The sequence below is a fragment of the Sturnira hondurensis genome, unplaced genomic scaffold (assembly GCF_014824575.4).
Source record: "Sturnira hondurensis isolate 20B ecotype Veracruz unplaced genomic scaffold, ASM1482457v3 Scaffold0023357, whole genome shotgun sequence".
Taxonomy (NCBI): domain Eukaryota; kingdom Metazoa; phylum Chordata; class Mammalia; order Chiroptera; family Phyllostomidae; genus Sturnira; species Sturnira hondurensis.
This window is the reverse complement of record NW_028095988.1, coordinates 10,366,908-10,506,913: the sequence shown is the minus strand read 5'-3', so window position 1 is coordinate 10,506,913 and position 140,006 is coordinate 10,366,908. Positions and strand designations below refer to the sequence as shown.

General features: G+C 48.8%; 4 protein-coding genes across 11 annotated transcripts; 1 reads left to right on the top strand and 3 right to left on the bottom strand.

Moving 5' to 3' along the window:
- Positions 1–19,288: 19,288 nt before the first annotated feature.
- On the top strand, positions 19,289–59,500 carry THTPA (thiamine triphosphatase). Of its 6 annotated transcripts, none has more exons than XM_037037640.1 (3): positions 19,289–20,751; positions 56,820–57,371; positions 58,653–59,500. In XM_037037640.1, exons 1-3 carry the CDS (start codon positions 20,649–20,651, stop codon positions 58,793–58,795), a joined length of 798 nt encoding a protein of 265 aa, XP_036893535.1. In that variant the 5' UTR covers positions 19,289–20,648; the 3' UTR covers positions 58,796–59,500. The 6 variants fall into 6 exon arrangements, with proteins under 6 accessions (XP_036893535.1, XP_036893539.1, XP_036893538.1 ...); XM_037037644.1 differs by lacking the exon at positions 19,289–20,751 and adding an exon at positions 29,698–29,765; XM_037037643.1 differs by lacking the exon at positions 19,289–20,751 and adding an exon at positions 56,055–56,188.
- On the bottom strand, positions 26,025–53,848 carry ZFHX2 (zinc finger homeobox 2). Its single transcript, XM_037037633.1, has 10 exons — positions 53,553–53,848; positions 37,304–39,390; positions 36,587–37,104; positions 35,823–36,063; positions 34,200–34,274; positions 33,720–33,778; positions 31,866–32,066; positions 31,310–31,436; positions 27,654–31,142; positions 26,025–27,403 (listed from the first exon to the last, which is right to left on the bottom strand). The coding sequence occupies exons 2-10, from the start codon at positions 39,339–39,341 to the stop codon at positions 26,424–26,426; spliced, it is 7,728 nt and encodes a 2,575-aa protein (XP_036893528.1). The 5' UTR covers positions 39,342–39,390; positions 53,553–53,848; the 3' UTR covers positions 26,025–26,423.
- A 55-nt stretch (positions 59,501–59,555) lies between the features above and the next one.
- AP1G2 (adaptor related protein complex 1 subunit gamma 2) lies at positions 59,556–67,276 on the bottom strand. Of its 2 annotated transcripts, XM_037037634.1 has the most exons (22): positions 67,107–67,276; positions 66,481–66,704; positions 65,939–66,063; positions 65,655–65,796; positions 65,456–65,552; positions 65,214–65,290; positions 65,000–65,095; positions 64,495–64,575; positions 64,117–64,215; positions 63,926–63,981; positions 63,664–63,777; positions 63,380–63,520; positions 63,243–63,297; positions 63,040–63,162; positions 62,269–62,358; positions 62,047–62,174; positions 61,686–61,790; positions 61,246–61,351; positions 61,031–61,166; positions 60,185–60,348; positions 59,884–59,982; positions 59,556–59,799 (listed from the first exon to the last, which is right to left on the bottom strand). In XM_037037634.1, the coding sequence occupies exons 2-22, from the start codon at positions 66,682–66,684 to the stop codon at positions 59,698–59,700; spliced, it is 2,340 nt and encodes a 779-aa protein (XP_036893529.1). In that variant the 5' UTR covers positions 66,685–66,704; positions 67,107–67,276; the 3' UTR covers positions 59,556–59,697. The 2 variants fall into 2 exon arrangements, with proteins under 2 accessions (XP_036893529.1, XP_036893530.1); XM_037037635.1 differs by lacking the exons at positions 65,214–65,290; positions 65,655–65,796; positions 65,939–66,063; positions 66,481–66,704; positions 67,107–67,276 and having other exon boundaries at positions 65,456–65,550.
- Positions 67,277–68,866: 1,590 nt separating this feature from the next.
- On the bottom strand, positions 68,867–75,933 carry JPH4 (junctophilin 4). 2 transcript variants are annotated; one of them, XM_037037636.1, is made up of 5 exons: positions 75,447–75,933; positions 73,953–74,724; positions 70,821–70,939; positions 69,999–70,522; positions 68,867–69,074 (listed from the first exon to the last, which is right to left on the bottom strand). In XM_037037636.1, exons 1-5 carry the CDS (start codon positions 75,823–75,825, stop codon positions 68,991–68,993), a joined length of 1,878 nt encoding a protein of 625 aa, XP_036893531.1. In that variant the 5' UTR covers positions 75,826–75,933; the 3' UTR covers positions 68,867–68,990. The 2 variants fall into 2 exon arrangements, with proteins under 2 accessions (XP_036893531.1, XP_036893534.1); XM_037037639.1 differs by having other exon boundaries at positions 69,999–70,192.
- Positions 75,934–140,006: the final 64,073 nt, after the last annotated feature.

Sequence of the window (140,006 nt, the reverse complement as noted above, 5' to 3'; positions counted from 1 at the left end):
GGTGTGTCCTTGTTCTCCAAACCTTTGTTGTAGTCAAACTTGGTTGTGGGAGAAGGCACAGTGTTTCCACCTATGCCTCCATCTTGGCGGAAGTCTCTGTAACACTTTGTTTAGTAGCTATTATTTTCCCCTTTTTGCCATCTGTTTAGAAGGCATGTCTGGCCACCTTGAGTGAAAGCCACTCAAGAGTGACATCATGAGGAGGTCTTTGATGGCAAGGAGGCGTTAGCTACACCTGCGTGAGAACCAGTCTGCCTCTGTGAAGGGGCCTGGGCAACTTCCACCGCTCCTGACTTTCAGATCACATACATAGGAATAGGAAAACAACAAAGAAAAATAAATAAACAGTACTAACATTAAAGTATTAGAAGAAATAAACATCGTTTTTTACATTGACAGGTTCAGTTGCCTTGATAGCCACTTGAGAAAAAAGAAAGGAGACAAATTTGGGAAGCCTTCTATTCCTTAAGGCCTTCCTTGATTTTTCTCCTGGGTGAGTAATAGAAGAGTAAATGTGTAAGAGGCTTCTTTCAGCCCTGGGATCTGGAATCCTTGAATAATTTGGACTGTTTGCCTCCGTGGCCATGGAAAGGGAAGGTTGGGCAATTTAGCTTCCAGATCTTGATGCCATGAACTGATGAAGGAAATAAAAAGTGACGGTGAGGCCCTGGCTTATGTAGCTCAGTGGATTGAGCAGTGGCCTGAGAACCGAAGTGTTGCTGGCCCTGATTCTCAATCAGGGCACTTGCCTGGGCTGTGGGCCAGGTCCCCAGGAGGGGGCGCTGGAGAGGCAACCACACACTGATGTTTCTCTTTCTCCCTCCCTCCCCCCTCTCTAAAAATAAATAAATAAAAACTTTTATAAAAAGGACAATGAGGGGTCATTCAAGAAATTCCAGAGCATTAGAGATGAAAGGGAGGTTGGAAGTTGTTTAACAGTGGCATATTGCTTAATGGGTTTTGGAATCTGAAAAAAACTGACCTTGAAAGTCAACCACTTCTAGCTGGAAGATTTTTGGCCAATCATCTATCCTCTCTGAGCCTTGGTTACTTCATTTGCAAAATGCATATAATAACTACTTCATAGGATTTTTATGAAGAATGATATCTAAAGCATTTCTAACCCTGGCCAGATGGCTCAGTTGGTTAGAGTATTGTCTGTATACACCAAGGTTATAGGTTCAATCCCTGGTTAGGGCACATTTAAGAATCAACCAGTGAATGCATAAATAAGTGGAATAATAAAATTGATGTCTCTCTCTCTAGCCCTCTCTCTCAAAAAAAATCAATCAATAAATAAAAAATTTAAAGCATTTCTCACAGTATATATCATATAGAAGGCACTTAGTACATGTGGTTAACACATGGGCCAGCATCCTAATTTGCATGAGGAGACCTGCTTAGGGGAGTGAAGTGGGCAGCCCAAGTTCACCAGCTTGTGAGTAGCAGAGCCAGGGCATGGATTTAGATTTCTTGACTTTTAGCCAAGTTTTCTTTCTTCTGCCGCACAATGTAGTTGTTTTTCATTATTTAAAAAAGATAAGAAAAATTATGGTGCCACCACCCTTCCACTCCCTTCCCCCACCCCCATACACATCCTTTTTTGTTTTTTTGTTGTATATAGAGACAATTGGGACAGGAGCCCTACAGAGGTATGGGAGAGGAGGAAGCATTCAGTTGGAGAGACTTAATCGACCAGCTTATCAAAAGATCTTGCCAAGCTGGCAGTAAACCAGTGATCCTGGTCTAGCTCTGGCTATGAACAGTGAGGAATGTGTTTGGAGCTCCTTCGATACCTCCCCCTTATTTCCTGCTGTGCTCAAAGGCTCTGGTTGGCCAAGACTTCCAAATGAATAAGGCTGATTTGAGCCAGTATCCTGTTAGCCAAATCTGTTTCCTCCTAACCAGGAGCTACGGAGAAGAAAATGGCTAGCTGGCCTTTGAAATTTTTCTGCAATCTGCAGAGGGGAGAAAGGAGGAGGAGGTGAAACTGGAAGGTCCAAGGCTGAGAATCTGGCCTGAACAAAGAGATGCAAATATCCGGGAATTCTTGGCTCCCTTATTGTTAAATCCTTTGCAGATTTCCATGGATGGATGAAGTTCACAACATATATCCACTTCCTTTTGAGCTTTGTTGGGGACTTTTGTATCCTGTGCTAAATAGCATGGCTGCTGCCCTGGCCCGCTGGTTCAGTTGGTTGGAGTTTATCCCATGCACCAAAAGGTTGTAGGTTTGATTACCTGTTAGGGCCCCTGCTGGAGGCAACCGATCATTGTTTCTCTCTCACATTAATGTTTCTCTCTCTTCCTCTCTCTTGAAAATCAATACACATATCCTGTGGTGAGGATGTTTTTTTAATTTTAAAATAAGTAGCATGGCTGCTAGATCCTGTCACTGTGGTACCCTGTGCTCTGGACCTTTACCTGCCTTTCTTGACCACATTTGATCTTTTTCTACTCCCATTCCCAAAAGACTTTATTTCTGTCAGGAGACAGTGAGTGAATGAAATCAGCTAATTACTGCTAATTAGTTTGATTTCTCATGGTATCTTTCCCAGATAATATCTTTACCTAGGTAAGAGAAGCACTCCTGGGCATGGTAATCTGGGCAGCGTGGTATCTGCAACAGGTCGCATTTGTTAGGCAGGCACTAACTCTGAGCACTGCTTTTGGTATGGGCACTGTGCTAGGTGCTGGGATAAGACACAAGCTTCTTATGGAGGAACTCACAGTTTGGAAGGGAGTCAGGCACGTTCAAATAGTTGCTATAAATAGAGTGTGCTCTGGGCACACCATTTGTGTAAGGTCTTATGTAATATCAACTGAGCTAATCCACTGGACGTGTCAGGGATATTTCAGGGCCTCAGTCCAGGCCCTTATAGATCCAGACCCAGGATCTATATTAGATCCAGGTTTCTATATTAGAAACCTGATACTATGGTGGAGTCAGGACACTTGAGAGTTTTTATTGGAACCAGCACAGACTTGTATCTAAGAGGAGTTTTCTTGATAGAGCAGAAGCCTTGATGGCATTGTTCAGTCACACCTAGAGGTAGGGACAGTCATCACACGCCTTTATATAGTTCTCTGACCTAGAGCTGGATTAGTTAATAACTTTGTTGAGCACCAACCAGGTGCAAGGAAAGTATGGGAGTCAGGCATTGAGACTCCTTTCCTGATCCCAAAAGCCCAAGGTCAAGGTTCATGGCCAGGTTGTAGGGCCATAAAGTAGGAAGGATAAGCCACTTAGAAATTTCTATTAAAACAATAGCAGGAATTGAGCTACCAATAATTACATTTCTTTTTTTAAAAATAGGTACTCTACACCTCCTTGCTTAGAGCTAGCTACTTAGTAAAGCCCTTGATAAATACTTGACTAAGAGCTATCAATGAAATGAAAGCCATTTCTGAGGGCCTTAGTAAAGTGGTATTGAATTGCTCAAAGAAATAAAAGAAAACTCCCTCAGCTCTTAAGTGTGTGTAAATATATAGTGTGTTAGGATCCTTGGAGGGAGATGGTGAGCTAAACGCAGAATGCCATCATTAGTTTGGCCCATGCCATTGGGAAGCCCTTGTCCCATTTTACAACATGTTTATATATAAATATAGGGTGGGTATCATTTCCTCTTTTTGGATGAGATGAGGCAACTGAAAGACAGTCCAACTCTTCCCAAATTCACTCAACTGGTAAGTGGTGGAATTGGGAGTGGAACCCAGACCATGGTCCAGGATAATTTTCTCTACCCCTGGCTGAAGCCATAGGCTGCTCATGTCTCATAATGGGACAGGATGAAGTAACTAAGGCCTAGAAAGGCTAAATAAATGACATGCAGATTATGTTTTGAGCTGATCTTATTGTTTTTTCCTTTTTCTTTTTTAAAAATATATTTTATTATGCCATTACAGTTGTCCCATTCCCCCCTTCACTCCCCCCTACCCTGCACACCCCTCCCCCACCATCCCCCCCTTTCGTTTATGTCCATGTGTCACAAGTTCTTTAGATTCTGTATTTCCCATAGTATTCCTGCCCTCCCCCCTGTCTATTTTCTACCTACCATCTGTGCTAATTATTCTCTGTACCTTCTCCTCCTCCCACCCCCCTGTTGCTAACCCGCCATGTCATCTCCATTTCTATGGTTTTGCTCCTGATCTAGCTGTCCTCTTAGTTTGCTCTTGTTTTAGGTGTGGTTGTTAATAACTGTGAGTATGCTGCCCTTTCATTGTTCATATTTTTCATCTTCTTTTTCTTAGATAAGTCCCTTTAGCATTTGATATAATAAGGGCTTGGTGATGATGAACTCCTTGAATTTGATCTTATCTGAGAAGCACTTTATCTGCCCTTCCATTCTAAATGAAAGCTTTGCTGGATAGAGCAATCTTGGATGTAGGTCTTTGGATTTCATGACTTGGAATACTTCTTTCCAGCCCCTTCTTGCCTGGAAGGTCTCTTTTGAGAAATCCGCTGACAGTCTGATGGGCACTCCTTTGTAGGTGACTGTCCCCTTATCTCTTGCTGCTTCTAGGATTCTCTCCTTCATTTTCATCTTGGCTAATGTAATTATGATGTGCCTTGGTGTGTTCCTTCTTGGATCCAACTTCTTTGGGACTCTCTGAGCTTCCTGGATTTCCTGGAAGTCTATTTCCTTTGCCAGACTGGGGAAGTTCTCCTTTATTATTTGTTCAAATACGTTTTCCACTCATGGCTGTTTCTTTCCCCCTTCTGGTACCCCTATAATCTGGATGTTGGAACATTTAAAGATGTCCTGGAGGTTCCTAAGCCTCTCCTCATTTTTTTGAATTCTTATTTCTTCATTCCTTTCTGGTCGGATGTTTCGTTCTTCCTTCTGGTCCACTCCCTTGATTTGAGTCCCAGTTTTCTTTCCATCACTATTGGTTTCCTGTGCATTTCCCTTCATTTCAATCAGTTTAGCCTTCATATGTTCCTCTAATTTGTGACTAAAATCAACTAGTTCTGTGAGCATCCTGATCACCAGTGTTTTGAACTATGCATCTGAAAGGCTGGCTATTTATGGGTCACTTAGAATTACAGGCTCTGGTGTTTTGAGCTGTTCTTGAGTCATAATGTTTGGTCTGTTCGCACCTGTTATGTTTGAAGGGCGGGGCCTTAGGTGTTCACCAGGGCTGGGCCACCCAGTCGCTGGGTTGTGACGCTGTGTGTGGAGGGGGGGTCAGAGAGGGGAAAGAAATGGAGTTTTGCTCCGCTCTCTCTCAGATTTTTGTCTCCTCTGCGGCTTCCCACAAGCAAATTGGGCCCCTCTGGTGCTGGTTCCTGGGTGTGTGGGCCCGTGGACTCTCCAGGACCCTGTGGGTTTCTCCAATGAACTCTCTGGGAGCCTCTCCCGGCCCCTCAACCCCAAGAAAGTCTCCAGTTGGTGCTTTCAGGCTCTAAGTCCCGCTGGGGCCCTAGCCTGAGCGGTCCATCTCACTGTTCACTCCTTTGCTTGGTTTATCTGCACATGAATGTGTGACCACATTCAGCCAGCCGCCCTGCGCCCTCACTGGGTCCGCCCATCGCCACCCCACGCCTGGGATTCACCAACCGCCTCCACCTCCCCTCCTGGGTCGGTCAGACTGAAAGGTCTTTCCAGCCCGACCCCGCTCCGCCGCTCATTCTGCCCCTCTTACGGGTCTGGCTGAGTGGTTCGTTGTTGTTGGACTCCCGTACAGTTCAATTTTCACTGTTTTGGCTGCGTTTTTGTTTCTAAAACTTAGCTGTCTTTAAATTTAGTTGTGGGAGGGGGCACAGTGTTTCACCTATGCCTCCATCATGGCTGGAAGTAAGCTGATCTTATTGTTGTTTCTGAGAAAGATCTTTACTTAAATGTCACCTTCTCTATGACCACCCCATTTAAAATCGTCCCTTGCTATCCTACACACACCCTTATCTCCCCTGCTTAATTTTTCTCCATAGCATTATCACCATTTAACATACATATACTTAGAGATGGCTTACCTACTGAACACTGCCTTCTGGTACATTTTAGGCTGGCATTTCAGAAGCAGAGGAATGAAGTACAGCGATTAGAGCAGGCCCTGGACATTTTGGGTCTTTGGCCTTGTCTTCTGGCTGAGAAAGGATTCTGTTAAGTAAAAGAATCTGAGAAGTCTGCTTAACTGGGTTTAGCTTCTGTGTTAGGGACAACACAGACAAAGCAAATAGTGTTTGGAAGAAGAGATCTGAGAAATAGAACTCTTGGGTTCCTTTGCTCTTGCACTTGGTCCTGGGTTCTGTCATGCTGGGGGATGCCAACAGGGTTCTGCGTGTTTGGGTTCCCTGGAGGAAATTTGGTAGGTTTGTCCAGTTATGACTAAGGCTACTGTATTAAAATTTCAGGTTATTCACTTATACAAAGATTCTGGACGTTTATGTACTATAGACAACAAAATCTGGAAGACTTAAGACTTAGCAGTCCTGGGTTCTAGTCCTGGTCTTGCAGCTGATTTTCTAGGTAACTATTGGTAAGGCACTTAATTTCTTTAAAGTTGGTTTTCCCTGTTTTTCTCTAGGTTCTAAGATTCCTGTGAAATCATAGGTTTAAAAGTCTTTGAAGTCTATAAAGGAAGGAAGGAAATGAATATTTATTAGCATTTATTGAGTAACTCCTAAGTGCCAGCCACAGTTAAGACATTTTCATTAGGAAAATTAGCTCATTTAATCTTCTTGGACCATTTGGTCCACTTGGACCATTTCACAACCATTTTAAAGTTAAGGATACTGAGGCTCAGGGGGATTTGTCTTCAGAATCAATAACTTTTCCAGGGTCTTGGGTCTAATGCATGAGCTCCTTCTTCAGGGTCTTGACCCTCAAGAGACTTCCAGGTGACCCTACCCTGGGTGTCCCTGGGAGCACTACTGCTTGTTCTGACACAAGTCTTTACTGACCTTCAAGATGAATAAATAAGTTGTTTTTGTTTTTCAGTAGCATTAAAGTGGTGATCATGAAACAGAGCAGTCCTAAGCAATGTTCTGTGTCAACAACCTGGATGAGATAGATTAGGGTGTTCCCAGGATCTCCGATTTTGCTCAAACCCAGTGGACCCGGCATTTGACCTGCTGATCTCTCTCCTTTTTGATCCTCTTCTTTGGTGTCTTTTGGCTTGAACACCTTTCCTACCCCTTTAGTCTTCATTTTTACTTGGCATTTTCTCCCTGGGTGACACCTTTCATTCCCAAGGTGTCAACTCCACCAGTTTCCCAATTCCTAAATCTCTACCTCCAGCTCAGATTTCTTCCTTGAACTTCCAACTCCTATATGCATCCGCTTGATGGGTGGTACTTCACCTGGGTGATCTAACAAACTTTAGTGTGACATGTCTAAAACCAGTGCCATCATTTTCTCATCACATGTACTCCTTTTATTTACTTTCCCAGTAGGTGGTTTCAATATCCTCCTGATTTTCCAAGTGCCAAAACTGAGCATTATTCTGAATTGTTTTCTCCGTTCACCCCTATATACCATCAGTTAAGGAAAGCTGATATTACTTCCTTTTCCTGTTCCTGCTGTTTTTGTTCAGTTTCTAATTGTCTCTAACCTCAACGAGCCTCAGCCTCCTGTTATCTCTGCCTCTGGTTTCGTCTCCATTCAAATCTAGCCTCCAATTAACCACCAAAATAATCTCTCTGAAGCATGAATCTTACCATCATTCCTTTTTTAAAAAATGTATTTAATTGATTGTGTTCTTACAGATGTCCCAATTTATCCCCCTTTGCCCTCCTCCACCTGGTACACCCATTCCCTCCAGTAATCCCCTCCCTTAGTTCATGTCCATGGGTCCTACATATAAGTTCTTTGGCCTCTCCATTTTCTCTACTGTTCTTAACATGACCCTATCTATTTTGTACCTACCAATTCTTTCTTTCTTTTCCTTTCCTTTCCTTTCCTTTCCTTTCCTTTCCTTTCCTTTCCTTTCTTTTCCTTTCCTTTCCTTTCTTTTCCTTTCCTTTCTAGAGAGAGAGAGGAAAGGAGGGAGAAAGAGAGGGAGAGAAATATCAATGTGTGGTTGCCTCTCATGTGGCCCCCACTGGGGACCTGGCCCACACCCCAGGCATGCGCCCTGACTGGGAATTGAACTGATGACCCTTTGGTTCACAGCCTGTGCTCAGTCCACTGAGTTACACCAGTCAGGGCCCAATTTGTACTTCTTAATTCCTGTACATTTCCCCCCTTCCCCCTCATAGCTGATATCCCTCCAAATGATCTCCATATCTATGATTCCGTTCCTGTTCTGCTTATTTGCTTGTTTAGTTTTTTCTAGATTCAGTTGTTGATAGTTGTAGATTTGTTGCCATTTCAATATTCATAGTTTTGACCTTTTTCTTCTATAGTTCCCTTAACATTTCATATAATAAGGGCTTGGTGATGATGAACTCTTTTAGTTTTATTTTTTCAGGGAGCACTTTATCTTCCCTTCCATTCTAAACGATAGCTTTGCTGGATAGAATAATATAGGTTGTAGGTCCTTGCTTTTCATCACCTTGAATATTCTTGCTTGTCCCTTCTAGTCTGCAAAGTATCCTTTGAGAAATCAGCTGACAGTCTTATGGGAACTCCTTTGTAAGTAGCTCTCTGCTTTTCTCTTGCTGCTTTTAAGATTCTCTCCTTATTTTTAACCTTTTGGCATTTTACTTGTGACGTGCCTTGGTGTGGTCCTCTTTGGGTCCAACTTGTTTGAGACTCTCTGGGCTTCCTGGACTTGTGTGTCTATTTCCTTCACCAAATTAATGAAGTTTTCTTTCATTATTTTTTCAAATAAGTTTTCAATTTCTTGTTCTTCTTCTTCTCCTTCTGGCGCCCCTATAATTCAGATGTTGGTATGTTTGGAGATGACCCAGAGGCTCCTTAGCCTATCCTCATTTTTAAAAATTCTTTTTAATTCTTGATCTTCTAATCGAATGCTTTTTTCTTCCTTATGTTCCAAATCACTGATTTTATTCTAGACTTCATCCCCTCCACTTTTAGCTCCCTATAGTTTTTTCTCTCTTTTTTAATGCTGGGGCAGTAGCCAGTGATTTCTTTGAGCATCCTGGTGACTAGGGTTTTGAACTCTGCATCTGATAGGTTGCTTATCTCCATTTCATTCTTTTCCTGGAGTTTTGCTCTTTTCTTTCATTTGGGTCATATTTTTTTGTCTCCTCAATTTGGCAGCCTCCCTGTGTTTGTTTCTATGTATCAGGTAGAGCTGTTCAGATTTTCTGCATTAGTAGTATGGCCTATTATAGAAAAGGCACCTGTAAATTGTGTGGAGTGGAGCCTTAGGTAATTGTCAGGGAAGGCAACCTATTTCATCCTTTTGTGGCTCTGTGTGAGAGAAGAGCTCAGAAAAGGGACAATACTGCTGCCTGGCCTCTGGAGATTTCCCGGGAGGAAGCTGTCTCCTAGCACTCACCCTGCTGCCAGTCACCTCACTCTTTCCCCTTGTCCCTACATGCCACTTGTACCCTTCCAGCTGTTTTCCTGGTGCTGAATCCCAGAGAGAGTGGGTCTACCTGAGTCCTAAGTCTGTTGAGGGTCATTTAAGAGGAGTCTCGTGAGAATCCCGCAGTTTATTATGCTGCTCCAACCACCACTGGTTTTTATAGCCAGAAGTTACGGGGACTTATCTTCCTGGTTCTGGGACCCTGGGCTGGGTGGTCTGGTATGAGGCTGGGATTGCTTGTTCCTGAGGTGTTCACCACACGTGATTTTTATCCACCACATGTGAATGCCCCTTCTGCTGTGTCTCTGCACCACTCCCCGTCTCTGCTGTCTGTGTCTCCACCCCTCTTACCGGTGTGGATGAATATGGATTCTTTATTTTTTATTTTTTCCTGATTTCCTTTTTTATTTTTATTTTAAAAAATATATATATATTTATTTTATTTTTTAAATAATTTTTAAAAGATTTTATTCATTTATTTACCTTTAGAGGGGAAGGGGAGAAGGAGAGAAACATCAATGTATGGTTGCCTTTCCTGTGTCCCCTGCTGGGAGTTGGCCTGCAGGGAACCAGCCTGCAACCCAGGCATGTGCCCTGACTGGGAATNTTCCAGCCCCTTCTTGCCTGTAAGGTCTCTTTTGAGAAATCCGCTGACAGTCTGATGGGCACTCCTTTGTAGGTGACTGTCCCCTTATCTCTTGCTGCTTCTAGGATTCTCTCCTTCATTTTAATCTTGGCTAATGTAATGATGATGTGCCTTGGTGTGTTCCTTCTTGGGTCGAACTTCTTTGGGACTCTGAGCTTCCTAGAAGTCTGTTTTCTTTGCCAGATTGGGGAAGTTCTCCTTTATTATTTGTTCAAATAAGTTTTCCACTCATGGCTGTTTCTTTTCATCTCCATCTTGGCAGAAGTGAATATGGATTCTTTAAATCCTGGGTTGTGGAAATTCTATACAGGTCAATTTTCTGATGAATCTGGTTGATATGTTTTGTAGTGTAGTTGTAATTTTAGCTGTAGTTGTGTGTGGAGGCAAAGTATGTTTACCTATGCCTCCATCTTCTTGAAAACCTGTTCACATTTCTCAATGTGTTATACACAGAAGGCTCTTCCTGATTTGTTGCCTGTATATCTTTGACTTTTACTTTATGCTGCACAGCAACAATCTGTTTATGGTTCCTTGTGCTCATTGTCTTTCTTTTACGGACATAGCACACAGTTCCTGGCATAGAATTGGTGCCCATTGGTTGAATGGTAGTGAGATATACAAATGTGAGAGCCACTAGACCAGAAGTATTACAGGTTCAGAGCTTCCAGAATAGGATACTAGGAAACCAACTCAAATAGTGTCTAAAAACTCCCCTGAGAGTTTGTGTGAACTTTAATGACTTTATAAAGTTTTTTTCTGCTCTTGGTTTTGTGGTAAGGGACTCGAGTACCTTGTAATTCAGGACATTTAGTCCTAGTTTTGAGTCTGTCACTAGGGGTAACTCTCATCCCATCTCTAAGCCCGGAATTACCGAGTGAGCAAGGCAGTTAATAGAATGGGCTCTAGGGCCTAGGCTGCTGGGTTGTAATCCCAGCTGCTCCTCTCAATAGTTAACCCCTTCTTGCCTCAGTTTCTCTATGTATAAAATGGGTTTAACGATAGTCCCTATCTTGCACAGTTGTTAAGTGAGATGAGTCAATATAGTTCCTGATATAGAGGAATTAATGTTGGTTACTATTATTATTGTTGTTGCAGGAAATATAGTAGGCCTTGGGAGACCTCCAGATACAGATGATTATGAGGTTAACCTAGTGGAGGTAGAGAGAACCCAGGACTCCTTTTCAATCTCTAATCCTGGGATCTCACGTAGAAAATTAAAAGTGACTCACTCTTTCCTATCTATGGAATGCTCAGGAATAATGCTTGCCTCTAGCAAGTTCCTGAAGAGTAGAAGAACCAAAGAAGAAAGGGATCAGATGTGAAAGGATACCTAGTGGGTGTCGCCCACCCTGTGTGTACCCTCTTCCTAGGTGCCTTTCTCCCTAGGCTCCCAAAGCCTTCACACAGCTCTTAGGACCCTAGGACAGCCGTGAATTCCCTTCTTGCTCATGGTTCGTTTTCATTTTCCTTGGCCTCTATCTTAGAGGATCCAGGGGTTTCCGTGCTGGGGTACAATTGATGGTCATTGTGTCATCCCTTTGAGAACATCTGCTTAGAAGTCGCCTTTTCTGGACAGGCAGAGTTGCCTCATAGGGTCGTGCCTCCATGGTTGTAACGGTGAGTCCCTTTCACTTCTGTCAGAGCAAGAGTCTGTATTGGGCCTGGCACTTGGAGGCAATCTGGGTCAGCTCAGTCCCAGGCCACCCACCTGATATCTGCTGAATTTCTCCATGTAAAACAGGCAGATTCCATTGTTCTAGACATGATCATTTTTATATGCTTATATTTTAAGATTACATATTTATTTATTTTAAAGATTTTATTTATCTTTGGAAAGAGGAGAAAGGAAGGAGAAGGAGAGGGACAGAAACATCTATGTGCCAGAGAAACACCAATCAGTTGCCTCTCGAATGCCCCTACGGACCTGGCCCACAACCCAGCATGTGCTGACAGGGAATCGAACCTGCGACCTTTGGTTCTGAGGTTGGTGCTCAATTGCACTGAGCCATACCAGCCAGGACTCAAGATGTCATATTTAAATTTAATTTCTAAAGAGTCTGTCAAAAATATAAGATAGAGCATTAAGACACTTCGGGATATGGTCTTATCTATGAGATATGTTTCATCTTAGCTCTTCCCTGCTGTCCTCCACTTCCTTTCTTTCCTTGTTTCTCCAAGTGCCATTTTAATTTTTTGCACCTCTGGTGGCAAAGAAAATGTCAAGCCCACTGAGCAGGTCCGCTTCTGTTCCTAATCCTGGGCAGAGCCACATAGTGGATAGGTAGATTCAGAGAAGAGACAGCATTAAGGCTCACCACTTAATAAGTCACCTAGCCACGTGTCTGCAGCCAAGTTCCTCAAGGTGTGACCTGACCAATACTTGTTATTACAGCCACCTTGGGGGAATGAGAGGGTTGTCAAAGGCATAATCCTGGGTCCACCCCCTGTCCTAGTGAATCAGTGTCTGGAAGGTGGCCTGTGAATAAGCATTGTAAACAAGCTTACTAGGTGATTCTCATGCTTACTTAAGTTGGAGGAAAACAGCTTTAGAGGTTGGTTTTTTAGTCTCTAATAGCCTCCAGTAGCAGACTAAAGTTGGCTAAGCATTCTCACTGAATGGAAGTTAGGAAGCTGCTTGGGAAATTCAGTATCCCACTTAAACATCTGGTTTTCCTGACCAGCACGTCCCCAAGGCTGTGATGGAGACAGAGAAGGTAGAGAGTATTGAAGTGAAGTAATGATTCATCTCCCCCTGTCTCCAGCCCCAAATGATGGGATTAGACAGGTCTGACTAAAACATGTATCACTGTAACCTTGGCTTCATTGATTTGGCAAATATTTACTGAGGACCTACGATGTCTCAGGCACTATTATTTATGTTTGGGATACACTCACAAACAAAGCAAAGAGCTCTACACTTACAGAGCTTGCATGCCAAAGGTGAGACATAGAAAATAAATGATAAAAATAATAGACCTAACCAGTGTGGCTCAGTGGACTGAGTGTTGTCCCACAAAGAAAAGGTTGTTGGCTTGATTCCCAGTCAGTGCAGATGCCTTGGTTACAGGCTAGGTCCCCAGTGTGAGAGGCAACTGATCCATGTTTTATACATTGGTGTTTCTCTTCCTCTCTTTCTAAAAATAAATAAAATATTAAAAATATAAACATAATAAATGAGTCAATTATGTAGTATGTTAGTAAGTAATACATGCAATGGAAAAAAGAAAGAGTAGAGCAGGGTGAAGGGGCTGGGTGGAGGCAGCATCAGCATTAAACAGGGTGGCTGGGTAGGCCTCCTGAGGAAGGGGCAGGAGAAGGGCCGGGCACTGGCCATGCTGCTCTCTGGCAAAATGCACACCTGCACAGAGGACAGAGGGCACAAAGGCCCTGGCCTGGGGAGCAGACTTCAAGGCCTCAAATTGTTTTCCTAGAAAACTTATTACCATGCCCTGGCTGGTGTGGCTCAGTGAATTGAGTGCCAGCCTTCAAACCGAAAGGTCGAAGGTTCGATTCCCAATCTCAGGGCATGTGCCTGGGTTGCAGGCTAGGTCCCCAGTTGGAGGCAACGGATTGATGTATCTCTTGCACATTGATGTTTCTCTCCCTCTCTTTCTTCCTTCTTTCCCCTCTCTCTAAAAATAAATTTTAAAATTTACTACCATGACCCTAGTTCTTGTAGTGCTCAGGACCTTAAATCTGACAGCAGCCTTAGATGTGTTAAGCAAAAGAAATAGAGAAGGTTGGCGCTGGAAGGGACCTTAGACTCATTCCCTTCTTTTTAACAGAAATGCAGGGAAGTCAAGTGCCATGCAGAAGGTGTGGCAGAAATGGGACAAAACTGTAGTTTCCTTCCTGCTCTCTAGTGTTAGATTTTTCTGGGCAGTTTTGTTTGAGAGTAACCCTCCTGAAGGCACAGCCTTCTGGTTCATGTTGGGGGCGGGGTGTGAAAGCGGTGGGCAATGAAGAGGGTTCATCTTCCCCCAGGGTTCCTGGCTGCCTTTGGCTTTCCTTCTGCCTCATCCTGCCCCCCAGCCAGTCTCTCCCCTTCTTTGCTGCTAATGATGGAGGCTTAGAGAGTGGCTGTCAGGCAGAGTGATGGTTCTAGAAGACAATATACAGTTTATCAATATTGGATATTGTAGCTCGCCTCTGCCGACACCATTGTAGGGAGCTGGCCAGGCTTGGCAATGTTATTTGATAACAGAATAATCATCATTTATATTGCAGCTCTGGAGTGTCTCTGCTACTGACAATAGCTCGGAGGCTAGGTGTCAGATAGAGGAAAGGGGCTCTCCAAGGGGATGTGAACTGGGCTGGAATCCATGACCCCGAAGAGCTGGACTGGCCTCTCTTGCTGACCACTGAGGGGGTAACTTGACAAAGATGCTGCCCAAGGACAAAAGTAGCCCTAAAACGCTTTTATTTATGTGTCCCATGAGATCACCCCAGTTCTCCCTCTCGCTGTCTCTGGTTAGGCAGTTGACTCCACTTTACCCCCATTTATCAGGTTGTTCCTCAGCTAGAGAAGTGGTCAGCGGGCAGACAGTGGGTCATACTCCGAAGTGTCTCTGCCAACCCAGTGCAAAAGGGCTGTGTGTCAGGAATGTGGGAGGGAAGGAAGAGATGGGGTTCTGGTGCTTTTATGGACTTGTAGAGCTCCCAGGGCCCTCATCATTCCTGGAAATTTGGATGTAGAACTCTTTGGCAAATCATAATTACATATATTTCAAAGCTCTCTCTTTAAAATTGTGTGGCCAGTTATCTTGTGAGGAGAGTCATCCTTCTTGTGAGGTTGTGGGAGTTTGTGTGCTGGAGGGGCGGGTGTGGAATACTGCAGGCTCACACTGCAGGACCCAGAAAGCAAAAACAACGCAATAATGTTCTTCAGCTTTTGCAATGAGCCAGACTCCACCTATCTCTGTAGTTCTCTTGCTCCCCAAAGGGCCTGCGAGAAAAGGCGGGCTCAGGCAGTGAGCCCAGGAAGGGTTCTGAGGCTGGCTCCCCTGTCTCCTCACTTTAGTGAGTTGCTTGTGCCTCCAAGCCTATCCTCTAGAGGATTCTGATGGAGATGTTAAGCGACCTCAGGGACTCCAGATACCAAAGAGAAGATAGAAAGAGGAAAGTGCTGGGAATACAAAGGGAGGTGGCCCAGGAGTCATTTTGGGTTTCCTGAACAGAACGGGTTGAGGCAGTGATGGGAGTACAAGTTTAGGTTGATAGCAATGATATGAAGTGGGGGCAGGGTCGTCCTAGAGAGGGCGAAGCCCTGAATCTGGATATCAGGAACACTGGGGGTGATGTTGTAAAACTCCTGCCCCCATCTCCACGTCCACAGGAATACAGAATACCTTCCAGAGGCAGGTAGATGCCTCAGGGTTCCAAAGGAGGGGAAGGCAAAGGGCAGGGGTGGGAAAGACCAGGCCCAGCCTCAGTCTGCAGAGGAAAGAGAGTCTTCACGAAGCTCCTCCAGAGCAAATGCAAATCCCACCCTGGCTTTGCCCTGGAGTCAGGAGATTTCCGTCCCAACGTCAGTGCTGTCATCCAGTGGCTTTGTGATCCTGGATGAGTCACTTCACCTACCTGAGTGTTAGTTGCTTCTACTGCAAAATTTAAGAAACTGGGGTTAATAGTTGCTGTGGCCTCTTCCCAGCTCTGAAAGTACAGGTCTGTGTTTCTGAAGGGTGAAGAGGTTTCTCTACCGGGAGATGGCGTGGCAATTTCCTGAATGACATTTGGAAGACCAGAGCCTCGGTGCTGTCCCTGTGTATATGGAATGTTAGATCCCGCTGGTCTGGAGCCCGCTCATCTGCCTGCCAGCCTCTAGGCTGTAACCGCCCCAGTCACTAGATAGAACTTGCCCCACAGTGGAACGCTGCTTCCGTGGGAATAGAATTAAGTAAACTAGACATTTTAAACATGAGGGTTCCATGGCCCAGTGACTTTGAGAATCATTGGGTTAAACATATTCAAGGGTTTCTTTTTCTTTTTTTTTCTTTTTTAACAAGACTTCTCAGAACCTTTAACATACCAATACATATTTTGAATCTTTTAAGAGGGGGAATATACAGTATTTTCCCAAACTAATTCAATTGTGGGATCCAGTGTTCTGAGGAGCACTCATCAGATTAGTGTTTCCTAGAGCACCCCCATAGAGTGAAACGAGTTTACTCCGTGGCATCTCTCTTAAAAAACTACATCTCACTTTTCCCCAAGTTCTTGGCCTTCCAGATGGGTAGGAGTGTCCACTTTTCCTACTCTGGAATCCCAAAGACAGTCTTTTGTCTTGGTATGGGCAGCCTTGCAGGGTCGCCAGTGATTTTTCTGCTAATTGTTATCAAATTCTTATTAGATTGATACCCGTCATGGTTTCCCATATGAATCCTCTCCGTTTCTCTGCAGCAGATGCTCACGCCCCCTTTACCTTGACCAGAAGGTCGCAAAGGGCAAGTCAACACCTGGGTTGAGGGTCCTTGTGGTTGGATTGTGACTGGTAGTAGCGGTTGACTCTCTGGTTTGGGGTTGGTTTTCTAGAAGAGATGGGGAAGAAAGCTGCCGGAGTCCCCCACTTCCAGAATATATACTTTTCCAGGCTGGGCCGGAAGGGAAGGTGAGTTTGGGGAGGAGGGATTGGCCGCGTCCGATTCAGGCAGGAAAGGCTGGGTTGCTGTCACTTGGACTCAGATGGTTTTTACACCCCATTTTCCATGCTCTGGTCCCGACACTTTGCCCTCTCTCTCCTTCATTCTCTTGGGTTCTTCCCATCTCCCTCTTCTCCTAAGCAGACAGGCTCTCCTTCCTCCTCCCCCATCTCAGTCTCCTCTTTACACCCCCTCTATGTGCCGCTGCCCGCCCCCCCCAGCCTGGCAGCCTGCCCTTTAGGAATGTTAATTAGCATTCTCAATTTAATTAATTCAGTAGCTAATTAATGATTGGGGACTAGGGGTGAGGAGCTGGGGTGCAGGGGAGTTGGGGGCTGGAGGTGGCAGGGAGAAATAGCGGAGGCTGCAGAAGGCATCGCAGATGGCTGTGCGGTGGCTGGCACCGTGCCCACCGCCATGGATGCAAACGCACGCACACGTACACACACACAAAAAGGAAAGGGTGATCGAGGAATAAAATCAAAAGCAGGGAGAGAAGGGCACAAGGGCCCTGGGAACTGGGGGTGGGGAAGGCTCTAGATCTATTTGAATCTGCTCCGGAAGTGGAAGAGGAGGGAAAAAAAGCCACCACAGACGCAGAGAGAGGAGCGCTCTCCCGATACCCCACCCCACCCCCACCCCACCCCAGCCACCCCTCCTCCCTGGCATGGGATTCATGGGCACCAGCTGAGGACAGGGTCCCTCCCTCTGCCTGCCATACACGTTGGCACCGAGGACCCAGAATCAGAAGGACAGGACATTCCCAAAGAAAAGAGTTTTTCTTTTAAGTTGCTCTTTAAAATATATGTACATATATTTTAAAAACATTGCACCCATTTTGGTATGAGGGCGAAGGCGAATGAAAGAAGGTGACCGGTGACTGAGCCAGGAAGCGAGAGCACAGATGGCTTGGTGGTGGTATGGTGTGGTGAGTTGTGGGAAGGAGGAGAGGGGGTCTGGTAGAGGTTGGGGGTGGGCGGAATGAGGACCTTGTTTTCCTCTTTTCGTTTTGCTGTGGATGAAGGAGAGAGAGAGAAAGAGAGAGAATGGGGGGTGGGGAGAGAAGCGAGACAGATGGCAGAGTGGAGAGGCGGCAGCCAGTGCCGGCACTGCCCAGCCTGGGCGGACCCAACCCCCCGCCTGCCAGCTTTCCAAATGCCACCCTTCCCCCATCTTCCCTCTCCCCATCCCCCCAACTTGGCACTGATCTCAGAGAGAGAGGGAGGGAGGCTGGGCAAAGAGCATCTGTTCCCTCCATTCTCCCAGCTCCATCGGCTGCCAACCTAGGGCCATCTCTGCCTCCATCACCCCTCCGCCCGCCTGCCCGCCCGCCTACCCACCCAATCCCAAATGGGTGCTGGATCAGGTGCCGAATCTGGTTGACTCCTCGGGTATACCAGTCACTACGCATTGCTGTGTGTGTCTGCCACTGCTGCCTGGCACTCATGGGGCCGTGTGTGTGCGTGTGTGTGTGCGCACATGTACATGTACGCATAAGTGCGTGCTGTATGTGAGCCTCCTGAGCTTGGGCGGGGGTTGGCACTGCGGTTGCCAACCTAGTGTCCAACCAGAAGGACAGAGGGATGGAGTTGAAGAAGGAGGGGAGAGGTTTGGGGCCTGGGAGGGCAGAAGAGGGTACATGAGTTGCTTCATGCTGCCTGCTTACAGGCATTGGCATTACAGCTGCCACCCTTGTGCCCGCGGTGATGGAAGGAGGCAAGTGGGGAGGGGGCAGCAGCAGGAGTCCTGGTGCTCTGGGAGGAAGGCTTGGTACCTGGAAGCCATTGGCATCACATCTGTCAGGCTCATGCCTTGAGCTGGGGCAGTGGCAATGGGCTGGGAGGTAGAGGGAGGGGCAGGGGTGTGTCGCTGGTGTTGCTGGTCCTCTAGAGCTCAGCTCTAAGAAACGGGCCGGACAGTGAGGTGGCCCCCTTCCAGTCTGGGAGAGTAAAGGGGTGGAGAGGGTGGCCTGGGAAGTGCCAAGGAAACCTCTATGAGCCAGGAGGAGGGACTGTGTCACTGCTCCCCAAGGAGAGCTCATTGGGGCTGGCAGTCCAGCCCTTTGTCAGAGCACTGGGGGAGAGGCACGGGACCCGGGTGTGAGGCCAGTGGGCACTGGCACTGTCGAAGGAACCTGGCATAGGCTCTGGCAGTGTGAGGAGTGGGGGAGGGTGGCAGTGCCTCTTGCCAATCTGGTTGAGAGGGTTGTGCCAGGAGTGAGAACGGAGGAGACAAGATGTTGTGTGTGTGTGTGTGTGTGTGTGTGTACGCGTGCACTATTTGGGAGAACAGACTTTTTTTCTGCCAGGGACTCCTTCCCGTTCCCTCTTAGGCATGGGAAGTGGAGCAACAGACAGAGGGAGGCATGAGAACACAAAGGAGAAAGCGCGCCATTGCCAAGACCCCAAGGAAGAAGGATGGAGAGGCTGGCAGTCCTGCCTGGCCACCGGCCAGTTTCCTGCTGAAGATGGCCAAATCCTCATGCCTGGTCTGTACATGTTACTGTGGGGGAGTGGTGGGGAGGCAAGGGCTTGCTTGCTGAACTGGGGTCTAGAATGGGAAGGGTACCTTTCTGCAGATCCCCTTTGGATTCTCCACTCTAACAAGTGAGGTGTCCGATTTTCTCCCTGGGGCCTTCTCTCCTCCCCCTTCCTCTACTCCACTCCTCTTTCATCTCTCTGCTGCCACCTGGGTCCTATCGCTTGGCACCCAACCAACTAGATGCTGCCACACTTGGCAGAGCTGCACTGGCACGTGAACAGTGTCTCAGATCCTGGCACTGCGGCAAACCCAGAGCCGCCAAACGTGCTCATGACCGCCACTTGGCGGCAGTGAGAGAGGGGGCAGCACTGCCAGGCGTTGGGTGGAGCTCTGTGCTGGACACTGGCACCGGATGGTGCCCCATCAGCTGGGCTGAATCACTGCTCTGCAGCCCATCCCCACTCCGCCTTCCTCCCAACTGGACAGCCACCTCTCGCCAACCCTTACAGCCCCCAAGAAAGGGATTTAGATGGTGCCACACTCAGTTTAAGTAGCTATTTCAACAGAAGCTGGAGCACAGAGGGAAAAAGGCATAGATAAGAGCCACACTCAAGTCTCTAGGCCAGTGCACTATACTCTTTGGTCATCAAGGACAGAAAAAATCCAAGGAGGGCGAAATGAGATCCTGGAGAGAGGCAAGCCAGCTGTGTTGTCCCAAAGATGGTGCCAGAAGAGATTAGAAGGGAAAAAGTAGGAAGGAGAGACCCTCAGGCCCTACTATTGGGTGATGAGGTGGTTTGTTCTTGTATGTATTTCTTTCTGCCTTGTGCCTTGTAATTGGCTGGCCTGTGGTTGAGATGAACCAGTTCTTTCCCCCTTTTTAAAAGGCCCCTATTCGGTAACTATCCTAGAAAGATGAAAAGGTGCTTTAGGTCTAGAGATAGGCAAATGTTAGAAAGACAAAAGCACCTTGGACTTGTCCTTCCAGAAATTCTATTCAAGATTTTTTGTTTAGGAATTTCTCGATGGAACTCCAGTTAGAGTTGGATAAATGTCCATGTCTTGAAATACACCCCAGAAGGCAGAATGAATCAGCAGTGAGCCCTGGCAGAGGCAGGCTCCCAGGAGCAGAACTCCAGCATCTGTGTTGACACAGATTGGGCCTGTGCCTCTAGAGGCTTTGCCATCAGCAGTCCCACAAAACTGGACCTCGAGCCTCCACCCAGAAGAACTTCTAGCAGATGGGGCTTTCCTTGCTTCCTGGGTATCCAAAGACTGTGGGGCAGTGACTAGGAAGCTCTTCGGGTAGAACTGGCTCTGGGTAATGGAGGAGGCAGCTCTCCTACAGGACAGGACCTACCCAGAGGGAAGTAAAGCCATTGCCCATGCTGGGCTGAGCCACTTGGAGCTGGGGGAGTTCTGATTTCAGCATCTCAGGACTTGGAATGAAGCTTCAGAAGAAGCAAGGTGGAAAAAAAAAAAGGAAAAGAAGGAGCAAGATGGTTTCCACAGCAGAGGAGAAAGCAGTGTGCTCAGCCAGCCAAGGGGGTGAGTGGACAATGGTTATAACTTTTCTCCTGTGCAAGAACAGCCAACATAAGCAGCAGGCAGTCAGATTTCCAAAATATTGGAGGTGGCGGGGGATGTCGGGGTAATGGAGACAACCTGAGGTGATGCTGGGCCCTGGGCTAGAGAGTCAGGGGCACATGGAAGATGTAAATGGGGCTGAGTAAACACTAAATTTGTGTTCGCATGCTCCAGAGAGCACAGGATCACTTCAGGAGTTTCTGATTCAGTGAGTCTGAGGTACAGCTCAGGAATGTGCATTTGATGAAGCGCTCAGGTGACCGTGACACGGGTGGACAAACCTTTGAGAAACTTCTAAGAGATGGCAAGTCACCTTGTAGACAGTTGATCTAGTCTGGAGTGATCATGCCTTTATGTCATCACATATGTGATATGTGTTGTGGGATGTGTGGATGTGTGTTTTAGGTGGGCAGCAGGAAGGGGTGGTTGTGAAGTGAAATCTATACTTGCCATTGGCAATAAGATGATGGTTGACTACCTTGTGTTTTGGAAGCCTCAGCACTGAGAACCACTGTCTGTGGTCCTGTCAGATTGGTGTGGATTCTGTGGCTCTGTACAGGATGTATCCTAGTTACGCGTCTCTCTTGAGGCAGGTCAGGGTCCCAGTCCTGGGAGTAGATGAGCAGAGTGCAGTGCCTAGCCTACTGCTGACACTCAGCAAGTTGCAGAAGATGCTGCCATTTGAGCCCTTGGTGGACTGTCCAGGAGTGAACACAGTGCAGGTCCTCCCAGTTGAGAAGACAGGACACAGGTTTGGGTCTCGGGGAGGCGCTGTAGATGTGGGCCATGCCAAGTTCCTGCTGATTACTTGTTTCAGTGTTCTAGCCATTGTGGGATTGGGAGGAATATGAGTCGATCTCAAGTTACCTTACCCCTCACTTTCTTTCTGGTTCACAGATAACCAACCTGCTTCCCCATTAGCTTCTAGCCAGATAACCTCTCTATTGTTGAGGAGCCACAAGAAACACCAGGCTCAGACTACTGTCTGTCCTTGTGTGGATGGCTGTCTGGGTCATCTACATGGAGAACAATGGGGTGGGTACTCACCCAATCTTGTGTTCTCCCCATAAAGTTAGTCTCTCCCTGAAAGATGTTCCCTGGGGATCACTTCCCATGTTTCCAAAAACTTGATGAGTCATAGTCTAGGTCTTCTACCCATGTCCTCTCCCTGGCTTTTCTTTCATCTGACCCCCTTTTTTTTTTAAAGATTTTATTTATTTATTTATTTATTTATCTTTAGAGGGGAAGGAGAGAGGGAGAGAAACATCAATGTATGGTTGCCTTTTGTGCTTCCCCTGCTGGGAAATGGCCTGCAGGGAACCGGCCTGCAATCCAGGCACTTGCCCTGACTGGGAATCGAACCGCGATCCTCTGGTTCCCAGGCTTGTGCTCAATCCACTGAGCTACACCAGCCAGGGCTTCATCTGACCCTTTCAGTGAATAATTCTGTAGACCCATAAGGCTGGGTCTATACCCTCCTTGTTGTAGCCAGAGCTTCCTTGGTATTGGGGGCATTCTTCCCTACTTAGTCCTCTAGAAATGTCTCCCTCTTGGCTTGTAAGTTTCTCACTCTTGTTCCCCAATGGCAGTTTGAGCTCCCCACCACAACCCAGAAATGCTCCCTAGTACCTGGCCCTTCCTGTAACGCAGGGTCCCAGCCCAGTTTACCCCTGTGTTGCATATGTTTCCCTCAAGCTTCCTCCTGATTTCTCTTCCACGTTCCCTCCCCTCCCTAGTGTCACACTCCAAAGGAATATAAAGTCCTTTCCCCATGGACTAATGTTCAGCATTCGGTTACCTTTCATGACACTGCTTACACTTTCTTGTATTTAAGCTTTTCCATGTATTGGAGGGTGTTTCTACTTGGAGGAGTATCGGTGCTGGGCCTGAGACATGTCCCTGTACCTGTATGCCCATGGGGCCTATGCTTGCTGGCATTCATTGTATCCCTGCAGGTCTCTCTATGCAGTTTTGCTTCTGGCTGATGGTGCACTTGCTTGTTTTGTTGGTGCAGTTGTATATACATAGAGCTCTGTACTTCAGGTGTACATGTCTACTCGGGGTGAATGATTGATTGCCTCAGCAAATGTCTTTTAAAACAAATCAGGGTGGTGAAGACTTGGGGAATCCGTGATCTCTAAGCCCTGAAAGTGGTTATGGAAAAGTACAAGGAATTAAGGAGGTGGGTGCTATTGTGCCTGAAATAACTTCTTTTTTTTGTTCTTGTGCATGCTTCTGTAAGTACACTCAGAAGGGGAGCTAGAGGGTGAGGGGAACGGGTTTCTTTCTGTGGTCCTATTGCATACTCTGCCCCGTTTGGCCACTAAGGCTTCAGATGTTCTCATATTCTTCTACAGACTTTGATTTTTGTTCCTACTTGAGAATTGGGTACCTCAAGCCATCCCCACCCAGACCATGGTTTACAGCAAAGACAGCCAAGACCATCTGCACCTCCTGCCTTCTGATACTGACCCTGGCAGTAAGTCGGGCAGACCAGAATTTGGTGGTGTAGGACTCATGTATGTCACCCTAGGCCTTTGCCCCAAGCCATGGAAGACCAACCTTAGCAACTATTGGTTCAGGCTCACTTTAGGTCTGTGGAGTGTTCTACAAAATAGGTGTTGCTGTGTCAGGCGCTTGAGTTGGGTTTACCGCTCCACAGGGGAAGCAACGTGGTTTAACCCAGGTGACTTGGAGTTCACCTCTGGCAGTCTTCGAAGGGCTGTGCTGACTCAGCCTTCTGTCCGTCAGAACAGCTCACTGTGCATCTCTGGAGGGGGAGTGCTGCTGCTGAGGACTTCTGGTCTCACAAAGGGGTCGGCGGGGGCGGGGGGATGCTTCCAGCTGCTGGGAATCTGGAATGGTGCACCCTCCAGAAGCATGCTGATTGACCTGAGTCAGCAGTCAGCCAGGCTCTCCTAAGCCACAGGGTTCCTGGTAAGGACAGTTGCTCCTGTCAACTATTGTGAAAGTATCTGGTGTCTCCAGGCCAGGGTATCCGGTGTAAGAGAATGGCTCTAACTAAAGCCAAGCTATGCTGGCTGTAAACCCCTAAAATGCACAACACCATACCTCTAATCATCCCGTACCAGGTGTTTGCCAAGGTTTTCTTTAAAAGGTTTCCTTTTCTCCTCCTACTTTTTCCTAATTTGGGGGGTTTTTGTTTTCAACTTTGATACACGAGTCACATTCCCAGAAAGCACAGAGTGAAAAAGCTTCTTTCCTCATACACATGCTGCTAAGAAAATAGTTTTATACACAGAATTCAACAGGAGGAAAAGGGCAGGGATGAAGGTAGGGATAGAGATGGTAAGAGATGGGGCAATGGCAGCAAGAGCCAGACCACAGGATGGCAGTTTCTCTCCCCCTGCCACTTGTAACTGGAATTTTTGTCACCATCAGAATAACTGATTCCACCCCACCCCGGTTTGCTAGAGTTGGAGCTTTTAATTTTAGAAATGAAGAGGACCCGGAGTGAGATTTGCAGAACACATGGGACTAAGGAAAGCCATTTTCCCTTCCCCTCTCCCCGTCTGTTTTTTCTGCACATAAGCTACTGCTTTGGTGTTAACATGTTCCCAGAGTGGAGCGACAGAGACTGGGAAATCTAAATCCAGGGCTGCCTGAATAGGTGTGTGTGTGTGTGAAATGGAGAGAGGGAGTGGAAGACACCTGAAGGCAGCCTGAAAGCAGACTCCCTCAGGAGCTCTTAGGGGCAAGGGTAGGAGGAGAAACGATCTAGAGGACTGAGAAAGCTCTCTGGGCTTTTCTTGGCCAAAATAAAACACCTGCTTCTCCACCGTATGCCACTTTAGCTGGGCTTTGGGGTTGCTGCATGTACCACCTGATGCTTACGGAGATCATTAGGGTGGAGGTGGGGAGTCCTGTCCCAGCTCATTCCTCCTCCGTTGGTTCAGAGATTTACTTTGTGCTTCAGTCACCTCCTTGCCCACCCACCCCCCTGCAGTTGTCAGTTCTGGCCCCTGTGGGCCTCACAACGGGCCCTGACTCCTTGGGGCCCAGTACCTGCTGCTTACTGGGAGGGCTGAGCTGGGTTGAAGGGAAGAGGGGCCTGGGCAGAGAACAAGCAGGAAGTACATAGATAGGGAACAAGGGTCCCCAAAGGCAAGGAGGTTTAAGAAGTGACCAAAAATGTGAAGGGGCTGCTGGGGAGGGGAACAGGAGTAGAGGCCTGTGAAGGGGGTGAATGAGAAGAAATGGTGGTTAGCTACATGAGAAAGAAGCACACCCAAGATCCAGAAACCAAACTGTCCTGTCAGCCCCTTTCCTCCTGGCACTGCCAAGATATTTTTGGCAGCACTGGCTTTCCTAACTCACAGCTGGGAATGAGGGGATGGATGTTACCTCCCCTGATACTCAAATCAGGGGCAAGGATGTGTCTTCCCAGTCTCCAGGCTCTCCTCCTCATTACCAACTCCCATCTGAGGTTGGGCATGACCTGGGTGAGGCTGCACTGCACCCGTGCAAGGACTTAAAGCCATTTGATCTTCCAAAGATGAGGTGCTTTAAAGAAACCCTTAAAATGGGAAGTGACAAACAGGAAAAAACCACTTGTTTGATGGGAGAGTTTTCAGGGTTTCCCTGTCCCCCCAGCATTTTCCAAGTTTGTTTCTCTTTAGTTCATTCCTCTGGTCTCTCCATCTCTTGCTCCCGTGCACATGTGTGTGCTCTCTTTTTTGGTTGTGTGTGTGTTTCAGTTTTGTTTTTTAAAGAACTTTGGATTTGCCGTTGGTGGGCAGCGCTGGTCCCAGAGGCTGGGTCCCCACATGGCAGGGCTGGGACAAGGGGCAGGCCCACGGCTGCTGAGAGGATCTCTGTGTTTAAAGCCTTTGAGAATAAGTTACTGCAGTTCCCAGGGTACAGGGTGGGGTTGGCAGAGGGGTTCCCGGTGGCAGCTTCCCCAGAGTCCAGGCCACAGGGGCTCCCCTGTCAGGCAAGGAAGTTACAAGGGAGGGGTGTGAGGAGAGTGACCTGGGAGCACTCCTCCCCACCACCAGCCTAAAGTTTGGTTAGTTTTGTGGGCTCCCTGCCCATCCCAGGCTCCAACCTTGGGAGCCAATGGGTATTTGGAAAGTTTTTGAGCAGTACGGTGCTCAGACAAGGGGGCAGGAAAGAGAAGGGAGAGTGGTGGTTTACTTTCTTTTCCCCTTCTTTGTCGGGTTTTCTTTTTCCTTTTTATCTTCTTTTTTTTTCCCTTTTCTTTTGGTGTTTTCAGTGGAACCACATGGGACACATGTATTTGTGTGTGTGTTTATAGGAGTTGTGGGGTAACTGGGAATTCAGCAGGGAAAAGGTTGTAGGCAGATCAAGGACAGATTCTGGGTATAGTGGGCAAGGCAGACATGAGTAAATGATCAGGATGACAAATCAGGGTATGTGTCTATGCAGACATAGGGCAAGGAGTTGTGGAGGAGAGGTGTGTGGTGGGGGGAAGGCGGGATTCTGCTGGAGGTGGGGTGTGGGACTCCCACTGAGGGTGGGATTGAGAGATTCCCATGAGGTGGGTGGAGCCGAAGGTTGGGGTGAGGGATCTGAGCTCCCACCAGACACCCCTTGGGGTAAGAGAAGGAGCCCTGAGGACTTGCCCTCTCCCAGGATCTTGGTTTATCTGTTTATAAAGCTAGAAGTGTAGAGGTAGTAGTAGTTTTTGGGTTGGAGTCCGTGTGAGGTAATCTTGCTTCCTCTTTGGCAAAAGCCACGGCAGCCGTGGCAGCAGTGGCTGCGTTGGTGATGGTGATGGGTGGGCCCCCTGGGGGTGGGGCTGCCTTACGCCTGTGGGCCGAGGAGCGCAGGTGGGAGGCCAGGGCTTCACGCCCACTCAGCAGCACCTCACATGCCAGGCAGTGGTAGGTGCAGATGGGCACCCGCAGAGGCGGGGGCATGGAACCCCCAGAGCCCCGCCCAAAGAAGCAGAAGGATCTCTGATGAGCCGTGGCCGGGGCCTCCCCGTCAAATGCCATCTTGCACTGGCGGCACAGGTAGCGGTGGGTCACATCCACGGTGGAGATGCCAGTGCTGCCGGTGAGCAGCTCGTCGGCCTCCCCGGCCTCCCCCTCCCCTGGAATGGGCAGTTCGGGAGGCTTTGGAGGGGCTGTGGTTGTGGGATCAGGAGGCTGGGGCGGAGGCTGGAGGAGGGCACTGGGGAGCAGTCCGATGAGGGTCTGAGGTATCACGGGGTTCATGGGAAATAGCCCCTTCTTCATGCCATAAAGCTGTTGGAAGTAGGCCCCCTGCAGCTGGGGGCCAAAGACAGCCGGTGGTGTGGCCCCTCCTGCAGGGGGCAGTGGAAAGGGCAGGAACTGGCCCCCCAGCAGGGCTGGGACAGTGGCCTTCAATGCTTTGAGGTTCTTGAGGGCATCAGTGGAAGAGTTGGTGGGGGCTGCAATTGGCTTTCGCTCACCAGAGACCTTGTCCCCAGAGGGCTCAGTAGGCCGGCCTGGGGTGGGGTCAGTGGTGCCTGCTGCAGAGGTGTTGGTTTGGTTGGGCACAGGTCTCTGAGGTAAGGGGCAGCCTGGGCCAGCAGTCTGGACCACTGCGGTAGCAGGCAGGACCGAAGTGGTGAGGCCAAGGAGGCCTGAGGAGGCTGCAGGGCCTAGGAAGATAAAGGAATGATGATTAGTCACATCCTGGCCCCTCACCCTTCCTGCTCTAGGCCATCTCCAGCCTCACTCACCCATTCCCACTGTCTAGCCTCTGTGTTCCCTTTCCTCCCTTCTTTCCCCAAGAGCCTGAAACAAAGGCAGGCCACAGGGGATTGGAGATGGGAAGAGTCAAAAAAGAAAAGGAAGGACACTAAAGGGAAATGTTCTCTGAATTCCAGCTCCTCCCAACCTTCCACTCACCTGAATTAAAAGGAGCTAAGCTGCCCAGTGGAGGCTGGGCCAGAGCTGGGCTGGACAAGAGAACCGGGGCCAGGCGAGGCAGGGCTGGGGCAGCCCCAAGGGGCACAGAGGCAGTTGTATTGGCAGGTGAGGTCTTGGAAACCTGGGATGCCTCAGGTGCTGGGGCCAAGTCGTAGCACTTGTTTTCACTCTTCAGCTGGACTCGGACTGCCTCCTTGAGTTTGGCCAGGTGCTGGCGGGAAAAGAGATGGCCTCGGCAGGAGACATAGAAGTCATATTTGACATCACAGTAGGGGCAGTCGGTGCGCTGGGCTCCCAAGGGGCCCTCACTGCTGCCCCCAGCCCCGCCAACTGCTGCCCCCTGCAGTTTGGCCTTCTTTTCCTTGGCACGAGCATTCTGGAACCAGACCTGGATGACTCTTTTGGGCAACCCGATCTCCTCCCCCAGCACCTCACACTCCTGCATGGTGGGGGTGCGGTAGGCTTCATAGCAGGCTTTCATGATCTTCAGCTGCAGGCTGCTCATCTGGGTCCTGTAGCGCCGCTGCCCCATTCCATCTGGAAGCCCGGCCCCACCTCCGGGTGCCCCACTGGTCCCTCCGGCCCCAGGGGACTCTGGTTCGGCCAGGCTGGAAGCAGAGGAATCACTTAGATCCCCTGCACATGGACTGCAAGCCTCACTCTCCATAGAAGCTTTCACAGGTTCCTCTGGGCCCTCATCCTCACTGGGGGGGAGAGGAGGAGGTGGGAGAGGTAGAGGTGGCTCTAGTGTTGGGGTGGTAGCCTCTTTCCCAGGAGGAAAGAAAGGCAGGGGCCCCACAGTAGGGGTGACTGTAGGGAAGGGAAAAGCAGGTGCTTCTCTCTTTGGGGCCTCCCTCCCTGTCCCATCATCCACCTTGCCCAACAAGAGGCTGAACTTGGAGAAGGGCGCAGGAGTGGGTGGGACAGGGGGCTTGACTGCAGGATTGGGCACTCCCCCAGGGGTGCTGCGAAATTGGCCTTTCCTTTCTCGGGCCCTAGTATTCTGGAACCAGACCTGCACCACTCGCTTTTTGAGCCCCACCTCCTCAGAGATGCAGTCGAGCATCTTTCGAGTTGGGTTGGAATCCTGCATATACCAGCGGTACAGGATCTCCAGCTGCTCCGGCAGGATAGTGGTGCGCAGGCGCTTGTCCCTGGGGGCCTCACCCTCCCCTCCACCCCCTGCTTCACTGCCAGTGGGGGACAGACTCCCATCCTCATGCTTGCGTTTGAGGGGTGGCCCTGGCACTAGTGGAGTGCCTGCCACCAGGGGGTTTCGTTCCCCAAACACCAGCAAAGGCAGATCAAGGAGGTGGGGAGGAGCGCTGGGCTGCACAGATGGCAGGAAATGCAGTCGGCGGTGACTGGTCAGGAGGTCCTGGTTGGGGAAAGACATGGTGCACTGGTCGCAGGTGTGGACTGGGGAAGGTGAGGGAGGGGCCCTCCCTTCAGGCTCTCTGCCTTCTGGCTTTGTTGCTTCTGCTTGGCTCAGCTCTTCCCTGCCTGGAAGTTCTGGTGATGGGCCCTCAGGCTCTGCTGGGAGTTCCAGGCCCTGTTCCTCCTCTGCATCTTCCTCTTCTACCTCTTCCTCCTCTTCCCCTCTCTCTGCCTCTTCCTCTTCCTCTTCCGGGGACTGGTCATCATAGCATTTCTTAAGGTGTCGCACCAACTCAAAAACACAGGAGAAGGTGGTGTGGCAGCGCCTGCAGCCAGAGACTCCCCCAGTACCTCCTGCAGTTGGTGAAGGCCCTCCCTCGCTGGCATTTTTTCGTGCTTTCTGGCGGGCATTTTGGAACCATACTACCACCACACGGCTAGCCAGGCCCAAGAGACTTGCAAGCCGCTCTACCTCCCCGTCCTTGGGGTAGGCACTGGTCTCAAAGAAGGACTGCAGGGCCTGGGTCTGGAACTCAGTGAACTTGGTTCTGGAGAATCGACGGCCTGCAGGCACTAGGAGAGGAAGAGTCCCTCTGGAGTGCTCTTCCTCCTCCGAGGGCCAGCGTCCTCCTGCCCGGCTTCGCTCCTCAGGGGGATGTGCTCCCCCTGTCTCAGGCTCTGGCACCAGGAAGGGTGGACCCAGCGGGGGAGCAGGTGAGTCCAGAGACCCATCAGGAGGTTTGGGGGGCTCTGCAGGGGGCGGGTATAGGCTATCATAGCTCTTTCGAAACTGAGCAGCATAACGGCTCAGGGCCTCAAAGGGCAGAAAGCGGCGGTGGACATGCTCCTCATGTGTCTTGAGGATGAGCATGTTAGAGAAGAGTTTCCCACAGGCCCCGCAAGCCAGCTTATCCCCACCCCCGAGAGCCTCTGGTGGGGGTGGGGTTGGAGGAGGGGGTACTGCTTGTTTCCCTTCATTGTACTGGATCACCAGCTCAAAGCCGAAGTTTTCCAGGAGGGCTTTGGCTGCAGTGCGGGCTGCCTCACTGGGCGTTGGTTGTGGGGGTGAGGCTGGCCCTGCTTCAGTTCCCTCTTCAGCCACAGGGGCGTGCTCCCATTCCTGCTCAGCCAGCTCAACCTTTGGGGGTGGCGGCGGGGGAGGAGGGGTGGCAGCTGGCAGGGACAGCAGGGGTGCAGGCCCAGCTAGTGCCAGCTTGGGCCCCACCTTGAGGTCATGGAGGTAGAAGGGCAGGAGCAGCTGCTGCTGCTGGAGCTTAAGCAGTGATTCGGGCACCAAAGGGAAGGGGGGCAGGACCGGTGGAGTGAAGAGTGGGGCTGGGAATCGGTGCAGGTCCAAGGGAGGGGGAGGAGGGGACAGGAAGGGCAATCCAGATATGAAGCCACTGGGGTTGGGGCCTTTCTTCTCAGTACCGGCCTCCCCCTCAGTCTCTTCTTTGGGCTCTTCTTGGCCACGCTCTGACCCCTCAGCCCTGGCATCAGTCTTGGCTCCCCGAGAGCGAGTCTGGTGCAGAACTGAGCGCATGTGGATCTCCAGGGTGGAGCTCTGGTTGTAGGAGACTCGGCAGACTGTGCACTTAAAGGGCTTGTCTGTGGCAGCAGGGGTGGCAGGTGCCGTACTGGCCTCTCCCCGGGCAGGGCCAGCGGGGTCAATGGCAGCCTTCTTCATCTTGTGCAGGTGGGAGACAGAGTTATAATGGACCAGAAGGATGTTCTTCTGTGTGAAGGATTCCTTACACACAGTGCACTTATAGGGCCGGGCAGGGTCGAGAAACTTGTCCAGGGCAAAGTTAGTGGTCTTCCGATAGGTCAAAGGGTGTCGAGAGTCAGCCGGAGCTACGTCTGTGGGGCGGGGCTCTCCAGCAGTCCCCTCTTCCTCTTCAGCCGTAGGGGGTGGAGGAGCCATTTCTTCAGCCTGGGCATCAGGTCGAGGGGCTGGAGATGGGGCTGGAGATGGGGCTGGAGAGGGGCCTTGGTCAGGGCTTCCTGTGGGCTTGTCTGGGGCCTCAGCTGAGGGCAGGGGAGGCTCAGGAAGAGGATTGGGACTGGCTTCTGGGGTCAGGTGAGGGCCTTCTAGGGGAGAGAAGGAGTTGCAGTGAGAAGTGAACTTTGAGTCAGACCCCACCCACTCAGAATCTATGGCAACAATCCTGCCCTCAGTTGCCTTCAGACCTTCTTGGTCTGTGGAGCCCAGTTCCCCTTTCCTACCACCTTGGGAGGTTTGCCATCCCCTTCCTTACCTGCTGCCTGGTCTCTGTTGGGTGCAGGCTCTGGCCCAGGAGCCAGGGACTCTGGGACATCCCCCAGAGGGCTGAGAGAGGGCCCAGGCAGCACTTTGGTCATAAAGGTCATCTCTACAGTTGTGGCCTGTAATGGAAGAAATCCTGATGACTTCCCTCCCGTCCCTGGCTATTCCTGTGCCTGTGCCCAGCCCCTTTCCACAGCTCCAGCCTCCTCTCTGGATAAACCTCCCACCTAACTTCTGCTTTTCTCACAAAGGAGAGGGCCTGGGCTGCACCTCTCCTGTCTGGCAGCCGGGGCCTACTGTTGAATAGCTCTTATAGGACCTAATGGAAGTGAAGGAAATGCTTAGCTTCCTCACAGGCCTGTAGAGGCAGCTAGATAAGCTCCACTCTGAGGTTTCCGCCAACTCTAAAATCCACCTTCAAATCTGTGAAATGCTACTTCCTTTGCCAACACCCTCACTTAACATCCCTGCCTCTGCCTCTCCTCTTGCTCCTCCTACCTGGCCCTGACAGGGTCCCCTGGATGGGTCCTCACCCAGCCTGTACTCACCACAAGCAGTAGCTTCTCAACACACTCAGGCACCACATTGTGAAGGTGGCAAAGGTGGAAGTGCAGGGCAGGCCGGCCCACCAGCTGCTCCTGGCACAGTGGGCACCTGTATGTGGGCTGCACTGCATGCTGGGAGAGTGCATGAGCCCTCACCTGGTCCGACTCCGGGCTCAGGAAGTTGCAGTATGGACAGCAGTATACCTAAGGGCACATGGGTGGTGGAGCGGGTGTCAGGGATGCTTGGGACCTACCGTCACTCAACCTTTGGGGTTCTGGATACAGCATAATCCCCCAATACCAATAATGGAGAGCCCAAGAGGAAGGCACCATTGTGGGCCCAGCCACAGTCCTAAAAGCTGGCTCCTTCCTCCTTTCCCATGGACTATGACAAAGTCCTAAGCTACCACCTTGCCTTAATTCTTTGGCCCTCTCCCCTCCATCCTGGCCTGTCTGTCTGTCTTTCCTCAGCCCTGCTACCCTACTCAGTTCTCCAGACGACAGTATGACCCTGGATCCAGCTCTGCAGGATTTCATTTTCTTGCCTTGTCCACCCTCACACTGCTTGTATCTTCTCCCTAACATGGCTCCTCTTCCTTCTGGTACTTCCTGGGCTGAGTCTCCCTCATCCTGATCCTGGCCCACTGTGCCTCCTCAAGGTCCCTGAACTAAGTGTCTCAGGTGGGGTCCCTCCCTACCTTTCTGTTCAGAAGCCAGCTCATTCTCTCTCACAGGCTCAGCAGTTCCCACTTTTTCTTTCCTTTTATTTTTCTTCCCTTCTTAATGTAAACAACCACCATAGCTCCCCCAGTGGCTTAGAAAATTCTGACCTGGCTCTGTTAGCGCATTCCCACCCACACCTCTGGAGGGTGGGACTGGGGAGCCTGGGTGGGGCCTTGGAGGACACTTTGTTCCCGCCTTACTCACTTGACTGCCTGACCTCCAGCCTCCTTTGTCTCCCTGGCTCATTCCTTTTCCTGCCCCCTGTGCCATCAGTCCAGGCCTGCGTGCCAGGAAGGGGATGCTCATCTCAATGCACCTAGGCCTAGGAGCAGACATCTGGAGTGGGTCTGCTGCGGGAACAGGAGTTAGGAAGTGGGAAGCTGAGCATATGAGCCATTACTGCAGCAGTTTGCAGGAAGACAGACATAAAAAATACTGCACATTGCAGTCCAGTTTGGAGAACTGTGAGGCACAGGATGGCACCTCAAGACCGAAGTCTGGGAGTCCTCTCAAAATCAACACTTTCAGGCCACAGAGTTAAACTCCTGGAGCGTGGCTAGGTCAGGCAGAGGCCTGAGTCCTGGAGACTTAGAGATTTGCAGAGGTTGCTGTCTGGGTGAATCGTCGGGGTTGGTGCCTCTACCCTCAGGGAGGAGGTGCCAGGATGCTTCCACCCAGGCTTGGGGCTTTCTAGGGGACAGGAACATCCATATCTAGTTGTCTTTCTGCTCAGAACAAGTAAAGAGCTGGGCGGTAGCTAGTTTTTTGTTTTTGCCTTTTTCTCTTCATGTCTTCATTTCTTTCCTCCTCTCCTCCCTCCAGTCTTTCCTGTCTTCAGTACAGTTTCTCTCTTCACCTTTACATTCAAAGTCCCTTCCTGTCATCTTCCTCTGCACCTCACCCTTGGGGGCCAGCTCTGCCCCCTGCGGGTGCTAAACATCCATAACTGGGCCTAGGTGGGATTTCTTAAATGTTGTATTCTTAGTGCAATAAGTCATAAGCATGACAAAATTAGGTCTACCTTTGTTTGGTCTGAAATCTCTGTAAAGCTCTGCTGATTAGAATTTCAGCCTTTAGAACACGAGTAGATAAACTAGACCCCTCCCACCTCTTCCCAGTTATCCCAGTTCTGACCGTGGTCTGGCTGGCACTGTCTCCAGGGGGGCCAGTCTTGTTCTCTGCCTCTTCAGAAGCTGAAGATGAAAGGAGAGATTGAGAGAATCTACAGACATCCCTCTTCCTTTCACAGGCCCCCAGCTCTTAAGATGACCTGATTTGTAGCAGAGCTTCCAGGGTAGGGGGTTGGGCTCTGGGAGAAGGGAGGAAGGGCAGGAAAGTACAGGGCTATACCCAGTACAGTGAGGGAGGTTGGCTCAGCAGGGCTGTTCCCAGATTAGTGGGATGGCCAGGTTAGGGTCCTCAAAGAGAACAGGACACCCAGCTTCTATGGCTCTCCCTTCTCTGTGTCCTTTTTTTGATCATGCCGGCTCCTTTATCACAGGCCTTGCTGGGTGCTTGGATTATTGCAATATCCCATGAGCACCTCAGAATGTATTAGGATTGGGGATGTGGAGGGCAAGGGATGGAGGGAAATGAAGAAGATGAGCAACTCACCCAATTGTTCTGTCTTGTTCTGGGCATCTCTCTCGGGGGTGGGTGGCTCAGCTGAGGGGGTAACAGGAACCTTCCCTGTATAGAATGAGTAGAGAGTCAGCTTAACAAGGATGAAGCATCAGGAATGGGAGAAGACAGGGCAGAGAAAGCAGTACAAGCAGCCAGTCAGTGAGAAAGAAAATGGATGGATCAATCAACAGGCAGGGGAAGACAAAAAGAAATACAGAGAACAAGGGGAAAAATTAGTGTTAGAATTGGTAGGGCCTAAGAAATTATCTCTGACGAGTCCAGCCCTCGTCATTCAGAGATGAGCAAACAGCCCTGGCTGGTGTGGCTCAGTGGACTGAGTGCTGGCCTGTGAATCAAAGGGTCGCCGGTTTGATTCCCAGTCGGGGCACATGCCTGGGTTGCAGGCAGGTCCCAAGTTGGGGGCATGTGAGAGGCAACCACACATTGATGTTTCTCTCCCTCTCTCCCTCCTTTCCCCTCTCTCTAAAAATAAATAAAAAATTAAAATCTTTTTAAAAAAAGTAACAAAGTATCATTTAAAAAAAAAAAAGATGAGCAAACAAGTCCAGTGGTAGGTGAGAGAAACAGGACCAAACTCGGCTCCTTGTGTTGACTGATCCTGGAGGCCAGGAGCCCAGAAATGTGGAGCGAGGGGTGCTGAGGAAGGCAGGTGAGGATGAATGGGAGCAGCTGCACGAGCAGGAGGCGGCCAGTCTAACCGGGAGAGGAGATTACCACTCAAGTAAGAATTGACAGATGTGTAGGAATTTATTTTCGGTGGTGGCCTAATTAAAGTGTTAAAGTTCCTTAACTCCATTCAGCCTTGCGCCAGGATCGTTAGCTATTGATCTGGGCCCCTCCGGCACTTAACTCCAGCCAGCATATTGGCAATTCAATTAGCACCAGTCAATGCTTTCTGTTCCTGGTTCCTGCTGCCTGTGCCCTCACCCTCACCTACCACTGGCCTCTATGAAGCCCAGACACCTGTGCCCACCTCTGACAGTTCCTTCCAGGCCTTTCTCCTGGACCCTCTGATCAATGGCACCTGGTGGGCCTTTCCCAGTTTCTGCAGATACAACCTGAGTTGCTTAAGGGGGACCCTGAGCCCAGACTTCAGGCTGAAGAGCTCTGAGGAGACAGAAAAAACTGGGGAGCTTGTCAAGGGCTTCCCATCTGTGCTGCCTTCAGGCCAGGCCCACAGCTCCCATCAATTTCCAATATGTCCTGGACCATTCTTCTCTTTCTGCTTCTCTGTCCTTCCTGACTAGCTCCTGCCCACATCCCATACCCGGCATTGCTAGGACACTGGTCACTACTTGGAATCACTGGGTGATTCCTCCTCATCTCTCTTTCTGTTCTCTTTTGTCCACCCAGCAAATTTCCTGCCCTTCTCTGCCTCCTCCCTCCAACAACCTCTTGTTCCCCCCTTCATCTTGGCTACCCCACTGTTCCTGAAATCCAGATCTGTCACCCCTTTATAGCAACTTTCCCCCTGCTGCTGAGTGCCCTCAGACTGGTGTCTCCTTCCTTGTATAACTTTCTCATCGGCCCCCTGGCCCCTGTGCCAACTGCTTTCCATGCCCAGTCCTTCCCCTCCAGTCTCCTGGTTCTCACCTGGAGTCCGGAGCTGCCCATGGCTGAAGCTCAGGATGCTCTGAAGAGCCGAGAGCCCTTCCTCGGCTGCCGGGCCACTCTGCAGCAGCTGCAGGCGCCGCTGGGCCTGGGCGTCACGGTGGGCCGGTGCTCGCAGGTGCTGCAGCACTGCCAGGCGGGAGGGCGTCTCCCAGGCACAAAGCAGGCAGCGGAACAGCCCCAGCTCTGCCCCTGCCGCTGCCCCCTCCATCTCCAGCAGAAACTGCAAAAATGGAAAGATTTTTCCATTTTTGGGCTCAGGCCCAGCAGGAACAGATGCCTCCAAATCTCAGGGGACTCCTTTGCCTTCCCCAAAGGAGCTTTCAAGCCCCTCTATTCTTTCCTAAGGCCATCTGAGTATTACAGCTTTTCCTTCCCAATCTTCTTTTCCTCCTACCCATCCTGGGTCTCTCCTAGTTTCTGAATGGAATCTGGTTCTGTTCTCAATCTTCTGGTGATAAGATGTACTGAGCAGAGGCGGATTCCACCCTCGAGCCCCAACTACCAAAAAAGTTGAATAAAGTACTGGAATCACTTTATCTGAGTCTATCATCTGTGGTCTTTTATTCAGCATCTTTTTTTCTGAATAGTGTATTACCTTGGTGCATACGTGCCTTTTCCTCCAAATCTGCCACCTGGGTTTTTCCATCACCTTTCCATTCTGCCTATTCATCCCCATCTCCTCTTCCCTCTCCCTGGGGGCTGTCTGCCCTGCCCTTCAAACCCCAGGCCCTCCTGCCCCTCACCTTATAGACCTGGCTGTTTTCCTCATGGGCCGCACCCCGGATGTGCAGCTGCATCTTCTCCTTGCTGTTGGACTCAAAGTCACAGATGTTGCAGCGAAGGTGCAGAGGGAGCACAGACCCATACAGAGTTCCATCTCCCAGGGGCATGGGGGAGGGGGTGCCCACGGCCCCACCGCCCTCCCTCAGGTGGGCTGCCAGCTGGTACTTCTGAGCATGTTTGTCAGTCTTGAGGTGGAGCTGGAAGTTGGCCTTCAGCTGGGTGCTATAGCAGCAGAGCTTGCAGCGGTGGGTGTCCCCGGCCACTTCCTTCCATTCGGCCTCCGGCAGACTGCGGCCCATGCTGCAGTGGTACAGCAGCAGTTCCAGGTTGTCCGTGCTGAAGGCCTGGCATACAAGGCAGCGGAACACCTTCAGTGACGGGCTGTCATCTGGGGGTGGCGAGGTGGGCAGGCCATCGGACAAGGAGCCCAGAAGCTGACTTTGAGGCAGGTGGGTGTCCGGGGAGAGGCTGCCAGGGGCTGGGGGACAGAGATGGGTTAGTGGCCCGAGAAGGAGTGGAGCAGGGTTCGTTTGGTCTGTGGGAATGTGGGTGGTGGGTATATGAGGACAGTGGTGAGGGCACTGGGGTACCTAATTGGGGGGCTGGCCCTTGGGAAGAGGGCAGGGAATGGAGTTTGGCCCTGGAATGGAGAGAGAAGCAGAGCCCATAGAGCTTACCAGGTGTGGGGAACTTGCGGGCAGACGCTCCAAGGTGGTGGAAGCCATTGAGAAGCAGCTGGGCTTCCAGGGGTTTGTCTGGTCTCAGCCCAGGGCCAGATAAGGGAGCCTGGGGCTGCCCTAGGGCCTGTGGCCCAAAGTACTGGAAGAGTTCAGGGGGAGTGGCAGGGGCAGCCGCTCCTGGGGGCGGAGGGCCTGGCCCCACCAGCCCAGGTGGCAGGCCCAGCGGCAGCCCCTGGTGGAGCATGAGGACATTCTGCATGTGCTTCTCAGAGGTCATGTGGATGCGCAGGTTTCGAGAGATGTTGGTCTCGTAGCTGCACACCTTGCACTGCCAGGATGATTTGGTCTTGGGCTCCTTGTCTCCCACGGAGGGTGGGAGCGATGCCTCTGGGGGGCTTCCCTGCCCACCAGGTCCTGCCTGGAAGCCCTGCAAGTTGGCCAGGTGCTTGTCAGACTGCATGTGGATGCTGAGGTTGCCCTTAGTGGTGGTGGAATAGTTGCAGATGTCACAGCGGTAGGGCTTGTAGCCACAGTTATAACTCTCTCCCCGTGCAAGGCGGGGGTGGGCCCCCCCAGCACTGCAGTAGCTGCAGTGACTGTTGCTCTCAGGGTGTTTTTCCCGCATGTGCACATCCAGGGTCTGCTGGTACTTGTAGTGCCAGTTGCATTTGGGACACTTGAGTGTCTTGCAGGAGTTGCGTGAGTGTAACAGAGACATGTGGCTGGACAGGCTAAGGCCCTGGAAGGCTGCAGGGGCTGGGGCGTAGTCCTCGGCTAGGCGGTATGGCTGGGGTGGGTCACTGGGGTCTTCAGGAGAGCCCACTGGGGCGGGGAGAGTGCCCTCCTCCTTGGAGGTGGGTGAGCTTTGGTTGAGTGGGGGGCAGAGCCCTCCATCCTCTTCTTGGCCCTCAGGGAACCAATCTGGCCCTGCCTCACCTGCTGCCATTGGCAATTCTTTGGCTTGGGTTGGGCTGGGGTCCCAGATCGCTGGGGTTGTAGATGGGGAGGGTGGACTGAGGGCCATGACCTCTTCCGTGGGCAGTACAAGGCCCTGGGTTGCTGCCTCAGGAGGGCCTTCCTCTGTCTGGACTGCAATCGCCTCCAGGTTCACTGTGCTGCTGTTGTCCAGGGGTATTTCTGAAGGTGGGCAAGCAGGTGGTTTTGGTTCCAGAAAGCTTAGGAGGGCCATGCAGCCCTCATCCCCTTCCTGGAGCACAGCCGGGTTGCCCGGCAGGCCCTGGTGTTGAGCAGGGGTTAACTTCACCCCATGAGACTGTGTATGACCCATAAAGGCCTGGAGCCGGCTGAAACCCAGGCGGCACAGGAAGCAGAGCCAGAACAGTGCCCTGTGGTCTCCCAGCCTGCTCCCAATGGGGCCATCTTTGGGATCTCCAGGTGGGTTTGGAGCCAGCTGGTAGCTCCAGAAGGCTCCATCCCTTCCCTCACAGGCAACCAGAGATGGTGCTGAGGTATCATGGGACAGAATTTGGTCAGAAGAGCTAAAGCCTTGGATTGGGTCAAAGCCATGCTGGATGTGAAGGGCAGTGAGGTGTGCAGGGGGCGGATGGGGTAGGCTGGGCTCCTCCTTGATGCCCACCTGGCCCCGGGGGAAGCCCTTTGGTAACAGCAGTTCACTGCCACCTGGCAGGGACAACTTGGCCACTAGGCAGGCCTCACCGTCAGCTGTGAAGAACAAATGGTTACTTAGGTCCACAGGAGGGAGCCCTCCTTCTCCCTCCTCCTGCTCCTGGTCCTCTTCTACCCCCAGGTCCTTTGGTGGGAAGCCATCACAGCCAGGCTCTTCTTGGGGCTCCCCAATCTCCTTTGGTGGGACAAGGCCACAGCCTGACTCCAGGGGCTGTCCCCCTGGCTCTGAGGGCCTCATGCTCTCAGAAGTCGAAGAGGCAGCAGGGGGATCTTTGGTGACAGGATTAGGCAGGGTGCCAGGGGCGGAGGTGTCTGGAGGCAGAGACTGGGCATTGTGCCCAGGGGGTGGGGTGGTGCCAGCAGCAGAGGATGCGCTAAGGGTGGCCATGGCAGATGAAGGGGTGCTGGGGGTTCATTTCAGCGTGACAGCCAGTACCCTGTAGGGGAACATGGAGAGGGCAGTGCCGTCAGAGGCCGCAGGGGAGACACAGGCAATTAACCCTCCCGCTACTCCAGTCCCACTCTCTTCTGAGCACCGGGCTCAGGTACCCATTTGCCAACTTGAAGCTTCACTTAGTGTCTAAGTCTTCCAACTTAACATGTCTAAAATCAGAACTCTTTATTGCTTCCCTGAATTTACTCTTCCCCATCTTTCCTGTCTCAGAATTTGGTGCCACCATTTATCTGGTTGATTAGGCTAAAAACCTCAAAGTTTTCTCTTGCCCCACCACATGCAATTTGACAGCAACCTCTTAAACATGTAACCCCCTCCCCCCATTTATCTTTGTCTACACCAGCACCATCCTGGCCCCAGCCATTCTCATCTCTCCCCTGAACTAATGGCCCCTTGGCCTCCACTTCTACCACTGCCCCTCCAATCCAGTTTCTCCCCACCCAGCAACCAGAACGAGCTTTCATTTAACTCTCAGTTATGAAAATGTCAAACATAGCCCTGGCTGGTGTGGCTCAGTGGATCAAGTGCTGACCTGCAAGCCAAAGGATCACTGGTTCGATTCCCAGTCAGGACATGCCCCTGGGTTGCCAACCAGGTCCCCAGTAGGGGACCCATGAGAGGCAACCACACATTGATATTTCTCTCCTTCTCTTTCTCCCTCCTTGCCTCTAAAAATAATAAAATCTTTTTTAAAATGTCAAACATATGTAAAAGTAAACCAAAAATACAAAGAATACTTTTGTACTCATCACCCAGCCTCAATAATTACCAACGCATAGCCAATCTTGTATATATCTTCACCCAATCCCCTCTCTTTCCTGTATGGTTTTAAAGCAAATGTCATAAAGAATCATCTTTTAAAATGTAAATCAAAGCCCCGGCTGGTGTAGCTCAGTGGATTGAGCACGGGCCTGTGAACTAGAGGATCGCGGTTTGATTCCCAGTCAGGGCACATGCCTGGGTTGCAGGCCAATTCCTGGCAGGGGACACACGATACATTGTGTGTCCTCGGCAGAGGCAACCATACATTCATATTTCTCTCCCTCTCTCCTTCCCTTCCCCTCTAAAGATAAATAAATAAAATATTTTAATAAAATACAATAAAATAAAATGTAAATCAGCCCTAGCTGGTGTGGCTCAGTGGATTGGGTGCTGCCCTATGAACCAAAAGGTCACTGGTTAGATTCCTAGTCAGGGCACATGTGTTGCAGAGCAGGTCCCCTACTGATGTATCTCTTGCACATCGATGTTTCTTTCCCTTTCTCTCTCCCTTGCCCTCTCTTTAAAAATAAATAAAATGTAAATCATACTATATTCTGCTTAAAACTTATTAATGATTTCTCACTGCCCTGTGAGTAAAATCCATACTCTTTCCCCGTATTTGCAAAAGGGCCTATCTGATCTGACGCCTGTATCTCTGTTCTCCACATTGCCGCTTGGCTGGCCAGCCCTAGCCCACTGGCCTTCTTGTTGCTCAAACACACCAAGTTCATGTCTACCTTAGAGCCTTGCCCAAGCTGTTTCCTCTGCCTGGAATGCTCTTCCCCCAAACCTCTCTGCCTGGTGGTTTCTTGTCATTCAAGTCCCTGCTCAAATATAGCCAACAGGCCTTTCCTCTCTTACAGAAGCTAAACAGCCCCAGGAAGGTTACTTTCTTAGGGATTTTAATGCACTTAATAGTTCCTGCTTTAGTGATTTCTCCCTCCTAGAAGGGAAGTTCCGTGAGAGCAGGAACTGTCTGCTTTATCCACTGCCTTATCGCTAGCACTGAGAAAGATGCCTGTGTCATAGTCAATACATGTCTACTGAAGAATGGGCTCTGGAAAAGACCCTCAGATTTTCTAAGCACTGAAGAGGTAATTTCCACCAGTCAAGGTCTTCTTTCCAGAGGGGCTACAGTGAAACTCCCACTGGCCTGTAGCACCATGCTGCTCACAGACACCTGCCAGACCTATCTCTGGTCACAAGTGTGCGGAATTGGTGGGAGTTCCCCAGGCCAACTGAAAGACAACAGTGTTTATGTGATTAGCTTCCCCCAAAATACAAAAGATAATAATAGTAACAATATTACTAATAGCTATTAAGGTTGGTCCTGGCACTGTGCTAAATGCTTTACATCACCTCATTAAACCTGACAGCAACCTTATATGACAGGTGAGGCAGCCAAGAAACAGGTGCAGTAGGCTCCTGATGCTCACTCAGCTCCGGGTAGCGAAGCCAGAAAAGGACTGGCAGGGCAGAGCTGTATCCAAAGCTGTGGCCTGGGCTCCTCCATCCAGTTGGACTCTCCCTCAGACACAGCGCAGGCAAAACGGGCCTCCAAAGGTCCAGAAATGAGGGTTCCTGGGCTCCCTCTGGCTGACTAGAAAGAAGTACCAAGCCTCACCATGCTGCTGCCAACCTTTTTATCTTGACACCAGTCCCCTCAACCTCACCAATGTCCCATTGCCTTACCACTGCATACTTCTTCTGATGTCCCAAGTGGCCCACAACCTTTCCAGTTCTTAGAATCAGCAGATCTCTAATGACTTAACCTTGAGCTCTCGGGTCAGAGTGCTTTAAGGAAGGGATGAGGTGTATGGCCCTTCCTTTCGTGGGACACTTCTAACCCTCACCTCCAGATTCCTGGATTTGGAATGAGTCTTGCTCTGGCCCCACGCAGCCTTCAGGCCCTGTTCCCCATTCTCTCCCCGCCCTTGGGAGAGGGGGGGATACAGGGAGGGAGGTGGCTAGGCTAGCCAGGCACGAAGTAGTAGCCCTTTAGGGGCTCCACGTGGGGCTGGATAAGCATGCTAATGAAAATGCAAATCTGCACCTGAGCAAGGGGTGGATGAAAAGGGTCGGAGAACCAAAAAGAAAGTAAAGGAATTAGATGGAGGGGAGTCTGTCCTAAATGACCAGAAAAAAGCCCTGAAGTTGTGGGAGAAAGGTATTCCTCCTATGGAATTTGGTGGGTGAGGGGTGGGGGTGGGGGGGGGAGAGTGGGGATGATAAGTGAGTGTGGATCTAACATTCCACTGTCTCCCACCCTTGAGGCAGGGCCCAGTGCCCATTCCCTGCCCCACCTGACGGGAAGAACCAAGGCTGGACAAAAAGGGCCTCTCCTGGGCCCATCACTGAGGGCTGAGGAGGGTGGGTACTGTCTCCCCCTGGCCCATCCTGCCTCTATCACATCGATCAGCCCCCTCTCCCCGGCCCCCCACTCCCAACTGTAGATCAAACTTCAGAGGAGGGTTAGGGAGACCTAAGCCCCAAATCCTCTCTCCAAAGCTGCAATTCCCCAAGATTGGGTGAGGAGGGGTTCGAGGGAACCCAGTTGATTGTAGCTAGAAACCAAAGAAGCTTTATTAGCTTTAGGCTGGCCTGTGCAGGAGACCCAGGACACCGAGGGTAGGTCAGAAGCTGTTTAAACTTGCAAATCTCTTCCCCACCTTCCAACCTGCCCCTCCTCCTCTTCAGGAAAGAATTTCAATTGCAAATTTATTTCTGCCACAGTGCACCCTCCAACTCCCCCTCCCCCTTCCTTCCCAGTGCTTCTCCCATCACCCACTATTTATTACAAACTCTTAACTGCAGCAATTATTTTTTCACTTGTTTTCTTCCTTCCACTTTCCTCCTCCTCAATCTTTTCTTCCTTTCCTCTCTGAATGTCAGTGCCCCTTTCTTTGCCCTTTTTACCTTGAACTGAGTTTACATACCTTTCTGGGGATTATGCAGGACCAGATGACTGGCTTAAGTCACCCCCTACCTAGAGTCCTGTTCTCCCTCAGACCAGTGCCATTCATTCCTCTTTTAGTTCTGGGCTTTTCTTAGGAGCCTCTTTTCTCCCCCGGGGCACATCCTAGCAGTGGAAAGGGAGAAGGCAACCCCTCAAAGGCCCTGGCATTCCTGCCTCTGGAATCCTTCCTTCTGGAGGAGGGAAGGACGAAGAGGGTGGATCAGGTGTAAGGTGGAGGTTGGCGGGCCATCTGAAGGAAAGCTGGGTAGAGGTAAGGCCTGGGGCGCCCATGAGGAACGGGTGAGGGGAGACAGAGCAGGCAGTGGCGGCGGTGTGATTAGAACGGAGATTGATGTGAAGGGGCGCCACAGACGGCAGAGAGAGTCAATAAAACGAGAGGATCACATTAGAGGCGACAGAGAGAGCTTTAAATTACAAGGCTGCTGCCACCGAGGGGGATGGGAAGAGGCAGGCCTGGAGACCAGGGAGAGTGGGGAATTCTGAGGGTGCAGTCATCCCCCAGGATGAACCCTCCAACTCCTACCCTAAAAGGCCCTCATCTCCAGAGCTCCCTTGCTGTCCCTTCATTCCATCTCCCTCTCTAATGCCCCTGCCCTCACAGGGTGAGGAGAAAGCTGTGGAGAAATAAAAGAGTTTTTATTTCCTTTTGGTATTGCCCTCTTCTACCTGGTGGAAGAGGCTACTTTCAGAGTTCAGCTAGGGAACTGTTGCCTTATCACTGAAGTGGGGATACAAAGGCACCCGTAAGTAGATGGTCAAGAGCTCCTATTTCTTGATATGTGCTCCCTGTTCAGGGGTAGATACAGCACTTAGAACAGGAAGAAGCCAGGGAGCCCTACTGTTCCAAGATGGACAGTAGGGACCCAGAAAGCTACTGAGATGGAGATGTTATGAAATGGGCAGAAACATTTGATGTGAACTTGGGGGCAGCTGAAAAGGTGGGCTCTGAGACCACACAAGCCAGGGAGATTATGGGGAGGCTTCAGAACCAGCGAATTACAGAAGCCAAAGGCGCAAATGCAAAGGAACTACGGAAAACATGAGGTCTGGAGGAGACTCTGGCCCTCACTGAAGAGGGGGCCAGGGTGTGGGTTCAGGTTGCAGGGTAGAACTAGAGGCAAAGCTAAGGAGGAGCCTGCCCTCTGGAGCCCCCTCAAGGCCAGGCAGGACTCCACTTGGGTAGAGACCCCCTCTCACCTCTGGGAGAGGAAAAGGAACACTACTGCTCCCTAGTGGTTACAGAGGGAGCATCATTCAGGAGACAGGCCTGACAGGGACAGATAGATTGGCTTTCTCCTCTGGTCTCCCTTAAAACAAAAACCAAAACCCCCTCTCCTTCCATTTTTCCAAACCCAACAAGCCAAAGGCTTTCCCAGCAGAGCCTGCCAGAGGGCACCAACACATTAGCTTAAAGTTTGAGTACAATGATTCCCACATCAGAGCCTTCTAAACACTTTTGCCTTTCAATTTTCCAGGCATTCAGTCTAACCTCTTTCCCATAACTCAGAGCCAATTTTTTGGACCTTTTCTCTTTCCTCTCTGAAATTCTTGCCTAAGGCACTGCTCCCACACTCACTTTGCCCTTGCCTCTCTCTCCTTTCTGACTCAACCTGTTGCTTTCAAGCAGAAGCAGCCATGGAGAGGAGGGGAGGAGAAACAAGAGAGGTAGAGTGTGTGGCCCCTGCATAGGGGGGCGCATTTGGTGTAAACAGCAAACACACTCTTAACTAGATGAGCTATCTATTTCAAGGCAGTCGAAGAACCTGGGCTTTGGATTCATGCCCATTCAGTCAATCCTGACTCCCCGACTCACCAGCTCCGCAACCTGAGTAAGTTACTTATGGAGAGAATCTTAGTTTCCTTATCTTGGAAAATGGGGATAATGATACCTTCCTTGCTGGCTGTGGTGAAGACTAGACTAAGTAACCTGTGAAAGTGCATACAGAGTGTTGAATCAGATCAGGGCTTTTCCTTCCGTCCTGGCTATCTCCTCCCAGAGCGGAGTACAGTGTCTGCAGATTGGCTAACAACCGTCGTTCTGCCTCGCCCCTTTTCAACCAGCATTCATGCTGTCATCTCTGCCCAGATCACTGCAGGGCAGACCCTTCGGTGGGCAGGATATAAACCTAGTCTGCCCAGCAGCAGACTTCATTTCTCATTTGGCCCTATTGACTGCTGGGCTAGAGATGCCCCATTACCTCAGAGCAGGGACTGAAAGCTTTGCCTAGGCTCACACTTTGCCTGGGTGTAGAAGCAGCTAATACTTGGATCCAAACTAGTATGACTTATCCCTGTATTTAAAACTGTAAGTTTCTGTGTCTCTAAATCTTACCTTCTATATTTTTTAAAAAGGTACTCTTATCCCTCCATTTTAATTCTACCTCTCCCTCCATTTAACCTCTCCTTCTCCTCCCCCAAATATTTGAGAAGTACTTACATTTTGTAAGATAAATTTTGTCCAAAAGAGAGAATATGAGAATGGCAGGAAAAGGAGTAACATAAAGGGTAAAGAGCTAAGGCAAAGCAGAGAGAGAAAGAAGGGAGAGGATGAGGTAGGGAGGTTGGGGGGGTAGGATGCTGGATCCTGATCTGCATATGTAAATACTGAAGGGCCCCCCCACTTTGGCATCATATTGGACAAGTTGTGTATTCCAGTGAGAGGGATGGAGCAAGGAGGCTGTGTCTTACACCTTGCAAGATGCTTAAAGTAAGCACAAGGGAACTCTGCAACACGTGAGGCACTGCGCTGATCCCTCTGCAAGCATCACATCACCTAATCCTCCACTACGGTCCGATGAAATGATACAGCTATTCATTCCCATTTTACAAACATGGACACAGACTCAGATGGATTGCAAATGTTTTAAGGTCTCACACTTGGAAAGAAGTAGAATCAAGACTGGACTCAGGTAGCCTGCACTCTGCTCTTGGGTTAATTTGTTAGCTTCTAAACTCTGGCTGGCATGTATTTTGAATAGATTTTGAGTTTGTCACTCTGCCTTTATGCATAAGTATACTGTCATGCTACTCTTTGAGCTTGAAAGTGTAGGAGGGCTGTCTCCCTGTTTCTTAAGATGGGCCCAACAAGCCCACTGCTTTGTACAACTCCAGTGGGCACCACCCACATCATAGTCCATGCAGGGGCCATGGCCACTGTGTGTGTTTAGGGTTGGGGTTAGACAGATTATCAAAGGTTGAGTTATTTGACTGATGATGATGTGTGTGTTCATTTGCAATGCTTCTGAAAAATGACCTCAGGTGGTTGCTTAAAGCCCATTTCTTGGCTTAAAGCCACACCCTGACTGGTGTGGCTCAGTGGACTGAGCGCCAGCCTACTAACTAAAAGGTTGCTGGTTCCATTCCCCGCGAGGGCACATGCCTGGGTTACAGGCCAGGTCCCCAGTTGGGGATGTGCAAGAGGCAATTGAGTCTCTGGCACATCAATGTTTCTCTCCCTCTCCTTCTCCCTCCCTTCCCCTCTCTCTAAAAATAAATAAAATCTTTTTTAAAAAGCCCAAATATAGAATGGGAAACAGTTCCTCATGGAGCTATGTCCACTGAGATGATCATTATTGAGATTGGCACTTTGTATGTGATTAATAAATAAAAACAATAATTATTCAACCACATGCCTTATTTCCTGAATTGGGGTGTTCGTGTGTGTTTATTGCTTTTTGAGTGTGCATGTGGCTGAGAGCCTGGGGGTAGCCTGTCCTTAGTACCTCTTGTATGTTAGGAAGGTGCTAGCTCTCAGGCCCCGGGTATGGACCCTGGGCTTCTGGTCAGCGGCAGGGTGTCTTGGGGTGTCCAGTGTTGGTTTGCTGCCGCATGCCTGTTTGTGTTCAAAGCCCTGGCTGGCCCTGGTGCGGGTGTGTTTGGGGTGGTGGTAATTACTGGGATGGCCCAGCCCTAATGAGTGTGATCTCGTTACACTCTCACCGCCTCTAATGGAGCTAACCTCATTTCACAGCCATTAGAGATGGAGATGAAGCCCCGCCCCCTGGCCCCACCAGCTGCAGCACTTTCAGCCCTAGCCTGGTACTGTCCCTCCTGCTTGCAGTTTCCCCAGTCCACTTCTTCCCCCGTTCTTCTGCTCCCCCTTCCAGGCTTCCTTCTCCTGTTCCCCATTGTTCTTTCCCCTTCCTTCCTCTTTCAGCATCTTCCGCGTCTCTCCTCCATCCCTGGTCCCTCTTCCTTCTGCAGGTCTGTCGTCCTCCCCATCTCCATTTCCCCTCTCCTACTCCGTGCCCCTCCTCCACCCTTCTCTGTGGCTCTCCCTCCCCTTCCCCAAGTTGCCCCGTCTGGCCAAAGGACAAATCTCAAGAGGGAAACCAGGAAAGACAAACAAGGTGCGGTGACTTCATTATTGTCGTTAATTTGCCACTTCAGTTCCTCCCACAAGGGTCAACGCCAGCACAGCTTGAACTCAGAACTGACAAGGCGGCTCAGACCGTTGCCTGCCTTTGCTGTGTTAGGCCTCTCCCACAAACACATCTCCTCCTCCTCCTGGCCTTCATTTCCCTGCAGGGCTCCTGCTCCCGGGTTCCTCTCTTCCAGTTTGTTCGCAGTCCCCACAGCCTACCACCCTCCCCTTTTCATTTAAATTGTGGCCTTCTCTCCGCCTCTCTCCCGGCTGGAAGTCACATGGTTTTTACTTCAGACTCTCGCTCCTCCTCATCTTCTGCCTGTCTGGCTGGCTTCACCCACTCCTCTGTGCCCCATCCACCCTGAACCTTTTTCTAGGGCTTCCCTTTCTTCCCTCTTCCCAACCTCAAATGCACCCCTTTCCCTAAGGCACCAGGATTTAACTCTAGGTTTCAGAAACCATATAGCCTGAAAAAGCTGGAGATGGGAGGAAGGAGGTATGACCTCGGTAGGTGAGTGATACAGAACGCAGAAGTGGCTGGATAGAAAGGAAGACAACGGCAATGTCGGGGGACGCAGCAGAATCCAGACTCATATCTGAGACCCAAGACACGCTGGGCTCCAGAGAAGCAGCTTCCTAAGACCAGAGGAAAAGGACAGAGCCAGAGGCCCTTGGGCTTGAGACAGGTTGAGGGTGGTCACCAACAAAATAAGGAATGAAAAATTTGAGCCTGGAAATGGCATTTACGCCATTGTTTCCTCGGGGGGAAACAGTCTAACACTCCTGTCCCACCCTCTGCCCTCCTTCACTGAGAAGCCAAATGACTGGCAATTGACTCTTGACCTTCGGCCCAATCCCAGCCCCAAAGGGAGAAGCTGAGGGTAGTTGGCTGTGACTGGAGGCACTAGGGAAATGCCCGCACATGAAGTAAAAATTTCTGACCCACACCCACCCTGCGGCACTGCCTCCGCCTGTCAACATGCTAACACAGGACCAGATGCTGCATACCTGTACCCTCTTCTCTCCAAAGAGCTCTCTGCTACTTATGTCCTGCTAATGAGCACCATTCCAGTGGGTGGCCCTGCTGTGATTTCAAGGCTGGAATGGTAGCTTTAATGTAATCCCAGATTCCTGCCCAAATACTAGAGGTGAGCTCTAGTGTTCTCATTTGACTGAAAAAAAATTTTTGACGGGTGCTGTGCTGTCTCAGGAGGAATTAGAAAAATATATCTTCTTCCAGGTGTATGCAGTTAACATGCCAGTGGTACAGCTTGGTGATAGGAAAGCAGGTGAACTTGCCCTGTCACCCTTAACTGAGTACCCTAAACAACTACACAGAGTTCCTGGACTCCTTCCTACATGAGGGGGACAATGGGATTATCTGAGTGCTGGAAGGCAGCTCTGAATCTTTTACCCCCATCTCTCCAGCCTGGGGTGGGGGAGGGGTGGGCAGGTGTCCCCTGGGACTTTCCCCAGAGAGGCAGGGGCTCTGGGAAAGTGAGTGGTGGGATGACTGAGAAGCCAGAGAAGAAAGATGGAAAAATCAATGAAATGAGTTTCTAACGGTGAGGTAAAGGACCGCCGTGTCGACAGCCTGTCGCCTGCTGCAAAATATGAGTTGCCTAAGTCCATGGCGGCCGCTGACAGTGCATCCAGCTGCCACTGTCCTCCCTTCAGGCCCCTGCCCACCAGCCCCTTCTCCAGCTGTGCTGGCCTTTCTTATCATAGCCCCTAGGGCTCCCAGCTCACTCACTCCTTCCTGCTCTTCTCAACTCATTCAGGGTCTTTTTCACTGGTCATCAGAGGAACAGGACAGGATATAATCCCTGACTGGTTACATCTCTCTTCTCTGGGGCTTCTGTGTATTTATACTGCCCCTTGGTGTGAAGATTTCACTCACAGCCATGGTGAGCTCTGCATTTCTTGCCTCTGCTCTTCTCCTAGATACCTCTGAACCCATTCGACAGCGGGCAGTCAGGCTCAAACACATCCCTCACAGGGCTCCTTACATCCAGGTCTGTGCTTCTTTCTGCCTTTTGGCCCAAGCCAACAATGACTTCCTTGTAATTGCCTGAATTAGAATAGGGTGTTTAGGATGGGCCTGGTGGTGATTTATGAACTCTTTATTTGTGACCAATGTATAAACATGGGCATGACCGATTCAACTGTGGTTTCGTGATTGGGGGTGGGGTGGGGTGGGGTGGGGAGGCTACTCCGAATATAAATCTGCCGACTCTTTGGAAATAACTCTCAACCTTTTCTGGAAACCACCCTTTCTCTACCTTTCTCTGCATCTTCCTCTTGGCCTCCTAAGACTTCATTCGTGTTTTTCTCCCGTCATCTCTACAATGACTCCCCAGGTCAGCCCCTCGAGTCCACCCCGGCTGGCTGCCTCGAGTATGCCCCTAACCCAGCCTGCCTTCTCAGGTCTAGCTGTGGCTCAGTTCACTCTCCTCCAGCCCCTTCCTCCATTCTCTGATTTCCCAGCTTACCCATTACACAGACATAGGCCTGAAGGGTGGGGTGAGAGGAAGACCAGCGATTCTTTCCCTTAGCCTCTTCCTATCAAGTCAACATTTGATCAACAGACATTTACTAGGCATCTTCTGGGTGACAGACACCACCCTAGGGGCTGGAAAACAGAAACTAGCCACAAGCAGCTCCTGCTCCTACAGCCATCAGGAACAACCTGGGGTCTCTCACCTACAGTTTTGACCATCTGACTCAAGAGTCCCAGTTTTTTTTCTCTTTCCCTACAGTCAAATTCCACCATGCCCCCTGGCAATTCAGAACCCCTCCCTTTTCTCTATTCAATTTATACCTCACATAGCTCTGATCCCTGCTCTTCTCTATATCCAGCTTCAGCCTCCATTCCTAAACCCAAAGAGGTGCATTTTACATTTTTGGTGTGTCTCACAGCCTTTCTTTCACATTCGGTAACTGCCATTTTCAGTTCTCTTCTTTGCCTGCCTTTCAGTTCAACCATCCCATTCTCCACGTCCCTGTCTCCCCAGGTTCCTTCCCCTCGCTCCCTCAGACCCTAGCAAACCTCAGGCACTCACAAACAAGGCCTCATTCTGAGCTTGGAACAGCTCCAGGAAGGCAGGTCAAGCTACCAGACCCAGAAATCCTACAGATTTGACTCAGGCCCCAGCCCAGTTAATGTGCAACTCCCCAGCAAAGCAGCAAGTTGTTCCTCTATGGGTTTCAAGGTAACACCAGCTGCTCTGACATCATGGAGGGAGGAACCCTGTCAGGTTGCCAAGGCAACGCTAACAATTTATGACATCAGAGGCTTGAGATCTTTGGTTCTCAAGGGGCTAGAAAGATTCAAGTTCCTGTCAGCTAAAGTAAATAGGAATTCTACTACTTCATCTCTTTGCTTGTGTTCCCCTGGCTTGGGAATGAAATGCAAAGGCCTTTGGTGGGATATTGAGTGATCTGGCCAAAGGAATGAATGCTCCTGTGGCTCTCTCTCCCTTTTGCTTTACCAGATAGCTCTGCATGCTCCCGCTCCCTCTCCTTTGGCATCTCTCTTATGGGGCTTCGCCCAGTGGTGTTTCTGCTCTGCCTTCTTTCCAAATCACCCCTCCTGCAGTGCTGTCGCCACGCCGTGTCCTCCTCACACCAGAGGCATTTGTCTCCTTTGATACCTCGCCCTCTCCTCTTTCCCCCTCTGTACAGCTCTGATCTGCTCCAGCACTTCTTGTTTGCCTTCCGTTTACCTTCTTTGTACCACACTCATTCTCCAATTCCTCCCTTCCCCCACTTTACCATTGTATTCATTTCATAGTGCTTTTTCTGTTGACCTCCTCTTCAGGAATATTCTATTATTTATCTCCCTCTTTCCTTCTGTATCACTATTAAAATTTTTTTAAATTTAATTCTCTTGGTTTTTCATTAATCACCCCTTGGTTCCTCCCCTGCCTCTCATTCCGCAAAGATTTCTTCCTTTCCTTTGCCTGGTCCTCGTGGCATGTATTTCTCTACCCCACGCGTCTACTGCAGCCAGCCTCTCCTTCCTTTCTGTAAATCTATTCATCACTGAAATCTTCCATCTTCTGTCCATATCTACCTCCTTCTTTTACCCTTCCAAGCTCAGGATATCTGGAAGAACAGTGATGGGCTTAAAACGAGGTAAACTTTCCGGACTCTTTATCTACCTTTCCCATCCTTTAGGTTGAATAAATCTAGCCCCCTGCATAAGATAGCTTTTGTCACGCTAATGAAAACTGACTCCCAAAGAAACCATGCTGAACCCAAATATGATACTAGGACTGCAGGATGAAGGACTGTAAGGTGAAGAAGCCACTAGAATAAACTGAAGGATAAGGGACGACCACACAGGGTGGAGCTCAGAGTCCTAGAGAATGCCCCCTCCAAAATCACAGTTGACAGTTAACAGACATAATGGCTCTGACTGATGAAGGGGTTATACGCCCCTGGAAACCCATTAAATTGATTTCTTGGCCTGTTTATGTGCCTTCGGAAACCATACTCCCAACCTCTCCCAGACCCTTGCTCTCTGGTACCTTCTGCGGCTGGAATTAGAATGCTGGATGAAAGGATGAGATAAAAGGAACTTAGGGTAACCAAAGAGAAAAGGTAGAAAGACCACAAATTATGGGAACAAAGGTGGAGAACAGGCAAGGGAGATCATGAGAGCCAGGGATGGAAAAAAGGGGTGAAACAAAATGGGGAAATGAAAAAATAAACAATGGTAAAGTGAGGGCTGAGAGAAAAATCAAGTAAGCAAGAGGTCTGTGGTGGGGAGCTCTGGGGACCTCTGAGAGAGGCAGATAACAGGAGACCAGAGGTGAGGTCCTGGTGGGGGAGAGAAGCACATGGCAAAGAGGACAGTCAACAATGCTAGCAAGTTCCAAAGCTTCCCAGCGAAGGTGGAAGTGGAGGCTGTCCTGGCTGAAAGGACACCGGAGTCCTTGGGGGAGACATGTCTGCTCCGTCCCTTGACTCTCCCAGGCCCCTGACCAGAGATCACCACAGTCATGACTGATAAGCAAACTCCAAGGTAGCCTGAAAAGGCCAGAGAAATCCATGGAGACCCTGAAGGAGAGGACATGTAGTCCTAGACGGGAAGAAGAGTCAGGCAGCCAAGGCATGACACATAGTGGCAGGGACACACAGGAAGGCAGGATCACTTGGATGGGAAAAATCACATGCAGAGACTGACATACAGACCCAGAGAGAAATGGGTGGGGAGAATGAATGCGGTGAAGAATGGCAAAATCAAGAGGCAGGGACACATGGGTAGGGATCAGCTGGGCTACAGGCACTCCAGGTCAAGTGCTCAAAAATGATAGGGCTACTCAGAGAGAGGGGCAGAGAGAGCGAATGGAGACTTTAGGGGGCCAGGAGAGGCACACTTCACGTTGAATGGAGCAGTGGCCTCCCCTCACCTCGCACCTTTCCAAAACACACACATACTAAGATCCAAGATTAAGGGTATTCATGTCCATTCCTACCCACCCCCACCCACAGCGCGCTAGCCCATCCATCAGCCTGGCTGCCAGCCGCGGTTTCTCCCCATCCCGTGGCCGGCGGGGGGGCCGCCGAGACCCAGGCCACTCCGGGCTGACAGCTCCGAGCCCTGGCACTCACCCGGCCTCCCCTTCCCTCCGGGATCCCTGCTCCCCACACAGCTCCGCGCGGTCCGTCTAGGCTCTCATTACCCTCCGTCCGTCTGGCTGGCTCCCAGTCCAGCCTCTATGCCTTTCCTTTCCCCGTCTCTCCTCCACCCCTGCACCTCTTTCCCCCCCCCCATCCTCTTGGCAAGCCCTCTCCCTCCCCCACCCCTGCTCCTCCTTCTCCACAAGCTCCAGATCTGTCGGTCCGTCCGTCCGTCCGTGTCCCCTCCCCCAGTCCTTTCCCGACCCTCTGCGTGCCCTCCAGCGGCAGTCTCGGCGCGCCTCCTCTCCCCTCCGTCTCAAGCTTCCAAAGAGCAAGGAAAGGAAGAAGAGAGGGAGAGGAGAAAAAAAAAAAAAAACCAAAACCCAGCAGCATCGGAAATCGATGCACTTACACCTCAGCTGGAAGCAGGGACGGGAGTCGAACCGCGGCCGCTGAGCAGCGCGAGGCGGGGAGGGGAGGGGGCGGCTCTTGGAAGGGACTTCTCCGATGTGTTGATTCCTTTTTTTTTCCCCTCCTCCTCCCTCCCTCCAGCGCTCACTCCGGGGCGTCGGGGACGGAGATGGAAAAAATAAATAAATAAATTCACGGCGGTGAGGGAAGTGAAGGAAAATAATCAATGCTATTTGGCTGCGGCTGAAGTGTTTTCCCGGCTTCGTGAGGGGCTTTCCATTGATTCACCCAGGGCACTCGCTCGCTCCCTGCCTCCTCCTCCTCCTTCTCCTCCTCCTCGCCCACCTCCTCCTCCTTCTCCTACTCCTCCTCGCCCTCACTCCTCCGCCTCTTTCACTGGCTGGAACCGAGGCGTCCCACACAATGGAATAATCAATACCCAGGCGCCCGGGGCGGCCCCACTGAGCAGGTGCAGCGGCCCGCCCGCCGCGGTGAGTGCTGGGAGCTGTAGTCCGTTCGCCACCGCCCGCCAGCCAACCCGCGCCGAATCCAAGAGCCTCGCTGAATCGTGGGCTGCACCCCGGCCCACCGCCGTCCATCCAGACGCAGTCGCAAGGTGACTACAAAGAAGATAGGCTCCTCCACTTCCTTCTGTCTACAGAAACCATACGTGTGTTTTAAGTCATCTGTAGAGCAAGCCCTGGCTTCTATCAGCTTCCCAGAGTCGCCTGAGACCTCTGTTTTTTCCACTCCCTTCTTCCACTCCCTGCCTTATTGGTCCTCCTTCCTTCCAACTGGGTACTAGAACCTTTTCTTTCACAGCAATTATTCTGAAATCTCTGAGCATCACTCTCCCCTCCTCCATGCGGTCACACACAGAATGCCCAGAGTTGGGGGGAGGGGACATTCTGGCTTCTTTGGCTCATCTTCAGCTTACCAACTCATAAATTCTACTGTATCATAATAACAATAATTGCTGAGATTTATGGAGTGTACAGGGACAGGTCCAAGCACTATTACATATATTAACTTATTTAATCCTTACAACTAGTCCCCATTTTACAGTTGAGGAAACTATGGTACAAACAAGTTAACTGGCCCAAGGTCACATGGTGGGTCAATACGTGACATAGCCAGGACTCAAACTTCAATTGTCTGGCTCCAGAACTCCCATTTGCTGCTATAGCTTACTTTTCTTAAAAAAAAAGAAAACAACCCTGGAGTTCATAAGAAAAAAACAAAGGATAAACTAACATTTGGAATCTCTTCTATGTGACAGTTTGTCATTGAATCCTCGCACATGAACTGTGAGGCAGTCCACATTTTGCCAGAGAGAAAATAGAGATTTAGGGAGGTGGAGTAGTTTGCCCAAAGCCAAAGACCAAAATGTGAGGCTGGAAGTTAACCCCAGGTCTCTCTGGCTCAGAAGTCTGGTCTTTCCTTTCCATTAAACTGCTGCCTCTGCCCACTGGGATTGGGTTTTATAATTAAGTGAAGAGATTACATCTTCTTCCCCTGGATGCGGTGGAAAGCAAAGGCCAGTGTGTGGGGTCCCTCCACTTGCTGCCCATTGGTGCTTGTCATTGCATGGGGTGGGGGGCGGTGCATCCAAGACATCCCAAATTTAAAATACCACATCTGTAAACCAGTGTCCTCCCCGCAGTACTCACCATGGGTCATTTGTTTTCAAAAATGTCCTGGGGTCAGGACAGGTGTTGAGAAGCTGGCACTTCTCACCAATCATTTAGAAAGGAGTCTGACAATTGGTAAGAGCCACACGACTTCTCAGCAAGCTACCACATCCAAAGGGACAGACATATATTAACTTCTCCAGGTATTAGGAGGGTTCCTGAATTTGCCTCCCAAAGCAAAGGACCATCCCCTTGTCTTCCTGTGTTTTAATTGACCGTGAGTATTTCCCCTATTTCTGACAAAGCCTGCTCAGGGACCATTGGAAATTCAGTGAAAATCTCATCAGTTGGGCACTCAAGGACTTTTCCAAGTGTATTTCCAGCTTCATCTTCCACACTGGCCAGGTGCTCTCCAGCTTCTGGGTCTTTGTGCAAGCTGCTCCTGTCCCATCTGAGTTTCCAGCTGTTGAAATTCCATCACATCTTTAGTTCCCATCCAAAATATCACTTCTTCCTCGGAAAGTTTTCCACCCACCCTTACCCTCAACAATCATGCCGGGATGTATTAAACTCTAAACCTTCGGAATACTAAACTGGTCTTAGTTATGCTTTTCTTTTTCCCAGTCCACTGCCAGTGGCCTGCATTTAGCGGGCCGCTCTAATAGTCAATAAAATGTATGCTGGACAGTGTCTGAATGAGTGGCTTGTATTCTGGGCCTATTTGTTTACGGGGCTTCAGCTCCTCCCACCCTACTCTCCTCACAGCCGCAGTTCAACTTTAGAGAGAGTCTCTGGCACTAATCGCAGCTTTCCTGTCACCATAGCGACGGTGGGGGAGGGGGAGCAAAGCCTCCTTTTGGAACTACAACTCCCATCATGCGCCCAGGCCCCAGGGTGTCAGGTACAGCCTGAAGCCCGAGACTTGGCCTGACCCCTGGGAGCAGAGAAAGGGCGGAATTGAGGAGCCGAGCTCAGAAGGACGGCTTTACTCCGGTCCCACTGCGAAGTAAGTGGCGCCTTAAAACCTATCAGGCCTCTCGGGTCGGTCTGCACGTGCACCATTGCTTCGGGCCTAATATGGCCGCTCGCGGTAGGACTGGTCGGGTGCGCACAGCCGGGCCAGAGCCCGGGGCCAGGGACTGTTCCCGGCATTCCTCGCGGGAGTGGCTTAGGCTCTCGTCCCCCATCTCCAGGTCCCGCGAGAGGGAGACTCAGGGTTTTGAGGTGAGATCCACGGCTCCACTTGTCCGTGTGGTGGCTGGGAAGGGCTGGGTCAGGCGGGGTCGTCCACGGCAGTGAGCCGCCTGCCTCCCAGAGTGACACGGTGTAGAGAGGAGCGTAGAAAGGACACCGGCCGCGCGGCCTGCTTTCCAGAGAGCCCTTTGGATGGAGTACATCATCAGCGGTGCAAGGAATCTTACTGAAGATCTGTCTCTGCTGCAGTCTTAAAACATCAGACGGGGGCCTTGCATCACAGATGCAGGGAGAAAGGGCTGCAGCACCAACAGAGAACTCTGACAGTGTGTGTATGTCATAGGTTTTTCCAGGGGTAAGGGTTGGGGGCTTTTTGCTGAGCTGTCATCCCGCAAGGCTGAGCACCCTTGGGAGCTGAGCAAATGTTTGTTGATTGATTGCAGGTAGTATGGCCCAGGGCTTGATTGAGGTGGAGCGAAAGTTCGTTCCTGGGCCAGAAACAGAGAAGCGCCTGCAAGAGTTGGGTGGCACTCTGGAGCACCGGGTCATCTTCCGAGACAACTACTATGACACCCCTGAGCTGAGCCTCATGCGGGCCGACCACTGGCTCCGACAGCGAGAAAATAGTGGATGGGAGCTCAAATGTCCTGGACCAGCAGGTGTCTCAGGACTCCACACCGAGTACAGGGAACTCAAAGCTGAGTCTGCAATTGTGGCCCAGCTCTGTGGGGTACTGGGGGTTGAGGTCCTGGGAGCTGGAGATGTGACTGCTGTGCTGGGCCCACTGAGGCTGCAGGAAGTAGCCAGTTTTGTGACTAATCGCAGTACCTGGAAACTGGTGCTATCCAGAGCTGATAAAGAGGAGCCTCCGCTTGTGGTGGATCTGGATACAGCTGATTTTGGCTACGCTGTGGGTGAAATAGAGGCCCTGGTACAGGAGAAGGCTGAAGTCCCAGCTGCCCTAGAGAAGATCGACAGGCTCAGCAGCATGCTTGGTGAGGGAGACAGGCCCTTCTGTGCTTTTCCAGTTCCTCCTCTGGATGTACCCACTGGGCCAGTTAGTGGGGAGGGTCTTCGTATTATTTCTCTAGTGGGAATTATTTTACAATCTTCTCGAAGACCAGTTTGCTTAGGGCTCTATTAAATCCTGTTTCCTCTTTTGCAGTAGCTGTCTAATCAGGATTTAATTCTTCCATCCATCTCTAATCTACCCCAGTCATTCTATCTCATTTAGTTCTCATACCTCTAGCTATTCCAGGTGTCCTTCAGTTCCATTTGTCAGTTCTCTGTTTCAGTCCTTCAATCCACCCTTCCTCCAACTCCTATCCCTCCATTTTTACAACTACCTAGATCTTCATTTAATTTGTCCTGTTAGCTTTGAGTAAAAAGCAGTAATGTCGTATCTGTGGGACAGACAACGGGGCAAGCATTAGCAGGTTTTTTTCTTTTCCCAGGCTTAGTGCCCTTGTAGACAGTTTACCCACACAAGTACGGGGTTGTGTGTTCCATGGGGCCTTACAGCTTTCACCTCCTTAGCAAACATACACTGAGTTTCCTGTATGTGCCCAGCATGCTCTCAGGTACTACCAATAAGACACTGGCTTATCATGGCTCCACCACAGAGGCTATAATTTGATGTGAATCCCACACCATGGCTATAGCTGCTTCTCTTCCTTTCTTTTTGCATCCTTTGGTTTCTCTGCATGTGCTTCATTAACAAGCCAGTGAGCTTTGGCCTGCCTACATGGACTTTAATCTTGATTGGGGGACAGGATCCATAACCGAAATGAGTTGAGCCCTGGCAGGGTAGCTCAGTTGGTTAGTGTCATTCTGATACTCCAGAGTTGTGGATTCAATCCCCAGTCAGGGCACATAACAAGAATCAACCAATGAAAGCATAAATAAGTAGGACAACAAAAACCAACGTTTCTCTCGCTATAAAATCAGTAAACAAATATTTTTTTAAACTTAAAAGAAATGAGTCAATATTCAGGCACCCATTTTCATGGCGCCTAAGTGCCTCTTCACCATTTCTCCTCGGAGAAGTTCTTATGCTATAGGCTTCCCAACCCCATTACTGCCCGAAGTGGCGCTTTTAGGCCCTACTTCCACAGGCCACTCGGAGTGGGCTGGTGGGTTACACAACCTGGCTGGATGGCGATGTATCCCAGTATTGCTTTGGAAACAACTCTGGGGTCTGGCTGCATGGGCAGGGAGTAGACTCAAAGCATTTACAGCTCTGTCTGTTTCTCTCCTTATTCTCCTTTTGCCTGTAGGTGTGCTGGCACAGGAGAGGGCGCCTGCCAAGCTGATCATGTACCTACAGCGCTTCCGGCCTCAGGACTATCACCTGCTAGAAGTGCACAGCTCCAGAGAGAAGCCACAGGGGACTAAAGATGCTGACAAGAGCCTGGGCTAGGGTGTTACTTCCTCAACAACAAGGAAGAGAACTCAGCCCAATGGACTTATTCTTTTGCTCACTGTGCCTGTTCCCCTGCTTCCCTTTCCACAATGACTCCTCTCTCACAGGGCCTGTCTGTTCCTTCACCCTACCCTCAGCTATCCTTTGTCAAGACCTCCCAGGCTGCATCCTCTCCCTCATCCGTCAAATGCAATCTGTAGGCCGCCCCTCTCCCCTGGCTGCTAAGCAGCCTCCATTGATTTCCGCTCGTGTTTATAGGATTTCCACTTAGCCGTGATCAGTAGTTAAGCACAGGAAAATCCCTTGCCACCCCCCTCCCTTGGTCGATGCCATTGATTCTGCCAGCGGCTCCTAAACCACCTTACAGCTGAGTTAGAGACAAGGGGAGGCAGCAGGGATTTCCCTGCCTGGGGGTGTGGGGAATAGCTGCAGGTTGGGGAATGGATGGGACTCCCTGTTGGAAATCTAGGAGTTCCGGTTCAATCTTGCCACTCTGCCCTGCTCCAGCCCAGATGGTGGAGTGCCTCTTGTGGGGTCAAATTTATTCCCCAGTGTGGAGAGGGGTAGAAAGAAAAGCCTCCTTTGTTGAAGAAGGTTCCTAAGGCCAAGAGAAGATAGATACTTCATGTTGACTTTTCTCTGCTGTTATCATATATGTTTTCCACCTCAAATATACACAAATATGACTCTCCTCTCTTAGGCTTTATTGGGCTTTCATTACTTGTGGGAGACAGGGCAACCCCCCCCCCCCCGCCCCCCGCCCCTCCGCCGGTTTTCACAGTGGCAAGCACAGGACCAGAGTGCCATCTGCTGGTAGTCCTCAGAGGTAGGGCCCCAGTAGCTGGGAACCCCGGGGTGGTTTAGAATACTAGAGAATTTCAGGCTGAGTGGAGGCTGAGTTACTGCCATGTCTCCACAGGCAAGTTGTTCACCTCAAAAATCTCCTGGACCGACTGGCCAAAGTGGTTGTAGGTGAGGCGCAGCTTTAACCGCAAGGGCGCCTAGGAATAGAGTGGAGACCAGGGTTAGCAAGGATGACTTCTCCCTTCCCTGGGTCTTATCCACAGGGGACTCCTGGAGCTCACCTTGTTAGGATTGAGGATTCGGAGGAGCTGGGTCATTGGAAGGCCACCCTGAGCTGGAACTGTATCCCCACTGGGGGCCTGTAGCTGTAGCTCAAAGCTCTGAACATAGGAGGTTGGGCGGAGCTAGCCGGGTTCAGGCAAGCCCTGCACACCCAATAGTTTCAAACCCTCTTCCCATAACTCCCCAAGTATTCCTCTCCATATCACTCCCTCCTCATCTCATTCCCACCCACCCCCTCTACTTAGTGGCCTCTTCTCCTGGAGTATCTAGGCCACCTCTGAATCCTGGTCTTCTACAAACCTTGGGCACAGCGGCCTGGCAAACAAAGTGGGTGACATCACCCTCTGAGGCGTTGGTAGCGGTGACTGTGATTAAGAGCAAAGCAGGGGTCCCAGGAGGTCTAACAAAAGACAGATTCAGCTGTAGTCCTTCACGCTCAAACACTTTGAGATTTGGGATGGGAGCTAGGGTAGGAAGAGAGAAGCAGCTCACTGTATGGGCCAAAGATGAATTCATTTATCCAACAAAAATTAAAGTGAGCACGACTTGGGATGTTAGTGACGCAGCGGACAAGAAATTGGAGCTGACAGTGTAGCTGGGGGAGAGAATAAACAAAGCAAGATAATCACAAACCATAATTGGTGCTAGAAGGAAATGAACTAGGCCAGAATAACTGGGAGGAACTAACTAAAATAGGAGTGGTAGGGGAAGTATCTGACATTTTAGCTGAGCCTTCTGACATTTTAGCTGAGGCTTGCAGACAGAATAAGCCAGTCATTTGATGTGCTTGGGAAAGAATGTTCCATGTAAAAAGAACATGAACTGCCAAGGACTTGAGGTGAGAGGATCTGAGAAGCTGAGAGGGGGCCAATGGAGTGAGGGGTAGGAAAGTATATAAGGTGGGCTGGGGAGGAAGCAGGGCCCACAGGCCAGGGTCAGGCATCTAGAATAAAGCAAAGACATTGAAGGGCGTCCAGGAAGGAACTACATGATCTAATTAATGAAGCCTTTTACCTACTTAGTTGGGGATGTGATAGAGGCATACAGCAGAGAAGAGGGTACCTGAACCTCAGTCCTTGGCTAAGGAGAAGGAGCACGTTTCTAAGTGCCCCCACCCCCAGACATCTCCCTTTTACTGAGCCTTACCCAGAGCTGGGGGAGCACAGGGAAGGTCCAGCAGGTGTATTAAAGTGTCTTCTGGGGAGGGATCCAGAGAGGGAGGCTGCTGGGCATCCCCAGAGGTGCCATGCAGGAGATCTAACAGGTCCAGGAGCTTTGAGGCCTGGGGGAAAGGGCAGAAGGACCAGGGCTAAGAATGGAAGCCCGCCAAGTCCTCTTCTCCCAGGGGCTTCTGGTCTTACCTGGGGATCCGTGGAGACAGTGGCTGCTTCTTTGCTTTCCTTTGCTTCCTCATCAACCTGAGGGCCACCTCGTTCCACAAGAGGCATCTTTTCCAGGATGGCAGCCCTGAGAGGATGGAATGTAGGTGTGTCCCTCTGGGTGGAGCCTGTGCTTTTTACAAGAGGCACGTGGGAGGAAGGGTAAGAGCCCGAGAGCCCTGAGCACCTGGTGGGTTGGAAGTGCCCTCTGATTGCTAAGATGGCATACTGTTGCTGCTTTTCAGACTAGTTAGGTCTGGAAGCCAGCTTAGCTTCAATGAACTGTGGGTGAGAGGATCTGACTGGATAAAGAGGGCACAGGTGAAGCTGAGACCCTTGTACCCAGGAAGGGGACTTTGGGAAGAGCACATCTGGAGAGGGCAGGGGTTAGGGCCTCTGCTGTGGCAGAGTGCCAGCCGCACCTCATGTGGTCGTACTTCTGGAAGAGTGTGTTGTACTCCACGGCCCGCTGTTGCAGCTCCACGTCCAGGCAGCTCCCATAGATGGACACCACCTGGCGGATGCGGCTGGACCACAGGATGGTGTGAGTGGGAATGGCAGTCTGCCTTGCCCTTCACCTCCATGATGTGTCAGAGAAGGGAGAGGCCCCACAGAGCAGGGAGGTACCCATGACACTTGGCTCAAAAGGAAGAACCTAAGGGTTGGGGGTATTAGGGTGTGTGCTTGAAGAGAAACTCAGAAGTGCTGGGCACAGTGAAGAGACATCTCTCACTGAAGGCACCAAAAGGAGGGTCTGTGAGAGGGGCTGGGACCCCTTCTTACTTGTTGTCCCCACGAAGTCGGGTGCTAAGCTTCATGAGGGCTGTGAGGGCGTATCCTCGGGTGGCTGGCAGGGACATATGGGACTGCAGCACCTTTTCCAGTAATGCCAACACCTGTTCTTCCTCCACCTTTGGGGGGGGGGGGTGCACAGATAGTGACCTGGGGCCAGTCCTGCCTCCCCTGACAAGTTCCTCCACAGTTTACCCTCAACGTAGATCTCACCTGAAGTGGCTCAGTTTCCTCACAGCTCCCCTCCAGCAGAAGGTCGCCGTACTCCCCAATGCACCAGGCTGCTACTTGCACCAGTGGTTGCTGAATGGGGTAAGAAACATGCTGGGTCCCCTCCTCACTCCCAGACCCCGTGACATCCCTTTAGGCAGTGCAGAGATGGTGGGTTTTGCAGAGGTGAGGAAAGGGAAGGGTCTTGGCACAAGGGGCAGTCATAATTTGTTCCCCAACTGTCCTGGCTCCTGGGCTTCCTCTGCCCTCTGGTGGCCAAGCATCAGAACTACAAGGCCTAACCACAGTGGGTGCAGGGAGAATGAAATGAGGGTCCTTCCCTTGAGAAGGGGTGGATGGTTTCTGCCCATCCTACTTAAGTAACGTGGACAGGGGGGCTATAGACACCAGCTGCACTTGTTAATTCACTCAGCATTTAGGTAATAATAAGGTCTAAAACATGCAGAAAGAGCTTTTACTGATCTCATTTGATCTACAACACAGCTCCAGGGAGTGGGCGGGGTACAAAGCTGTGGGGGCTGAGCATAAAGAAAGTTATATTAGTCATCTGGTTACGCAGCCAGTAGGCACCAAAATCAGGACAAGTCCAAGAGTTCTCACTAAAAACAGGGCTCTGTCCTTGAGCGTCTTCTCCACTAAGTAGACAGTTGTGACTTTGAAGGAAAATTGTTAGGAACCAGCTGTAAGGAGTGGTGGGCCCAAGGAGGGCTGGGAGGGTTGGGCGACCCTGAGCCTGGGTGGTGGGAACATCACCTGGGAGATGTCCTGTGCCAGGGCACTGTAGAGGCGGCGCACAGAGTAGGCGTGTAGCTCCTGAGCCCCGCCAATCAGCTGGGTCAGGTTGGCCACTGCGTCATCCCGAACGTGGGCACCCGCCTGGAGCAGTGAATATGGCCAAGTCAGTGTGGTGACCCCTGTCCACTCCCACCCAGGCCTCAGACCAGCCCCAGCCTCACCGTTGTCAACACTCGCAGGATGGTGTCTATGTGCCATCGCTTGGTTGGGGCAAACCTAGGGGACATATAGTATTTCAGCCCCAGCACTGAGCATCCCCAGATTCTACCCTTTGCCTCCCAGGCACCTGTCACCTCACCTCTCTGCTGCTAGCAGGATGCCTGAGGCACAGTCTGCCCGTAAATCAAGGGGGCAGAACTCCAGAAAGCCTTGAAGCTCTTGTATCATGGCTCGCACGTTGGAGCTGTTCACCAGAGCCAGGCTCAGTTCCAGGGCCCGCCTAGCAGAAGGAGCTGTGTGTCTATATGGGGTGGCCTGGGCCCTGCCCTTCCCCAGGCATTTGTCTCCTAGTTCCCTTACTCCAGCTGCCTTGAGCTGGTTCAGGTCTTGGTCACCAGGAACTGGGCCCTTTGTCCTGCTCACCGGCTCAGGGAGGCATCAGGTTCTCGAAGACATTCCACCACAGTGGGCCGGTGTCGCTGCACAGCGCTGTGATCAGACTGCACCAGTCGCAGCAGTGATGTCAGGGCTACGTACCTGGACAGCATGGGAGAGGCCCCATCACGCCATAGCCAGCAGCCCCCTCCCTGCACCATTCTGCCCTAGGAATGAATTGGGAGACTCTGGAAGGAGGGCAGAGGGCCAGGGGCTCAGTGGCACAGCCCAGACACCTGGAATATAATACCTAATATTCTTGTCACTGTTGAGCAGGAAGCGGCCAAGAATGTTGACAGCTAGAACCTATGGGAGGCAGAGGTCAGGGATAGTTAGGGAAGGAACAATCTGCTCATTTAGGAGTGGGGACAGCCTGGCACAGGACCTGTCTCTCCGGCTGGGGTAGGTGGGTGGGGCCGCAATGGGAGAGGCATATGATACCCGCAGACCAGCTGCAGAGCGGATGTCCATGATGGTGAGCACAGTTTCTAACAGGACCGCACTGCCTGAATTTCGGCTGGTATCTGTATTAGTGGCCACCTAATCAGATGGGAGAGAAGATGCATGTAAATGGGGCTCTGTCCTCTTAGGTCTCTGGAAGTTCTCCACAATGTCATTCAATACTCAACCACCTAACAAAGCTCCCTGAGCCCACACCCACTATCTACCATACTGACTGTGTCCCAGTCCTTATGGAGATCATAGTCTGGAGGGAAACAGATTTTATGGCCTCCTCATGGTGGATTGTCACATTAGGGACGCCCAGGGCTGGTGGGATCTCAGAGCAGCACACAACCAGTGCCCCTCCCCGGCCCCCACCTGGGCCAGCAAGTCATTCATGTTCTCACTGCTCTCCTCATGGTTCCGGCCCAGAATCCGAAGCAGACGAAGTATCTGGACCTGAGGTTGAATTAAAGGTTGAGAGAGGGAGGGGTTCTTAGGGTAAGGAGTCATGGGGATGGAGAGAAAAATCCGACTTCGAGGAGAGCATTGGGAAGGGTCTGGCTGGTTTCCGAGAGCCTCCCTGCCCCCTGCCTCCCTACCCTTTGCCTCCCTTCTACAGGTCCCTGGGGCCCTGGGAGGGGATCAGAGGTACGTGAGTCTGGGGGACTGGGGGTCACGCTGTTTTTTATTGTTACTACACTGGATTCTCTGACCTTCAGGCATACCTTCCCTGCACCGGCCCTGGGATGACCCAGGCAGTCCCAGGTCTGCCACCCTGCCCAAGACACTGAGTCAAAGTCTTCTCCAGGAGGTGACCACTGGCCATGGGCTTACAGCCAAGCTCTTGTTCCAGGGATACAGCAGAGAAGGACCCACCCACCTGTAGGAAGGGGTCACTGACTCCTGCTATGCTGTGTTCTGTGGTGTGTCCTGTTGTCACCAGAGTCCGGAAGATCCGCACCAGCTGGGGTACCACCTGGAGGGAGGCCACAGTCTTATCTGGGCACTCTTCCTCATCTTCTCAACCTTCAGCCCCATCCCAACCCTGCTGCCCCTCTTTTCCTGGCCCAGGGTCTGTCCCTTCACCAGCCCACCTTTCGAAAATGCTTGAGGGCTGCAGGGCTTCGTTCGCAGAGCTCTGTGATCAGCGTGATGGTGCCCAGCAGGACGCCTGGGGTCAGGGCAGGGGAAGTGAATGGTGGGCGAGGGGCACAGGGCGTTCCACTGCGTGGGTGTACACACTACCCTTCTCCAGTGAGCTAAGTTTCCTGTCCCATATTCCACCTATGGCCGCAGCCAGAGCGGAGGCAGGGAATGGGGAGCCCTGGGGCCTTACCATGGTGGCGTTCATGAAGCAGTTGGGCACAAACTGGTAGGAAGATGTCAGAGAGCTCAGGGACTTTTCGGATCATGTGCACTGCAGTCAGAACAGCCTGCAGAAGTCAGGGGCTCAGGATGGACCACCCCCCACCTCAGCCAAGTGGCAAAAGGGACAGCTTCTGGAGGGGCAAGTGCCTGCAATCCCACCATCTCACCTTCTTACGCACATAGGGGCTGGGACCCAGGAGCAGTCTCTCCACCTCAGTGGCCAGGTCCCGGCACATCTCAGCAGAGCCCATGGCACTCAGAGTGCACAGGGCCAGGCCTTGTACTGCCTGGATACCCTGGCTCAGGTCACTGCACAGTTTTGAGAGGACAATCTGTCAAGCCTCTGAGAAATTCAGTCCTTTCAGAGCCGACAATAGGCAGTCCCCTGGGATTTCCCAGTTCCTCACTCTCCCATTGCCCTGATTCCAAGTGCTTCCCAGAACCCTCTTACTTCTTGATGCTGTTGGTAATAAGCAGGTGGGCATCCTGTCTCTCATCCAGTAGAAGCATGGCACCCAGGTAGCCCACCCTCTTGTCTATGAACCTGGGGGAGGCAATCAGTTTCAGGCACTCCATCTATAGGGGAAGGGGCAGACCAGGAAGGGAAAGGAGTGAAGCCAAAGGAGACACTAACAGCCATTGTCTATCTTCCTCCTAACACCAGGTTAATTTGTGGGGGCACCATATCCTATCACTCTCCACTCTGTACAACAAAAGGAGAGGCTTAGTCAGAGCTAGTGGCTAGTTTCAAGGTAACAGGAGTTGAGGAGAATGGGAGAGGAGAGAAGGAGGTGCCTGGGACAGGGCTGACCAGAGAAGGAAGGGTTCAGTACAGCTGCTGACCAATAGGGAATGTAATGGGGAAGGACGTCTGCAGTGCATGCTGTGAGGACTCAGAACATTGCAGTATTAAAAAAACAGGGGCACACATTGGTGGGCAGGTCCAAGACCCTGGCCCACTAATCCCTGAGAGCAGGCATCCCTGACCAGTACCTGTCCAAAGTGGGCAGGATAGCCCAACATGTGGACATAGAGCAGTTTGGCCAGCTGGCGGTGCCTCTGCAGAGGGTCCCCGTCGCGGAAAGAGGCCCGGATGTGGGCACACTCCCTTTGGATCACTTCCCGCTCCTGGGCCTGGGTCTTGGCCCCACGAATCTCCTCGATTAGATCTTGAAGCTTCAGCGAAGGCACCACCATCCTGAGCGGGGAGGCGGGGAATAGAGCCCGAGAATGGAGAGGACGTTAATCCTCCCTGGCTGGGAGTGCCTGGCTTTTCTGCCCAGGCTTGCCCTGTACCAAGATCCCGAAGGCCGGGGTCTCAAGGCTCCTCTAAAACTGAACCCCCATTCACCTTTCCCCGCGTGTCTCCAAACTCCACCCTCTTCTCCCCGCCGGAGGAGATCCCCACTACGCATGCGTCTCCGCCCAGCCCTACACCCTTTCCTACAGAGGCTGCGCCGGGACCCCGCCTATTTGCCCCTCTCCACCCCACCTGGTTTTTCATCTCTGGCTCACCCATTCCTTTCCTTCCAGGGCCCTTCGCTAGTTCCTCCGCAGGACTCCTCCCCAGGCTCACATTTTGGGTGCCCAGATTCCCCACAACAGGACGCCAGCCTCACCTGGTTTGTAGCTCAACTCCGTTCCTCTCCCCCCGGCGTTTCCTGGTACTTGGCGGGGCGGGAGTTGGTGTTGGTCTGGCCCTTCCCTCTCCCCGCCCCCATCACGGGACCCCGCCCCTCCTGGGCCGCCCAGGGGAGCCGTCGTAAGTCGCCTGGCCTCAGGCTTTGGACTTTTGGAAGACTCTTTGACTACTACATAGGAGACCTGAGACTGCCTGACAGGCCCGCAGTTCCCCAAGAGGGCTTCTCGTACATTCTCACCACCCCTGCATCCTCAGAGCTTGGGTTTGAAGCCATCGCACCCCACAGGAAATGACAATCCCCCCTTTTTAGAACTTTTTTATTAATATATTTTTTTGTTAAATTTCTTTGTATTTTTTTCCTGCAAGACTTGGTGTTTGGCGGCACTGTTGTAGTTTAACTTCAGTCCCAAATTCCATGAAATAGAAATCAGAAGTAAAGGTTGAGAAGGGAGGAAGGAGGGAGGCAGTCCAAGGAGTAAACAGAGTTTGACTAGAAAAAAGAAGAGGGTGTGTGTGGTGGGCATTCCCAGGCAAGGCCATTCCTTGAGGGAGGGGTTTGACAGGCAGCTTGCCTCTGCCTCATGCAGGGGGAGGGAGGAAAGATCCCCTGGGGACCTTACAGTCCCCTCTTCCTAGGGCTTCCTGCCCCCAGGGGAAAAGTTAGTGCCAGGGATCAGCCACAACCTCAAACAGGGCTCTCCTCTCCACCCACCTTACAGCCCATTTTGACTCCCACCTCTGCCCTGCCTGGAAAGTGCGTGATATATTGGCTTCCTGTGATCCCCTCCTTCTGTTTACCCATTTCACAATATTCTGATATGATGTGGGAAAAAATATAACCTTCATAGAGATTAAGCTTGTCACAACTTTTGCTGCCCTGTGAGTTCCTGTTAACTGGTCTGGTTCCATTCCCCAAAACTGCCTCCCCTACCACAACTGCCAGAGTTGGGGAGTGGGGTCCTTGCTCAAGTGCCTCGAACCCTCTGCAGTAGTAATGTCTTCTTCAGGCCCCATAGAATTTAATCAAAGGCCACGAGTGAGTCCAGACCAACCAAATTAACTTGGAGGGGAGAGGGGAGGATGGGAGAGATCACTGGGTGGACTTGGCTGCCCTGGGCTCCTTTTTTCCTTTACACATCGATCTTGACATGGCATGCCACCCTAGGGGGCTGGATAAGGGGCTGGCTGTTGAGGGGGGAAAGTGGGAGATGGTAGGGAGTCATTCTAGCTTTCATTTCCTTTCATATCTTTTTCAGGGAAGGATAGAATTAGGCAAGAACCTATCTCAGTGCTTGGAGGAGGGGGTAAGATCCTCCAAAGTTGGAGATGGTGGCTATACCTTCTCCAGCTTTATACTAGGCCTCAGAGGGACACCAGGTCCCTGGGTTAGGGAGCCACAGCAGCTCAGCCAGTGCCTTGCCCAGTATGGTTACTCCTCCACTTTCTTCCTCCTTTCTACACAGCTTCCAGGAGACTCCTCAGGATACCAAACCCCCACCCTCATCCAAGTTCAGGTCTAAAGAAAAGGTGGGGAGGGTCTGGAGCAATGGTCTGACTTAGATTTGTGTGTCTCAGAGAAGAGAGCAACTCTGAGCAAGAAAAGCCCTTCATATGTAAACAATCTAGAGAAAGGAGGGGTTGGGTTGGGGAATGGAGTGAGGAAGACAGAGACAGATCCAGAATAAATGAGAACATCTGAAAGGAGAGCCAGAAGAAAAAGCAAGAGACAAAAATGAAGGGAGACAGAAAGGAAAGGGAGAAGAGAAAGGAGAAAAAACAAGCAGAGGGAGGAAAGAGAAAAAGGCAGGTCAAAGGAGTGAAGAGGCAGCAACTGGAGCCAGAAGTAGGCCAGGCAGGAGCCTTAGGTAAGGAGCTGGGAGAACAGGAATGCCAGGCTGAGGTCCAGGAGGGCCACGGCTCCCACCACCAGGGGGTTGGCAGCTCCCTAGAGAGGAAGGAGAAATGCAGTCTCAGTCCCTGAGGACCAGGTCCAGCGACAGAGCCCATCTTCCTGCCCTGGCCAAAGTGGCAAAGCTGGAGGGTCCCAGGCACCTCTCCTCAGAGGCCAGAGCAGAGCATGGGCCTTTGTTTTGTATTGCAAAATACCCCTCTTCTCCCGCATGTTCTGTCTGGCTTCCTCAAATCAGAAACAGCCCTTCCTCCCTCCACTCCGCTCCCACCAGCATGTCACGTGGCCCAGGCAGAAGGTGCCTGGCCTTAGTAGCATACATTGATTGGCAGCAGCAGCCGGTACCGCAGTAAAGCAGAAAGGGATGAAGGGGTGAGGATGTGGTTGCTAGGAAACAGAAGCCTGGAGTCCAATCAAAATAGAGGGTTTTGGGGAAACTCCACCCCTCTTGGTTTTCTGACTTTTTTTTTCTATTTTTCTTCTTCCCAGGAGAGGGAGGGAGAGTCAGAGTAGGGAGGGTACAAGCTTTTCCTTTTTTATTTCTGGGCACCAAAGAGAGAAACTGTGGAGGTGGGGGCGGGGGTGGAGTAGGAAACTGGGAGCCAGAAATGATATGGAAGGAGAACAGGGAAAAATGTTCTGGCTGTATTGTTCATTATTAGTCTGTAACCTTGGGCAAGTCACTTGAAGTGCTCTGGGCCTCAGCTTCCCTTTCTGTCATAAGAGGGAGTTAGACATGAAGATCTTTAAGGTTTCTTCTAGCTCTCAAATTTAAAAAAGAATTTGAGGTAGGATATGGTTTAAGACTGGGCAGGCAGAGAGAAAGGGGAATCCAAATCAAAGCCCCTCAGGGGATCAGAGAGAGGCCAGGAAAGGGTGAGAGGCAAGGCTTTGAGCAGAGGGCCCAGAAAGGAGCTGAGACTCAGAGGGCACAGAACAGCACGGAGGTGTCTGTCTCACCGGCTGGGCGGGCCTCGCAGTTGCAGCTGGCTCCTCAAGCTCTTCCATCAGGCACCCAGCTTCAGGACCCCTTGAGGGTGGGCCCCTTAGGACTGGTGTGGCCACAGGCTCAGGTGCCAAGGTCCTCATGGGGGACGAGGGCTCTTCATCTTCCCCTTCCTCCTCTCGAAGACTTCCGGAACTGTCACTGCAGCCTCCAAGGAGTGGGGAACCATCTCTGGGTCCTGGGCCCTGGATCCCAGCCTCATCCTCGGCCTCATAGCCAGCTAGTTCCTCTGCCTGCTCACCTGGGCACCCCCACTCCCCAGGCCAAGCTTTGGGGCTGGAGAAGGGACCCCGGTCCCCTCCAGGAGGCAGTGGGTTCCGGCAGGCAGGGGGTTGCCAGGGTTGGCGGGAGGAGGCAGGACTGCTGGGCAGTTCGGGAGAGCCCTCTGAGGGGGTAAGTCCATTTTCGTACACCCCAGGGCTGTCTTCATCCAAGGGCTCTGTGTCAGAACCTTCTGAGTCCTGCCTGGGTCTGCGGCCTGGGGCAGGGATAGCTAAGAATCAGAGGGGCCTAACTGGCCTTGGACTGCAAAAGCTCCAGCTTTATCCCCCTGACTGGGCACCTCCCAGGACTTTGGTATTTCTAGGCTTATAGCCTCTCACTGCAAGACCCCAGCCCCTTGTCCTCATTACCCTATTATCAATTCCCAGTTCTACTCCCTACCCTGCCACCCTGTGTCCCCTCAGACCCTCATACCTTGGCTTTCCCATGCCTTCCCCTTTCCCCTCCAGCTCCCCAGTGGGCCCAATCCCCACCCCAGGCTGTCCATGCCTCACCTGGGGCCTCTAACATGGGTTGCAGATCCTGGGCTATGAGTTTGGCCATTCGAGCAGCCTCCACAGCCTTCTCAGCAACGCTGCTGGCTGCTACTGCCTTTAGAAGGGCGTCTGCTGCCCTGTCAGGTTCCAGGGACAGGGACTTAGCAGACCTGCACAGATGCTCCAGCCCCTTGGCCCATGCACACCCCTGCCCCCCAACACATCCCCAGCCCAGCAGGGCAGCTGGCCTCTAGTTTCCTCTCCTAGACCTGGCCTGTGCCTGCTGTCATCACACCCTCCTGGTCCTCTCACACCCTTCTACCATCTCGTCCTGCAGTAACACCTCCCTTCTTTAAGCCACAGGGCCAGGCCCTCCCCAGCTGCTCTCAACTCTGTTATGCCGTTCCTGCCTTCTCCGGTCCCGCTGACAAGTGAGCCCTTGCACTCTTAGCACAGCCCTCTGCAGACACACCTGCTTGGTGCTTATCAGCTATGCCTGCCTGCCCTCTTTGCCGTTGGCACCTCCTGTTGTTAACAACTCCTCTCACACCCTCTGGGGTCACACAGCTCTCTGTGGGGTCCTGGGTGTTTTTCTGTCCCTCAGTTCTGCCCTGGTAACAGCTTCATCCCCTGCCCTTCCTTGCTTTTAGCCACTCTCTCCCAATGTGAGTAGCCTTGCCTCCCTTCCCCTTGCCAGTGCCAGCTGTCATTGAATCCTGCCTCTCTCTGCAGATTTCCTGACATGAGAATCTCACATGTTGCTTTTCCTTAACCTCTTTTGTTATTACACCGTTCTCCCTTCCTCACTGTGACTGCCCCCTGCCCTGCCCCACCTCATCTTCTCAACTCTGGAACTGGAGTGAGGGTGGGTCCCCCCTTTTTGCTATTATCTATTCCTTCTCCCTGCCAATCTGCATGCTTTCTCACCACTGTGATTATACCTTTCGAGTAAACTCCTAGTCTCCCTTCTACAGCCCCCTCCTACCCTACCCTGCTCCTTAGGTACAGAGTACCTTGAAGCATTATCCAACCCTTTCCCTGCTGTTGTTTCCAAGTTCTCCCTCTGAGGTCAGTCACTTTCTCAATGTTCCCTTTGCTTTCACCTCCTGCTGTTAGTAGTAGATGCCCTGTAATCATTAAATGACTTCTGTAATCTTGACCACTATACTCTCAATGGGATTGAATGGATCAAGATCCATGGCTTCCTCTGGCCCCAGGCCTGTTGAATCTGGCCTAAGAGACGGTCTGGGTGTGGGGATAGGGAGGAGGTGGTGGCATCCACTGCAGACTCAGGTCCCCCTGCTCTGTATGTACCTTGGAAGGTAACGGTCAGCCTCCTCCCAACAAACTTGGTGGGTCGAGGACCTCTAGAGCCTGCTTGGAGGAACCTCAGATGAAGCTGTTCTTCCCTGTTAGGGCCTTGGGACTCTATATGAACATGACTACCCCTGTCCTGAAACTGAGGTGGTCTTGGTTTAGGGAGGGGGATGAAGATCAGTCTCCTGTTACATTGAGTTCTATTGGCAGTAAAGGAACTGCAACACTGATAAGAGCCTGTGTTTTTGAACTGGGAGGGGATGGATGATCAAGTCTTAGGCAGTAGATCCAGTCTGTACTTAGACATCAGGCCAGGCTCAGGCTACCTGGCAGAGGCACCTGCTGCTGAGGCTCTGTTTCCATGGCAGCTCATAGCCAATCAGGTTTGCCAGGCCTGTTGCTGGGGAGACTAACCAGACTCCTCCCACTGCCTGATCCTCTAGCTACTGAAAACAGTTTTTCCTGTATATGCCCACCCTCCATCTAGTAAAAAGTGCTCCCTGGTGCCCTGCCTGCCCCATCCCTGGCTTAAGGCCCTGAACTCTCACCCTCCAGACACTCAGATATGTGTACACATAGACATCCTCTGGCTCAGGCACCTATTCTGGATGTGACATGGACACACACACACACACACACCTTGTCACCCATCATACAAACCCAGTGAAGCATATTTAGATATATCTTGAACTCTTATCCTCTGAAACAGTCCTAAAATTAAACAAAATCCTTGAACTATGTCCTCCCCTTTAAATAAAAGCTAATATATAAAAATTAATATGGATGAACTGCATAACTCAGGGACCTGTGAATGCCATTACAAATGGGCTTTTGGCTTTTTTGGGGTTTGGGCAATCTACTCCAGTAGTCAAGAGCCATATGTAGCTATTAGCACTTAATATGTAACTGGACTGAATTGAAATGATATGCTGTGAGTATAAAAAATATACTAGATTTCAAAGACTTAGTAAAAAGGGGGGATGTAAAATATCTCATTTATAATTTTATATTGATTATAGGTTGAAATGATAGCATTTTGGATATATTGGTTTAAATAAAATATATTATTTAAATTCACTTCATCTATTTCTTTAAAATTTTTTTATGGTTACCAGAAGATTTAAAATTATGTATTTGGCGTACATTATGTTCCTACTGGACAGCCCTGCTTTAAATGACAAGGTTCCTGATGCATGGAAATGTAATCTGACTTACAGAAAACAAAATTTCATTTACAGGCAAAGCCTCCTCCCCACAAATCTTTATCTTTGGGTAAAGACTGGGAGGCAGAGGAAGTAAAACTAAGAGGAGCTTCTCTTTTTTAGCTGGCGAGGTCAGCTGTACAAACTAGACCTTTCCAAGACTCCAGGTTTTAATGATACCAGGCTGTGGGCAGGCTGGGCTGTGGTTAGGAATACACACTCCATCTCCCTCCCCAGGGCTGCTGCTCTCCCTCTGGGGCCTGGAGGCTGGACCAGCTGCAAGAAGAGGAAGACTAGGAGCATGTCTGAGTTCCGTGAGGTTTCTGGGCCCGCAAAAGGCAGTGCTCACTGAATCCCACTTACAATGACACACGTCCCCATAAAGGACACTGAGACACACTTAAAATCTACATGGCTTCCCTCAAATACCCGGCCACCCACGGTTACACCCATATCCACCTGTAGCCTCAGATAAACACCTAAGGCTACAACTGCCTGGCCTTAGGCTTGCTCTTCCGCACTAGGCCTTAGGCCGTGTGCCTTGGTTCCCTTTTAAGCACCAACCCCCTTCCCTGTCTCGAGGGTACCTTCTCCCCTTAGCTCAGCTTTGGCCCCTGCACCCGATGCCCACCTGGCAGCGGCGATCTCCTGGCGTTGGCGTGCAGCGCTCACTGCTCGACGGGCGCCCTCCACAGCCCTGTCCACCTTCTCCTTGACTTTGCCCCGCCGAAGGGCCAGCGGCAGGAGGCTGCGCACACGTCCCCCGTGCACCAGCCTGTTGCGCTTGTACTTGCCCTCTTCACGGGAGCCGTCGGGGCGGGTGGTGCGCCCGTAGCCGTGCCGCCGGTTGCCCAGCCACTCGCCCTCGTAGCGAAGCCCGTTGGAGCGTTGGCTCACGCCGTAGCCGCTGCGCCGGTCGGCGCGCCATTCGCCCGCATACACCTCGGTGGCAGAGCCCTCGATGAGGGCGGGCGGCGCTGGGGCCGGGGTCCCACTGGCTTCGGAGCCCGGGGGCCCTGTACTGCCCACCTCGCTGCTCACCTCGCTACGCAGGGAGCCCCGCTTGCTGCCCAAGGAGCTGCGGCGCCCGCCAGCGCGGAGCCCGCTAAGCAGCAGCGAACGGCGAAAGAAGCCGCCGGCCGCGGGGGTGCGCTTGCGGGAGGACGCACCGTCAGCGTCTCCGGGCCCGGCCAGCACGAAGCCTCCCCGCGAGCCAGAGGCCGGGCTGCCCCCCTCGTCGCCGGGCAGGGGCAGGGGCGGGGGCGGCGTTGGGGGGTCGCTGTGGCCGGAGTCCAGAGAGGTGCGGCGGGGAGAACGGAGCAGCGCCGCCTGATGGTAGGGCACGCTCTGGCGCACCCCGTAGCCGTGGCGCTTCCCGGCCTGCCACTGGCCCTGGTAGGTGCCTGCGGACAGGGTAGGAGGGGGAGAAAGTGTCAGGACCTGCAGCTCCTCGCACCCCAGGCTCCAAGCACCCCTGGAAGCCTTAGCGTGGAGGTCGGGGAAGGGCAGTAGGGCTGGCGACAGGCCAGGGCGGGTCGGAAGGTGTGGAAAAGCGGAGCGAAGACAAGTCGCCGGAGAGCTGTGGATTTGGGCAGTGCGGGAGGACCAGAGAAAGGGGAGGGGCAGGCAGGCTGGGGAGCGTGGAGGACACACAGTCCGGAGGGTGTGGGGGACAGGCTGACGGGGTGTATGAGATAGCCATGTGACAAACAAACAGGACGAGGATGGGGCAAGCCGACGGAGGAAATATGAGGGGACGGGCAGCGCAGAGGCGCTAGGGACAGGTAGGGCGGGTGCGTGGGCCCGGCAGAGCGGAGGGATGGAAGGGGCTGGCAGACCGGGTGTGTGAGGGTCAGGCGGGGAGGGAGTAGGGGGGGCGGTGAGGGTCAGGTGGGTTGGGGAGAGGTAAAAGCAGGCAGGGGCAGACAAATGAGCAAGGCGTGTGCGATGGTGGGCGGGGAGGGCAGAAAGACGGGCTCGGGGGTGCTGTCGATGGGGATGGTGTAAGGGGAAAGAGCGGGGCGTGGGGTGGGGCGGCTATGGCGGGGGAAGGCATACGCGGGCCAGACCGACTGGGAGGCGTACGCGGACGAGCAGACAGACAGTAGTGGGCCGGGCCCCGCACCTCCGTCGGAGTAGGTCTCGGTGCCGTAGCCGTCCTGGAAGCCGTCCTTCCAGAGCCCGGCGTAGCGCAGGCCGGACGCGCTCTCCCACACGCCGCTGCGCCCCTTCAGCCCGCCCAGCCACTCGCCGCGATACGTCCAGCGGCTCTTGCGCTCCACGCCCAGCCCTTCGCGCTTGCCCTGCTGCCAGTGGCCCTGGTAGCTGTGTCCGCCGGGCCCCGTGAAGACGCCCAGTGACTCGAAGCCGTGTGCCCAGCAGCCGCTGTACTCGCCCTGGGCGCCGGGCCCCGTGCACACGCCGTAGCCATGTGCCCGCCCCGCCTCCCAGCCCCCCACGTAGCAGCCCCCGTCGTCAAAGTCGAACTTGCCCCCGGGGGACATGCATGTAGTTGGCGCGGCCTCAGCCCCCCGGCGGCTCAGCGCATCCTGGGGCTGGAGAGCCGGCTGGGGGCCTGGGAGCCGGGCGAGGCCTGGGGGCGGGGGCAGTTAGACCGGGGCCGGGCGGGGGGGCCCCAGCGCGGGCTGGCAGGGCCGGACCCTCATCCTGAGTGGCTGCGGAGAAAGAGGGGGGAAGTGGTGAGCGAGGCCCCTCCTCTTTGCCCGCGGCTCCTTGGCCCGGCGGCTCCGGGGCATCAGCACCGCCCCCAACCCCCCACCTTCGGCAGCATCTCACAGCAGCTCCTAAGCTTTGGAGGCGCGGGGGCTCCTGCACTCCTCCATTCTTTGAGGGCTCCTCCCATGACTTGAGGTTCCCAACCCCAAGCGGGAGCCCCACTTCTCCAATCTAGAACCCCAAAGTGTCGAGTGTAGATGGCAGTTTTTTTTTGGGGGGGGGAGAATCACGAGAGGGGGCTGGGCAGAGTGTTAGGCCACCCGCTTCCCCGGCTGCTGTCTGCTGTCAGGACCCCTCTGTCCCGATTCTTTGGCTTCCCAGGCAAAGGGGTGGGGGCGGGTTTGAAAATGTAGCGGGGATATCTGAGCAAGGTGGGCAGAGGGTTTGGTGGGGGAGAGGATGGGGATGCGGGGAGGCTCTGCAGGGCAAACGCGAGGGTAGGGATGGGCACAGGCAGGAGGGAGCGGGTAGGTTACTCACCATGTGGGCTGGGGCTCAGGCTGCCTCCCAGGCACGGCGTCCATGGCAGGATCCCTCCACTCCCACCTCGCCCCGGCGAACCAAGCCCCCTCCTCTTCCGGAGAGACTGCTCCAACCCAGAGAGCGGAGATGGGGGAGCTGCAGGAGAGAGTCCCCCCACTCCCCAGCTGGAGGACCAGGTGGTGTGGGGGGGCGAGGTAGTGGCAGGAGTGGGGGAAGATGAGAATAGTGTAGGGAAAAAAATTCTGCCTTGGCTAGATAGAGATGGGGAAGACGAGCGGGGAGCTGGGTGGGAAGGGAGAGGGGACTACCAAGAGGGGTGTTTTTATTATATTTTTTCTTCTTATGGTTGGGAGAGGAAAAAAAATCAAAATTCCGATTCCATCCCAGCACAAATCAATGTTTGCTCCATCCCAGCATCACGGGGTAGGTTGGGCCAGGCAGATTTAAAGGGGCAGGGAGAAGAGAGGAGAAAAGAGGGTGGGGCGAGGAGACAGAAGAAGAGACAGTGGCGTTGATAGCGGTGATGGGGGCAATGCCCAGGCAGAAGAGAATGGATGCTTGATAAACCTGCCGTGAGGGAGGAGGCAGGTAGATGGGAGAATGAGAGGCACAGAGACCCCCCACGGTGGAAAAAAAAACCCCTGGGATTCTGACAGGGCGTGGGGTGAGGCTGAGGGGAGGGGAGAAGAATAAAGGGGAGGAGACTGAGCTGAAGATGGGGAGGCTGGGGGAGGCCAAAGCCAGGCGGAGGAAGAAAGATGCTGGCGAGGCGGGGAGAGGGCGACAGGAATACAAAGAAAGAGGTGCAGGGGTGAGAGCCGAGGAGGCAGATACTGGCTGGGAGGGAGAAAGGGAGCGAGACCCATTCTGAGACTGGTGAAGGATGGCAAGGAGGAGAGAAGCAGGGGAAGAGGAGAAGGAGGGAGAAATAAATACACATGTGTGTGCGTGTGTGGGGGGGAGGCTTGTGAAGGGAGAAAGAAAGCTCTGCATGGGGAAGGGCAGACATGGGTGTAGAAATCCAGGCGGGAAGAGACCAGACAGAGGCTGGAGGGCTGGGAGTGGCGTTTGTGGGGCTTTGGGGAGAAGGATGAACCTGCCAGCTGCCAGGACACAGCTTTGATACCTGTGTCCACCTAGTCCACTGTCCTCCCTAAGAAGCCACTGCAAGGGAATCCAGGAGGCTCCCCCACCGTCACTTTCTGAGGAAGCTTGAAATGGGGCCCTGCCAGGAAGCCTGACACCAACTGTGCTTTTCCAGGCCTGGCCACCCTCCACCCGCCACCATCTATTTTTCACTGGGTAGTTCCTCCGAAGGGGGAGGGCTGACATGATGGTGTATTGTTTTGGGAGCAAAGCAGGAGGTCATGCTTGGTGGTGCCTCGATGGTCCTGGGGCTTCAGGGTCTTCTCTTTTGCAAACCTAGAGGCAAAGACACCTAGAAATGTTTGGATGGGCCCTTACTGAGGCCAGGTCCCCTGTAGCCTACCCCACCTCCTTGGCTGCTTACCAGAGAGGTGGCACATTCTGGGCCTTACTGTTTACATCTGGAAATAGGCACATGTTATCTTCCCTGCTCCCTCAGCTGACTTGCATGCTGCGTCTGTGCTGCCCCTAAGCATTTAGGAAGAAGACACTGTCCAATTACCCTCAATGGCATAAATAGTCAGGGGCACTCCATTTCTCTTGTTTTCATACGAGGTTTGGTTCACCCCATCATTTTACAGAGATGAGAACTGAGGCCCCGAAGGGAAAGTCACCCTCAGAGGTCTCACAACAGAAGAGGCAGAGCCAAGGTGAGAACACTAGACCTCAGGCCTTTTGAGCCCTGTAATTCCTCCCAGGATTCCATGCACTTGAGAACCTCCCTTAGGTTCAGGAGCTCCATTTTGAATACTTTGGTAAAATAAAGAGCATGAGGTTTGGAATCAATAGGACTTTCCCTTGTACTTTGATTTCCTGAAGGTGGATATGAGGTTGGAGAAACATGGGAAGCCTCTAGGGCAGGGACCACATTTCAGTGCTTAGTATAAAACAGGGCAGCTATGGGTCCATTTGGGAGAAGATCTGTGGTGAAGACCTTCCTCCCTCCCTCCCTCCCGCCCTTCATCAAACATTTACATAGTTTACTGGGGACCAGGCCCATTACCAGGAGCCAGAGATACAGTGGTGCACTCTGTGGTGCCTGCTGTCAGGGAGCTTACTGTCTAGCAGAGGAGACAGACAACCAACAAGCACTTCAGTGCTCTGATAGGCCCATGGGGTGGAAACAGGGAATAGGGATGGAACCTAACTTAGGCTGGCTCCTAGGGGCAAGAGGCATTTCAGATGAATCCAGAAGGGCATTCTGGGGGCAGGCTCAGCTGCATCACACGGCTCACTCTTAGATATTCAAGCCTTCCTTCTCCACACATTGCCTTGTCCTGCTCAGGCCTTAATATGCTCCTTTTCTCCAAGAAAAGAAACACAAGTCTATGGGCCTGGTGAGCCCTGTGCCCTGTTCTTTAGGGAGGAAGGGTGACAGGGTGAGTGGAAGGTGAGAGTGACACCTTGTTGGTAGAGTGACTCTATATTGAATTCTCAGCTGCATGTGAAGGTGTGTGGGCCCGATGAAGCCCTGAAGAAGTCACTGGCAGAACTGTGTTAGAACGTGTGGGACTGGGTGTACAGTCCCAGCCCCGCCGGGGCTCCCTGAGTGAGGCAGTCTTTCAGCATCTCTCTGGTCTGTTCCTACAGGTCCTGTATAATTTATTCTTTTGGGGCAGAATCCCTTTTTTTCCCTGAAGGTATACAGCTTTGTTTTGCCACAATTTACCAATGTTTGGGGGTCACAGAAAAGAGAGGCAACATTAAATGGGGTGGCTCTGTGCTCAGAGCCAGGCGCTGTGTGTGGCACTGCACCTGCATTCCTCCGTTCAGTCCTTGCCACAGAGCTGTGACTGCGAGCAGCTCAGGCTGCAGCCCAAGAGCTGGGCTTTCAAAGATGGCCTGATGGGTGTCTGAACCCTGACTGTACTGCTGACTAGCCAGGTAAGCCTGAGCATATTCCCTAACTTTTCTGAGCTGCAGTTTGTGTACCTCGAAGATGGGAATACCAGAACCTACTCCCGAGCTTATTGTGAATATTGAAATGATCATGTATGAGTCGTATGTGTGGTAATATGTGTGGGGGGGCACTTGGCATAGTGCCTGCCTCCTGCATAGTCAATGTCCAGTAAATGGTGGCTTGAAAAATACGATGGCATTATGCCAGTTTTAGAGTTGAGGAGTCTGAGACCAAGAAGTTAATTAATTTGCTCAGTGTTGCATAGCTAATCTATGGCAGCCTTTGGTTTTGGATATGTATCAGATCCCCATGTTAGTATTACTTTAACAAATGCAACTTATTGGGCCTATTTATAAAAGTAAAAAACTCACTGTAGAATGGGGGAAATAAAGCACACTACCAGGAATAAAAATTACCCAAAGTCTCAGTGTGTAACAAACACTCTCGTGTGTTTTCATGTCGTCTTCCCTTTTATGAGTTTTTATTTAACATGATTAGTTAAATGTTGCATGCACAATTTTGTCTCCTATGGGTTCACATTGCATTACACTGTAAGCATTTTTCTATGTCATTAAAACATGTGTGAATTTTTAATGACTTCATAGTATTCCACTGTTTGGATGCAGCATGATTTGTTTACCATTCTAGCATAGCACTTTTATGCCCTTCACACTGTTTCTGTTATTAAAAATTGGTATCTTTTAGACAAATCCTTGCCTCTCTGATGCTTTTCTTTAAGAATGTTTTATCATGGAGATTTCAAACATATGTCAAAGTAGACAAAACACTAGAGCAGAGAACTCCTATGTAGCCGTGCCCTAGTTTCAGCAATGATCACTTTGGGCTAATCTTTTTTCTCTTCTGCCATTTATGTCAATTCCAAGTATCGTGTTCTTTCAGTCTTTTGATTTCGTGAAGCTGGATTCTTAGCAGTGGAATAAGGGTCAGAGGATAGAAATGCTTTGTGCCCTGGGTGGTGTGGCTCAGTGGATTGATCCCCAAAAGGTCAATTTGGGGATCAATCCCCAAAGGGCCGCCAGTTTGACCCCCAGTCAGGGCACAGGGCCTGGGTTGCAGGCTGGGTCCCAGTTTGGGGGCGTTCAAGAGGCAACCAACTGATGTTTCTCTCCCTCTCTTCCTCCCTCCTTTCCCCCTTTCTCTAAAAATAAATAAGTAAAATATTAAAAAAAGAAGAAATGCTTTGTAAGAGTTTGGATTTACTTTGCTGGAATCACTTCTGGAATGGCTGTGCAAATCTATATTCTCACAAATGTGCATGAGAGTGCTGGTCTTACCGTGCTCTGGCCTGTCTTTTTAATTTTTATTTAAAACTTTTTAAAAAATTTAATTACAGTTGATATGCAGTATTAGTTCAGGTGTGCAGCACAGTGGTTAGATATGTATGTAATTTAAGAAGTGATACCCCCATAAGTCTAGTACCCATCTGACACCACCATAGTTATTACAGTGTTATTTACTACATTCCATGTGCTGTACTTCACATCCCCGTGACTTTTATCACCCTGGCCTGAATTGGTCTTTTTTTAAAAATTTGTTTATCTTTAGAGGGGAAGGGAAGGAGAGAAGGAGAGAAATATCAATGTATGGTTGCCTCTTGTGAGTCCCCTGCTGAGAACTGGCCTGCAACCCAGCCATGTGCCCTGACTGGGAATTGAACCGCGATCCTCTGGTTCACAGGCCCGCGTGCAATCCACTGAGCTATGCCAGCCAGGGCTGAATTGGTCTTTAGTTGTAAACACACACAGACACACACACACACACACACACACACACCCCTTTTGCCAACCTGACAGGGAAAACGTGCTTTCTTCGTGCACCCGTGTTTGATTGCTTGTTGCACTCACATCGAAAAGGTGTCTGGTGACTGCGGTGGAGTGAACCCTCCTGAAGGACCCCTGGGAAACATGCTCGTACTTCCGGTAGACCCTGGCTGGGTCCTGTGGGGTTGAGGATTCACAGTCCTGTAGTGCTAGGATTGGTTAGCTACCTTCTCCTTGTCCCCAGGGCAGAGAGAAGAGGGGAAGATCATCCCACGGGCAGCCACCAGGTGTCAGGATGGGGCCAGAGATCCAAAAGGTGGGAGAGAAGGTGAAATGGCCAGCAGCCAGGCACTGCATTTCCTCTGGCCACTGCCGACTGGACACACGGCTCTCCTCTGCTCCTCAGATCATAGTTCCAGAATGTTCTGTATGGGTATCCTACCCTATTTGATGACCACTGCCCTCCTCTGCAGGGACTTAAAGACGGGCCTTTGGGACTATGAATCCTCTGAAAATGGGGCGGTCCATTCCCCCCACCCCCAGCCCAGGAAAGGATGATAGCTTTGGTGAGATTCTGAAAGAGGTATCCATGAACCTTAAAGTCCAGCATCTTCTCCCCTCTCCCAACATCTTCTGATACCCCTCCTCCCTCCTAAACCCATTTGTGTCCTATGGTGGCTGTGAAGAGAGCTGCTTAGTGATCAAAGCAGGGGTGGTCTTGGGAGTTAGACTAAGGCGTTGGGCCTTCTGCATCATCCAGTGCAGCTGAGAGAAAGAGCCTGGATGCTCCTTGGGGTAGGACGAGGTGAGGAAGTGTTCTAACCACCTGGGCGGTCATGCAGCTGTACTAGATGTGGGTACACACTGAGGTGCTCTGCCGCGTGTTCACCCTGGGGTGAACGTGTCTGGCACAGGGAGCAGAAGATCAAGGGATCAGGGGGAGAGAGGCTGACCCCAGGCCAGTCTAGACCCCAGGTCTAGGAGCACATACTTCTGAGCCATGGGTGCAGGCAGGGGTAAGATGCCCAAAAGGTAGAGACCCCAGCCAGGTTACTTTCAACTAGAGTGCTGCTCTAAGTCTACATCACGGTTTGCTCTGTGCCATAGCCCCTGTGCACGTGTGGGTGGGAGGCGGGGTTAGGGCCCCGAGACTCAGCCAGCAGTGCAGGCCGGCCAATGGCAGAAATGGAGCTGGGGCTCGGAGAAGCTTAGAGTCGAGGCCAGAGTCATCCAGAACATCAGATAAAGAGAGAAATCTGATCATTTCTAAATGCCACACTAGTCCTCTGTTTTATCCCATAATAATGGTTTATATGTGTAAAAATGACAACCTGAGGATACAGTAAATTGTGATCATCACTCACATCCCTGTTTGGAAGCTGCATGAAGGGAAGGAAGCAGCTGCTGGAGACCTAGTGGTTAAGCTACAATTATTAGATGTGTGTGAATGCAGGACATTTGGCTTTAAGCTTCTTCATTTCTGATTCTCAGTTTGGACATAGGAGTTCACCCACCTTATTTTCCAAGGAGGAATTTCACCTCTTGCAGCTGCAGTTGCTAATTATCACAGAACTTCCTTATTAAAGGGGAAATTAGCACGTGTTAAAGACAGATTAACAAGTTGACTCTAATGAAAATAGAAAAAAATACTTTAAAAGTGACATCTTTAAAGAAAAATGGGAATGACTATTTAAAATCCTGTGTGCCAAGAATAAGTGCAGGGGGATTTCTGTATCTGTGTGAAATTCGTTTTCAGGTGAAGAGGCTTCTCCATGTGCACCAGGGAGCCGGCAGGTGCACCACCCTCTGTTCTCTCGGGCTTGTGCAATGCCGCCTTCCGGACATGGCAACCGCAGACTCCCGCCTGTTTACGCTCCACCTCCTCCTGGGCTCCGCTGCTCCTGGTAACCATAGAGACCGAATGTGTTCCTGCACAATGTTAGGTGGAGGAAGACGGGCGTTCACTGAGTGAGGTTCGACCCTCCTGGGCTCAGTGTCTGCGCAAGTCTCTGTCTGCACAAGCACGTTTACCTGACCAATCTGTTATTCAATTCATAGCTTTGCAGCAACCCTGGAATAGGTGGTTGTGGTGAGACAGGGAGAAACTGAGGTTGATTTCCTCTTTCAGTGAAGACTGAGCATCCAGCATGTCTCTGTGGTGTGGGAGATGAAGAGGGAAGCTTCACACCTGACCCCTTTACACAGCTGGAGGTTCCCAGCTGGGGCCTGAACCACCTCCTGGCACCTCTCCCTCCCAGGCTACACAGAACACGCCTCAGGGGGAGGTGTGCTCTCATCTCCTTGTCAGCCCTGGAGCACTTCACAAATGACACTGAGTAGGTGGCCCAGGAGCAGGGCAACACTAGGCCCTGGATTCTTTTTGTTTTACAGATTGGGTGGGAGCTAACATTTATAATAACTGACACTCACTGAAGGCTTACTGAGTACCAAGCCCTGTGCTAACTTCTATATTTGCAGTGTCTCCTTTAATTCTCCCATTAACCCTACGAGGTAGGCACCATTATATGCATTTTAGAGATGGGAACACTGTGCACTGGCATGGTTGGTGACTATGTCCTAGATTAGCGGTTCTCCCACTTTAGCACGCTGCAGAAGCGCCTGGAGAGCTTGATCCAGCACAGTGTGGAGGACCTCACCTTCAGAATATGACTAAGAAATCTGGGAGGGGGCCCAAGGAGTTGCATTTCTGTAAGTTCCCAGGTGAGGCTGATGATGCTGGACCAAGAACTACACTTTGAGAACCTCTGCCTGAGGCTATACCGCTACCAAGTGCAGTGTTATGCCTTTAGAGCAATTCCTTTGGTCTCTAAAGCCTGTATTTTTAAACTACTACACCTATTGCCTCAATATAGACTTTTCCGTGGGGATTCCCTGAACCCTGCCCTTGGAGAAGATGAACTGGCTGAGGTGGGCAGCCAGCTCTCTCTGTGCACCCTAACACACCCATAGCTTTCCCCACACCTGGAAAGACTTGTCCCAGCCTCCCAGCTCTTTCTCCTGTGGCTCTGTCACCCCGTCAGGGATATCTTCCTAACAACACCATTCCAACTTCCCCTCCACACTCAGTTCTGGAGCTGTCCTGGTCCTACCTATCGGGTGGGAGGAGCAATGACTGGCATTTCCTTGCTTGGCTTCAGGGCAGCGTGGCTGCTGACCTTGCTGTGATCCTATTGCTGGGGGAGGGGGAAGAGGAAGGCTCCTTCACACTTCCAGGTCTGCCCTTGGCTTCATGCTCCCAACCAGATAGTGATTGAGGATCCTGCCCTGGGATCCCTATGGAGAGAGCGCTCTTGTGCTGATCCCTTGATCACTGGAATCTTGCTGGGTCCCTGCCTGCTTGGGGCAGCACCCTGTTATGCTAAGGCAGGAACTGCCCTGGACATGTTCATTCATCTGATGTTCATCTCCCAGGGAATATGCCTAAGGTCAGAATTCCATCCTTGGAGACGGGCTTCCCTTCACCTCAGTCTCTACTAGGTCCCTGGGCTGGTAAGCTATGGGGAAAAGGTGACTTGTACTGCATGAGAATTTAGTGGTGACCCCTCCGCACCAGAGCAAAGTCTCGGGGCAGGATTGGGGGCAGCGTGATCCTGTTGTGTAGCAGAAAGTACTGTGTGGGGACAACACATCCATGTTGTCCCTTTGTGCCACCAAAAGGACTACTGTTTCATCTGTAATAAGTCAAGCATTAGATGAAGCATATTAGAAGCCCAGGTGATGCATTTCTTTGTTTTAAAAAATTTAATCTATATTATATTTTTTCCATTACCATTTAGTCCCCTTACACCCTCCTCCCCCCAGCATTCACCACACTGTTGTTCGTGTCCATGAGTCCTTTTCCTTTTTGCTCAACCCATCCCCTCACCCCCGCACTAACTGTCATCCTGCTCTCCATCTATGAGTCTGTCCCCATTTTCCTTGTTATTTCAGTTTGTCAATTAGATTCCACATATGAGTGAAACCATATAGTATTTGTCTTTCTCTGACTGGCTTATTTCACTCAGCATAATGTTCTCCAGATCCATCCACACTGTCACAAGGGGTAAAAGTTTCTTCTTCTTCACAGCTAAGTAATATTCCATCATGTAAATGTCCCGTAGTTGTTTTATCCACTCATCTACTGATGGACACTTGGGCTTCTTCCATATCTTGGTGATTGTAGATAAAGCTGCAATGAACATAGGGGTGCTTATGTTTTTTCAAATTAGTGTTTTGGGTTTCTTTGGATATATTCCCAGAAGCGGGATAACTGGGTCAAAAAGTAGATCCTTTTGTAATTTTTTGAGGTATCTCCATACTGCTTGCCACAGCAACTGCACCAGTCTGCATTCCTACCAACAGTGCAAAAGGGTTTCCCTTTCTCCACATCCTCGCCAGCAGTTGTTTGTTGATTTAATGATGACAGCCATTCTGACAGGTGTGAGGTGGTATCTCATCATGGTTTTAATTTGCATTTCTCTGACAATTAGTGACATTGAGCATCTTTTCATATGTCTATTGGCCATCTGTATGTCCTCTTTTAGAAGTGTCTATTCAGGTCCTTTACCCATTTTTTAATTGGGTTACTTGTTTTTGTGGTGTTGAGTTTTGTAAATTCTTTCTAACTTTTGAATATTAACCCCTTATTAGATGTATCAGTGAATATGTTCTCCCATTCTATGGGTTGTCTTTTTATTTTGTTGATAATTTCCTTTGCTGTGCAAAAACTTTTTAGTTTGATGCAGTCCCATTTGTTTATTTTTTCTTTTGTTCCCCTTGCCTGGGGAGAAATATCTGATAAAATATTGCTAAGAGCAATACCTGAGATTTTGCTGCCGATGTTTTCTTCTATAATTTTTATGGTTTTGGGTCTAAGATTTCCGTCTTTAATCCATTTTGAATTTACTCTTGTGTGTGGTGTAAGAAGGAGGTCTAGTCTCCTTTTTCCGCACGTATCTGTCCAATTTTCCCAACACCGTTTATTGAATAAACTACCTTTAGCCCATTATGTGGCCGCTTCCTCTATCCAATATTCAAGTGACTCGTTTCTCTTTCTGGTCTTCAGACACCAGTGACAGTGGTGACCTCAGACTGTTGACAGGAAGGGTGGTTTTAGGGCTTGGTGGCAGTGGGATAGGCCTCTATTCAGGGGACGCCTGAAAAACTTTGAAAAGACTGACAGTTCGCCTTGACCGGTGACACACCGAGCCCTCTGATTCTTGCCCTCAGTTCAGATTTGATTTCTGAGCTCTTGTCTTCATTGAACACCATCCCCCCGTCCCCCCACCGTCAAATTCTCCCCATTTTCTGGATCACTTTTCGAGCAGCACATGGACGCAGGGCCTAGCACGGCTCTGGCTCAGCCTGACCGGGAGCAACAAGAAGCCAAAGGCTGCCACGTGATCCTGGGGGCTGCCAGTGCCTTTCCAGGTCCCCCTGGGCGACCAGAGCCCTGGTTTTCTGCACTTGTTCTGAAATTCAAATCTTAAGCTATGCCAGCCAAACCTCAGCCCTGGAGAGGAGGAGGCAGGCTGGGAGAGGGGAGGTGGGGTGCGGATGCTGCAGAACTGTGGTGGGAGGCGAGGCCTGTTCCCCACGCCAGGCTCCAGAGGTGTGGGAAGAGGAGGCAACATGGTAACTTGGTAGGAGGAGGACAAAGATGCTGGAAGCCCTGGAGGCTGCAGCAAGCAGTTGTGGGGAAGAGGCCTCTGGTAGCCTCAGCTGGGCTGGGCCCACTCTCCCTTTGGAATAAATTCATGTTAATAGATACCGTTATCAAATGGGTTTGGGATCTGATAGGCCTCAGGGTGGGAAGGGCAGAAGGTCTGGGGCCCCTTAAGAGGTGGGGGGGGGGGGTAAAGTTACTTGACATTCAGCTCTCCAGTGACCACCCTCTCTCTCCTCACCACAGATTTGACGTGGGTCAAGTTTATCCACGGGCTCTGCATGAGTGGCTGGGGCCCCTGACAAGGCTGAAGGGGCCCTTTCCTGGTAGTCTGAACAGGCTGGAACCTGCAGTTTGTGTGTCTTTAGGAAAGTTGTGTAACCTCTCTGAGACTCATTTTCTTTTCTGTGGAATCGGGTATAGTCATGCCTCACAGGTTATTAAGAGAGTGAAACTGCACAGTGGGAAAGGACCTAGCAGAGTGTATGCCACCAGGACTAGCCCAGTACTTCTTGGGCCTCGCCTCCTCCACCTCTCCTTTGTCTAGCTCCAGGTAGTTAGAGGTCAGGTTGCTCCGTGGGGCTCTCTGCCACAGCTTCTGGGCCAGGAGCCTCATCCCTAGCCACTGCGGCCACTCAGCCTTTGGCTGGTTGTGTCTAGTCCTCAGGTTTCTCCCTGGGCCTCTCGAGCAGGAGGCTGGACGCTGAGCCATAGACTCCTAGGGAATGAATGCTCAAAGTTGACATCTCCCAGACCGGAAAGAGGGAGAAGGGACCTGCTTCTGCCTCTCTTCAGGGTAGGAACAGGCTCAGGACCCTGTCCTGATTCAGCCACTTAGTGTCTCCTGCTTCAAGGTTACATTCTTTCCAGACCCAGGGCCATACAGAGCGGGCACGGGGAGTGCTGCAGGGCCCTCAAGCTTTGGCCTGGCTCTGACAAGGCAGGGACTGAGCTTGCTGGAAAAAGAAGGGCTTGTTTTTTGAAGGTGATGGGGGAGGAGTTAAAGAAGACCCCGTGACTCCCTGCACAGTTTTGCTCAACTCTGGCCCTGATTGTCTTGACTCATGTGCAGACCAAGACTAGGTTGTCAGTCCCGAGCCAGAGCGAATCCAGAGATTCTCGGCTATTGGGAAGACCTTTGTATGGCAGGGTATGTGTCCCATTGAGCTTCATGTATAGGAAACCCACCAAGAGTGCATCTGTGAGAGATGGAGAAAAGCCCTTAGCTAGAGGGTAAACCAGAAGGACCTCACAAGATAGATTTGTGCCAGAAGCAGACATAGCTCTCCCGGCAAATCAACAAAAGATTCGAGCTTCAAGTTTTTATCAGAGTCTCTCCTATGACATTCTTCATTAAGTTTCACACACGGTAGTTGCTGAGTTAATGAGAGCGTAAAAGGCACAGACAGAGGAGAAGGGAAAACTATGGGAGAAAGCACATGTGCAGGGAACAGGCCCCCGTGCAGCCCGGGGGGCAGGGCAGGTGGAAAGCTCTGTAAACCCCAGGCAGCTGCGTGGCAGGAGGCCCCGTATATGCACAGAGTCCGTGTTCTGGTCTTCGTGGGTCAGATGTCCATCCGTGTGACCCAGGGTTATCTGGCTTTCGGGTTTGTCCCATGGCATTGCACTAGTAAGTCATGTTTAGGGGGTGGCCGACTCTTACCTACAGCTTTTCTTCTTTAATTCTTGTACCCAGCCAGTAGAACACCAGCCTGTATTTATGGGGTTTGACTTGCCATCCCGATTTATAGCAATATTGTTCAAAGAATCGAAGGATCGCCTTGGCCCCTCTAAAGTTTCTTCCCCACACAGCGGTCACAGTAAACCTTTCATAGTGAAAGTCAAATGTGTCACTTCTCTGCACAGCAGCTCAAGGCCACATTGTGGTCTGGAAGCCCGACCCTCTCTTACCCAGTTCCTACCTTCCCCCTTGGTCTGTCCACTCAGGCTACACCGGCCTCCTTGCTGTTCCCTGAGCTACACTAAACAACCTCCTACTTTACTTTTCCCGCCTCCTGGAACATTCTCCATTTTCTCACTTTCTTCAGGCCTCTGCCTTTCTAACCTGGCCCTTTGCATGAAGCAGGCCCCCCATCACACACTCCCTGGCCCCCTCACCTCGCTGTATTTTTCTTTGGAGCACCTGTCAGCACCTGCACCTGTTCCTTATTGATTACCTGCCCCGCCCCCCAACCCCCCAGCAATGTATGGTAAGTTCCTTGAAGGCACAGGCTTTTGTTTTACTCACTTCTGTATCTCCAACACCTAGAGCAGTGCCTGGCACATAAAAGGTGCTGAATAAACATTTGCTGAATTAAAAGTCATGCAGGCTTTGAAAACACCCACAGCCCTCTGCACCTGTAGTGACAGTCCTTGCAGAGGTGTCCCTGGCTGTTGTGCTCTGGCCAGCTCTCTGCAGGGGTTGAGGAGGTGACTGGCAGTGATCCTCTTGTGCTTGCCTACCTGTGAGGGTCGAGTCCATCAGGAGGCTATCTGCAGGAGCAGGGACCCTCAGCCAGATGCCCGGATGTGTTCTGTCATCAGAGACAGGGCTGCCAGGGTGCAGTGTGGGTTGGGTTATTGGAGGAAGGAAGGTGGTTGTTCCATGCATTTGTGAAAGGGGAAGTGATCAGCAGTCCTGAATGGGCACCACTCGGGTAAGGGGCCCAGGAGGCACCATATCAGACCCTGCCCGTGAGCTGCCCACCTGTGAGCTGCTCTCTCCAGGGGAGGCTGCATCTGGCTCCAGCTGGCTCCTAGCCCCGCCATCCCTGGAGGCTGCCTCTGGAAGGTCACAGGGTTCTTCCTGGCCCTCTAGTCCTCAGCTTCGTCTCAGGCTGTCTCCTATCCCAGCAGCTACTTCTGCTCACTGGCACACTCCTCCAACCTCTTTCCCCTCCAGTTTCAAGATGCTCCTGGTTTACCTTCCACCTCTGCCTCCTCCTTCCAGCTTTCTTTTCCTCTTCTTACCCCTAAAATGGAAGGATGTCCCTGTCAATCTGGGTCCAGCCAACAGAAGGAGTCAATGCGAGGCATTCCAAACAGAGTGGGTGCGTGCAGGAAATGGGGTACCAGATACGGTACAGGAAACACTGCCACCCAGGGGCTGGAGGAACAGAGAGAGGACAGAGTGTCACTGGAGCCTCTGGGCTCAGGAGCAACCTCCCACAGCTCCTGAGCCAACCTCTGCCTGGGGGTGCACTGTGACTGGTACCAGGGCCCCCGGGGTGGGCACTGTATGACTGGTGCTGGGGTCTTCAAAGAGGTGAAGGTCAGCCTAAAGAATCGGGAGGCCAGAGTCCAGCCAACTACAGCCCGAAGGCCAAGTCCAGCTTGGCCTTCTTTATAGACCGTGAGCTAACAATGTTATTTTTACATTTTTAAATGGTTAAAAAATTTTGACACATAAAAATTATTTTTAAAAATCCACACTTCAGTGTTTATAAATAAAGTTTTATTGGAACACAGTCACGCTTGTTCCTTGTGTGTTGTTTGTGGCCACTTTCGCGCTACAGTGGCAGAGCTGAGTAGTTACAACAGAGATCATACAGTCTGCAGCCTAAACTAGTTAATATCTGGCCCTTTACAGAAATAGTTTGCTGAGCCCTGGGCTAGAGCCACTCAGGAGCGACACTGATGGGAGCCATAAACAGGACGGCAGTTTCCTCTTTTACCTGACTTCCTACCAATCACATCAGTGCCTTTCACTAGTAGAATTTAATAGGAAGCCAGGTGGCAAGAATCCGGGAAAGGTTGTTTGCAGACTTTCAACCCCAACATCACAGAACAGTGTGGCCGAGGTCCTAAGAGGCAATAGGTAAATAACAGCACAATTTTCAAGCATTTTACTTGGTCTTCTTTTCTGCCTGTGGACCCCACCCCCCACCTTTAGAAATGCTCTCCGAATCTGCGGACAACCCCCAGATCCATAGCCCCATGTGGGACTCCTCAGTTTTGCATTTCTAATTGCCTGCTGGTAAGTCCAATAAGAAGCCTTCTTTCCCTTCAGCTCAAAACCACTCTGTCCAGTAGGTGGAGTTCATATTTCCTTTCAAACTCCTTCCTGTTCCCCATTTTTGTTGCTGACACCAACATTCTTCCACAGAATAGGCTAGAACCCAGCACTGACCCCCCTCTCTGTTCCTGGGCTCCCACATCAAAACAATCAGAAAGACCAAATCCTGCTTTGCAAGATTTTGCAACTGTTCCCTCCTTTCCCTTCCCAGAAGCACCGCTTGGGGTTGGGCCATCATTGCCTGTTGCCTAGATGCACTATTTACCTAAAATGGCAAAGGATTTTGAATCCTGTACAGGATTCAAAGAATTAACGTTTACAGAGTGCTTAGAATAGTTTATGGCACACAGTAAAAGGAATTACTAGTATTATAGAAATACACAAACAAATAGGAAAGCCCTGGCCAGGCAGCTCAGTTGGTTAGCGTATCATCCCAGTTTGCCAAGGTTGCAGGTTCAGACTTCGTTCAGGGTACATTTAAGAAGCAACCAATGAATGAATGAAGTGAAAGAACAAATTGATGTTTCTCTCTGTCTTTGAAATCAATTTTTAAGAATTAAAAAATCAAATAGAGCAACATTGAACCTTACCTTGGATAAGTGGCTCACCTCCCTAAGACAATCGTTAACCATTGTAAAAGGAAAGGGAAAAGAAAAAAAGGAAGGAAAGAAAATCAAGACCTATCCTGCTTGCAGTACCCTAAATAGATTTGACCAATTCTACATAATCTGCTAAAAAAAAAAGGAAAAGGAGGGAAAATTTTCAATTCACCTTATGAAGCTAATATTACCTTGGTACTAAATCCAGAAAAAGAGTACAAAAAAGAAAAGAAAAAAGGAATCCACAACTACCCAATGTACTTTATGAATATAGTCACACAAAAAAATTAACAAAATCCTTACTGGTGTAGCTCAGTGTATTGAACATGGGTCTGTGAATCAGAGGGTCGCCGATTCGATTCCCAGTCAGGGCACATGCCCGGGGTTGTGGACCAGGTTCCCAGTAGGGGGTGTGCAAGAGGCAACTACACATTGATGTTTCTCTTCCTCTCTCCCTCCCTTCCCCTCTCTCTAGAAATAAATAAAATCTTAAACATATTTTAAAAAACTTAACAAAATATTAGCAAATATGAGGGGGACCCCCCAAACCTGGAATTTATTTATTTAAAAATTTGTATTTATTCTCACATGTCTAAACTTCAGTCACCTTCAAAGTACCCTCCATTTGATGCAATACATCTATCGAGACCTTTTTCCCACTGCTCAAAACAGTTTTTGAACTTGTTGATTTTGATGCCTTTTAGTGTTTCTTCCATTTTTGTTTCATCTCTTCCTTATGGGCACAAATTTTCCCTTTGAGTACTTTTTTTATTGGGGAAACAAACAGAAAGTCTCTGGGAGCAAGAGAGGGCAAGTAGGGGGGGTGGGGCACAAGGGCCACGCCGTTTTTGGTCAAAAACTGCTGAACACTGGGCATGGTGTGGGCAGGTGTGTTCGTAAATCACCCATCATGAGGTGGCAAATGCTCCTCAAAAAAATTCCCTGAAGCTGAACGCAGCCTCTCATAACAATGCTAGCAGATACACTGATACAGACGGGTTCCTAGAACATTCACCGAGTGGAAAGCCCTGTATTACAAGGGCCCCACCCTCTAGAAGATGATTCCAGATTTTTTGGGTCCCCTCTCACAGAATTCAGCAATATATAAAAATCATTATCATCATCACCAAGGAGTCAAGGCTCATCCAATATTAAAAACTCAGTCCATGTAATTTACCATATTAATAGACTAAGAAAAATTCTTTAATGTTTTCTTCTAAAAGCTTTATAATTTTATGTTTTACCTTTAAGTCTGCGTTCCATTTTGAGTTAATTTTTTAAAATATTTTATTTATCTTTAGAGGGGAAGGGAAGGAGAGAAGGAGAGAAATATCAACGTATGGTTGCTTGTCTTGAGTCCCCTGTGGGGAACTGACCTGCAACCCAGCCATGTGCCCTGACTGGGAATCGAACCGCGGTCATGTGGTTCGCAGGCCCGCGCTCAATCCACCGAGCTACACCAGCCAGGGCTTGACCTAACTTTTGTATATGTGTGATGTTCAGGGGCAGGCTAACTTAATCCTTGTACCTAGACCTGGAAACTCGGGAAGGAGCAGCGGAGAGCGAGAGGGAGGAAGCAAGGGAGGGAGCCTCAGGGTGAGCAGAGTCCTGGGAATGTCTGTGTATTATATTGTGAAACGCACACCTTTCTGATGTTTAGAAAAACAATTTATGACTCAGTAACAGTTTGTTGAGTCAATATCTAGGATCAATAGAATGTATCCCTACGAAAGAGGAGGATCGGAGTACGGGCTCGTCAGCATGTAGCTTTGGAGGACATGCCCTCAGTCAACTTGCAGTTTCCAGGAGCCTGACCTGTACTCCACTCAGGAGGACTTGGGTGTAGATAGGAATTGCTAGAGGAGAAAGTTGGAGCTTTTTGCCCCTGACCGGGGTGGCAAGGAGTGGTAGCTGTGTGGGGAGCAGTGCTGTCTGAGTAATTTTCCCTGGGGCAGGAACTGGGTGAGGGGACTCTGAAAGGAGCTCTGTCAAGGGGCGTGCCCATTTGTCCTGGCTGTCCTCTGGGGCATCGCAAGTTTACTGCTCTGACTTGGAGGCTGCAGAGGGAGCTCCTTGGATCTGAGAGATCGAGGGCAGGAAGGCCGGCGAGGAGCGGCTTCAGGAATTCTCAGGCAGATACAGGCTGGGCTTAAAACCTGAGTGGAGCCCTGGCTGGCATAGCTCAGTGGATTGAGTGCCAGCCTGTGAACCAAAAGGGTCACCGGTTCGATTCCTAGTTAGGACACATGTCTGGGTTGTGGTCCAGGTTTCCGGTGGGGGGCATGTGAGAAGCAGCCACACATTGATGTTTCTCTCCCTCTCTTTCTCCCTCCTTCCCCCTCTCTTTAAAAATAAATAAATAACATCTTTGAAAAAAAATTGAGTGGAAAAGAAACCCCTTCCTACAAAGGACTCCACGCAGTTTAGGGCGATGGCACCAGATTCTCTTCTCTAACCTTTTGCCAGGCAAGAGACTGCATCTTCGCGGCATCCCCTGGGGGGGGGGCGCCGCTGCGGGGGGCTGGGGGGGGACACTAGGCTGTGCTCTCTCTGTTCGCCAGTATGGGGTTTCCAGAAGCACAGCGTCCAGCCATGCAATGAAAGGGCAGAGAAAGGGGAAAGGGAGTTGCCCTCTGATCTGCACTTGGTGTGCCCCTGCCATGCTTCCTCGTGCTTCCTGGTTATTACCCAACTAGAGCCCTGCAGTAATGCTGGGCAGTATCATTAGGCAGTATCACCTCCTTTTGACACAAGAGAGATTGATGTGCTGCTAAGACCCTGAATGTTCTCATTCTGTCAAGTGTTCTGTTCGCTTGTTTCAACATCTGTGTGTCTGATTCTGCAGGCCTTGCCGCAGTGTGTCTGGCACAGCCTTTCTGACCAGGCTTTGTACTGAAAGTGACAAACCCAGGGATTTCCTAGTGTATCTGCACCCAGTGTCAGGGGCTGTTAACCCTATCCTTGGTCCTTTATCCATGAATCAGAGCCATCTATGGTAACCACTGACTCCCCCAATTTAGAATGTTTTCTTGGTTTAAAAGATTTTCTTATATTGTGCACAAAGAGATACATACAGAGATGCTTATTACAGGATTGCTTATCAGGAAAAAAAGAATAATCTAAATGCCTGCCGATAGGGGGACAGCTAAATAAAAAAGTGTTCTCAAGCCTTCCTGTCTCAGGGCTTCCTTACAGGTTCCTGAAAGTTATTGAGGACTCCAAAGAGATTTTCTTTTTTAAATGGGAGTTATATCTGTCAGTATTTACTATAATAGAAATTACAACTAGAAATAAAAATATGATTTACTCATTAAAAATAATAAACCCATTATATGCTCACATAAATAACATTTTCTTTTTTATTGAGGTGTAATTGACAAGTGGGATCGTACAATATTTACAGTGTACAAGGTGATGATTTGATATATTTATACATTGTGAAAGGATTCCTCTCATTGAGTTTACTAATGTATTCATCAGCCCACATATTTACTTTTTAAATTTTATTTGGTGAGAACATTTAGGTTTTATTCTCTTAGCAAATTTTAATTACATGATACAGTGTTATCAGCTACAGCCGTCTTGTTTTACGTATATTAGACCTTCAGAACTCGTTTGCCTTATAACTGAATGTTTGTACCTTTTACCAACCTCTCCCCATTTCCAACCACCCACCCCCCAGCCTTTGGAAACCACCTTTTTTCTTCTGTGTCTATGAGTTCAACGTTTTCCCCCTTTAGATTCCACATATAAGCGATACTATACGGTATTTGTCTTTCTCTGCCTGCCTTATTTCATCTGTCATACTGCCCTCCTGGTGGATCCATGTTGCAGCAAATGACAGTAGTGCCTTCTTTTTTAAGGACGAAATATTGTGTGTCTCTGTGTGCCTGTAGCACAAATACACATTTATATCCCTTTTTATTTTAAAAAATGATTTTATTTATTTATTTATTTTTAGGGAGAGAGGAAGGGAAGGAGACAGAGAGGGAGAGAAACATCAGTCGGTTGCCTCTCACACCCCCCCAACTGGGGGCCTGGCCCAAAACCCAGGCATGTGCCCTGACCAGGAATCGAACTGGAGGCCTTTAGGTTTCTGGGGAGCTGCCCAACCCACTGAGCTGTACCAGTCAGGGCTATATCCCATTTTCTTGATCCGTTCATCCATTGACAAACACTCAGGTAATTTCCATATTTCAACTATTGTGAATAATACTGCAATGAACTTGGGAGAGCAAAAATCTCTTCAAGATAGTGGTTTTGCTTCACTTAGATACTTACCAGAAGTGGAATTGCTGGATCATATGGTAGGTCTATTTTTAATTTCTTGAGGAAACTCCATACTGTTTTTCATAGTGGCTGTACCAGTTTACATTTCTATACAAATACCATTTTAAATAAAAATAATTGTATTTCCTAAAATAAAAATATTAGTGAGAAGGACATTGTTGCATATTCAAAAATTCTCTTAATGTCGGGCTTAATGGAAGGCAGCTGGAATCTCACAGATGCTTCTGCATTTAGTCTGTTACAATACGCTGTTTGAATGGAAGTGTATATAGGAGGAATGTCTGGCCTGGTACAAATATGTAATTAGAAAATAGAGGAATATTAGCTTTTTCAGATGATTGTGAATATTTTTGACAACAAAATGGTAGTTTCTTTTTTTAAGAAAGCATTTTTTAATTTATTGATTTTAGGGGGGAGAGAGAGAGAAAGAGGGAAACGTCGATTTGTTGTTCCACTTCTCCATGTAATCATTGGTTGATTCCTGTATGTGCCCTGACCGGGGATCAAACCCTCAGCCTTGGAACATCAGAACAGTGCTCTAACCAACTGAGCTACCCTGCAGGGAAAAAGGGTAGTTTCTTTAAAAAATTAAAATTTGCCTTGGCTGGTGTAGCTCAGTGGATTGAGCACGGGCCTGTGAAACAAAGAGTCGCTGGTTTGATTCCCAGTCAGGGCACATGCCTGGGTTGCAGGCCAGGTCCCTATTAAGGGACACATGAGAGGCAACCACACATTGATGTTTCTCTCCCACTCTTTCTCCTTCCCTTCCCCTCTCTCTATAAATAAATAAAAAATATTTTAAAAAACTAGACTCTTTAAAAAAATTAAAATTTTTTCAGTTATAGTTGACATACAATATTAGAGTAGTTTCATGTGTACAGCATAGTGGTTAATATAACTTACAAACTGAGTCCCCGATAAGGCTAGTATTCATCTGAGACCACGCAGAGCTGTTACAATATCGCTGATTATATTCCTTATGCTGTATTTTACATGCCTGCAAAATGGTACTTACTTAAAATTTAGTTGCAGTGTAGAATCTGAAACCATATCAGTAATTTTTTGTACTCTGTTATATTAGGATTCTTTTGGTCTATCTTGCACTTTGGGTGGATCTTTTATCCATGTATGATTTTGTTACATCACGCATTGGTCATCTAGAAAATGTTGGTTCATTCAGATACATAGGTCCTCCAAACATGGACACATTCCATTATAAAAAACACAGTTATTAATATCAACACTGATCTGATTGGGAAAAGCTCATAGTGTCAGTCAGTTGTCAAACTCAAGAAGGCAGATACAGATTTTCCACAATTCTAATTTGTGCTGGAAAGTTCACATTTTAACAGTGGCAGCAAATATTGTCAATTATTTTCCTTCAAGTGACAGTCTCATTTGTTCTTTTTGAAACAATATCTACCGCATACCCAAATCTGAATAATCACAGTTTGTCTGTCAGTCATTCTTTCCAGCGAGAATAGTGTTACTTGGAAGAAGCAGGTAGTCCAGCTCACATCCCAGGCGATTGCACCAGGGCTTTTTCTTGAGATACCTTTGTTCTTCAGCAGAAATGTCTTATGTTGACTTGCCATTTCTTTGCAAAGGGTGTTAAAAAGATGTGTTCTCAAGGATCAAGATTTAATGAAATAATTTTAAATAAAACTGGCTGTTTTTTTTTAAGCAGCGGGTGTGTGACAGTGAAGAATATAATGACTGCTTGAACAGTTTGGGGCTGCTGTCTTTTTTTGTGCCAAACACCAGCAGCTTTACTCAGAGTTGCTTTTTGTGTCTTTAGTGGGAATATCAAAATCGTTGTTTCAGGAGAAACCATAAATATTCTCTTTCTTCTCCTCTTCTTCCTTCTTCTTGGAGCATTTACACCATTTATATTAAAGTAATTATTGACTACTTTTTCTGCATCTATTGATGTGATAAGTAGATTAGTTGATAAAAAACTATGGGACATTTACACAAAGGAATACTAGTCAGCATAGAAAAGAAGAAAATTTTACTTTTGCAAAAGTATGGATGGAACTGGAGAACAATATGCTAAGTGAAATAAGCCAGTCAGAGAAAGACAAGTACCATGTGATTTCACTCATATGTGGAATCTAATGAACAAACTGAACTAACAAGGAAAATGGGGACAGACTCATAGATGGAGAATAAGTTACAGCTATTGGTGGGGGGAGTTGAGGGGGTGGAGGGATGGAGCAAAAAGGAAAAAGGACTCATGGACATGGACAACAGTGTGGGGATTGCTGGGGGGAGGGTAATGGGAAAAATACAAAAAAAATTTTAAGTGACTATTAATAGTTATGTATTTATTTCCACTTTATTCTTTTAACTATGTTCCTCTGTCTTTTTCATCTTTTTATTGGAGCATTTAAACCATTTACATTTAAAGTGAGAAATCATGATATTTGAAAAAGCTAGTCACCACTGAAAATTTCACCACCACCTGTGTTTATTGCTATGCGTTCACAAGAAAGAATATCTTTAACAATTAGTTGGTGCTGACACAGGCTAAATGCAAGAAGACAGCATAATTCCCCCATGTATGTTGTTTCATTCATTTGCAAGCCCGAAGTGCAATTCTTCAGGCGAGTGATTAGCTCAGTCTTCGTTCCTGCAGCTGGATCTTGAATTGGTCGAGTGCCTGTGCCGGGCACAGAGGCAGTGCTCAGGATTCCTTCCCCTGCCTTTTCATCCAGCAGGCAGGCAGCCTCGTCAGCGGGCAAGGCTTTATTTCCCTCAGCTATTGTGTGCCCTTCTCCGGCGAATGCATCGGGTCACTTACCCTGCAAGATACTTCAGTCAGTTTTTCATTCCTACTTAGAAAAGCTTTAAGAAATAGGTTTTAGCTTGGAAAGAGCTCATCCTGTGTAGATTTAAAATAGTCAGGTTACTTTTTCTCTAATCTCTGAATGCTTGATCTCAAAATGATGCTACAGCTACTTAGTGCTATAATACCATTCAAAATGTTCTGTTGCATAAGACATAATAAGATAAACTCTTAATATCGTCATAGTTGACTGACATATAGATTTCATCATATTTTTGTTTCTGATCTAGTTTTGCACAATTTCTTTGGAGTATATTCCTCATTGTCACTGGTCAGAGAACTCTCTGATACGTCAGTTTCGCCTTTTTCAGTATTTTTAGACGTGGATGCTGCAGTCGTGGGTGGAGGCAGCAAGTCTTCCATTTTTCTTAAGCTAGTAGTGAATCCTTGAATATAAAAAGAAAAAAACATTGTTAAATTTTCTTATGTGTTAGAATATAATTAAATCTTAAAATACCAAAATTTTAAAAGATTTCATTTATTTGCTTTTAGAGAGATGGGAAGGAAGGGAAAGATGGAGAGAAACATTAGTGTGTGGTGGCTTCTTACATGTCCCCAACTGGGAACCTGGCCCGCAACCCAGGCGTGTGCCCTGACTAGGAATCGAACCGGCAACCCTTTTCGTTCATAGGCCGGCACTCAATCCACTGAGCCACACCAGCCATGGCCCAGTTTTTGATAAATCACAAAATTTAGAAAGTTTTTTTGAAAAATATTAAGACAGTACTATTGCAAAACAAGATAAAGCATGTATATATCTTGTGTTTCCATGTAGATGCAAAGGAAATTTCAGAATTTTAAAATAACAGTTTATTAGACAACAATACTGAAATGACAGCAAGTATAACTGAAGATAACTAGAAAGAGCACAGTGGGAGCCTGAGAACAGACTTAATCTCTCTAAAATGCACATATTTACACCCTAAACCTACTTCTTTAGGACATTTTGGAAAACATAAGAAATATACATACACATTCCATTAGCTGTCAGAGCAACGACATCATGACACATCATGGAGTCTCTGGAAGGTCCCACTGCAGTTTGGGAGAGAGAGAGGGCGAAGTAAGCGGTGTCTTCACTATCGTTGCAACAGTGATTTTTACCTCACAGACTCCTCGAAAGTACCCAGCAAGGGTTCCCAGTCCACACTTTGAGAACTGCTGCCCGAGGGTGATGTGTATTCTGTGAAATACGCTGCAGTTTTAGAAAAAAACAAGGTAGAGCCAGATGTACTCTATGCAACAAGCTGCAGTGGAACAGTGTTTACAGTAGAATTCACACCAACACAGAGAACAAATTTACATGTCCTATACTTACATATATGTGTGCAAATGCATAGAAAATTCTAGGAGAACACACCATTAATTGTGGTTAATTTTAGAAAAGGGATTTGGTGTCTTAATAATGAAGAACATTTGCCTTATTTGTATTTTTTAAAAATAGTCACAAAGAGATTGTATGTATGTATTACTGGTGCCATTTAAATAGATAATTTGTCTTCATCTTTCTCCTGGGTGATGTGCAAAATATATTCAATTTTGATTGTTTTCAGATCAATTAATAAGCTGCGCTGTCACTGTTCTATGGAGAATCAGCCCCACTGGGGTAAGAGGGTATGAGCAGGGTTGCTAGGTAAAATAAAGGCTGCCCAGGTAAGTCTGAATTTCAAATAAACCAGGAATCAGTGTTTCGGTACAAGTGTGTTCCGTGCAATATTTGGGAATACTTAGATTAGAAAACCGTTGTTTCTCTGAAATTCAAATTTAGCAAATTAAAAGAAAAAACCCGGGGTGCCCAGATACTGGGGGCAAAGCATACTGTCAAGCTGACTCATCTGATAAATGCCTCTGCAGCTTGTCAAGGCGAGGAGATGTGGTGGGGGAAGGGATGAGCGGGGAGTGAATTGAAGGTTCAAAATGGTCCTAAAATGCTGCAATGGAAATTTTTGTCTTTGTTGTAAAACACACACGAGGCTTCCACAGAATGTAGTCTTTGAAGATGGACTCGAATAACTCTCCTGTGAGCCACCATGGGTGGGGTTGGTGACATTTTCTGTACTTCCAGGCTCTAGCCAGGTTCCTGTCTTTCTACTATATTGCCTCAGGGCTACCAAACGCCATAGCTACTAGGGGCTTTCCTTGAGAGCTTGTTTAGAGGTTGGAGCTACTCGTATACCCTTGACCGAAGACTGGTCCTCTCCTCTATCTGGGAAGGTCGTCCTCTTTGACCCAGTGCGAGGCTTCTGGAGGAACGCACTTGGGCACGTGGATCAGTGAGGGAGGGAGGGGACACCCACCTCGCCAGCCAGGTCGGTGGAATCAACGCTGGCGAACTAAGAAGGTAAAGGAACTAAGGAGGTTTTCCTCGAGGAGGTAAAAGGTCACTGCCAAAACTTTCTTCTCCATCATCTCTTTTTTTTCCTCCAGAGAAACGTAGATATACCACTTTCCTTATTTCCACATTCCCCCACATTTTGTCTTAAGTTTCACTATGCCAGGCTATGGTCAATATCTTCCTCAAATGTATTGTACAAATTTTGTTTCTTCCCCCTTTTTCTCTCTTTTTCAGATTTTGCCCACAGAGAAATCTCTCTTGCTTCCCTCGTCTCCCCACTTTGTGAGCCAATCAACCTTCCAAACAACCAGGCAAACAACTCTTGAACAAATTGACTGAACTGTGTCTTAGTCTGCTCGGGCAGCTGTGCCAAGTTGCCATAGACTTGGTGGCTTCAAAAACAAACATTTATTTGTCACAGTTCTGGAGGCGGGAAGTCCCATGTTCAGGCACCGGCAGATTTGAAGTCTGGTGAGGGCCAGCTTCCAGATTCACAGACTGCCATCTTCTCGCTGTGTCCTCACTTTGGCAGAGGGCAAGACACCTCTTTGGAGTCTCTTTCATAAAAGCACTAATTCCACTTAATAAATAAGGACTTCACCCTCATGACCTAATCTCCCGCCAAAGGCCCCACCTCCAAATACCATCACATGGGGAGAGGGTAGCTTTCAGTGATATGAATTTTAGGGGGATACCACCATCCCAGAAACACAGAGTAGAGGATGTGCCAAGCTTCTATAGAAGCCGAAGCAGAGTGATGCTGTGCTTCATGTAGACCGCAACTCTGCGAAGGTAGTCTTTCATTGTGCAGAAAATCAGCTTTGAATCGTCTATGCCCAGGAGAGGCTGGGGAAGGGTCGCCACAGGAGAAGAAAGGGGTTGGGTTTAGGTCAGGAGCCTGGGCTATCAATTTTCATGGAGAAATCTTTTTTTTCAAGACATCAGATCTACAGGTGTTTGCCTTTGGTTTGTCCCCCCCCCTTTTTTTTTCTTGTTAAAATCAACTTCATTAAGGCCTGGCTGGTGTAGCTCAGTGGGTTGAGTGCTGTCCTGTGAACCAAAGGGTCGCAGGTTTGATTCCCAGTCAGGGCACATGCCTGGGTTGCAGGCCAGGTCCCCAGTGGGGGCCATGTGAGAGGCAACCACACACTGATGTTTCTCTCCCTCTCTTTCTCCCTCCCTTCCCCTCTCTGTAAAAATAAATACACAAAATCTTTAAAAACTGAATAAAATCTTTTAAAAAATCAACTGTATTAAAGTATACAATACTTTAGGAGATACAATACAATGCACACAATATAGTGTGTATTTAAGTGGACAGTTCCTGGAATTTTGACAAGTGTGTGTGTGTGTGTGTGTGTGCATATCTACCATCCCAGTTGAGATACAGAACACTTCCATCACCCTAGAAAATACTCTTGTGCCCCTATAATCAGACAACCATTGATCTGATTTCTACCACTACATATTAGTTTTATCTATTCTTCAACTTTATATACATTGTACTTCTTTTTTGACTCTGCTTAGGCAGTTTTTTCCATGCAGAAATTAAAAAGAATTATTGTAGCTTTTATGGTTTCATTTTTTACATTTAAATCTTTGACCCATCTGAAATTTATTTGATGTGTGGTATGAAAGGCACAGATCTCATTTAATTTCTGTTTTCCTAGAGAGCTGCCCAGTTGCCTCAGTATCACTTATTGACAAATCTATCTTTTTTTGGTCACTGATTAGAAATACCGCCTTTATCATATAAATTCTCAGGTGTGTTTGTATCTATTTCTGAGCCTTCCCTTCTGTTCCTCTGATGTGTTTGTTCATTTTATCAGTGCAACGGTTTTAATTGTGACTACTATTTTTTAATAATCTTATATGTTAGGATTTCATGCTCTGTCTCTTCAGTGAGCTAATTGTCTCTGAGATTCTCGTTCTAGTTATCCATCGCGTATAACGGGCCACCCTAACACTTAGCAGCTTGAATGTTTATGATCTCACAGTTTTGGAGAGTCGGGGATGAGAACCGGGCAGCCGGGGGTTCTGGCTCAGGCTGCTGCGTGAGGCTGTGGCCCCACTGACAGTTGTCCCGGAGCTCGTTCGTGTGGTCGTTCGCAGGTACGTGGGCCTTGCCGTAGGGGCGCTCATAACACAGCAGCAGGAGCCATCCAAGAGAGAAAGAAAGACAGCAAGGCCCCAGATGGAACACTCAGTTTTATACGTTCTAACCCCAGAGGTGACCTTCTGTTGCTTCTGCCAGCCCTGGTATGACATGGGAAGGGGACTACGCAAGGGCGTGAAGGCCAACCCACTGGGGTCATGGGGACCGTCTCAGAGGCTGGCTACCACACTTCCGATTTTGACTCTCCTCTCTTTCCACTGTATTTACTGATCGCTGACTTGCTCTCCTGTGTCCCAGAGTGATTACCCAACTGCCTGGGGACCCCCCCTGAAATGTCCCATGGACATCTCTATGTGGCTTGTCCCATGCTCTCCTTAGGTACCCCCCAAGTCTCAAACCTACCTTCATTTTGACACATAACATCCTGCACTGCGTTTCTTTGATGGCTCTGCTACACTGTAAACTTACTGAGGGTGGGAACTGTGCTTTCATCATTTCACTGTTCGCAGTACTAAACACAGTGCCCAGCATGGCACATTTGCACCCAGGTGATAGGCTGGGTGGTAGGTGGACACCTGGATGCATAAGGGCACCTGGAACTACAGCCATCAGTCTCGGGTCCTGTGCCAGGGACTGATCCAGCAGGGAGGGGCTGCTTCACTAGCTTTGGGACTGAAGCCTGTGGTCTTCTCTTATTTCCCGTAGAAATGTCTTTGTGGCTTTGCACCCAGCTCTGCCTGCCCAGCCAGATGAGCCTGCAGGCTGCCTGCCTTGCCCACCCCTTCCTCCACAGTGTGGGGTCTGAAACCTGCCTGATCCTGTGGGTCTGTCTGTTTCCGTTGTACATGAGGGTCTGGGGACAGCTCGACCGGCAGGACTGGGTCCCTCATGAGTGGTTTGTGCAGCATTCTGCAGGATATTACTCAGACAACAAGTCCGGCATCGTCCCCCTGGCTCCCCCTCACCACCTCCTCAGATGTGGGGGAGGCTTTTTCTCACCACTACCTTTCTTAATTTTAGAACTGTACGTGTCAGGAGTCTGAGTTTTTCAAATAGAATCAGCAGTGCCTGAGGCCCAGCCTTACTCTCACTCTCACACTCAGCTGCAGCCTCCACGGCAGAGGCCCCTGGACCACACTCGGGAAAGAGAGCAGCACAGCTGGGTGAGGCCGAGCCAGCACCGCCTCAGCCCAGGGGGAGGACGGCGTGGCCTAAAGTGAAGCTGCCCAGGCTGGGGACCCTGCCCCTGGAATTGCTCGCCTTCGCTCCTTTTTAACCTTTTGTCCTTTTAATCTTTTCTCCTTGTCTCTGTCTGCAGCTCAGTCTTTATTCCTCCCCTGATTCTCATAACAAGGCTATTGGGGCTGGCAGAGCCCACAGGGCCATGCAGCCCAGCTCCTCATCTTACCCAAGTGTGGATGGAGTCAGAGGAGGGAACAGACTTGCCACACGGATCATTCAGCTCCTCTCGACATGTCCCAAGTCCCTCTTTCCCAATTTTAGGTTTCTAACTGTTCCCTGTCTCTCCATCTCTCCTGTAATCTTTGTTTTCTTCCCATTTTCTTTTTCTTCCCTTCTCTACTCTCTTTGGACCCAGGGTGACTGGGTCGTACATGGTGGGACTGGATTGTCAGTGTGTCCATTTGGCTTCCCCACCTCCCTATTTGGACATCCGGTTTGATCAGCAAGGAAAGGGGAATCGGAGTGAGCAGTGCCAGCCTCAGAGGCCAGTCTAAGCTTCCTGGACCTGCGCTCAACTCTGGCCCAGCTGGCTCAGCCGCCTGCTCCAGAGTAAGGCGTGAAAGAGAATAAGGGGAGAGTGAACCCGAGCCTGGGCCCTTGGAAGCTGCTCAGTCTCAGGCCCTGAGAAGCAGAAGCCTTGAGTAGGAAGGGGAACCTCATGTCTGATGAGGCCTGACTAGTCGACCCACAGTTTACCTGCAACATGCCAGAGCTGCTTTTCCTCAGAAGTAGGGTGGCTTTTTTTGCAAACCACCTCGTGTAAACTTTAGGCAGCAAGGCTTAGTGAGAACTGCTGTAGGCAGGAGAGGGAGAGCCACAGATTTGCTAAGAGATGGGAATAGCTTCTCAGAAGTGCTATAACTCTGGCTTTCCAGCAGGGGGCTCTCTGTCTTTACAAAAGGTGCGTCATCTTTTTCCTGCGGCCCTCCCAGTCCTGGAGACCAATTCCCCTGACACTTGATGCTCTAAGGTTCAGAGAGAGGGGTCCCCCCGGGTGATGACAGTGTTTAGAATTTGCTGTCTCATTTAGGAAAGGTAGAACAATCAGAAGTGGAAACCCATCTGAAATGAAATGAAAGGCTGTAAATTTGACCTTGGAGAAAGGAGAGTGTAGAAGACAGAGACAGAGTGAGCAGAGTGAAAGCAGCTAGAATAACAAAGTGAGGGAATCTAGGGCCTGCAAAGGATGTTTTGGAAATATAGTTATCAGAAGAGACACAAATTGGAAACCAAGGCTGTCCCTCCCAAAGCAGAGCACCTGGTCACCTTCATTATGACACTGATCTGGACTGATATGGAAGCTGAAATCTCCCCGTAATTCTTGAGCAGCACCCATCCACTTATCATTTATAGATACCAAACCCTAACTGGCAACTGGATTCTGCATGGGTTGCTAAGGAACGAGGGGAGATGCAGTGGGGATGGCAGGCGTTGCTTAGTAACTGGGAGTCCCTCCGTGTTGGAGTGGCCAGAGGAGGTCTGGAACTGATGAGGGTCTGTGGACAAAGTTGGCCCCCATCTGACCCTCCTGAAAGTGCCTGTCTCTTGGCCTCTTGACCCAGAGCTCCCAGAGCCTGCCTTTTCAGCTTTCCTGCACTGTCCCTTATGAGAAGTACATCCCAGATTCCTGAGTGTCCTAAGTCCTTTCTCCCATCATTCCTTCTCCACCTTCCCCCATATGAATGTGATCAGATTCCTGGACTCAGGACCAGGCAGGGCTTGTGAGCAAGCAAATAGGAATCTCATACTGGGGAGACTGGAGGAGACTCTGGTCTCACAGTGATATGGAGCTGGGAAATTTGCAGTTTGGGTGAAAGAGGCCCCCTAGATAAGCATCTCTGATGTATTTTCTGTTCACAAGAAATGTCTTCATATCCGAGTCTCCCATGCCAGGCAGGTCCTCACCTGCCTTCATACCTGTGCATATCTACAGGGGCACACCCCACACCCTCCCTTCCTGAGGGTGTCCTGGGGGCTGGGTCTCCAGGCTGCCCCTGGCTTGAGGCTGCTATGGCCAGCTGAGGCCCCTCCCAGCTGCCCTGCAGGTGGCTTCACTTCAGCACAGACTGGCAGAGATAGAGTGCAAGTACTTGGAGGCCCAGTTGGCTTTCTCAGCTGCAAATGCCCGGTTTTCTGTACTCCAGGCACAGAAGTGTCTCTGCCCACTCCCGGACACCCTGGACAGTCACACCCTCCACTCCATCTCCCAGTCTTTCCCCGGGACTGGAGCACCTGTCCCACTGCTTCCCCTGCCAGACCCTCCTCTGTTTTCCAGGCCTTAGCCAATAGTGGTTTCGCCTGTGGTTGCTCTCCCAACCCCGTCAAGAAGGAGCTGTGCACGGCTGTACTCCACTGGCCTTGCTGAGCACACCTTGTCTCAGGGCTCTGGGGCCCCAGAGAGGGAGCACTCTGGGGGCCAGTGAGGAGATTTGGGACAAGGTAAGAGGCTGCTGGGAGCTGGCTGAGGGGCCAATGTGGGCCTCCAGAGGGCTCACCCTCCCCCACTGGGACTCTTCCCTCCCCTCCCACCTTTATTGTAAATACAGGTCTGACCCTTCATCCAGTGTGCCCTGTTGTTTGTGTATTTTTAAAGCAATTTCTGACAGTCTGCGTCCTTTTCCCTTCTCAACCCTTTTGCATTTATTCATTCAGCAAATATTTAGTGAGGGCTTGCTATGTGCCAGGCATGTTCCTGGCTTCGGGATCACAGCTGTGGGAGTAAGTCTCTGCTCTTGGCAGGACACACGAATCCTAAGGTCTCCGTTCTCTGTCACCAATTTATGTCTTACATCCTTCTGTGGGACTTATATTGGTGGTCGTGCTCCTGTTTGGTGGCTCGTACTTGCTGCTGAGATTCTCTGCCTTCCTAGGCCAGGGCTCCTCACTGTCCCTCAAATGAATCTGCTGTGCCTGTCAGGCTTGGACACACCCATCAGCTACTCATGGGCTCAAATGTCCCAACTCAGTATGAGTTCACTTAAGCACCCTGCCACCAGCTGCTCACTTAACCACCCTGTTACCAGCTGCACAAGGGTCCAGGAGAGACCTAGCAAAATGCCTTGAGGTCTGCTCTGGCCAGGTGGCTCAACTGGTCGAAGCATCATACCTTATGCTCAAAGGTTGCAGGTTTGATCCTGGGCCAGTGGGCATACCAGAAGCAACTGATGGATTTTTCAATCTCACATCGGTATTTTTCTCTCTCTCTCAAAATTAATATAGATTATGCATAAATATACCATATATTAATTATTAATTACAATATATGATAATATAAATTATAGTGCAGAACCCTATAATATTATAATTAATATATAAATCAAATATATTTATATATTAATGTATTATATGTGATTGATATATATTATGTATACATATGTGTATAGATGTGTGTATACATACATACATACATACATACGTACGTACGTACGTGGGTGAGCATTAAACACCTTGAGAGCCATCTCAGGCTTCATAACTCTCCCATTACTCTTTTCCTTTCACTCCTGAGTTTTGTTCCCCTGTCCTGCTGATGGACAAGATGGACAGATGGAGTCACGTTGTTCCTGCCCTGTTAAACTTCCCTCTGCCCCAAGCAGTGGGCCAGGGCGTTTCCTCCTGCCCTCCCCAACTCTCTGCACTCTGTGGACTTGCTCTCAGGCTGACCCCTCCTGCTATCTGCCCTTGGCAGGGTGTCCTCCTCTCCAGCCTCAGCCATGACCTGAAACTTGAGCTCCCTGCAGCTGCTGCCAGCAGCCCCCAGGCTGTTCCGCTTCCTTAGTGCCTCTGAAGGATCATTTGTGATTGGATAGCTGGAATTCATTGCTGACAGTCTTCTAACCATCCTGTGTCATTTGCCCTGATAGTGTCTCAGTTCATGGGCTCATGAATCTTTTTTTTTTCTCAGAGCTCTTTGAAATCTTCCCTCCTAAAGCCAGACACTCTTGCCAATAGCCAGCCTTACTTTCTCTGCTTCCCCCCTATCCTCCAAGGACTTGCGATTGTGCATGCAGTTCTGTACCCTGCACAGGAATCACTTCCCAATTATACCTGCAACCACCTCGGAGGTGAGATAGTCACACAGCAAGTTTAGAATTTACCTGATGCTCTGCTTTTACCAGAATGTGATTTTCGGTAGGTGTCCTGCGAGGATACCTTCTCACTCCTGTTATCTTTGAGCCATCTGATCACCACCCCAGGCAGACCCTTGTGCTGTCCAGCAGGTTGGGATATCCAGCATCTACCTTCCCCCGCTTCTGTCTCCACCATCCCTTCTCAAGGACTCTCCAGCATGCAGTCTCTTCAGGCTCAAGGTCCCTACTCAAGTCTTGAAGGCACAACAATTACTTTTTCTTCTTTGCTCATAGGGCAGTAAGGACAGGACTCTCACCTTTTCCTTGGCTCACTAGGAGGGGCCTTGTCCCAGCCCATTGTCCACTGAACTGACACACAGGGAGTTTAGGGTGGACATCCTGTGTGCTGATGGGTCTCTGTTCAGAGCCTAACCCTCAATTTCTTCTTCTTGGGGACTTCACGCTGGTCCACCTGAGACATCTGAGTCACTTCTTACAGTCTTGGGGGTCTACCCTAGAGTGAAATCTTGTCCTGAGATGGGCCTCAGCAGCACTCAGCAGAAGCACTTCCCCGGCCCACACCCCAGGGGAAGAGTAGTGTGGGATGAGTGGGAAAAACAACAGACAGGCCCGTCAGTTACAGATACGCAGTCTCATTCCTTGGAGACCCAGGACACAGCTGACCTCACTGGACACAGACCCCACAGGAGGCATCTGCTGCCACTTTAATCCCCAGTGGTTGGGAGGGGGCAAGGGTTCCCTAGAGCCCCACAGGGTCAGTGCCTGGAATGTACCCCCCCTTGCTCCTGCTGCCCAGGGCTGAATTAATGCCCATGTGGCTGCTGGGTCTCTCAGACCAGCCTCTGTTCTTGACACAGATCAGGGGGTGCATCTGAGGTCTGGACTCGGGCCAGGTGTGATCCTCTGTAGGTGAGAAGGGCAACTGATGTGACACTTTCCCAGACATCCCCATATCCTCCTAATCACCTCTAATCCCATCACAGGAGGTGGCTGTCTACAATGTGAGCAAGACAGCCCTGCTGGGCCTCAACAGGACACTGTCAAGGGAGCTGGCCCCCAAGGGCATCCAGGTGAACTGCCTGGTTCTAGGACTAATTGAGACTGACTTCAGCCAAGTGGTGAGCACTGGGGTGTGTCCTGTGTTTACCTAGCCTGGCAAAGTGGAAACCCTTCCCAGTGACTAAGGATAAAGGGGATCAGTGTCCTCACCATCCTCTGAACTCAGCCATGGCCCCGTCCATCAAAACTTAGAAAGCCAGACATGCCACGTGACTTCCTTGTGGCCCTGCCATCTCCTTGTTTTCTCAGCAGCAACTCTTTAATCTCTTTCCTTTGCCCAGCTTCATAAGAGTGAGACTTTTTGGAACAACTACAAGGAAACCCTGCTGGTGCAGAGGCAAGGGAGGTTTGGGGCTTCAGTGGTCTGAGTGCATAGGGGAGGGGCATCTGAGTCTATCTCAGGAGCAGACCCTCCCTGTCTGCTGACCATTCCTTTTGCTGGCAGCCATGGTATGCAAGCAGCCCTGCTAAATCCACCCTGTCACTCCATGAAGCCCAGTGCCCCCTGGGGCTTGTGAGCCTTAGAGCAGCAGAACCAGAGTGTGGGATCACTGACGCTGTGCCCTGTCCTCCCTCCTTCCCTGTAGGATCAGGCAGCCAGAGGACTCTGCGGGGCTTGTGTCCTTCCTGTGCTCTCCAGATTTGAGCTACATCACCAGCGAGAACATCGCTGTGGCCGGGTACTCTACTAGGCTCCGATGGGGCCTGAGGGCCACAGATCTGTGGGTCTGGGCCTAGGAGCCTGAGGGTGGGCAGGCTATGCAGTTGGTCTTCAGGCTCTGGGGAGAGAGCCCAAAGCTCTACCAGACTACAGTTAGCAGGCTTGCTCATGCCAGATTGAGGCATCACCCCCAGTAGTCTTATCCTTGGGACCCTCTGTGAGCCTGTGGTAGATCTGGCTGCTATGACCCCACTAACATATAGGTTTCTGGTGTGGGGATGTGGGGTTCAAGGAGTTAATCAGGCTGGTGCTTTGAGGAACCCAAATGGACAGGTCTACACACTCAGGCTCTGAAGGATCCTTGGCTGCTTCTCTCTGTTCTTTACGCTTTGTACACTTGTTTCCCTAAGATAAAGTCCAGTATATCATCACCTCTGGAAACTCTTGGGCCAAGGACAGCATGGCTGCGGATAGGCCTCTCCCATGCCCTGCCTCCTGTTGCTGCCCTGAGCCCATCACAGAGCCCTGTCGCAGTGGTGGCAAGGGAGGGTTCACAGCAGGCTCTGCTCCATTCTCTGAGCTGGGGCTGGTGGAGGCTGAACGTGGCTGGAGGGAGTGGTGTCCAGGGAGTGGTGGCAGGAGGGGGAGGGATCCTGGGGTTCCTCCTGGGGCTCTAGAGGTTAGTACTTGTTAATTATTTCTACGTTACACAGGCCTTTGCTCACCTGGAGAAGAAAGTCACACCACATCTTGTGTGTGATTCCAGGTTGAGAATCTTGGTGTTGGCTCCTCTTGGTGAAGGCCCTTTCTATTGTCCTGAGTCAGATTTGGGGGCATCAGCTCCATGTGTGGATATGTGTGAGACTCAGCAGAGTCGAAGGGAAGCAGTGACCTTCAAGTCACTCAGGGCTCTGCAGACTCCTCTCCTCCTCTCTTGCCGTCCATTTGTCTTGTCCTGAATTGGTCCCAAGGGAGGACCTGAAGCATGGCTTTCAACCTGACCTCTGGGCTTCGGTTTGCTGAAGACCCTCACCAGTGCCCTCTCTTTGGACCTCCCAGGGGTCCTTGCCATGAGAATAATTCAATTACAAAAGCATATTTGTTTCTACTGCCTACCATGTGTTTGGCCAGGCAATGTGGAGTACACAAATGTAGATAAGATCTGACCTTCCTCAAGTCCTTCATTCTGGTGGGAAAGCAGCAGGTAAAACAGTCATCAATAAAGGAGGCAGAATATTTTTATTTATTCAATAAATTCATTGGTATCACTCAGTGGCATATACTGTTCTAGGATCTTACGTTGCAGCCATGTACAAAACAAAGGTGACTGACCTATATAGCTCACATTCTAGTGGGAGGCATATACAATAAACAACAATCATATTACAGATAAACTATGTAGTGTGTTGTTAGGTACATAGGTGCAGAAGAAAGAAGTGTAGGATGGGGTACAATTCTGCACTCAATTTTTGTATGCCAGTTCTGTTAGCATGGCCCATGCCACGGACCATGAAAGAATTTCCAACAAGAAGAAAGTACAGAGAACAAAGTTTTTATTCAGTTTCCCAGAAGGGAAAGGGCTGATGTGAAGTGATACATCGGCAATGAAAAGTTGGGGCTGTGAGTTTCTATTGGGTTATAAAAAGGGTGGGGAATGGACCTGGGTATTCATGGCAATTAGTTGTAAATTAGGAGGTTTCTGGCTAGTTCTGCATGCTTCAATTTGTTTGCTCTTGTTTGGATTCAGGGTCCTGGCACTCTAGTCGGACATATCTTGTTTGTATAACTTTTAAAACACCTGTTCAGGAGATGCTTTTAGTAATCTCTCCAGTCCTGAGAGTAGAGGCTCTGAAAAACAACAGTTAATTATGCTTGACAGACTCAGGAAAGAGATAGCCAGCTCTAGCAAACAGGGCCTGAAAGGGGCTGTGTTGTCTTTTCAGGTTCTTTCCCCTCTCCATGCAATTTTCTGACGCCAGCTGCATGTCCAATAGTTCAGCTCAATCATGATATTGTCTGCTTGAAGACAGTGTCAGATTCCACATTTTAAAGACTGAGTCCTATGGGACACCCCTGCAAGGGCCAGATTTTTTTTAATCTCCTTTCCCTTCCCCCGTAGTCTTTTTTAGGCCAAATTTCCAGTCAGAGACTGTGGATGGTAGATAATTGAACACAAGTGCTTCCCTGGGATAAATAACCTCAGTATTTACTTGGTTCCCAACAGCTCTTGGGTGGTACAGAGAAGTTTTCACCTGAGCAGACAGTGAAAAATAACAAAAAGAAAACCAAACCAAAAATGTCCCCAAGTCTGGCCCATGAGAGAGTTTCTGTTGATGTGGGAGTATTTGTGTGCTGGGAAGATGTTTCCTCTGAGGAGGAAGTGGGCCCTGTTAGTGAGGGAGGCAGCGAGCGGGGCTAATTGGTTTATAGCTCCTTCAGTTGTGGGTAGTAATCACTTGGCCTATTTGACTGCACCTGGGAATACTTTGTCTATGTCTGTACATTCAAGTTATCCCATTCATCTCTGATTCCTTGAGAATGATGTGGAAAAATTATCAGGGTAATGGGGGATTCTAGGCTGTCCAGGGATGGCCACAGGTGAGGATAATCATGAACTGGGGGTCCTCTGTCTCATGACCCTTTAGGCTACTCCACATTGTTTAGTTATTGTGACCCGAGGAATAAAAAGTCACACAAAATCTAGCCCCTGGCCTGGGTTTTTTTTTTTTCTTTCTTTTTTCTTTTTTTTGTTCCAGACCCCTCTGGTAGTGGGTCTCTTGCCCCAGCAGAGTACAATACTAACTTCTACATTAAAGCTCTGGCTGCCTCTGCTGAGCTCTCACTTGAGGGGCTGGACTCAGGGGCAGGAGGGCAGCTTGAGGGGCAGTGTTCAGGGTGGAGGGTGCTGGTCCTGTGCTGGGGCAGTAGGGATGGTCCCGGGACGGCCTGAAGCAGTGTAGCTGGACCAAAGAGTCAAAAGTGAAGTTTCATGGAGGCTGGGCTCTGTGGGGTGAAGTGAGAATGAAAATGGGTGAATGCCTAAGGCTGTGTTTATTCACCACTGCCTTCACCAGTGAAGGTCCGGGGTCAAATTTTACCAAAAATTGCTTCTACCTAGAGCAAATAGTCACCCTAGCCAATTAAATGCTGAGGTAAACATTAGTTGATTAACAGAATAAAAATAAAGATTGGGAATAGAATGGAAATGGAGGAAAAGAGTACACAGAACTAAGCCCAAAGGCCACTAGTGTGCCCTCAGGCCCCCTTACTTGTAGGCTGGGGCCCTGTATGGAGGTAGGTGAGGGGACTGAAAGAGCTGTTCAGGGCATGACTGCTTTGTGTGCCCTGGGTAGCTGGACTCAGGGTTATAGTTTCTGTCCCTTAAGCCCTTAAAGACCAAAAGATGCTGTTCCCTAAGCAAGAAAGGTTCTTCCAAATCCTGGGGAGCAATATGATCCCTTTTTATCAGCAAACCTTGATGTTTTCTAATTTCTACCTGCTCCAGATAAATTGATTTGTCTACATATATGCAACTTGTAAGGATCAAGGCTGAGATTTGAATTCACGTCGGTCTCACGATCACCTTCTGTGACAAAGTGGTAGCTGGGGCTCTGTCAGCCTAGTTCTGTCTGGGAAGTTTGTCTTAGTTTGGTTTCTCTTGAAAGTATAGCCTAAGACAAGCGCTTTTGGACAGGAGCTGTGAGGGAGCAGAAGTGAGGGCATCAGCAGGGAAGCAGGGAAAGTAAGTATAGGGGGGTGTAGGAAGGGTGCCAGTGCACACAGCTGGCTCCGTTTAGGGTCTCCCAAGTTGAGTATGGAATGCCTCTCAGATTTCAAGTGTCCCCCTTAAGGGTGGCAGATGGAAAGTTTACCCATGCCCTCTCATCTCCTATTCATCCAGAGTACCCCTAGGGATGATTAACCGCCCCCACACTTCCAATCAGAGAGGAAGATGCTGTCCACAGTGCAGTGAGCCAAAGCTTACAGGGAAGGGCTCAGCCCAGCCAGGTCAGATATCAGTACAAAGGCAAGAAGCTGTGAGTAAGGGCACTAAATGTTTCTGCTGCAAAGTCTTTAGGAAGTAATAATCCTTGGTCTCAAATATGTTTAGGGGGTAAAACACTCCACTAATTTTTCCCGTGAGGACCCAGGAGAAACTCAGTCTCTCTTCTTCCCCAAATAACAATTAGTCCACTTGCCCCAAGAGATAGTCTTCAGAAATTTCCATTGGAGATCTCAGATCTCCAGTTAATGGTTTGAGTGGTCTACGTGATTGTCCCGTGGGGTTCTCACAAGTAACCAGAGAATTGAAAGGATGAGAAGACAGGAAGGGAAGATGAAAGAGGAAACTCTCTCTTTTTTTATTGTTGTTCAAATACAGTTGTCTCCATTTTCATCCCACCACTCTCCCCTGCCCTGCCCATCCCTGCCTCCCACCCTCGAACTACCTCCTTTGGCCTTGTCCGTGTGTCCTTTATGCGTGTTAATCATGTGCGTAAAGAGCTGAAGTCTTTCAACAACTAACTGTTCTACTTGTGAAAAAGTAGGATATTTAAAGGAAATACTTAGTACCATAAAATTTGCATAACTTTAAAACTGTCTTTACTCTTCTTTAAGTAAAAATCCAGACAGTTTTAGAATGTGAGGTCCTGAGAGATGAGGAATGCAAGGCCTTCTTTTGTTCCATTTCTGTTGAACTGAGTGAGACAATTGACAAAAGACGCTGATAGTAAGGATGGGTCCTTGGTGACCTGAAGCACCTCAGGTGTGGGACTGAGATGTGAGGCCTTGGGGTTTAATGACTGGAGACCTCAGCAGTAACCCCCACCAGGGTGCAAGGCATTTTGGGTCTTGAATGTCCTGGGTCAGATTTTACCAAGAAGATGACTATCCTTCCATCTAAAGCAAATGGTGCCTTGGACCAATTAAACAGCTTACTGAGAGCACAGCTGCCCCACATCTGGAGAGTTGCTTTCTACAGGTAGAAGGGAAGGAGTACGGGATGCCGAGGGAAAGAAATGTAACCCCCACTACCCAACTTTAAAAAAACCCCAACAGCCCACATTAGATAGAGCCATTCCAGAATCCTCCTCTAACTCCTTTCTTCTCTTCCCCATCCTCTTCGAGTTTAGCAGCTAACTCCATGCCAAGCCTTTTAAGGCTCAATGCCCTTTTGCCTTGCTTTACTTGCTGGGGGTTAAGAATGGACATGAGTGTGGGGAGGTGTACCTCTCCCCCCTACCAAGGATTCACAGGATCTAAGCCCATTTGCTTGGCACTCAGACTAAGGACTTCAAGGCTGCAGAAATGTGAGAGATATATTTTTGTTGTTAAGCCACCCAATCTATGGTATTTTTGTCATGATAGCCCAAGCTGCTTAAGACTGTGGAGCTGCCATTAACCACTGTCCAAATGACTTCTCTGTGGTGTTGATGGATCTGAGAGCCTGGTCACCTATCCAAGACACTGTGGGCCCATCCCCAGGGCCCTGAGCCTGCTGGGGGTTTAGAATATATTCTATGAAAAGACTCTGTTATCTCACCAAAAATTGCTGAAGTGAACCTTACTTAGTGTTGAATCCATATCTTTTAAAAACTACCTCAACCTCTGTATTACTCAAGTAGTATGATAAAAGCAACTAATTGAATTATTATCTGTACTCTTTAGTTTGAAACGTTCTTTAAAAAATAAAGCTGCCCCTGATAGCCGGAAGTAGACGTGGAAGTATTAGTCAGGACTTGTTGCTGATAGGAGCTGACCTGGCTTCACAGCTAGGAGGGGTATTTGGTTTACCATAAACAATTTTGGGAAATAGCACCATTAGACAAGCTCACTCTGTTAACTCAATGGATAAAGACAAAAACAAGATCACTCTGTAATCATGCCTGAACTCAAACAATGTCCAAACTACAAAAATGACTGCACATTCATCTTCTGTCCTGAGTAACAGGAGTGACAGCCGCTGCTGTGTCAATGGCACACTTAACTTTGCTCCTTTCTTCTCTCCTTCTAGACCCCAATTAAGATACTTATGATTAGGATTCTAATCATATAATTACCCCAGTACCCAATGCAGATCAAAGCCTTGCTTCCTCGAATCCTCAAAATCACTTAAAACACAAGCCCAATCTTGTAAATCCTTTCTAATATTCTCTTGCTGAGACACCCACCCTTCCCTGTGGGGTGTGTTCTCCTTCATTGTCACAAGTCAATAAACCCAATTTTATTTGACTACAGTTGTGTTTCTGGTGGTCTTTGGTGCAAAAGTATTGATAACACATTTATTTTTAAAATATTTTAAGCTAATATAGTAATAAACTGAAGCACAGTTGACTCTTGAACATGACAGGGTTAAAGGTGCCCATTTGTTCAGTTAAAAATACATTATAACTGTCCTGGCTGGGTGGTTCAGTTGGTTGGAGTGTCATCCTGTACACCATAAGGTCATGGGTTCCTGGTCATGGCACATACCTAGATTGCAAGTTCAGTCCACAGTTGGGGCATATAGAGGAAGCAACTGATTGATGTTTCTCTTTCACACTGATGTTTCTCCCCCACCTCGCCCAAAATCAATAAAAAACAATACAAACATCCTCTTGTGGGGATAAAAAAATTAAAAATACATTTATAACTTTTGACTCTCCCAAAACTTAACTAGCAATAGCCTACTGAGCAGCCTTACTGTAACATAAACAGTTGAGTAGCGTATTTTCTATATTCTATGTATTATAGAATATATTCTTATAATGGAGTAAGTCAGAGAAAAGAAAATGTTATTAAGACAATCATAAGGGTGAAAACTACATTTACTGTTTTTATTGAAAAAAATCTGCATGTAAGTGGACCTGCACAGTTCAAACCCATTGTTCAAGGCTCAACTATACTCCAAAAGAGTGAAAAGTAAAAGATCAGTCTCCCTCTACCCTTGAACCCTAGACTCTGGTTCCCTTCCCCAGAGGCAATCACTGTTCCCAAAGACAGTCTAGGCAGGTACAAGCAGATAAGCATATTTCCTGATTGTAATCTCACTGGTGTGATCTCATTTATCATCATCACCATGTTTGTCCTTCTTTCATCCATCTGTCCACCCAATATTTATTATACCTGGGATTTCACAATGCTGTGAACTTTATCAGTCAGTGGCACTATAAAGAAACCTCAGGACATTTCTCATTAAGGCAGGAAAGAAAGGGCTCAGTGGCTGGTGGTGTTTTAAGCAGTTCCAGCCCTATGGGAGGAGAAATCCAGAATTCTGTGCTTTCTCAGTGGATCACTGTGAGTTGATCCCTGTTGCCTGCAGCAGAAACCTCAGCATCTGTCTCCCCTCTCCCTCATTCCTGTGTCCCAGGATCATATCCTAAAGGATTTACAGCAAACTCCCTTTATCATGTAAGGAAGTCAGCACCTGTGTAGAAATGCTTTGGAGAGAAGATTCACACAGCTTCTCCCTCTCTCTATTTCTTTCTTTTATTGTTGTTCAATTACAGTTGTCCCCATTTTTCCCTCATTACTCTCCCTTGCCTATCAACCCCCCCTCCCACATTCAATCCTCCCCACCCCATTGTCTTTGTCCATGGGTCCTTTATGTGTGGAGGACTTGACCCCTCCCCTTCTTTCCCCCATTATCTCCCTCCCCCTCCCTCTGGTCACTGTCCGTTTATTCTTTATTTTCATTTCTTTGTTTCTACTTTGCACCCTTGTTTGTTTTGTTGATTAAGTTCCACGTATAGATGAGATCATATGGTATTTATCTTTCACTTCCTGGCTTATTTCACTTAGCATAATACTCTCCAATTCCATGCATGCTGTTGAAAGGTACAAGTTCCTTCTTTCTGGTGTGTAATATTCCATTGTGCAAATGTACCACAGTTTTTTGATCCACTTATTTACTGATGGGCACTTGGGCTGTTTCCAGCACTTGGCTATTGTCAATTGCGCTGCTATGAACATTGGGGTGCATAGGTTCTTTTGGATTAGTGTTTTGGGATTCTTAGGGTATATATAGTCTCAGTAGTGGAGTCACCGGGTCAAAAGGCAGCTCCATTTTTAGTTTTTTGAGGAAACTCTATACTGTTTTCCACAGTGGATACACCAGTCTGCATTCCTACCAACAGTGTACTAGGGTTCTCTTTTCTCCACACTTTGCCAGCACTTGTTGTTTGTTGATTTGTTAATGATGGCAACTCAGACTGGTGTGAAGTGGTATCTCATTGTGGTTTTAATTTGCATCTCTCTGAAGGCTAGTGAGGCTGAGCATTCTTTTATATGTCTCTGGGTCTCTGTATGTCTTCTTTGGAGAAGTGTCTGTTCAAGTCCTTTGCCCATTTTTTAATTGGGTTGTTTGTTTTCCTAGAGTGGAGTCATGTGTGTTCTTTATGTATTTTGGAGATCAAACCCTTGTCTGGGGTATCATTGGCAAATACATTTCCCCATCCAGTTGGTTCATTTTTCATTTTGACAATATTTTTTTTAGCCATGCAGAAGCTTTTTAATTTGATGAGGTCCCATTTGTTTACTCTTCCGTTTATATCCCTTGCTCTAGGGGACATATTGGCGAAAACATTGCTGTGTAGAATATCTGAAATTTTCCTGCCTGTGTTCTCATCTGTGACTTTTATTGTGCCATGACTTATATTTACATCTTTTATTCACCTTGAGATTATTTTTGTGTATGGTGTAACTTGGTGAGGGAGTTTCATTTTCTTGCATGCCCAGATCTCCCAATACAATTTGTTGAAGAGGCTATTTTTACTCCATTTTATGCTTCTGCCCATTTTGTTGAACATTAATTGACCATAGAGACTTGGGTTTATTTCTGGGCTCTCTATTCTGTTCCATTGATCTATGTGTCTGTTCTTATGCCAATACCAGACTGTTTTGATTACAGTGGCCCTGTAATATAGTTTGATGTCAGGTATTGTGATCCATTCTACTGTGTTCTTCTTTCTCAAAATTGCTGAGGCTATTCAGGGTCATTTATGGTTCCATATACATTTTTGAAATGTTTGTTCTATATCTTTGATATTTGTCATTGGTATTTTAATAAGAATTACATTAAATCTATAAATTGGTTTGGGTAATATGGACATTTTGATGATGTTAATTATTCCAATCAATGAACATGGTATATGCTTCTATTTATTGTGTCTTCCTTGATTTCTTTCTTCAGTTTTGTGTAGTTTTCTAAGTACAGATCTACTTCCTTGGTTAGGATTATTCCTAAGTACTTTGTTTTTCTTGTTGCTATAGCAAATGGTATTTTCCCCCTAATTTCTGTTTCTGATATTTCATTGTTTGTGTACAAAAATGCCTTAGATTTCTAAATATTGACTTTGTATCCTGCTATTTTGCCAAATTCACTTATTAGGTTGAGTAGTTTTTTGGCAGAGTCTATAGGGTTTTCTATGTACACTAACATATCATCTGCAAACAATGACAGTTTTACTTCCTCCTTTCCAATTTGATGTCTTTAATTTCTTTTTCTTGTCTGATCACTGTGGCTAGAACTTCCAATACAATGTTAAATAGACATGGTGAAAGTGGACACCCTTGTCTTGTTTCTGATCTTAGTGGGAAAGCTTTTAGTTTTTGCCCACTGAGTATGATGTTGGCTGTAGGTTTCTCATATACGGCACTTATCATGTTGAGGTATGCTCCCTCTACTCCTACTTTGCTGAGTATTTTTATCATAAATGGATGCTGTACCTTATCAAATGCTTTTTCTGCATCTATTGATATGATCATGTGATTTTTGTCTTTGCTTTTGTTTATGTGATGTATTACCTTTATTGGTTTGTGAATATTGTACCATCCATGCATCCCTGGGATGAATCCCACTTGACCATGGTGTATGATCTTTTTAACATATTGCTAGATGCGGTTTTCCAGTATTTTGTTGAGTACTTTAGTGTCTATGTTCATCAGAGATATTGGCCTGTAGTTTTCTTTCTTTATTGTGTCTTTATCTGGTTTTGGAATTTTGATGTTGGCCTCACAAAAAGAGTTTGGGAGCCTTCCTTCTTCTTGGATTTTTTTTGTTTGTTTTTTGAATAGTCTCTCTCTCTCTCTCTTCATTTTTTTAAAATTTTATTTATTTATTTATCTTTAGAGGGGAAGGAGAGCGGGAGAGAGACATCAATGTATGGTTGCCTTTCGTGCGACCCCTGCTAGGAGTTGGCCTGCCGGGAACTGTCCTGCAATCCAGGCATGTGCCCTGACTGGGTTCTTTCTCTCTCTTTAAAAGTTAAGTCCAAACTACTCTTGTAGCACTCTCCCTTGAACTGGTGCCTGGAAATCCACATAGGAATAGGCACCTCCCTTATCATTCAACTTCTGATCTCCCCGAGATAATGCATTTTAATCTGCCATTAGTCACATTCAAGTGTGAATGGGTTTCTGACCCTCATGTGAAAGTAAGTATTGATGGGGAGGGAGAGGGTTGCTGCACAACTGAGGTAGGTGGGGCAGTGGGTGCTGCCTGGGGCACGGAGGCAGAAAAGGCCATGGCTATTTTCTCAGGCCATAACCTAGCTCAGCCTGATTCCAAGTGTGCAATGTCAGCTTAGAAAGGGACTAGGATTTTCAAAGAACCCTAGTGACCTCCCTGAAGTACTGTGGGATTGAGCTGTGCAAAAGCCAAGACTCATGGTATGAAAGGCAGAAGGGAAAGACATATACTCAGGTCAGAGAAATGTGTAGTCTTGGCCATTCCCCTCATTCATGGAAGACTGTATCACAGGATTCCTATTTACTCCAAACCCACCCTTAATCTGGGTGATTATATTGTTTACTTAATTCAATATTTAACCTTAAAATTCTTTGACATCATCCATTCTAGTGACCTTCAGCTCATCTTCATGACAGCCACTTTCAAATACAGTGATAATTTAGACTTGTCACCATAGTCTCTTTCACCTTGAAATATTAAATGTTCACATCCTACTCTCTGGCCACAAGTTCCTGTTCTTCTACCACTTTCTGCTCTGCTTCTTATTACATTAGTTTTTCAACATTATAGAGAATCCCTGTTCCCTGACTCTTCCAATTGGTCCTAATATATCAATCTCTCTTCCTTTTTGTACCCTTTTGTGTGGTCTAGATTGCACAATACAGAACTTAAATCTCTTTCGTATAAGTGTCCTCAGTTTTTTCTCACTGTTTTTCCACTTTACCTCTGTGGGAAAATCCCTGTGCTGAATCAGTTCAAATGTTTTTTTTTTTTTTAAAGTATAACTCAGTTGTTGTGAAAAACTGGAGAAATTATGGCTTACAATATAGTTTGACTTTTAATACCTCCTAGTTCTATTTGAGACTGTCTTTCTTTTCCCTCAACATGTATTTAAACGTTCACCAATTTTATTAGCATGTTCAGGCTGCCATAACATAGGACTGCAGACTAAGTGGCTTAAACAACAAATATTTATTTCCTTATAGTTCTGGAAGTTAGAAGCCTGAAAGCAAAATATCGTCAGGTTTGATTTTTTCCAAGGCCTCTATCCATGGCTTTAAGATGGTTGCCTGTCTTCAAGTCATCTTTCCTTCAAGTGTATCTGTCTTAACTCCTATTCTTACAAGGAAACCAGTCATATAGGATTGGAGTTCACTTCAATGACATGATTTAACCTTAATTACCTCTTTAAAGACTCTTGCATCCTGAGGTACTAAGGGTTAGGACTTCAGCATATGACTTTGATGGAGAGGACACAGTTCAGCCTAAAACATCAATCTTAAGCCCAGTCCCTTACCATCTCACCCTCCATCTTCATAAAGGGGGCAGGAACAATGATCTGGGAATTCCAACTTCTTGTTCTTCCCATTACCTTATAAATCTGTCTGTGAGAGGTTCTTCTTTTCCTCACTCTCTCCCATCAGTGAAGGGTATCTTATCCCATTTCACCATAATCAAAGGTGGCTTCCACTTCTGCTCTAGATGGGCTTCCCTTCCTACTTTCTTGGAGTCCTTGAGTTGTCAGTTATTCTCTCTTTTTTATGATGTATTTTATTGATTATGCCATTACAGTTGTCCCCTTCCCCCATTCATTCCCCTCCACCCTGCACAAGAATTCCCCCTGTGGCTAACCCTCCATGTGATCTCCATTTCCGTGGTTCCACTCCTGTTTTAACTGTCTGCTTAGCTTGCTTTTGTTTTAGGTGTGGTTGTTAATAACTGTGCATTTGCTGTCTTTTTACTGTTCATATTTTTTATCTTCTTTTTCTTAGATAAGTCCCTTTAACATTTCATATAATAAGGGCTTGGTGAGGATGAACTCCTTGAATTTGACCTTATCTGAGAAGCACTTTATCTGACCTTCCATTCGAAATGAAAGCTTTGCTGGATAGAGCAATCTTGGATGTAGGTCCTTGCCTTTCATGACTTGGAATACGTCTTTCCAGCCACTTCTTGTCTGTAAGGTCTCTTTTGAGAAATCCACTGACAGTCTGATGGGCACTCCTTTGTAGGTGACTGTCCCCTTATCTCTTGCTGCTTCTAGGATTCTCTCCTTTATTTTAATCTTGGGTAATGTAATTATGATGTATATCAGTGTGTTCCTTCTTGGGTCCTACTTCTTTGGTACTCTCTCAGCTTCCTGGAGTTCCTGGAAATGTATTTCCTTTGCCAGATTGAGGAAGTTCTCCTTTATTATTTGTTCAAATAAGTTTTCCACTTGTGGCTGTTCCCCTTCCCCTTCTGATACCCTTATGACTTGGATGTTGGAACATTTAAAGATGTCCTGGAGGTTCCTAAGCCTCTCCTCATTTTTTTGAATTCTAGTTTCTTCATTCTTTTCTGTTTGGTTGTTTCTTTCTTCCTTCTGGTCCACTCCTTTGATTTGAGTCCCAGTTTCCTTCCCATCCCTATTGGTTTCCTGTGCATTTCCCTTCATTTCAATTAGTTTAGCCTTCATTTGTTCCTCTAATTTGTGACTAAAATCAACCAATTCTGTGAGCATCCTGATCACCAGTGTTTTTAACTGTGCATCTGATAGGTTGGCTATCTCTTGGTCGCTTAGTTGTATTATTTCTGGAGCTTTGATCTGTTCTTCTGTTTCGGCCATTTTTTTGTCTTATCGCACCTGTTATGTATGAGGGGCAGAGCCTTAGGTGTTCACTAGGGCGGGGTCACCCAGTCACTTGGGGTGACGCTGTATGTGGGGGTGGGGTCAGAGAGGGAACAATGGCGCTTATTCCACTCTCTCTAGGATTTCAGTCCCCTCTGCCTCTTCCCACAAGCAAATTGGGCCTTTCTGATGCTGGTTCCTGGGTGGGTAGGCTAGTGTATGTTCTAGGACCCTGTGGGTCTCTCCAACGAATTCTCCTGTGAGGCTGGGAGTCTCTCCTGGCACCTTTTCAGTCAGTGCTTTTAGGCTTTATTTCCCAGGGCTGGAGCCCTGGGTTTAATGGTCTGTCTCACTGCCCATTTTTGCCTAGTTTATCTGCGCGCAAATGTGTGACTGTGGTCAGCCCCCTGCTGCCTGCGCTCCTGGGTCTGGCAGCCACCGCCTTTTCCTGTGGTGACCCCTCTCCACTAGCCGCTGACTCCGCCTCTCTTACCAGTCTGGTTAAATGGTTGTCCAACTTTCATACAGTTCAATTTTCTGTCTGTTCTGGTTGTGTTTTCGTTTCTAAATCTTTGTTGTCCTTAATTTTGGTTGTGCAAGGAGGCACAGTATTTCCACCTACACCTTCATCTTGCCTGGCTCAGTTATTCTCTTACTTGTTTCTTCAATACCTCTGGTGACAAAGTTAAGTCAGAGCAATTAATCTACTACACCTGGTCCCACAAATTTTAAAGAACTCATACAGCCAGGAGAGAGGTTCTTTTTCTGCTATTTTATATTTGGAATTCTGCTGTTGGCTGTGGGTTCCTTGCTTGGGCTCCATGCAATTATTTCCTCCATGTCTAGGAGAGGAAGGAGACTCACCTGATGTCTTCTCTTTCTTAGTTCCTACATTCCTCTGCTCCCTTTGGAGACGGGGGCAGGTAGGGAGGACAGGTCTTAGGGACTGGCTCGCTTCTGATTTGGGAGGCTATTTGCAGAGTCTCTCATATTCCTAAGTCAGAAGGAAGAGTTTGTGGGCTCCCAAAACTCCTTTCTGACTTTTTGGCTCTCTCCTTTCCAGGGCCACTGTACCCTTTGCTCCCTTGCAAAACTGCATTCACTCTATGTCAGAAAAATCACATGAAAGTTGGGAGCAGGCAGAAGAGCTAGCAGACTATTTTCAGTGTAGTGTTGGGCTTGGCTTTCTATCATCTCTGAGCAAAGATTAACGTGTAGATTTTTGTTCATTAGGAATATACATAATTATACTAGAAGAGATGGTCTCAAAGATTATGGTTTATTGTCTTCTTAAACATTAACTAATTTTTTCTCTAACTCTAAAATCTCATTCTAACATTTCCTATAAATACCTAGCTTCTCAAATGTGTTTTTTTTAATTGGTCATAACATCTTATTGGTTGTCTCATTAACTAATGAGTTAAGATTTTCACACCTGTTTGTTTTCTATTTGTATGAGAATCACAATATTTTAAAACCTATGCTTAAACACTTATTTATTATATGCAGGAGTAAACAAAAAGGAGAGGCTATTAGACTTTGCAACAGAATCATTAATTTTATTAATTTTTAATAAACTAAATCTATTAAATTGCAATATTATTAAAATAATATTATTTAAAATTTTAAATGTATTAAATTTAATTTTTATAAAAATTTATTAGTTTAATCATTATTTTAATTAATTTGCTGCTGAACTTCTTTCTTTTTATTATTTGTTTACCTTCTACATGAAAAATTGTTTAAATTCTCATTTATAAAGAGAAAGCTGTCCTGTAATCTTTTCAGTCTGGAGCTGCCACACAATATTCTCTTTTTTTTGGCAAAGTGGTTTTAAAAAGTTGTCTAAAAAGCTGTTTCAATCCAAATGTCTAAGACAAAACTTGAAAAATATCATTGAATATGTAAAGTTAATATTAAGGGGTATGAAAGTTTCATGCATATGGAGGTAATAATAATAACAAGACTTTATGCTTTCCTACTGACTTAACTTCCCTGCATAGTTTTGACTTCTGCCAGGCACTTTTGGAATCTCTGACTGACCCATTACCTCAAGCAGCTTTTTTACCTCTCAAAGTAAGTGAAATCTCTCAGCAGCAAAGCCTCTGCACAGACTTTCTGCTGCATCACCATAGAAACAAGAACCTCCATGTGGGGGGAAAATCATATTATAATGAGGAAGACTGCTGTTAAATATAGATTAATAAGTTGAACAGCAAACAGAGTGGAACCTGTAGTAGAAAGGAACTGAGTGACAGGAAGGGCAGCTGGGGGAAGGAGAGAAGATGTGATGTTTAACTGGCTTCATAAGGAAAAGGCAAAGCATTGAGCTTAATTCTTATCCTAAGATTCTGAATTCTTAAGTGCCTCAGTAAGTGGCTAGAGGTTCCTACTATGGTGATAGAGCAGCAATAACAAGCAGGGTATTAATGATTCTGAGTTGCTTCTGTACATTATTTGGGGATATCCAGCCAAAATGCCATGTGATATTTAATAAGTATTATGGACTGAAAGTTTATGTTCCCCTGAAATTCATATGTTGAAATCTAGTCCTCAATGTGATAGATATTTAGAGATGGGCTTTTGGGAGGAAATTGGGACATGAGGGTGAAGCCACCATGATGGGTTTTGTGCCTTCTAAGAGAGATAAGAAAGCTAGCTATCTCTCTTTCCACCCTGCGAGGATACAGTGATAAGTCAGCCATCTGCAACCTCAGAGGTGGTTTTCACCAGAACTTGACCATGTTAGTTCCCTAGTCTCAGATTTACAGCCTCTAGAAATGTGAGAAATAAATTTATGTTGTATAAAGCTACCCAATCTATGGTATTTTGTTATGGCAAGCCTAACAAAGAGATTGTGCATATTGGGAAGTAGGTGGATGGGCAAAATTTATGGAAAACAATACATAGTAAAGAAATCTAAGTGACCAATAAACATGAAAAGGTCAACTTAATAATCAAGGAACTATAAATAAAAACAATAGTGCCTTACCCTGGCAGGTGTGGCTCAGTTGGTTGGAGCATTGTCCCGTAGACCGAAAGGTCACTGGTTCGATTCTTGGTCAGGGCACATGACTAGGTTGCAGGCTCAGTCTTTGGTCAGGGCACATAGGAGAGGCAACTGATCAATGTTTCTCTCTCACATCAATGTTTCCCTCCCTCTCTCTATCCCTCCCTTCCCCTCTCTCTAAAATCAATAAATATTGCTTCTATTGATATACCTCGGTGGATTGGGCATTGTCCACAAACCAAAAAGTCACAGTTCAATTCCCAGTCAGGGCTCATGTCTGGATTGTGGGCCAGGTCCCTATTTGGGGGTGTGCGCAAGGCAGTGGATTGATGTTTGCCTCGCACATGGATGTTTCTCTTCCTCTTTTTCTCCTTCCCTTCCCCTTTCTCTAAAAATAAACAAAATCTTTTACAAATTAAAAAAAAATAAACATGTCCTCTACTGAAGATCAAAAAACAAAAACAAAAAACAATGCCTTACTTTTTTTGCCCATTAAGATGACAAAGAATTTTTCTGATATATCTCCTTGGGTATGGGAAACAAAAGACAAAAAAAATGAAACTATATCAAACTAAAAAGCTTTTGTACAGCAAAGGAAATCATCAACAAAAATGAAAATACATCTCACTGAATGGGAGAATATATTTGCCAATGATAAATATTGTAAGAGTTTATATATAAAATTTCTAAGAATCCTATAAAACTCAATACCATAAACACAAACAATCCAATTAAAAAATTGGACAGCCCTGGCTGGGTGGCTCAGGTAGTCGGAGCATCAGCCAATACACCAAAAGGTTTCAGGTTGATCCCTGGTTGTGCAGGAAGCAACTCATCAAGGTTTCTCTCACAGTGCTGAGTCTCACATCGATGTCTCTCTCACTCTCCCTCCCCCATTTTCTTCTCTCTCTAAAATCAATAAACACATCCTTGAGTGAGGATTTTTTAAATGGACAAGGAGCATAAATAGAGACTTCTCGAAAGAGGACATCCAGATGGCCAATAGACATGAAAAATGCTCAAGGTTACTAATCATCAGAGAAATGCAAATTCAAACCACAATGAGATATCACCTCAGATCTGTTAGGATATCTATCATCCATAACTCAAGATAAAACATGTGTTGGCAAGAATATGGAGGGAAAAGAACTCTTGTGCACTGTTGGTGGGAATGCAGATTGGTGCAGCCACTGTGGAAAGCAGTATGAAGTTACCTCAAAAAATTAAAGTGGGGATCTGGCTAAGATGGAGGCATAGGTAGTTATGCTTCACTTCTTCACACAACCAATTTAAAAACAAAAACAAGCAGAACTGCCAAAAAAATCAAACTGCACAGAAGTCCAACAACCAAGGAGTTAAAGAAGAAACATTCACCCAGACCTGTAGGATGGGTGGAGACAGGCAGCTGGTGGCAGATGGGGTGGGCAAGGCAGCAGGAAGACCAGAATATACCACATTTGCTTATGGATAAACCAGGAGGAACAACTGGGGACAAGACAAACAACTCAGAGTTCCAGAGCAGGGAAATAAATCCTCAAAACCTGTCTGTAAAAAACTGTGGGGTTGTGGTAGCAGGAGAAACTTCCAGTCTCTGTTGGAGAGGCGCACAGGACACTAGAATGTACACAAGCCCAACCACCTGGGCATCAGCACCTGGGAAGGTACAATTTGCTTGTGGGAAGCAAGGGAAGTGACTGAAAGTGGGGCAAGAGTTCAATGCAAGCTAGCAAGCAGCATTGTTCTCTCTCAGACCCTTCTCCCACATACTACGCCACAACCCAGCAAAGTGGGTTTCCCTGCCCTGATGAATACCTAAGCCTCCACCCCTTACAACATAACAGGTACACTGAGGCAAAGAAATATGACCCAAATGAAAAAACAGATCAAAACTCCAGAAAAAGAGCTAAGCAATGAGGAGATAGACAATCTATTGGATACAGAGTTCAAAGTACTGCTAATCAGGATGCTCACAGAAATGGTTGAGTATAGTCACAAAGTAAAGGAAGAAAGGCAGGCTATACAAAGTGAAATAAAGGAAAATATACAGGGAACCAACAGTGACAGGAAGGAAACTAGGACTCAGATCAATGATTTGGAACAAAGGAAAGAAAAAAAAAACATCCAACTGGAACAGAATGAGAAAACAAGAATTCAAAAAAATGAGGAGAGGGTGAGGAACCTCCAGGACAGCTTTAAATGTTCCAACATCCAAATCATGGAGGTGCCAGAAGAAGAGGAAAATCAAGAAATGAAAAACTTATTTGAAAAAATAATGAAGGAGAACTTCCCCAATCTGGTGAAAGAACTAGACAAGATGCTAGAAAGAAGTCCAGGATGCTCAGAGAGTCCCAAAGAAGTTGGACTCGAGAAGGAACACACCAAGGCACATCATAATTACATTACCCAAGATTAAAATGAAGGAGAGAATCCTAGAAGCAGTGAGAGAAAAGGAGATAGTTACCTACAAAGGAGTGACCATAAGACTATCAGCTGAATTCTCAGAAGAAACCTTTCAGGAAAGAAGGGGCTGGAAAGAAGTATTGAAAGTCATGAAAGGCAAGGACCTACATCCAAGATTACTCTATCCAGCAAAGCTATCACTTAGAATGGAAGGACAGATAAAGTGCTTCCCAGATAAGGTCAAATAAGAGGAGTCATCATCACCAAGCCCTTATTATATGAAATGTTAAAGAGACTTATCTAAGAAATAGACAAAGATCAAAAACTATGAACAGTAAAATGACAAGGTCACTACTATCAACACTTGAACCTAAAAAACAAAAAACAAAAATTAAGCAAACAACTAGAATAGGAACAGAACCACATGGAGGGTTATCAGTGGGGAGGGAGAGGGGAGAATGGGGGAGAAAGGTACAGGGAATAAAAAGCAAAATTGGTAGGCACAAAATAGATAGAAGGAGGTTAAGAACAGTATAGGAAATGGAGAAGCCAAAAAACTTATAAGTACAACTCATGGACATGAACTAAGGTGGGGGAATGTAGATGGGGGGTGAAGGAAGGAGAGGGATAAAGGGGAGAAAAAATGGGATAGCTGTAATAGCATAATTAATAAAATATACTTAAAATTAAAAATGGAACTGCCTTATGACCCTGTAATTCCACTTCTGGGAATATATCTGAAGAAACCCCAAACACTAATTCAAAAGAATATATGTGCCCCTAAGTTCATTGCAGCATTATTTACAATAGCCAAGATTTGGAAACAGCCCAAATATCCATCAGGAAATAAGTAGATTTAAAAAAAAAACCTGTAGTACATTTACACAATGGAATACTACTTGGGCATAAAAATGAAGGAAATCTTACCCTCTACGACAGCATAGATGGACCAGGAGAACATTATGCTAAGTGAAATAAACCAGTCAGAGCAAGACAAGTACAATATGATTTTGCTCACATGTGAAATCTAGTGAACAAAATAAACAAAGTAGAAACAGATTCCTAGATAGAGAATAGATCAACAGCTGTCAGAAGGGAGGTGTGCTGCAGGACTGGGGTAAAAAGGTGAAGGGATTAAGCCAAAAAAAAAAAAATCAACTCATAGACACAGACAACAGTGTGATGATTATCGGGGGAAAGGGACATGGGGGAAGGTAAAGAGGGTATAGGAGGGAAAAATGGTGATGGAATGGGATTTGATCTGGGGTGGTGAACATACAATACATTATACAGTTGATGTATTATAGAACTGTACACCTGAAACTTATATAACTTTATTAACCAATGTTACCCCAATAAATTCAATGAATAAAGACGACAAAGATTTTAAAGGGACAATATTTACAATGGTTATAAGGGATGAGATGAGTACTTTCATACATTTTTGGTGAAAGTAGAAACTCTATAATTTTTCAGGAAATCAATTTGGCATTATGAATCAAGAACTTAATATAATCCAGGATTTCCACTTGTAAGAGTCCATAGTAAGGAAATCATTATAAAATATTGAGTGCAAAATTATTTATAAAATCAAGACATTAGAAATAGCCTGAATGCCGCCAAATAAGGACTTTGTTAATTACGTGTATCCTGCCAGTAATGCTAACCACAGTAATCTCCCCTTGCTCACCGCTGTTCAACCACATTGTCCTCTCTGCCGCTACCTGAGTGGGCCAGGTGTGCTTCAGCATCAGGACAATCGCACTTACTCTTCCTTCTTCTTGGAGTACTCTCCCCTTAATACCTCCATGTTTTGCAACCTTGTGTCATCCAGGTCTTTACTCAAATGTCACTTCTTTAGTGACACTTTTATACAACTATACCCCTCTACCATATTCCTTTTCCTGTCTTCATTTCTTGTCCTAGCCCTTATCACCATCTAACATTCTATGCAGGACCTCAATTACAAGTCAATCTATCTACAAAGTTCATCATTGTCTAGTTGCCTTGCAAAGGTTTTAAATTTTAAAGCCCAATTAAATTCTACATTTCATTGCACTGCAAGTTATTGCATGTTTCTAAAAATAAGACAGAAGGAAGGACCTCTGAGTCAAATCAAGATTTAAAAGGATTAAGAGTCTAAAATATGAAAATGGCTGAGTGAGAGGCCCTCTTTCTTTATTATGTGATAGTGACGTAGCTGGTTGAACTCTTCCGACTGCAGCTTAACTATCTCAGGCCAAAATGTCTGTTGAAGCTGGAGTTTTAGGAAATGTAGAAAAATACCAGGATGTTTGAAGATATTGGCTATTTCCTGAGGCTGTTAGTAAGGTCTTAAAAAACAGAGACAAGCTTTGTTCTGAGCTGATCTGGACAAAAACAGAAAGGGAACAACATACAGCGATGATAGGGTCCTAAATCATGGCCAATAGCATCACAACTCCACTCACTGTGAGGTTTGGGGATTGACATCCTTGGAGTCATGCATTGCGTGACAGAGGCAGTGTTGCAGGGGGAGGGGCTGAGTGCAGTGGGCACCGTGCACCATGTGGAAGGACCTAGAGTGGCTGGTGGCCATGGTGAGGGTGCAGATGTGAGAACACACAGACCCAGCCCAGGGTAGTAGGGATCTAAGTCAAAAGACCCCTTTTCTTAACATATTTTTTCTCTATCTACAATGTGCCGGACACATATTAACACTCTAGCACATTACTCCGTGAGGTACTCCGTGTTGTTATAACAGCTTTATGGTGGGAAACAGACAAGAATTTAAGTAGTAAGGATGATTTTGAACTATGGTCTGCCTGACTCCAAAACCTACATTCTTAACCTTAATCCTGCAACTGGCAGTTCCTAGAAGGAAGAGACACCCGAAGTTCAGACAAAGGGGAGGCAGGGGTGATGCCCATAGCAGGTGTGATGCCCACAGCAAGGGCAGTCCTGTGGACTGGAGCAGGGGAGATGCCAGGTTGGATAGCCCATCATGTCCTCTGTGGGCATGGGCGCTGTTGAGAGAATCTCTGGGAAAAGGTCATTTTTGAAGAGATTCTTCAAAGGGGGTGGGAATCTGCCAGATATGTTTTCCAGAGAAGAGACTCCACGTATCCAGGACTCTCAGAAATGAAAGAGTGCTAAGAAGGGTTGTGCCTGGAAGTATAAGGGGAGAAAGAAGGAGCAAGCCCAGCAGAGCTGGAAGCTCTGAGTTCAGTGCCTAGGCTTGTGACCTAGGCACTGTCCAGTTTTCTCCCAGAGTGAGTGTTAGGGTGAGAGAATTAAGCAGTGATGCTGTCAGGAAGTGTCACTCAATATTCCGAGACCCACATGTCAGGGATCTCTGAAGGGCCAAGCCCTGGCAGATGACTGTGAAGGGAGGAGGAGATTTCTGGTCCACAGTCTGAGCTCTTCCTCACTCTCTGCACTACTTCCATCTCCCCCCCACCCCAGGCCCTGGAGCACTGTGCAGGCATCACCATCCTGGTGTGCAATGCTGTGGTCGACCCCCTGGCAGGAGCACACTGGGGGCCTGTGAGCAGGTGGGGGACAAGTTTGGACCTTAGGAGCATAGAGCTATGAGGTTCTCTCAGTTTCCCATCTCTACTCATACACCAGCATGTTTTCCCAGCTGCTTCCCTACTTTACCTTTGAGCAACAGCCTTGGTTCTGTTGGGTAGAGCACACCTGGATTAGTCTGCTCAGGTGGCCAATGACACTGACCTCCTTAAGCCCTATTCTAAACCACAGGTATGTGAGAATATCTGCATTTCTGAGGCAGATCCTCTCTCCTGGCTCAGGTTTCTGAGACTGTTGCAGTCTGGACTCATTGGCACCCTCTCTGATCCCTGCAGTCTGGGCTATCGCAAAGATACCTCACCTTCCACAGCTGAAATGTCCACAGCTGGGAGAAGGGACCCCCATTCAGGCCTAGCTAGAGTCCACCAGGCATTACAGGGGCTCCTGCTGCCACTGATGCCCTGAGAATGGTCAGCATAGTCCTGACCTTCCTCAACACTCTGCCAGCAGAGCTGGTCCTGTGGTCCGGGTGAGCCATTCTTTCCTTACGTAGTTTTTCTCCCCTGCCCACCCTCTCCCTTCTCTCCTTGCAGGCCCTACCCCACTCTCTCACATTCGGTTTCATGTTCCTTGGCCTTCCCAGCCCAGCTCTGCCCCCTTCCTCCCCATCCCCAGCTTCTGGCTTTTATAGGACACTCAATTTCAGCACCTGCCGTGAGCTATGCCTCACACAGCACTGGTGTTTGCAGCGCTATACAGATTCTCACCTCTATTCATTAATGCAGACCACAGCTTTCCTAATGTCCTTTCCTGATACAATTTTCACTGACTTGCTTTTCTGGACACTATTGTGCCCTATGGAGAGCCTGTGCAGCAAAGAACAGTGAGGGGGTTCTTAAGCCAAGTATTCCTGGAGGGCAGGGCACATTCCTTGGATGTTTCTTCCTCCACAGCTCTGGAGCCAGGCTCTGGGAGAAAAGCAACGCAGAGGCCCAGCTCCTGCCCACAAGACTTCCGGCCAGCCAAGGACCTCACAGCTCCCCTTCTTTCCCTGCTCTGATTTCAGATCCTGCACGTGAATGCAAAGGCCCTGGCTCTGCTATTGAGCCAGGTGCTGTGCCACATGAAGAAGGGTGAAGGCCTGGAGGGCTGTGGAGTTGGGGTGACTCTGCCTTGTCTTCTGTGCCAAGGGGACACTTGAGGAAGAGGCCCCCAAGTGGAATACCCCCAGTGGGGCAGGTAGAGGTGGGCTCTGGATGCCAAATCTCTTTCCTGTCACCTTCTGAACAACCTCTTTAGGTGACTTGATCCCCAGGGGATGTGGCCAACAGTGAAAGGTAACATTTGGAGGGAATGTAGCCAACAGATTCCAAACCCACAGAGAAGCCCCGATCACCTCTGATGTGCTCTGTCCTTGAGAATGGCAGGGTAGCTGCAAGGGATGAGGCCTGATGTTGCAACCCAGAGTGCCTTACCCTCCAAAGAGGCCAGAGAAGGGCCTCTCAGTTCATCCCCTGCGTGCCTCTGGAGACATGCATGGCTGAGCTTTTCCCACTTTTGCTCTTCTCATCTGAATCAGCAACCAGTTCTGGCTCCTGCTCTAGTTAGATTAGGACTCAGGTGAGTCTGAAGGCATTTCTTTCCCAGGGGAATAGCCACCCCCGGGGCTGGCGCTCACTGCTGCACCCTCATGTGGATGGTTCCCTGCTCCCAGGTCTGCTCTCCAGAGATCCAGCCGCTGAGCCGCCCTGTCCGTGGGCCTGGTTTCCCAGCACAGGAGGTTGTGTCAGCACCTCCCAGGTCCAACTGCCCCCAATAATTCATTCTCCTCAGGGACCCTGCCCTCATCCGCACTTTTCCTTCTTTTCCTTATGATTCTGTTCTGTCTCCTCATCCCTTGGAGAAGTCCATTTTCTAGAAGCATCTGGCTTCTTGGTTGGGCTCACCTTCTACCTTGTCACATCTGTCTTTTTCCCTTCAGAGGAGGCTCTGAGGGGCCGACTGCCATTGCACCTCAAACAGTGAGTGGTGAGCTTCAGAATGGGGCAGTGGAGTCGATGTCAGGGTGTGAGAGAAGTGAATATTTGTTGGGAGCCACCCTGCCCAGTTTCAGGAACTGTAAACCCTCATGGTTAAGGCTGAGTGAGCCACCTTTGGACCATAAGCCACTAAGGAGGCAAAGCTTATCTCCCTGGCAGGAGGGCCTCTTCTGCTCCGTTTTCCACAACTGGCCTCCAATGCTTGATCAGTTAGTCTATGACGGATAAGATTCCCCAAGGGGAGAACCACCTAAGACAGGCATGATCACATGGAGGCCCCAGGGAAGGACTTGGGGGGCCATGAAGAAAGGGGGTGATGGACCCTCACCCCTCAGCTTTGACGAAGCCTGACTCCCCTGAGTCTGTGAGAAGTCTCTGAAAATTCCTTGGCTATCTGCCTCCTCTGCCTGACTTAAGGCTGAAACAATGACAGAGGATGGTACAGCCCTGTGCTGGAAAGGGCGGGTTCCCTGGGTGATCAGGCCTGAGAAAGGATATGTAAAATCCTGTGAAGCCTGCTTTGATAAGAATGCTCCTAGTTAAGTGATAAAGGTCTGGGCAGGAAATGAATTTGTTTTCCCAAAGTTTTGTAGCCTTTTAGCTAACAGACCTTGACTCAGAATAAGCCCTCGTAGTTCTTTGTATGCTATCAATTGTTTGATCCTTAGTGCCTGACAATGATTAATGAGCTTTACCTGTATTCCTGTGCAAATTGAAATCCAATAAAAGCTTGTCAAGGCAAGGGTTGGGGTGCTCCCCCCTTGAGAGAGTAACCGTGCCATCCCTTTTCCTCCACAGGACTTGGTAGTCCATGTGAATTTGTCTTCATTTTCCATCCATGATGCTGTGGACACTGCAGACCAGTGCATGTGTTGAATATTGGCCCATTGTGGCAATAAAATCCAAGTACACATCATTGTACACCTGTCCTGTCCACATTTAAAATCACACTCATTGCCATTATTTCATTCAGTCTCCACAACCCCAGAGCTGCTGTGTATGGTTGTACAGGTCGGACACCCTGTACAAGGGCACCCTGTCCAGGGACTAGTGGGAGCTGAAATCCAGTCCACACTCTTTTTGCCAAGCCATGAGCTCTGGTGTGGCACTGTATTCTCCTGAAGGAAGGGGGTAGCTCTAACATTTGCATTCACCAGGCCAGGCACCATGGGGCTGTATCAGCTCAGAGGGAGTTCTTTTTAAAATTCACACTAGAGGGTAGTACAGGCTATGAGCATCTCTGCATGACATTCCTGTGACTACCTCCAGGCAGAGTTTATAAACTTCATGTGGTAGATGAAGCAATTAAAACCCAGAGGTCTTAACTGACTCATCCAAGGTCAAACAATTCAGGGATGTGGCCTTGGGTCTCTTCAATCTAGTTCACTGACTTTGTACCTCAGCGCTTCTGTCTGGGTCGAGCATAAGCAAACATAGCCTCTGCCTTCCTGACTTTTCTTTAACCCAGTCTCCATCCTGATCCTGCTCAGATTTTGTTCCTTGGGAATTCCTAGGGGTGGAGTGAAAGAAGTGTCTGAAATGCTTAAAAGCGAGGTGGTTCATCCTCCACAGTCCTGGAGGTCTTATAAGTGGCCCTCCTGTCACCTGCAGTGAACTTTTGTGGTTTCTTTTTCTTTCTTCAATGCTGGGGGCCCACGCCACCAGCAAAACTGCCTGCTGGGATTTACCAGGTCCTTCGCTGTGGAGCATGCATCAAAGGACCTCTGGGTAATGTTCCAGAACTCTTCCAGACTGACTTCAGCTAAGTGGTGAGGATTCAGCTCCTGGCTGTTTCCATGCCAACCGCCCCGTGCTTTCCCCAGCCCTGCAGAGCCATCTCAGAGACCTGCACACTCAGGCCCCTCACTGTGCCGCCCAGGCCTGCAGCCTTTGAGACCAGCAGCTTCTCACTTCTCTGTTGCCAAAGTAGGGGCCCATCCTCTGTGTGGACAGTCCAGTGGGTCTCCCAGCCCCAGCATCGAGCAGGGTTATCTTCTCACAAAGGCACACATTCACCAAGGGCAGCCTCTCATTTGCCCCTTTGCAATCTTCTCTAGCACTGAAACTCTGAATTTTTTCAGAGTTTATTATGAAAACTAATCTGACTCTGTAAACTTCTTTTAAAATTATCTGTGAATGGCAGTAGTAGGTGTTCTCCCCAGAGGAGACAGGACTCTGACTGCATGCTCATTTATCAGTCCTTCCTCTCACCCAGTCTGGGTTGTACAGTGCAGGAGGTGAGAGTTGGAGGGCAGAGCCCCACCCCATCCACATTCTTGGAAGGGCCTGGAAGGTAGGGTTTGGGGGTGGAGTCGTGCTGGGCCTTCTGGCCAGGTCAGCAGGGCCAGATGTTCGAGTTCATTAGTGTATGGGCTGAGACCTCAGTTCTATCCTCCTTCCATGCAGGGCAAGGAGGCCAGAGGACTATGCAGGACTCACGTCCTTCCTGTGCTTTCCAAACTGAGCTATGTCCCTGGGGAAACATTGTGGCAGCCGCTTCTCCTTAAGGCTCTGATGTCCACCATCAGGCCTGGGGCTGCTGCTCTGTGTGTAGATACCACATTTTACCCTGGGAAGTAGATGATGATGGGATGGAATAGGAGAACAGAGGTCAGGCCCCTAGGAGGTGTCATAGGCTCCAGGCGCTGGTTGACAGAATTCTGAGAAAGATCTAGTGTAGAGCATGGCCAGCCATGGAGCAGAGTTGCTGCTGAGCAGTTACTGAGCTGAAATTTGTGTTTGATCCTTCTCTTTTTTTTCTGGCAATAAACTTGTTTTGAAAGTCCTAACCTTGGCTTCCTTGTAAAGAAGGCAAATGTGAGCAACACCTTACCTACAAAAGCCATCCCCACATCAGCAGTCCACCTCCTCAGCACTGTCCCCAGTCTCAGGAGGGCCTTCCTCCACATTTGCCACTTGATTGTGCTGAGATGCAGATAAAGAGCAAGTCTTTGCCTGGGGAGTTAGGGAGGTGGTGATTAAATGTCGTGCTGAATAGCATGGACGTCGGCCAAGAGCTGGTCCCTCGGAAGGCGGAGGCTCTAATAGGAGATTCATTCAGCTGTCTCCCTCCTCACCTGGAAGCCGTGGAAATAATCCTGGATTAGGAACGAATGATCATCTGAGTCCCTCCTCTAATACCACGCTTATCTTTCTGGGCCTCAGTTTCTTCAGCTGCTAAACAATGGGTTGCAGTCATAATCCTCACTCCCTCCTCCTCTGGCTTTTTGTGAGATCCAACCAATGTTTTCTGACCATCTGGCCTCCATGTCACAATGGTGTTGTTGGTTCCACCGCCCCTCAGCATGTGCCACTCTGAGACCATCACAAAGGGATGGCCTGTCTCCTAACCAGGTTCCTATAAGGGAACAAAGAAAGCAAGGGAAATCTAGGGCCCACATGGGGTGGTAGCTCACATCCACACCCCCAACTTCACTCACCATGGGGTGAGTCCTTCCAGTCCAATCACGGTCACATTCTGGTCCTTGTCCACCTGCTTCACTGAGCTCACTCCAGCTCCATGCCTTCGTCAGTGCCACACCATGACCCTTCCCTCACAGCCTTCCCTTGCTTGGCCCAGTCCCCAGGTCACACGCTGGTTTTCTTCAATGGCTTTGGAAAACTGCACCACTCTTTCCCCACAGCTTCACTTCTGTTCACTAAGCAATGACCTTGATGCATACTTCACAGAGGGCAATGGCAGTAAGATGGCACTTGCCAACTCACTTTAATTTGCTTCTATTCTTACCTGAAAGCTCATGCATCACTGACAGATGTAATCTTCCATCTCCAGGGGAATCATTTGAATCCACTTGGGATCTTATCTTCTCCCACCCGTCTGGGCACCTTAGTTCCATAAACCATCTTTTTTCTTATCTGTAGCTTCAACCTCTTCAGAGCATTTTAAACACAAAACAAAATCATCCAACAAACAAAACTCAAACTCTCATATGTCTAATTATCCTAGAACCACCATATGATTTTGCTCCTTCCTGTAGGAGTCCCTCTCTCTTGAGCCTTTTGCAGGCTTTTTCATTCTCAATGCACTTGCTGAGGTTTTATTTACCTGCATTTTGGCATTTAGGTATCTAACGTGCAAATCTCTGCTGTTCTCCACATACTCAGGTACTCAGTATGGTCTTCAAGGATTATTTCCCAGTCATGAAACCTTTAATCTATAGCTATCTTATTGTTATATTTTTTCTTTTCTGTTTCAGCTATGGTCATTTCTGCGCTACTTCTACAACGTGGCTATCACTGTGGACGTCACTGCCTGTCTAAACACCTATTCTGTCAGGTTGGTCCTGCTCCAAGGAAATGTATTCTGGTTCTTTGGAGAGTGTGGGAGGGGGTATCTTCTCTGGTTTTTTTTTTTAGGTTCTGTAAACAAGTTAGTGTTGCCTTCCAGATGAGCTTCTAGGATACTCTCATGACCCTTCCAAGAGAGTTTAAAATGCACTGTTCTCTTGGACAGCTCACAGAGAAACTGGACAGGGTCTCACTGCCTGATGTTTTGGGGCCTCAGTGATACATCCCAGGGCTCCAACCAGGCAAAGATGTTTTTCCCTCTCCCCTCATTGGTATCTCAAGGCTCTTAAAAGGGCGATCTATGAGGGTAAGGGTAGAGATGTAAAACTGATAAAGCAAAAGAAGTAAACAGACTGTACTATGTGAGGAAGGCAGAGGACTGCTGTAGGATAAAATCAAACTCCCAGGAGTTGGGAAAAGTTGTGGGAGAAGGGAGGAAGACAGGGAGAGACAGAAAGAGAGAGTCGACATAGCTGTGCATATGTAAGAAAATACAGTTACGTGGAACTTGAAGGTTGCTTGGGGCCCAGAGAGTGAGCAAATTTGCATAAGGAGCCCAGGAGTCTTCTGAGAGGAGGAATAAAACACATATCCCTTCTTGGGGGACTTAAAAAATTCATGTTACTGAAGTCAACTTGGCCAAGGCCCAATAATGCTACCAACATATAATATATGAGAATATGTTCATGATTTCCTGGTAAGGAAAGATTTCTCTAACAGGATGCAAGAATACTAGCCATAGAGAAAAGACCAATACATTTGACTACATTAAAATTAATGTCTTTTTATCAAAAGACATTATTAAGAGGATTGAAAAGTAAGCCACAGAGTGGGAGAAAATACAACCAATAAACAAAAGAAAATGGACAAGAGACTCCAAATGGCACTTAATAAAACAGGATTTCCAAATAACCCATAAACATATAAAAAAGGCGTTCAGCCACATTAGTAATCAGAGAAATTAAAATAAAAAACACAGTGAGATACACCAGAAAGTTAGAAAGAGCCTGGTGATATCAAGTGTTGGTGAAGGTGTGGAGCATCAAGCGAGCTAATACCCTTCTGGGGCAGTTGAAATGAGTGCCACCGCACGGAAAACAGTGTGGCGTGGCCTACTAAAGCTGAACACTTCTTACGGAACAGCAACTCCACTGTGACAGCGCACAACAGGAATGTGTGCACTGGTGTTGTTTCATTCGTAATAGACCTAAACTGAAGCCCCCAATGTCCCTCAACAGTAGAATGTGTAAGTAAATGCTGTTTTAGTCATGTGATGGCATACTCTACAGAGGTAGAAAGGAAAAAAAGGAACATGGACTGTTACTGGACAAGGAATGAACATACAGTAACATGGACTGCATATATACTCAATGGTAATATTGTGTGAAATTAGCCA

Coding starts and splice junctions, on each gene's coding strand:
- THTPA (XM_037037640.1), top strand. CDS start 20,649: ATGAAGCTTCAGAAGAAGCAAGGTGGAAAAAAAAAAAGGAAAAGAAGG. Junction 20,752..56,819: donor GTGCTCAGCCAGCCAAGGGG/GTGAGTGGACAA, acceptor GATTGATTGCAG/GTAGTATGGCCCAGGGCTTG. Junction 57,372..58,652: donor CAGGCTCAGCAGCATGCTTG/GTGAGGGAGACA, acceptor TTTTGCCTGTAG/GTGTGCTGGCACAGGAGAGG.
- ZFHX2 (XM_037037633.1), bottom strand. CDS start 39,341: ATGGCCACCCTTAGCGCATCCTCTGCTGCTGGCACCACCCCACCCCCT. Junction 32,067..33,719: donor ACAGTGCCAGCCAGACCACG/GTCAGAACTGGG, acceptor ATGTGCCCTTAG/GTATACTGCTGTCCATACTG. Junction 27,404..27,653: donor CTTAGCTCCTTTTAATTCAG/GTGAGTGGAAGG, acceptor TTATCTTCCTAG/GCCCTGCAGCCTCCTCAGGC.
- AP1G2 (XM_037037634.1), bottom strand. CDS start 66,684: ATGGTGGTGCCTTCGCTGAAGCTTCAAGATCTAATCGAGGAGATTCGT. Junction 65,797..65,938: donor ATTACCAACAGCATCAAGAA/GTAAGAGGGTTC, acceptor AAAACTGTGCAG/TGACCTGAGCCAGGGTATCC. Junction 65,096..65,213: donor CCCTCAAGCATTTTCGAAAG/GTGGGCTGGTGA, acceptor GCCTCCCTCCAG/GTGGTACCCCAGCTGGTGCG.
- JPH4 (XM_037037636.1), bottom strand. CDS start 75,825: ATGTCCCCCGGGGGCAAGTTCGACTTTGACGACGGGGGCTGCTACGTG. Junction 74,725..75,446: donor CGAGACCTACTCCGACGGAG/GTGCGGGGCCCG, acceptor CCCTGTCCGCAG/GCACCTACCAGGGCCAGTGG. Junction 70,940..73,952: donor CAGGAGATCGCCGCTGCCAG/GTGGGCATCGGG, acceptor GGAACCTGACAG/GGCAGCAGACGCCCTTCTAA.